Source organism: Triturus cristatus, chromosome 4_1 (genome assembly GCF_964204655.1).
Source record: "Triturus cristatus chromosome 4_1, aTriCri1.1, whole genome shotgun sequence".
Taxonomy (NCBI): domain Eukaryota; kingdom Metazoa; phylum Chordata; class Amphibia; order Caudata; family Salamandridae; genus Triturus; species Triturus cristatus.
This window is the reverse complement of record NC_140585.1, coordinates 257,369,924-257,514,102: the sequence shown is the minus strand read 5'-3', so window position 1 is coordinate 257,514,102 and position 144,179 is coordinate 257,369,924.

Sequence of the window (144,179 nt, the reverse complement as noted above, 5' to 3'; positions counted from 1 at the left end):
GGGTGGCTATTTTATTGAAACGTGGGGTAGACTCATGCCTAAGAACCAGCCAAGATACCGGGGGGAGATGGGCAATTGCGGAGCTCCTGATTAACGGCTCATCCCTGACGGTTTGCACGGTGTATAGTTCAAATCTGGATGACCCTGTACTCTTAGATTATTTAAACGTAGAATTGGCCTTATGGCCCCAGCCTATGTGTCTCTGTGGGGACTTTAATATTAATTTATCAGCCAATTTCAAGATAGTGGGAGGGCAGACTTACGTGGGCCAAAAGCCTAGAGTTTAAAGAGCTTTGCAAGCCCTCGTGCAAGAACATTTCATGATTGATTTATGGTTTCGTCATTGTAAGGATATAGATGGCTCTACATATTTCTCTGCTCCCCATAAGAAAATGGTCCGTTTGGATTATTTCTTTGTGTCAGATCAACTGGCAGATACTACATCAATTGCTATTTCTCCCAGAATTATTTCGGACCACAATCGTTTGATTATTAATTATACTGTAATGGGTGCTGTAAGAATCCCCAGACCTTGGACCTTTGAGAGAAAACTGTTACTTGAACCAACTTATTTAGACCATTTGAGACCTTGGGTAATTGAATTTCTGAACATTAATAGAGGCTCAGCCCCTAGTAATATAGTTTGGGACTCACTTAAGGCCGCAGTCCTCGGTGAGACCAAAAGTTTCTCATTCTTTCGTCAGAAGCAAATCCATGAACAAATTAAGGTTCGGATTGATGAATTACGTTGTGCAGAGGTCCAGCTTACAAGCACGATTAGGGATGGTGGTGATATACTTCCTATTCAGTTGCAGGTTGCACGAATCAAAGCCTCCCTGCTTCAGTTCTTTGGCCAGGATCTTGCGACTAAATACCTGCAGTACCGCTCGACGATGTTCGAATATGGTAAAAAATCCGGCCGGGTCCTTGCCAAGCGGCTTCAGCATGGATGTTTAGCTGACCGTATTACTAGGATTCAGGACCCTCTGGGGGTTATTCGTGATACCCCTGATGGGGTTTTGACAGTTTTCTCTGAATTTTATCGCTCTTTATATATTGAGGAAGTCACCGCTCACACTGTAGATTTTGAATTTAGTGCTTTTATTGATGATCTTAATACATTAAAAATTTCGGATCATCAAAATGCGGTTCTTGCCGCACCCATTGTGTGGGATGAAGTAGAATTAGCATTAAACTCATTGGCCAGCGGCAAGGCAGCAGATCCTGATTTTATCCCTTTGGAATTTTACAGCACATTCCGGTCGGAGATTCAGGAGGACCTTTTAATGACCCTCAGAGACGCCCAGCTTGGTAGGATTCCAGACTCCTGGCGTCTGACAACTATCATTTTGTTTAAAAAAAAAAAGGCAAACCTGAGCTGGATCCCGCCTCGTTTCGTCCGATCTCATTGATCAATACGGACAGCAAAATCTTTTCAAAAATCCTGACGGCTAGACTAGCATCGGTGATATCCCCATTAGTTTCCATCCGGCAACACGGATTCATCCCCAGAAGGGACACGGCGGACCATGTCCGCCGTGTTATAGCTCTTCTGGACTGGGCCCAAGCCACGCGATCTCCCCTTGGAGCAATCCTGTTGGACGCCGAAAAGGCGTTTGACAAGGTTGCCTGGGGTTTTTTGTGGAAGGTTCTCCATTGGAAGGGGTTTTGTCCAAATTTCATACATGCTTTACAATCACTTTATATCGCCCCTCAAACAACTTTGTCAATTTCAGGGTTGTTCTCAAGGCCGTTTGATATTAGCAGGGGCACTAGACAGGGCTGCCCCTGTTCGCCCCTGTTATTTGCTCTCTATATCGATCCTTTCATTAATAAAATAGAACTTTCTTGTAATATTTTGCCTGTTAAGATCAATGCGGTCGACTTTCAAGCTTTGGCATACGCCGATGATATTATTGTGTTAACCAGCAATGTGTCATCTTCATTTTTGGCTATCAAGAACCTGGCGGAACATTTTGGCCGACTTTCAGGGTACAAACTTAATGTTCAGAAAACCCAGGTTATCCAATCGTCCGCTATGGGTGTGTCGGAGGCACCAGTCGTGCAAAGTGCAATGTGTTTGGGGGTTAAAATCACGGCTGCAGTAGAGCAGCTACCTGAAATGAATATTTTACCTATTATAGATATTTGTAACAGTACTCTGCGTAGGCTGGATAATTTGCATCTTTCTTTATTTGGTAGGAGGAATGTATTAAAGATGTTGATTTTGCCAAATTTTTTGTACATTTTTAGGACTATCCCCCTGGAATTTGCTCAATCTAGTCTTATTAGTGCAGAAAGATGTTGTAATAGGTTTTTGTGGAATTATCGTCTTCCCCGTAGGGCTGCTAAATGGATGCATTTACCATTGGATAGGGGTGGGTGGTCAGTCACTAATCTGTTGCTGTATAATTGGGCCGCTTTACTGCAACATCTGGCTTTCCCACTTTTTGGCTTGCGAGCCTCACTTCCACCATCATGTAGTCCCTCTATCTTTGAGATCGGCTTAGGAGAAGAGGCTAAGGGGTCTCTCTTGTCGGTCTTAGAACCCAGTTACTATAAAAAAAACTAAGTTTAAGGTCATTTCAACCATGCATTCAGTCTGGAGGAAGGTGCGTCGGAAATGGTTAATCCCCAATGTTAACTTTTATACACCCTTGGCTGCCGCTAGGCTATTACCCTCCATTTTCCAAGACTCTGTTACAATTAGGTGGAGATCCCATGGTATTTTTACATTGGGGGACTTAGTTTATGAGGGCAATATGGCCTCTTTTGCATTTCTAAAAGATAAGTATGGATTGGATTCACATGAATTCTTCAAGTATTTGCAGATACGCAGCTATATAGACCATCTTCTCCATAATACCCCTACCGCGCTTACTAAAAATACACTCATGGATCTGATTTTAAGGAAGGCTCTAATAGGGGCCCTCTATCAAAATTTATTATCGGGTCTTCCCGGTGATGTCTCCTCTCAGAATGCGAAATTAGAAGTTAAGCTAGGTAAGGTTGGTATAGATATTATTCAGGCATTGGACCTTTCTAATGCTGTGTTAATCTCCGGGAGCTTACGTTCCCAAAGCTATATGGCTTTGTTCGATTTGTACTTTACTCCCGCTAAAATATCTAAATGGGGAGGCAGTGGTGTTCAGGGCTGTCCAAGATGTGGCCTGCCGGCAGCCAATGATGAGCACATGTTTTTTTCTTGTGTTAAATTACACGTATTTCTTCAAGATGTCCAATCTTTTATTAATAGCTCCCTTAACATTCAGGTGGTACTTTCTTCCAAGTTAGTAATAACGGGGTGTGAAACTGACTTATGCTTTGACAGAACATCTTACGAGTCTGCTTTTCTCTACATTGCAATGTCTCTAATTCGATTGTGTATAACTTCTGAATGGATTAACCCGGTACCGCCTACCTTTGTGAATTGGAGAGCAAGAATTCTTGCTCTCCGCAACTTGGAATCAGCTGTGTTCTTAAGAGGGGGTAAGAGGAGGCGTGAGAAGGGGTTGAAAATATGGGCGCCCTTTATGCATTGGTTGAATAATTAACTTTTATTTTGTATTCTCCCCTCTCATGGTATCTTCCGATATGTGTGATTTACCTGACCTTGTGTTCTTGCTTATTTCACTATGATTCTCATGTTAAACTACATAATGTATTTAGTTTCTGTATTGATAGCCATGATTAATTACTTGTCATTTTGTTTTCTATTATGTTATCAAGCTGACTAATAAAAAAAAACAAAGGAAGTTTAGAATATTTATTCAAACTATTGTGTCCTAAAATGCAGTATTCATACCACAATTAGAAAATAAATGCATACTAAAATTACTATTAGGGTGGTGAATTAAGCGTATATCATAAAAAGCTCTGCCATGTTCTAAGACAGAGTATCCTAAACCCAGGTATGGCTGGTACAGGTGAGATTGGGGCTGGGGCGGGGCATGATGGGGAGAAGTCGACATACAACGGGATGGGGAAAATAAAATAAGTAAGTAAATAACGCCTCATACCTTGTACTCGCCGTATGCTGACTTCCCCCCGCCCCACTGCTCTTACCTGTACCAGCTGTGCCAGCCTAAACCCCCGTCCATTCTACTGAAGCTGGATGATTTTATATCAAAGATCTCTGGGATTATTGTTGGACCCCGTACCTTAGTTTACACAGATTGACGTCCTACATCTCAGCTGACGTAGCAATCTTGTCTCAGAATCCTCGCTCTGTGTTTTCTTAAACTCTTGTGTTCAGTTATATGACAAGATGTGTGCTCACAAGCAGCAGCTGCATTCTCGTGTAGTGTCTAGGTGCTAGTGCCTGACCAGAGAGAATAACAAGGGGGATTGTTGCTTGACCTTGTCTGTGGAGTGCAGACTAAATTCCAGGAAAAGAACAGAACAAGAAAACATAATCAGGATCTGTGTGAAAGAATAAAGAGGCACAAAAGCAAGTGTGTTTATATAGTAACCTGTGCAAAAGAGAATGCAGCCTGCAACATGCACAATTAGGCTAACATAGGGAAAACTACAATGGGCCATGATGGAAACACATGACACTAACTTATTCTGCAATTAGTACTTTGTAAAAACAAAAATCTCGAAAGTTAGAAATCACAGCTGAGTGCACCATTTTATGTAGGGGTAATTACCAATTCCCTACCCTCAAATGTTCGCTCTTAACCAGTAGCTTAATGACCTTCAGAGAGTATTCAGCCATCACTTTTAAATTGTTTTTAAAAAGCTATTTATTTGGGCATAACTGAACAGACGTAGGGAGTAATCTTGACCGATATACGGACCTCCCTATGTCCATGTTTTCCACATTAGATTTGAGATAAAATCTCCGACCACAATGATGATAAAAATTCTTTATTGTATAGTTAGTTAAAACAATTACAATGTTCCAATGCATAAAATCAATTTCCTCCACATGTTAAAATAAAGTAAGGAAGAATAAGACAGTTAGTACCACATTTTAAATTTGATTCATTATTTCAATTTACAACTGTGTGACTCTTAAAATGACGGACAGGAGCAGCTGGATAATGTTTGTAGCCTGTATCATTGTTTCGTTAAATTCTCAAAATAGGTTAGACATTTTATCAGTTGACAAATTAATTGCGGGTCCTTTGAGTCCATACTATTTAGTATTGCAAATCTAGAGGTGCGGATACCTCTTTCGCTAAACTGCCACCTCAACAAAGGACGGCGGTAGTATCCTAACACCGGGCAGATGCATATTAGATGTATGAAGTCCTGTATTGGTGACCCACATAGGTTGCAAGCTTTTGAGCCATGGGACTTCCAATTAGGGTGATCAGCATTGGAAGGCAATTTCCCCATGCGCAGTTCCAAGAACTTGGGTTTTAGGTAAGGGGAGAAATCAAGGCCCAGGTATGTTGCTGGCTCAAGCTTCGTGTAGGATTGTAATACCATCCATGCCTGCGCACGTTGACTTAACGTTTCTTTGTCTTCCATTAGGGAATGCGTTTTGCCTCTTTTTTCACAATCAGAGCTGAAATGAGGTCAGAGGCAGTTTCTGATGACAGAGGTCTGCCATCCTGGTTATTTTCAAAGAGGCATTTAAGAACTTCTCGTAGTGTGATTTTGAATCGTTTTGCAAGGCTTCCCAGAGTGCTGAGTTGATTTCAAGGCCGCGAGTAAGCCATATTTTGTAGTAAATTTTAATTGTCTCGTACCTTTTATGTAGTGTTTGTTGCTGTAGTCCAAACTCTAGACGTACCTGAGCTGACCACAAGAAATCCTTTTGCATTCCAGCACTCAAAGATGTTATGTGGGATCACCAGCCCCAAATACATACACTCTTTCAAAAGGGTACATGGATAACATGTTGGAATACTATACTCCTTAAAAATCTGTTTGAGACAATCTGACATTTAATGGACAGTTTCATATCTTATCGTTTTGTGAAAGCTTTGCTGACTTTAATAAAGCCGGCAGTTCTATTCCTGATTCCTGCACTGGTATTCTAAAATAGCACGGATAAGATTATTTGAATATTTCAATGGTCTGAAAGGCAAAGGTTTAACAAAATGTTATGCTATTTGGGCAGCTTTCGATCAGTATGTTAGAAAGTGCTAGATGATGATAGAACGTGAATACATACTAGAATAGGGAAGTTGTAACTTTTGTCATGTTTTAATGCTTCAATGCACTTAATTCAGCACGTTACACTTTACTTCTGCTATATTTTGCACTGTCTAGTAATATTGTAACTCAGTAGGTTGCGCCAGTGACGTATGGGATGTTCATTTTTATTGGTTTTAATGCACGTTACTTTCACTTTGCACTTTTACAATCTACTACTCGATAGTACTCCAGCACTTCAGCAATTTCCCTGTTAGAGATTAAATGAGTGTAATCTCTGTTGTTCTGGATCTTGGATAATGAATTTGTTGGTTGTATCACACTATTCATCTGTCCATTACTCATTCTTCTTTGTGCCCATACCTTTATCTGTATCTGCATATCCATATCTTTGTTATGTTATGTTATGCAGATTTGTAGGGCGCACTATCACCTGGCAGAGTTTTAGCCTTCCCAACCAAGGGCCTACTGGGGCTATTTAAAAAGCCAGGTCTTCAGCTTCTTGTAGAATTCTAGAAGTCAGGTGGAGGCTCTTATGTGTAGCGGGTTCTCTTCCACACTTTAGGAGTGAGGCAGGAGAAGGTTTGACTGCTGAATCTGGTTTTTCGTATACTGAGGATGTGAGCAAGTAGGAGCCCGGATAAGCAGAGGTGTCTGGAAGGTTTGTGAAAGCAGATGCTATTGTTAAAGTATGCTGGGCCAGTGTTATGTAGTGCATTGAAAGTGTGGGTGAGGCATTTGAATTGGGCTTGTTTGAGCATGGAGAGCCAGTGGAGCTCTTTCAGGTGTGGTATGGTGTGATGTGACTGCGGTGTTGGAGTTTGAGAATGAATCTGGCTGCCGAGTTCTGAATGATCTACATCCTTCTGGTTAGTTTTTGTTGATGCTGGTATGGAGGGTGTTCCTTAGGTCAGCTTGCTTGTGACCAGGGAGTGCATGATGATTTTCCCGGTGCTGACTGGGAGCCATTTGAAATTCTTACTGAGCATTTTCAAGGTATGGAAGCATGAGGTGGTAATGGTGTTGAATTGGGGGGTTGTGTCAAGTTTGCTGTCAATGACGATCCTGAGGTTCTTGGCATGGGTGGTATGGGTGGTAGGTGTGGATGTCAGTTCTAGCTCTGCTGGCCACCAGATGCAGTCCTAGGGTGAAGTGCTCTTCCTGATGATCATGGTTGTGGGTGTCCGAGGTGTGTGGTTCAAGGCTGACTGACTGGGTCCTTCGAGTCAGGAAAAAGGAGATCCATCGGAATGTGTGTGCTTGGATTCCAATGCTCTGTAGGCTTTCAATGAGAATGGGGTGGGAGACTGTGTCAAATGCTGTGGAGCAGCCCTGGAGGGAGAGGGCTGTCTTGGCTCCTCTGTTGCGTGTTTCCAAACAAAGAAGTGGATGCATTGAGAATGAGTGTGAGCACTGCGCTGATGGGCTGCAGTCCTCTAGAGTAGGCTTGGTGAGGGCAAAGGTCCAGTGGGGCCCCTGAGTGGATGGACTTCAAGGTGGAGGCAGTTTCTTCTGCAGTAATGACTGGCCAAGTTGTTAGCACTGGCTCTTTGGATAGGATGTGGAGGTGTTTGGCGAGGTCTGTTGGGTCCAGTTGTGGGGTAAAGTTGCTATAAATAGCATTGATTTTGTTGCTGAAGGAATGAGAGATTTTTGCAGAAGTCCCGTGAGGGGGTGATCAAGTTGCAGGCAGCTTCTAGTGAGGTTAAATCCTTAACAATGGCAAAACATTTTTTGCTTCCATTGGTGCTGCATCGATGCGGTATGTTAAAGTGCCATGTTTGATGGTCTGGATCATTTGGTGGTACGTCTCAGGGCAAATTTGAACATGCTCCTGTCTCTATTGTCCTGGCTCATTCTCCATTTGTTCTCCAGTTGTTTGCAATAGCGTTTCATCAATCTGAGTTCCTCCATGTACCAACTGTGCTGGGGTCTAGATCTTGTTGTATTGCAGTGCTTGAGGGTGGCCAGGGAGTTGGTGCATTAAGTGATCCAGTTGTTAACATTTTTGATGGTTTTGAAGAGGCTGTTGCTGTGCTCGAGTCCGTGCGTGTTGAGATTGGTTTTTGAAGCCTTTGTCAGTGATGCTGTTCTAGTTTCTGCAGGCTGATCTGGTGGTGGTGCATATGCATTGGACTAGGAAGGCGATGCAGAACTTGATGAAGGCATGGTCTGTACAGTAGACTGGAGTGGGCTCTTCAACTCTGATGTTGTCAAAGATGGTGAAAATTGGGTTCAAGAGATGTCCAGCAACATAAATGTGTCCCTTTACTTGCTGGGTAACGCCCAGGCTTCCAAGGTCTTCGATGAATGCTTTTGAGTTGGGGTTAGCATAGTCTTTCCCATGAAAGTTCAGATCACCAAGTAAGAGTACTTGCTGGCGTCAAGGGCAAGTGGTGCTACAAAGTTGGTGATGTTAGTCACGCCCGCATATTCTATTCTTTTTGTGCTTTTTTAAATTGAATTTGTGCTATGTTTCAAAATAATTATGACTTTACTGTGCATTTTATTTAATATTTGCTCTGCTTTTAAAAATCAGAATTTTACCTCTGAGGGGCATTCTCTGTGTAATTTTAAATAGTAGTAGAATTCCTGCCTTAAGCCCACACTTGGTCCCTTTCAGCATACATTTTCTTACTCTATTTCCTCAATCCTCATTATTCAACCCCAATGCACCATTTTCTTGTGTTGGCACTCTAGTTGCTTAGTGGCCAGACTCTCTATTAAGCATGTGAAGCCATGGGCGCATGCAGTGGGTGCGACTAAGACAAGCCTGTCTGAACCCGCCCAGGTCGTGGGGCACAGCCGGCGCCAGCCATGGTCATGGTAGGTACCTGCTATAATGAACCATTCTGTATTTACACTAGAGCCTAATTATTAGCTTTAGATACTTCATCTTGTGGTCCTGCAGTTGAGCTCTCAGGTGGTAACCCATGAGTGGAATTTAATTATCCTGGGTGCGGATTCTCTCTCAAAGCCTCTAAAGTACCCAGCCCCATTAGTGATAAGGATCACAGACCTGGGCCTCACCGTGGGTCAGATGAGTCTACTTTACTCACAGTAGGAGCCTCCTTTCGAATGGGCCTTATAAACTGTCACCCTTTCCTAGATATGCTCTAGATATTTTCAAATTGCTAACTGAAAATTACTGGGATTTGTTGTTTCTGACCTAAACTTTGTGAAAAGACAGCTCAGCAGCAGATATTGCCTTGGTAATCCCCCCAGACTTCTCCATCAAGCACTTTGACAGAGAGGACAAAAATGGGGACGGGGGGCCATTATACACCATTCCTCTTATTCTTGCACAGTATCATAATGTATCAACATAAATAATATTGAAGGCTTGTTCTTCACCATTATTTTAGCCCCTACCTTCGCATTATCAGGCGCGCTTATCTATTGCCCCCCTGATGCCTCGGCTGCCTCCCTGCAGCTTCTGATTGACAGCTTAGTTCCACTATCCCCTCTTCATGCCAACTATTTGGGAGTAGGCGATGTTAAGCTCCATGTGGACGACCTCAACTACAAGCCTGCACAGAAGTTTCTGCGTTTCTTGGATGGTTTTAATCTAGAACAACTAATTAAGGTCCCCACTCACAAAGCAGGAAACACTCTGGATCTTATCCTGGATAATCCAGCAATAGTCAGGGTAAAGCCAGTCTTGAAACTTACATGGTCTGACCATATTTAGATGAATCCGCTTCCGCTTGACTTGAGAAGCAGTCTGCCTGAAGCTGTATTTGGAAAGAGCTTAAAAACCATACTTATTGACTCCTGCATAAATGCCAGTTACCATCATTGCTGTTAGGCTTCTTGTGGTTGGTCTTGCAACTAGCATCGGGACTCATCCTCAGAGGTAGCTGTGCGCTTTACACAAATGCATTGTATTGTATGGAGTCAGTGAAGTTGGTGCATGGTCACAGTGGTCAGTAGATGCTGCTTATGATAAAGGTGGCTGAGGCATGGAACTTGATAAGCAAGCATTCAATGATAGAAAATGATGTGTCCATGGAGGTGGTGCAGCTGATGTGCCAGTGGATGATGGTGATACCGCCTCCAGGCTTGTGAAATCCATCTTGCCTGGTGATCTTGCAGCCGGGGGATGTGGCTTTGGTGATGTCAGGTGCCGATGCAGGGTGCAGCCATGTTTCCGTGAGGAAGAGTAGGTCTGGGGAGCTATCATTCAGCAGGTTCCAGAGCTCTCTGGATGTTTGGTGAGTGAGCAGGTGTTGAGGAGCATGTATGCAAGTACAGAGTTTTGTCTGAGTGTTTGCAAGACTGTGTGAGTTTGAGAGAGTGGAATGTTTGGTGCTGTTGGTGCAGTGAGTGTTGGGTGTGGGTAAGTGTATGGAACCTTGCATGGAGCACAGGAGAATGCTCCCCCAGTGTTGTGATGTGCAGTGCGACATCAGCGTGAGGAGCGGTTTCTGGAGTTGAGGGCATGGATGGTCACAGCAGTAGGGGGGAGGACCGGGGTTCCTGACTCTGGGCTCGGTCCATGTGCAAGTGGGTACAGATATGTTTTCCTTTGGTGTGCCTTCAGTGTGCCAGAGGTGTGCCCGCTGTGCTTGTTCAGTGCGCGCACAGGCTGCCGCTGCATAAGGTAAATCCTGGCTGGAGGATGAGGTATGTCACTTACTGTGCAGATGGATATTTGGAAATCCAGTGATGGCACTTCCTCTGCTGATGTGTGATGGGAAATCCAATGATGTCACTTCCTGTGTAGATGGATGATTGCTTGGCTTTGTCTTTTAAAGACAGTTTGTGGTGGGGAACTTCTATATATATATATATATATATAGCTACTACCTTCATAGTAGTCTCTTTCGTAATGCTATGGTTAATGAAATATGTAATATTACTTATATTTGTGATTGCATCAGTTACATGAAGGATAACATATTAGTTTGTAACTTGCTTTTGTATAGCTGGATACTACAATCCTAATTTTAAGATCTGGAAACAAAATGTTACTATTACCAAATTTAATGGCATATCACCTACAGCCCTCAGAGGATGGGAGAGAAGTCTTTGTTTCTGACATTTGAACTCCTGATGTGCCGATCACCACTCCTCTCAGTTGACAGCATTAGTTAACAGAGCCATCCTGCCATCTTAAACACCACCAACACACTATAATTTAGTTATTGGACCTCTATCCTGCCAAGCATCAATCTGCATCAAATTGCTGCAATCCTGTTAGACCTGTCATCCTTAGGGTGGTCTTACCCCAACCTTTTTGCCTGCTTACCTACTCTTTGTGATGTATCTTTTTGTTGGACTGAAGACTCTAAGTGCTTTACCACTGCTGAGCAATGCTAAAGTGCATGTGCGTCTCCCCTAAACATGGTGACATTGATATATACTCATTTGACATATCTAGTTTACATGTAAGTGGCTTGTAAAGTAGTATACCGTATACCCAGGGCCTGAATTCCAAATACTACTAGTAGGCCGACTGCACTAGTTATGCCACCCACACAAGTATCCTTCAAAACCTCTCTCAGGCCTGCCATGGAAAGTCGTGTGTGCACGGTTTACTGCCACTTCTACTTTACATTTACAACCACTTGCCAAGGCTTAAACTCCCCTTTTATTACACATAAGTCACCCCTAAAGTAGGCCCTAGGTAGCCCTAGGGCAGGATGCTGTGTAATTAAGTGGTAGGACATGTACTTTTAGGTTTTACATGTCCTGGTAGTTACAAACAGCTAAATTTGTTTTTCACTACTGTGAGGCCTACTCCCTTCATAGGCTAGCATTGGCTTTAAAGCTGTAATTACTGATCAAAAATGAGTAGCTGCATTACGTTTTATACCTTTGGAAAGTTAATGATAAATCATCTTTAATGGTAAAGTTGGATTTAACATTAATTTTTTACAAATTCTACTTTTAGAAAGTATGCATTTCTCTTCTCTCACTGCTCTGTGTGCCTGGCAGCCTGTTTCCAATACATGTCTGGCATAGGTGACATCTACACTTTGTGCATTCCCCCTGGATGGCCACAAAGACAGGAAGGGTGGGTGTGACAGAGTACTCATCTGCTTTCCTCTGCATTTTGATAGCTCTTCCTGGACAGTAAGAGAGAGGGGGAGCTAACACTTACACCTAAATATGGGGTGTCCTGTTTCTCACACCAAGGGCTGATTACCCCCTCCTTATAGCCTGGTGCCAGGGCTGGTATGAAAGGTGGGACCTGTGCACTGCAAGGTCCTGCTTTGAAGTTACCGCCACTTCAAAGGCACATTTGGGTATAAGTAATAGGTCTCTGACCCGCCTAAAATCAGACACTTCTGGACCTACAACTGCACTTTGTGTCAGGAGGACTGCTGTGCTGCTGAAATGACTCATTGCTGGACTGCTGCCCTGGAAGGCCTGCTTTTTTCCTGTGTTGCCCTGCTTCCTGCTGCTCTCTGACTGCTGAAAGAGAGCCAGACTTTGCCTTCTTCTCTAAGTGTGCTCCAAGGGCTTGGTGGCTTGCCTTCTGTTGATTGAGACTCGGGGATATCAAAGTCTCTACCGCTGCCCCTTTGCCTGGTTGACTATTCTCCATTCCAGATACTTACAACACAGACATTGACGCATCTCCTGTCTGCGTGTAGCAGAACCAGCGCATCGACCCGATTGCGGGAGTAAAATTGGCGCTTCTCTCTTGGAACCAACGCCGCGAGAGCCTGGCCCATCGGAACCAAAAATCACAGCTGCAGCAGCTCGGAGAGATCGATGCATCCCTCGACTGCAAGGAGAACCCCAGAGCATCACTCTACTTAACTAACGAATCTTGGCCCGGTGTCTCTGACACTGATGACATACCTGCGTGGAGAAAAATCAACATATCCTTGACCTGCGGGGTCGACATCAACGCATCTCACAACATATCTTGCTGTTGCAACCAGGAAGGTATTTCTTTCACCAGGGCCTGCGTGGGTTCTGTAGCCGGCCTGCACTCCTTCGTGGTTGGCCCAAACTTTGACTTTGCCCTATTCCAGCGCAATTTCAAGTAACCTCTAAAGCGCTATTTTGCTTCTAAGTGTAATTTTTCACTTATTCTTCTAAAATTCATATTTCGACTTGTACTTATTGGAATTTCGTTGTTTTGGTCTTCTTTTGTTCTGAATATAATAATCTATTTTACTAAACCTGTGTAGAGTCTTTTTGCGGTGCTTTCATTGTGTTACTGTGTGAATGTGTTGCACAAATACTTTACACATTGCCTCTTTAAAATAGACTGACTGCTCTGTGCCAAGCTACCATAGGGTGAGCATAGGTAGTCTCCAAGTGTGTATCAGGCTTACCCTGACTAGGATTGTGGTTCCTGGTTGTACAGGGTGCATACTCTGACAACCAGAAACCCAATTTCTAACACATCCTTTTGCCAAAATGTCTTCCTTGCTTTGATCTCATCTTGCATTATTGATGATTCTTTAATTAGCATGCCCGTTTGCATGCCGTCAGCATTAACTTAAAATTGATGATTCATAATTTTCACAGATCCCTCTGGTGATTAAAAAGAAGAAATATGCTTGGCAGACTACTTATTCTGATGTTCCTGAGGCATTTTAGGCTTAAGCGAGTATTAATGCACTGTAGGTCCAAAGAGGAGCGAACGGTCCCTCCACATCAATATCTGAGCGGTCGTCTCCTTGGTAAATTTGCTTTAAACTTCTTCTTAAATGGGAATAATTATTTATGGTTCTCTACCTGGTCCTGTCACATGATCTTGTCATTGGTGAACTAGCAAAACAATTCCAGAATTGGGTGTGATCTATACTTGTGGCAGCCAGTGCTACCGCAAATTTATGTGTTCCCACCTAGGAATCATCTTGTAGTCGTAGGTGGTATCAAATCCTCTAATGAACATAGTCTAAGTTGTTGAAAGGAGAGCTACAATTTGGTCCATCTCAAGGTCCTGAGTGACTGCAAGAATGCATATTGTAAGCTTTAAGGCAAAAATAAAACATTTTATGAAAGCTGTGCTATACCTGCTCAGCTACTCATAACAAGGATTGCATGGCTGTTAGCTATGTGGTGTGTGTGATGGCTTTATGCACGTCTGCAGGCTATATTATACATGGTCTCTGTAAGAAAAGCCTGCAATTCTGTGTATGATGGCTTGGTCTGTAGAGAGACAGAGAGCGAGTGTCTGTGTGTTTAGGGGGGTATGTGCATAATGATTGAAATTCTTAATTGTATTCTTCATTACTTCAAAAACCCTTTTTATCGCACAAATAGTTACTCTGTAAGGTTTCTAACTTCTACCAAGGCACCATGTAACCTAGCTGGAGCCAATAAAATCAATGAAAACAGAGACACCTTTTGTTCCTTCTGAATACCCCTCCTACCGGTATTGCAATAAAGAGGGCCAGTGCTCATCACTCTACCTGTATATCCCCAAGCTACAAAGGAATCTAGGTTGTGACCTGGCACAGGGCGAGAGGGTCATAACTTATAAGTATTAGTATAAGAAAAAAGTTTTTCAGAGTAATGAAGATTACCACTATGTAACTGAATCATTACCTCCTCAACCCATTTTCTGGTGACATTATTTATTCTATGAGGTTATACCAAAGCTATCAAGCATAACCTGATTTCTTGAGACATAACAATAATCTCATTATTAAAAGCAAAACAAAACTTTAATGCAAATGTTAGGTGTTACAAATTCTCAAGCTGTAGCAGTCACTAATATTTTGGAACCAGACGTCAGAGACTAAGAATTTGCCACATCCAATCTATAATGTGGAACAAAGGTTGATAGTGTAACCCAAGTGGCTACTTTTCATATGACCAAGATAGAGTCTCCACAAGCTTCAGCCCCAGAATCAGTCATTCCATGGTCGAATCCGCTGTACAACAACAAGTAAGGTTATGTCCTGTGAAACGTACGCAATGACAATAACATGTTTTAATACATCTTCCCAAAGTAAAAGTCAGTCATGGATGCTGCAAAAATTTAGTGGTGGAGCGGCAGGAGCAGGTAGGGACTGATGGGAATTAATACGATTTTTTTTTTAAAAGACTTACCTTATGCTGCCAGCCGTCTCACACCTCAGTGCTCCTCTGGTCTCCTGCTTCTACCGGCAGTCCATGGGACAGACTCCCCATCCAATCCGGATACTGCTTCCATGCTATGAGAGCAGCACCAGGATTGGCCTGGGCGGGCTGGTTTGATGCTAGCTCAAGCACGTGGAGTCTGTGCTGATTTTCCACCTGACTATAAAGTACAGCTGGGTTGGAGAAACCTAAGTGCACATGTCTGTTTGGCCAGCCTAAGACGGCCGGCCAAACCGGCATGTGCACTTACTGTGCCCACCACTCCTTCTCCTTGCTACGGCCTGGCCCGGTCCCATCCCAACATACACATGGCTCAGCCAGTTGCAAAAAAAAAGGATAATAAAATTATTTTATTACCATTTTATTTTTTAACTGCTGGCTTTGAGCGGTGGGGCAATGCGCTTCCATTTTGAAGGAGCCGCCGTTGACAGGAGCAGAAAACACCAAGTTTGACGAATAAACTCTCACATTTGCTATATTCCTCTGATATTAACAAATACATTTTCACAGCCCTTAATACATCCAGTGTGTGAAGAGATGTTTCCTCAGGAGTAGTAGGTTCTAGTAAAAAAAGAAGGAAACATTATTTTCTCTTCTTGATGAAAGAAAAACGTTATTTTAGGACAAACATCTGGTCCTAATTTAAGAACCAGCTTGTCTGAAAATATTTGTAAATATGTGGGCCAAATAGGTAAGGAATCCAAATCACTGACGCTGCGGGCTGATGTTATTACCACAAAACAAAAACCTTAAAAGGTTCATGTTTCAAATCTCTATTCAGCAATTGTTCCAAAAAATGGGATTGTAAAGCCTTGAGAACCAGTGGAAGACCCTAAGAAGGAATTATTAGATTTGCATTTGGTTTAATGAAAGAAAAGCCCTTCAACAGTTTTATATTTAGTGACTCCACTTCAGGAATACCCAAACGAGCTCTTATTGCTGCCCACTGTACTTTTAAAGTAGTGATGGCCAAATCTTCATTGAGCCCATCTTGATTGAGGAAATTAAAAAATCCATTTAGAGTGACAATTAATTGGGTTTAAAGATCTCTCCATTTAGAAAAGGACGAATAATGACGATCTGTAGGTTCTCAAGTAGACAAACGTCTATTTTTTTTTAACCGAACAAGCTAAATGAGAGGACATTCCTTACATTCATAAATCCCTCCTTTCAACAGCCATACCATCAATCCCATTCTTTTGCATTTACTCAGGGGAAGAAGGGTGATCGAAGAGAACACTGATCAATTGGAAGCACCTACTCTGGAATGAATTTTCACCATATTTCTCCATAAAGGAAACCACCCCATCCTTGGCCAAGAGGGGGCTACCAGAATCCTGTCAACCTCCTCTTTTCTCATACATTCCAACAACTAGGGTATGAGAGGAAAAGTAGAGATTAAAAGCTGAAGACTGATAGATGCACTCAAGTTTATCACTCAAATATCACATGAATGTATACAAAATACAACATTCTGTCTTGGTGTGTTCACTGTCTAGGTCAGCACTGATTATACTATGACAATGCTGGTAGCAGGAATCTGCAGACCAGTCCCAAGACGCACTATCTCAAGTCAGCCCAAAGGCTAAATCCATTTGAACCGCATTAAACTCACTGATCACCAAATTCTGAACGTAAATTCTTTAATAGTTGATAGATTAATACACTTTGTACAATGAATTTGCTTCTGGATAAACATAAATAATTATGGAACATGTGTTTTTCGATACATCCATAACTGAAATGCATTCCATTGTTCAGAAATCCAAATCCCAATGCATTTATGGTAGGCATGGCCCTTCATCAGGGGTCCATGCCCACTCTAATTGTATTGGGATGCTGAATTGAGATTCAGTCAGTTGATTTACATCCTGTCTGCTAGCATGGTCATGCAGTTGGTGGTTAGCTCTTGTGATGGTTGTCTTGTCTGTCAGGGAGATGATGAGTTGAGTGTGTTTGGCACAGCAGATGATGGCGATGCCTTGGGATTGGATGATGTTGGTGAGTGGTGTCATGTAGATGATCAATAGTGTGGGGCTGGGGGATGATCTCTGTTGGACTCCACAGATCAGGGTCTTGGTCTCTGATTTGTAGGGTCGTAATCTGACCCTTGGGCAGTGGTGGCTCCTCGAGGGAGTGCTGCGGGGCGGTGGAGGGGCCGGGTATGGGTTAGTAAACTCCAGCATACGGCCTAACGGAATTAAGTAAATAAAAAAATAAATAAAACGAATTACATTGCGCGCGTTGCATCGCCCTAGGGGTGGGTAGGTAGAATGTTTTATTCCACCGGCGAAAATGGAGGAATTTATCAATTCCTGTTACTCTGGATTAACCAGCACTACAAAAGTTCAAACTGGCCGTCTCCAGACGATAGATGAAGGTTCAGGGGTCGCGGATACTGAAAATGGACTGCTCTGAGCAACATGTTCAGTGACATTAAAAAAAGACATCATGGGGTGAGGCAGTTGAGTCAGACAGGTCTGTGGAGGATTGGCTGTGCAGCAGAGATGGGCGGAACAGGATATGATATGAGTCCATCAGCGGCTGAGGTGAGACAGGTACATGCTCCTTGTCTAGTTAGAGATGATGTTGTACCCTCCTTTGCCTCCCTCTGCCGTGCCATGTGCCTTTCAGGACTGATGATGTGCCCGCAGTGATGGCACCAGGCGAGCGCTGCCCTCGCCATAGAAGAGGTTTTGCCCTCGGCAATGTTGGTAGTCGGTGTCCTGCTGGGTGCCCCTGCAGAAAGCAGAGCACAGGGTTTTCGGGTTAGAACATGAGCCTCGCAGGGCCGCCTTTTGGCATGTGCGTTCTTTGATGTACTACTTACTGTTTGACTTGGCATCCTTGGCATGGTTTCCCCTGACTTTTTGCCTCTACCTCCTGTATTTTTAATGCTGTGCTAGATTTTGTTTTTGCTGGCTTAGATGCTTTGGGCACTTTGCCACTTCTAATCAGTGTCAAAGTGCAAGTGCTCCCTGAATAAATTACTATTACTATTGTGATTGGTTATCCATGATTGGCATCTTTGATTTACTGGTAAGCCCCTAGTAAAATTCACCTAGGGTGCCAAGGCCTGTAACTCAAATGCTACTAGTGAGCCTGCAGCACTGATTGGTCCACCCACATGAGTAGCCCTGAAAAGGTATCTCAGGCCTGCCAGTGGAGTGTCATCTCATAGTTTTAAAGTACAATGTCAACCTGGCAAGTGCACCCACTTGCCAGGCCCTTTACTTTCCTTTTTTTCTTACATGTAAGACACCCATCAGGTAGGCCCAAGGTACCCTCATGGGCAGGGTGCAGTGTATGTGAAAAGTAGGACATGTACTGGTGTGTGGGACATGACCTGATAGTGAAATACTGTGTATCTTGTTTTTTACTATTGAAAGGATATCTGTCCTATAGGCTAACATGGGAGTTACTTTGTAACATCTTACAAGTATAACTTTCCATTGGGACAAAATAGAGAAGTGGAGTTTAGGATCTCTGAACGCAGAATTTATTAACACATCTTTTTAGGGAGATGGTTTTTAAAGTGTATGTTTGAAAATGTAACTTTTAGAAAGTAGGCATTTTCTTACTTAACCATTCTGTGTGCCTTTGCTTGTTTGCGTTTTGACTGGTTTTGGCGTGAGAGGGGCTGGAGATATGCATTCACTGTAGTCAGCCACAAGTGGGGTTGAGGTGCATCCTGCCTTTCCTGGGTGACTCAGAGCTGAGCTGAATAGACCTTGGCTGCATTTAGAGTGGTTGGAGGAGTTTCACTTACACCCGTCAGGTAGGCCTAAGGTACCCTCATGGGCAGGGTGCAGTGTATGTGAAAAGTAGGACATGCCCTGGTGTGTGGGACATGACCTGATAGTGAAATACTGTGTATCTTGTTTTTTACTATTGAAAGGATATCTGTCCTATAGGCTAAAATGGGAGTTACTTTGTAATATCTAACAAGTATATCTTTCCATTGGGACAAAATAGAGAAGTGGAGTTTAGGATCTCTGAACGCAGAATTTAATAACACATCTTTTTAGGGAGATGGTTTTTAAAGTGTGTGTTTGAAAATGTAACTTTTAGAAAGTAGGCATTTTCTTACTTAACCATTCTGTGTGCCTCTGCTGGTTTGTGTTTTGACTGGTTTTGGTGTGAGAGGGGCTGGAGATATGCATTCACTGTAGACAGCCACAAGTGGGGTTGAGGTGCGTTCTGCCTTTCCTGGGTGACTCAGAGCTGAGCTGAATAGACCTTGGCTGCATTTAGAGTGGTTGGAGGAGTTTCACTTACACCTGAATAGGCAGTATCTTCTCTGCACAATGCTGTCTCAATCTCCTGTAGTGATGCTGCACTAAAGAGGAGAGAACTTGTTTGGATTGGGCTCAGAGACCCTTGCCACACACATACAAAGACAACATGGGGTAAAAGTAGTGGACCTTAATCACCAGAGAACTATATCACTTCTGGACTCAAGAGGAACCTTTGCCAAGGACAAAAGCTGGAGAGCTATGAAGAGGAGTACTGCCCCTTTAATGTATGCTGTGTGGAGTTGGCCTGCAGTTGCTGCTCTGCCAAGGTAAGGACAAAGATTGGAACTTTGCTGAGAAACCTGCTTGAAAATGAATCTCCAAGGGCTTGTACGTGCTGGCCTCCTAGTCTGAAGTCTCAGGGACACAAAGACTTCACCCCCAGCTCCCCTGAACTCTGGTGCTGGGAGGTCTGACCATGTCAGTAGGTACCTATTCCAGTATTGGGCCTCTGGAGGTTGTTCCTGCTGTTGGGAGCTGGAAGAAACCTAAGAGAAGCTAGAGAAACAATCTCTGATGCTGTCAGTGAGGCCACCGTGATGCCGCGACCTGCACCGTGGCCGGGGGCACAGCTCATGAAGTGCATGACGCACCACCCCACCAGAACCACAGTTCAGCGCCCTTCGATGCCTGCAGTTATTGTCCTTCCAGCCAGCTCTCGTTCCAACGCCATCACTGCCAGCGCCTGCATCTCGTTATAGCGTAGCTGATAACCGCCGAGGGTGACTCCACGAGTCTCCGACTTCACCAGAACCACCAGAACCCCCCCTTACCGCCAATGCAACTGACTTCCCCTGTCCTGGACTCGACACGTCGCCTCCTCACGGACACATTGCCTTGCCTCCCACGTGACACCCAGGCTGGCCTCTGCCCCGACGCCTCATCTCCATGACGCAGTGTATCGTCCAAAGATTGCGTTCCAAGATACTGTTGTTTGGGGGTACAGTTGCTCAGTGTCCTACACCGCGCACCTCACGGTCGGCGCCTTACTTTGGATTATTGCCTGTCACAATGTTGTAATAGCCCCAGGTGGAGATATTTGTTTGCCACAATTTCTATTGTTGAAATAACTGTTCTTAAGCCATATTTTAATACCTGCATGTTGGATTTCTGTCATTTTGGTCTTGTTTGGTTTAGATAAAGATGCCTTATTTTTCTAAACTGGTGTTGTGTCCATTTGAAGTGTTTTCACTGTATTACTGTGTGTCTTGAGTACAAATACTTTACACTTTGCCTTTGGGATAAGCCTGTTTGCTTGTGCCAAGCTACCAAGGGGGTGAGCAGAGGTTATCCAAAGTGTGTATCCCTCTTACCCGGACTAGAAACAAGTGTCCCTACTTGGACAAAGGTACATATCTTTGCCAATTAGAGATTCCCATTTCTAACACTTACTATTTATTTTTGGAACATTTATAAGCGAGGGAGCAAACAATATAAAAGGCCAGCATCTTTGACATGGAACTGGGGATATATTGTGATTTTAGACCCCTACTGAGAGCATCTGAAGCACATGTAACATAATTTTTTGCTACTAGTGAAAAGAAACCATTGCAAAAATATTCACAAGCGACTGGGGTTGCTGCTTCAAAATGGCTCTGGAAGGCAAGGGCTGTAATTTAAGTTCTGTTCCAGCTAAGCATAAACTGACAGCTTGCTTCCATAAGCAAACATGAGGAAAGAAAACATATGTATTAATTATGGTGAGAGCACTCTGCTTCGGGCTGATGACACATTAGAATGCAATCTATATTCACAACAAACAAGAGCAACCCATATGTCCCTGTGAACTGGGTATTACTATGAAGTAAGAACAACGTCCACAAGGAACTTATTCACAAACAAATGTTCTAAATTTTGGAGCAAAAGTTAAACTCCTAACTGATTCAATCTATAAGCCAAACAAAAGTATCTTGTTACTTTGGAGTATCTATTTATTCAGACTAATAACAATTAATAGCATAATTCACAAAAATATGAAAAAATATATATATGTTTCAGTTTTTAGGCACAAAGAAATAGGTGAAGAAAGTGAAGCTAGAACCCAGTGTGAATAGAAGTAGCCTATAAAGTGAGATAGATATAAAAAGGTCTTTCTTTTAAAAACACAATGAGGAGCAAGTTAGCATGTAACGAGTCTTTTTTGCTCTCCCTTTGTTGAGGTCGACGACGTTTCAACCCTCTCGGGGTACGGGGTCTCATCAGGACATAATCTGGGGACTACAAATGAACAAGGTATAAGTGCCCAAAAGAACTTAGTTATTTTAAGTGTATTATAGGACTCCATGGAATCGTTGGCTTACCTAATTATTTCCAATTGTAAATTGAGGGATGATAGATAAATTTCTGATGAATCTAGAAGTGAAAAATAAAATAGTGTATAAGGAACTACGCCAGTAATTCCTTAAAAATATAAAATATAAATTTTTCAGAACCGGGAAGTGTGTCATTTAGACGGCACAAACTTAATCAGAACAACTTTCCCCATCGGACTGTCAACACTCAGAGTATTTGGTCATATTGGAGCGATCTGTTCACTATTTACACTCTGTATGTATAACACTTACTTGGAGTAATTAATATCTCCGCGTTCTCTTGTGTAACCAAGGCTTCCCAATTTATAAGCGCTGTGTGCCCAATCTGTTTAAAGACAAGTGTGGTGAAACCTGATCAATAATTAAGGATGCATAAACGGTTGTATTCTTATTATACAACGATTAATTAAATAATTACTCACAGGGCTGTTTAAAAATCCAGCGTGGCCTTGATCCGTACTTTACGTGCCAATAACACTTTCCTAAAGAGAAACCAGGCTAAGAGTTAAACCCAAGCCTTCACTTCGTCAGTTACTTAAAACGAAGAGATGCGTGTAAATAACTACTCACTGTTCCAAGTATAACGATAGGAAAATTCAGTAACCCGATGAATTAAGCATCCAAGTCTCCGCGCGAGGTCGGTGAACGCCGACTCTAGGGCGGAAGTATTTAAATACATTATGAAACCCACCTAGGTGCAGGGGTGGAGCTGAATCCTTTGTCAGCCATCTTGGAGTGGGATATAACTATGAGGGCACCGAGTGGCGGACATATTGGAGGCGAATTTAATATAACTCTCTCATATGTGCCAGATAATAAGAGCGCCGGTGCTTTAAGTGTCCAAATGCCAACGCAAATGGTATAAACGCTAATTTATACCACCTCTAGCCTACTCGTATCCGTCGATGGATCAGATTAAGTTGGCGGCCATCTTAAAGTGGTATCATATGTTTAAATCGAAGGGGCTTCCTATTTGCCCGGAACCGGAAGAGCTTGGTAGTGCAAGGGGGAGTATACAACGAGAATAGGGGCGGCCATCTTGGAGAGGGGCTGTCCGAAATATTCATTGTTTCAACAAACTTATGTATCAAACGGTGCACTCTGAGTCAATTAAATTAAATTAAAGGATCATACCTTTATCAAATTAATTTAGAATAATTAAGGAGCTGTGTATAAGAGAGCAAAATAGACTAGTTACGAGTTAGCAGTGACAATTCATTATACACATTCCATTCACATGAAGATCGAGTTTAAACTTCCTCGCTTGCCACTTTATTGATAAATTTATAACAGTGATTCGTTTTTATAAAAAACAACACATGTAACTCAAAAGGACGTCATTGAATCAAACCACTAGATTTAAGGTTCAAATGTAATTGAAGGTCAACGATTTTTGAAAGTTGATCATCCACTAGATGAAGATCTACTGTAGGTCTCACAGCTTTATACTTCTAAGAGATAAATCTAAAGACTGGGACCATAATGGCTACAACTGTAAAGTTCTAATAAGTCGCATAACCATTCATTCCCACTAGAAGTAACTGCAGACTAGATTCAATGTCATAGATAGAGCTCTTCATTTGTATATTAATGTAAACTGATGAATTTCCGCCATTCTTCTAGACTGTTGAGGCCCAGAGTTGTCGATTGGCACTTATCTATCCATTTACATTCCAGTGTCTGTAACAAAATTGACATATCACCTCCCCTAGGTGGCAGTTTCGCCTTTTCAATAACTTGCCACCTGATATCATCAGGTGAATGAGACTTCTCCTTATAATGCTCCACCAATGGGGCATTTTCAGTAGAACACCGTATTCTGCTTCGGTGTTGGCAGATGCGGTTCTTGACTGGTTGTGTAGTCTGTCCAATATAAATCAGCTCGCATGGACACCAAATGCAGTATATAACATTACAAGTTGCGCAATTTGAGAGTTCACGCAAGATGTAATTAATGTTGGAATGTGAAAAGAACTTGGTTTCTTTAGTAAATTTACAGGCGGTACAACTGCCGCATTTATGATGTCCGGTAATAGGTGGTAACGACCAAAATTCCATGAGACTATTTTTCGTTTCCTTAATGCTAGTGTCGGAATGGACCAAATGGTCTCGTATGTTTTTCCCTTTTCTAAAGGAAAACATAGGAAACTCAAGGCCAATGTTCAGAGTATTCAATGTTAGCCAGTGTTTCTTTATAGTCTTTTGAATCTGTGTGCTTAGGGGGCAGAAAGTAGTCACACATACTAATTTAGGTGATGATCTTTTTTCGGATTTTTCCAAAAGTATCTCGCGTGGACTGAACCAAGCGCGTTTCATTGAGGTTTTAATTAGTCTTTTTGGATACCCCCTCTCCTTAAGTCTGGTACTCAGAATGTCCTCGGGCAGCGATTGCTCCAAAAAAGAATTGCATATTGCTGTGCTGAGAGAATACCTACCCATGGTAGTTCACTTGAACATGGTTCCCCTGTTACAAATTATGGGGCCTGATTTATGAAAATGTCTACATAACGATATGATAACTGGGGCCCTGTTTTGCTTATCTGCCGCAATCATATTTCTGGCCGCCTTCCCCTGTCCATCTGCCTCGCTCTGGAGCCCCAACACAGCTGATTGTCACAGCGCCATTAATCCATGTATCACAAGCTTCCCCCTGTCTTGGGCTTTGGAGAAAGAGCTGAATTTTAACTTTTTATGTCGGAGCTCTCTGAATCTGGAGGGCTCACATAAATCCTCGTGATAGCAGGACACAGCGGGGTGAATTTTCAAGGTTTCTAGCCCCAGTGCAAAATAGATTTCTGTGAAGGTTAAAGGCTTCCTTATACAAATATCACAGTCACTAATGTACCTTCAGCCCCCTGGTGTGTTACATTCTCCTTGTATACATGAGACACTTGTGACATAGTGTGTGTCAATAAACCAGGGGTGGTCAGAACTCTGCGGAATGTCACAGAGTTCTTATGTAACTCCACAGAATTTTGCTGAGTAAATCTCTCGAGTACCGCCCACCCCTAATTTTTGCTGTTTCGAGAAATCCCAGAAGAAATATTACTTAGAGCTCTCTTTCTTTAACTGGGGATCACCGTTCTTAGAATGTTACAGTGCTTTTGTACCTTGGAAGGAAGTGCTATTTAAATTATTGTTATGAGACTTGCTTGACTTGAATATCTATTCACTCTAGAAAGGTGCACATTTCACGTAATTTGATTTTATGTGGTTTCCTGAAATTTGGGGAAAATTGTGTGAATTTGCACATAATTATGCTAAGTGCAAATCTGTCATTTAATGCAATATTTTAATGTCAATTGTGCCCGTTTGTCAGTTTTGGTCACAAGGAAACATTTTGTGCTAAAACAATAGCATGAAAAACACACTTTACTGCAAACAACAGTCACTCACTTTCTGGTTGGTCGCTTTGTGACCACGGTATAATTTTGCCATAAATGCTGGCATATGTACATGGCATAAAGATTTAACTTCAGGATTGTCTCGGAACTAGTGTACAGCAAAATTCCACAAAATGCACAAAATATCCCATCATAGTTTACATTTTGACCAATTTGTTATATGTAGTGTCTTGCAATGTTTTATGACTGAACCCTTTTGGCTCCTAACAGACTCCATAGAGCTGTGACGTAAGTGTCAGAGCGCAAGTCATGAAAGCTTGTTTTGGAATGTTGTGTTTGCAGTTACACACAGCAGAAAACACGAGTAATTCTAAGCTTGCTGTGCAGCGTGGTCATTGGCAAGTACCCACACTGGGAAGCCACTAGAAATAGCAACAAGATAGGGAATAAGTAACCCAAAGAATGACCGTGCTGTCCCAGAGAGTTTGCCGTGGTCCAAGCAAACTGCTCGTGGTAGGCCACGTGTGTCACTGTTGAAGACCGAAATTAAAGCTCAGCTCCAGCCACTGTGTAAAAGCAAGTGAAGTCAATGAAAGAGTTGCAAGAATTTACACGTTGATGTTCGAGAAACTGCTTGTCAAGCCATAAATATAGGTAACGCTCTGCCACACAAGATAAAATTATCCAATATACGGAGTGTTAATGTTGAAAGTGAATTTGCAAAATAACTCTGCAAGGTGGAGATCAACCAGGTGTTACAAAATGCAAATTGACATCTATACAAAAAGAAATAAATGACTGACTGAATTCCCTGAACAGAGTCCTCATATTACAGCACTCAGTGAAGTTGGCTCAAGGAGAAGTGGTTGGTGGTGTGCTTACAGAGCTGTCCATTTCTGAGGTGATTAATTCACAAAGTTTCCGAATGGGGCTCAGAAAAACTTCACCAGTTGTCAGAAAAAAAGGGAGTTGAGAACGACTCTCGGAATAGTGAAATTCTTCCGATGGCTGTGAAGAAACTCACATATCCAGCTCTCATTAAAGATGAATCAGAGGTCAGCACGTCACAAGGTCTAACAGACCAGATACAAACACCAAGTCACAAGGATTCACCCACGGTGTCATTAAGTTCCACAATGGTCTACATGCTGCTGCATTCCTGAAACCACTATCTCCTTTTCGATACTGCCAAAAAGATAAATATTGGCGATAGATGGTCTGCGTGGATAGACATTTTTGATGATTTTATTGATGCACTAGAAGAGACTGACAACAAAAACATTATCAAGTATCTTAACAATCTTGCTGGTGATGGTGTGAATGAAGTCATAAAGAAAGTGGTGTGAACTGACGAAGAAATTACATATGGCCAGGTTAAAAAAAACGCTGAATCTCAAGATCATTTTAGGACCAAACATTTTCAGTCAAGAACAGCAAAAAGTTGGTGAAACCATCGATGAATATGTGGAGAGACTTGATATACTCACAAAACACTGTAAGTTCAATGAATTTAATGATGAGGAAGCTATGCGACTTATAGTAATGGTGAAGGATGAGTTTAGGATTGAGCGGTTCCTCGATAATATTGAACCGGCAGCTGCACGAAAACTCTACCTCCAGTTTTGTTATGGTACCCTCCCCTTGCTCTCCTTCACTTCAGGTTTGGTTTGGCCACATGAGCAGGACAGGCGGGCATGTCCTTCCTTTGGTGAATCTGTCCTGCCTATGTGAAGGGAAGGAAAAAATGGATACTCCCAGTATGCCGGAATCGAGGGATTAGGAAACATGCAGAGGCTTTACGCATGTTGAGATGCGACACAAGACTAAGTATTGTCTTTGCTGTTTCCCACTACTTGCTAATGATGGAGAGGACCAGGTGTACGATGTGCTGGCTTAATGTAGGCCCTTACATAACAGAAACACGGTGTGTCCTCACTGATCCTAAACCCCTTAATGCACCAGCACTTTGGTAAAATTGCTGAGTAATATAGTTTAGGTCACCTTTTCTGACCTAACTTTATTGAGACTATGAAATGTTTTATATGTATTGATTTAATCTAAAGATTATATTATGGTGCTCCATTTTATAACCATTGTTAGAAAGGGGGGTCTCTAGTTGGCAGAGGTAGGTACCTTTGACCAAGTAGTCAGGGTAGGGGGCGACACTCCTAAAATAACCCCTGCTCACTCCCTTGGTAGCTTGGCACGAGCAGGCAGGCTTATCTCAGAGGCACTGTGTAATGCATTTGTGAACACATACAGTAATACAGTGAAAACACTACAAATGGACACCACACCAGTTTAGAAAAATAAGTAATCTTTATCTAGACTTAACACAAGACCAAAAGACAAAAATCCACAATACAATATCAATAATATGACTATTAAATGGTAGAAACAGCTTAGTTCAATGTAGATGGTAAATGCGATACTTTACTCTCAAGGTACCTTGGATGCGTTACGCAAACCAAACAAAAAGGGTCACAGGGAAGGTGATGCGCTGTTTCTTACACTCAGGGGAGTGGATGCGTCGGTTCGTTACTGCTGCACAGGAGAGTTGACGCGCCGCTTCCTTACTGCGTGGGGAGTTAATGCTCGGTTCCTTACTGTGTCCTAGTACGATGCGACAATATGGCGCCTCGATGCGATGCAGCAACTTGGATTCGGTGAGTGCACGCCCGACAGCCATGTGGAGAAATCAGTGGATTCTAGATCCGCGACAGGCCCGGCGACGTGCTTCTCCGGTGATGCGACGGCAACCTCTGCGGCGGAGACACTCATCTCCGGCAATGCGACACGCTTCTTCGGCGATGCGACGGCAAACAGCTGCGGTGGCGGCTCGCTTCTTCGGCGATACAATGGCGACAGATGCGGCAGCGACATGCTTCTTCCTTGTTGCGTTGCGCTTCCAGCTCCCAGAGACACGCACTCTTTAATGGTCCTAAAACAACAGCAGGCACCTCTCTGCAGGTAGAATTCCCGCAAATAAATTCAGGGGGAGATGGTGGTGAAGTCTTTGTATCCCTGAGACTTCAGAACAGGAGGCAAGCTCAGCTTCAAGCCCTTGGAGACCTTCTTCAAGATTATAAAGTACACACAAAGTTCCTTTTCTCTTTTCCTAGGCAATAAGTAACCACTGCAGGCCAACCGCAAACAGCAAACAGCACAGGGGCAGTCTCCTCCTTCAGCTTTCTTGGTTTCTCTCCTTGGCAAAGGTTTGTCTTGTTTCCCAGAAGTGATCTAAAGTTCTGGGGTCTTGGCCCCAATATTTATACCACAAAACCATTTGTTCTCTAAAGCCAGAGAGTGTCTGTACCTAGTCAAAACCAGTTCTGTACTCCCTGGTACAGCTTCCTGGCAGGAGGTGGAGGCAGCATTGTTGAAAGCAGCCCTGGCCCAGGTAGCTCTATTCAATGTAGGATCAGGCAAGTGAAAGGAAATCTCCTCCCCCTACTCTCTATTCAACCCATGTCCCATTCAGCCCAGCCCTGACTCATCAGACTGCCGGAGCCAAAGCCCTCTCCAGCCCCCTGTTACTCACAAACCAGACATGCAATACACAAACCTAGCAGAGGCATACTGGATTGTTAGGCAAGAAAATACCTACTTTCTAAAAGTGGTATTTTCAAACACAGAATGTAAAAATCACCCACACTAAAAGATGTATTTTAACATTCTGAGTTCAGGCATACTATACTCGTTTTTCCACCTGGTTCCCTGGGTCAGTTAGGATTATAGATGTTATAATCAAACTGCACATACTGGCCTATGGGAACAGGTAGCCTTGCAATTGTGAAAAACAAAATTAGCTGTAATTCACTATCAGGACATGCCACACACACCAGGGCATGTCATACCTTTCACAAACAATGCACCCTGCCCACGGGTGTACCTTGGGCATACCTTAGGGGTGACTAACATGTAGAAAAGGGAAGGTTTAGGGACTGGCAAGTGTGTGCACTTGCCAAGTCGACATGGCAGTCCCAGACTGCACACAGGCTCTGCAATGTGAGTCCTGAGCCACATTTTTCAAGCTGCTTCTGTGGGTGGCACAACCAGTGCTGCAAGCCCACAAGTAGAATTTGATTTTCAGTCCCTGGGCACAAATGGTGCACTGTACTAGGGTCTGACAAGTAAATCAAATAATCCAATCATGGAGTCACTAATCCATTACAACAATTTACAATAGGGAGCACTGGCACTTTGGCACTGAATAGCAGTTTGCAAAGTGCACAAAGCATCTAAATCAGGAAAAACATAGCAAAAACACAGGAGGCAACAGCAAAAAATGGAAGGGAGACCCACGCCAATGGTGCCAGGTCAAACGCGTGTCTCCTCCAGCTGAAATGTGGGGAGAACTACCCACCCTCTTTGGAGATCTCTTTACTAAGGCGGAAAAATCTGGACAGACCACCAACATTGGCGTGTTCTGTACCAGGGCGGTGTTCCACCGTGAAGTCCATCCTCTGTAGGGAGATGGACCACCTCAACAGCTTTGGATTTTCACCCCTCATCTGCATCACCCATCTGAGGGGCCTGTGGTCGGTCTGAACCAGGAAGTGAGTCCCAAACAAGTAGGGTCTCAACTTCTTCAGTGGCCAGACCACAGCAAATGCCTCACGCTCAATGGAACTCCACCTCTGTTCCTGTGGAAGTAACCTCCTACTAATGAAGGCTACAGGTTGGTCTAGGCCCTCCTCATTCATCTGTGAAAGTACAGCTCCCACACCATGCTCTGAAATGTCTGTCTGCACAATGAATTCCTTTGAGAAGTTGGGCGCCTGAAGCACATTCACATGGCAGTCTTCAGGGCATCAAAAGCTTTCTGACAGGTGTCAGTCCAGTTCACCTTCCTGGGCACCTTCCTGGAAGTCAGCTCTGTCAAGGGTGTACCAATGCTGCCATTCCCCTTGACAAACCTCCTGTAGTACCCTGTGAGTCCTAAAAAGGCTCTCACCTCTGTCTGGGTCTTGGGGGGTTCCCAAGCCAGGATGGTATCAATCTTGGGCTGTAGGGACACCACCTGGCCGCTCCAAACCTGGTGTCCCAAGTACACCACGAAACCCTGCACTTACCCACCTTAACCATGAGGCCTGCCCTCCGCAGCGCCATCAACATTTCCCAGAGGTGGCGCAGATGTTCTTCCCAACTGGCGATGAACACTGCGATGTCATCCAGGTAGGCAGCACTGAAATCTTCCAGTCCAGACAACACCTGGTTGACCAACCTCTGAAATGTGGCAGGGGCATTCTTCATCCCAAAGCTCATAACCCAGAATTGGTAGTGCCCATCTGGTGTGGAGAATGGGGACCTCTCTTTTGCCCCATCAGTTAAGGCGATTTGCCAGTACCCAGAGGTTAAGTCAAATGCACTGACATACCGGGCAGCCCCCAACCAATCAATGAGCTCATCAGCTTTGGGGATGGAGTGCGCGTCAATCCTGGTGACTGAATTGAGTCCTCGGTAGTCAACACAGAACTGGAGTTCGGGTGTGGCACCAGGCACAGCAGCCTTTGGGCCCAAGACCACTGGGCTGGCCCAAGGGCTGTTAGAGGACTCAATCATCCCTAACGCAAACATCCTGGAGACCTCTTCCTTGATGCAAGCTCTCACCCTGTCAGTCAATCGGTAAGTTTTGTGTTTTACCGGAGGACTGTCCCCAGTGTCCACCTCATGGACGCACCACTGAGTGACACCGGGAGTCAGGGAGAACAGGTCAGGAAACTGTCCCAACAATTGGCGACAGTCATCTTGATGCTCAGGGTCAGGGCAGAAGAGAGGTTCACACCGTCCACTGACCCGTCTTGATCTTTTTCAGACAGGAGGTCAGGAAGAGGCTCGGTGTCCACCTACATTCCATCTTCTGTCGCTAGGAGCATGCACACTTCGGACCTCTCCAAGTGGGGCTTCAGGTGGTTAATATGCAGGACCCGCAAAGGGTTCCTAGGAGACCGCAAGTCCACCAGGTAGGTGACATTACTCTTGCGTTCCACCACCCCAAATGGTATGGTCCACTTATCCTGGAGCGCACAAGGTTCCCTGGGGCCATGACCCATACTTTCTGTCCAGGCTGAAACTCGATCAGAGTGGCATTCTGATCATACCACCATTTCATCTCCTCGTGGCTGGCTTTCAGTTTCGCCTGAGCAAATTGTTTGAAACGCCTAGTTTGGTTTCTGAAGGACAGCATGTGGCTATATACATCCTGGGGAGGTTTACTGGGAGCTTTCTCCCAGCCTTCCTTTTCCAAACTCAGAGGGTGACTTTACAGCAGTTCACAGGGACGGACCCCCTGGGACTTCTGTGGCACCTCTCTGTATGCAAACAGAAGGCATGGCAAGAGGACGTCCTACTTATGCCTCATGGGTTCCTCAAGACCCATAATCATGCCCTTCAGGGTCCGATTGAATCTCTCAACCAGCTCACTACCTTGGGGGTGGGAAGGAGTGGCGAACTTATAGGTTACACCGCACTCCTGCCAGGGACTTCATATACTTGGATATGAAGTTGGTTCCACGGACATGGGAGAAAATCCCCATCAACACACGACTCACCACGGGGGCCGGAGAGTGATGGCTTCCAGGTGGCATAGTCCACCAAGACCAGGATGAACCTGTTGCCCAGAGGCCCCACAATGTCAATGCCCACCCTTTCAAATGGAGTGCTGACCACAGGGAAAGGCTGGAGAGGAACCTTGTGCTGCCTCCCACTCTTACCACTTGCCTGGTAAGTCTGACAGGTCCTGCAATAAGTATCTGAACTCTTGCGCATTTGGGGCCACTAAAAGTGGGTGACAAGCCTCTCAAAGGACTTGCCTTGCCCCAAATGTCCTGATAAAGGGACATCATGAGCCAGATCCAGTAGGAAGGCTCTGAAACACTGGGGTACCACCAGCACACAGGCTGACCCAGGCTCAGCAACCTTAGGCTCGCTATACAGGAGACAATTCTCCCAGTAGATCCAATGTGATCCAGACTGATCACCTGCTGCCTCGTTAGTGGCCTGTTGGAGCAAACCCACAAGAGAAGGGCACTTCTTCTGCTCCTCGCAGAACTCTTCCCTGGAGGGTCCTCCTTCCTGCTGCCAATGTGTCAGCTCAGTCAGGTGCCCCAGTTCAGCTACTTGTTCCTCTGTAGGTTCCAGGGCATCCCCTTCACGGTCTGCCTCCTCCTAGACCATGGGAACTTCGGGGGCTGGTTTCCCGTGCCCCCTGCCTCTTCTCTTTAAGGCAGGCACCTGGGCCACTATCTCAGGCTCCAGGTCCTCTTGAATTCACTTACTGGCTGCCATTTACCGAGTGGTCACACACGCCCACTCAGGCAGACCCAACATCTCCAAATGAGACCTTCTCTCTACCTCAGCCCTAGGGGAGCTCTCCAAACCATTGCCTAGCAGACAGTCAACAGGCATGGCTGGCCTCACAGCTACTTGAAAGGTACCTGAGAGCCCACCCCACTCAAAGGGAACCTGGGCCACCTTAGAGTGGCTCTCTGAGTTGTCAGCAGCAACTACAGGGTAAAATGCATTGGGGATCACCTGCTATTCAGACACCAGCCGATAACTGACAGCTGTCACACTGGCTCTGGTGTCTCTCAGAGCCTCCACCCTATGGCCATTGATGGTCACCTACTGCCTGTACTTCTTAGTGTTATCAGGCAGCTGGGCCCTAGGGACCATCTCACTGTCACCTAAAAAGACTAGGGACATCTCTGCGGGACCCCACCCACCTTGGGCACCCAACTCCTGCCCCAGGGCTACACTAGCCATCTGCCGGGGCGGTGCACCTGTGGGTGCTGCATTCTCTTTCATGGGACACTTAGGATCCCAGAAACAGTGGCCCACCTGACCACAATTATAACATTTCCTGGGCCCCTTTTGAACAGGCTTATCTGTCGGGGCCCCTGGCTTCTTCTCAGCGGGAGGCTGGGAACCCTTCCCTTGGTTCCCTTGGGGATTACTTTGGGGCCCTTTCTGGAACTCCCTCTGTTTACCCTTTCCCCCCCACTCTTCTGCTGGGTACCCTGCCTACCATTGGCGAAGTCTCCCATATGACCCTTGTGGATCCGGGTGCTGACCCAGCGGTCAGCCTCCTCAGCAAGCTTCCTAGGATAAGTCAGCTTACTATCAATCAGGTGCTGGCGTAGCTCTGGAAAACAATTCTGGACAAGTGCTCCCATGCAACCAAATCATAGAGCGCCTCAAAATCATTTACTTTGCTACCCTTCACCCAACCATCCAATGCTCTGCAAAAAAAAGACACACATTCCACCCAAGTACTTGACTCTAGCTTCTTACAATATCTAAACCTTTGTCTATAAAGCTCTGGGGTCAACCCATACCTGGTCATTAAGTCTTCCTTCATGGGGCATAAGAATGAATTCTGATCCTCAGAGGGCAAGTCTAAAAGGTGTCTCGCCCATCACTGAGAAAGCGCCCCCACAACCCTGCTCCCCAATCCTTCTCAGGGACCCGGTGTGATGACATGGCCACTTCATAGGCCTTAAACCATTGACCAATATCTTCATGCTTGTGGAACTCCTTAATTACATCTTTAGGGATATATACTCTTGTTTCTAGAGGCACTGATGGTGCGTTGCCACCAGAGGGATTAATCTCTAACTCTTTGCTTTCAGCTCCAACTCCCTCAACACTCTCTCGTGGCCTAAATGCATTCTCTTCTCTTCCAAGGCTAACTTCTTACTTTCAATTTCCAACTACCCTCCCATTTTGAGTTTGGCTAGCTCCATCTTATGCACTCTACTCCTCTCCCTGTCCTCCAGCTCTCCTGGGAACAGGCCCTTTGAAGATACACTGCCAAGCGGCGACATTCATTGAGGCAAATTGACACTGAATGAAGTCAATTGTCATCAAAATCATTATCAAACAGTTCGGTCACCTCAATAGCAAATGTAAGTGAGAAAGCCGGTTGCGCCATGTCAGCGTTTACTTAACAGAAACGTGCACATGTCGGACTGGCTGCATTTGAGGCAAAATGTCAGTCAAAGAAAAGTCGACATGTCCAAGCACCAAAGTCATACAAACATTGTCTGAAAATAACATTGAAAATAAATGATTGTTCAATATCTTTCCCCATCAACAGTGGTGCATCGATAAATGTAATGCATGAAGAGAAATACAATGAATTATCCATTGCTCAAACTTACGCCATTGAAAACCAAAGTGTACACATGGGTTGCATCAACACCCAAAAAACGTCATGGTTCATTTGTAGCCATACTAAAACGAAAGAAAATGAAGGTACAAGCACCCATCCATGTGCTTCAAGGTGCAGCGGCAAATGCCTGTTTGCTCAGTTTCAGTACCGCTGCTGATATGGGACTTATTTCTGTGAATTAAAACATGAAAGCTCATCACAAAATAGTAAGTCAATTTCCTTCATTGTTTCATGGTTTGAGACAGCTTGAGACTATGAAACTAAAGTTATATATTAATGAAGATGTCCGTCCTATTGCTCAGAGACATAGACAGATTGCTTTTCATTTACAAGACGTTGTTGAAAAAGAACTTGAATTGTTACTTAAGCATGACATTAGTGAGCATTCAACTGGCCCAACGCCATGGATTTCGCTCATAGTGGCAGTGCCCAAAAAGGGCAGTGAAGGAGCTGTACGCAAATACATTGATATGCGCCAAGCAAACAAAGCAATTGAGCGAGAATGACATCCAAGTCAGACACATTGCTGACATGAAAATGCAATTAAATGGTGAAATGCTTTTCTCTCACCCTGATTTAAATAGAGGTTATCATCAGCTAGAACTTGAAAAAGATTTCACATATATTTCAAACTTTTCCACAAATGTAGGTTTGTTTCAGTATAAAAGAATACGTTTTTCTGTGTCAATGGCTGCAGAACTTCTACAAAATGTCATTTGACGTGTCATACAACCGGTTGTGAATCCATCCAACTATTGCAATGACATATTGATTTTCGGAGCTACACAGGAGCATGATAAAGCTCTCACCCAAGTATGCCGCTTACTGACTGATGCAGGCTGAACTTTGAATGCAGACAAGTGTGAATTCCCCACAACAAAGTTAAAATTCTTTGGCCATATCTTTTGCTGATGGGGGTAGGACACCGAATCCTGCTTAATACACCATTGATAAGAAACCTACGTCCTGCTGCTTATCCCATGTGAAACCTGATACGATACTGACAGACCAACTGGGACTTCCACAACCTAGCTTGAAACATGAGAATACATTTATTAAGGGGCTAGGAACGCCCCCAAAAAACCCATGAAGCTACACCCCTGAAGGAAGTCAGCGGCTCTGTGGGTGTGGTGACCGCCATGGCACCACCAAATTCTAGAGCATGGAATACAGGAGTGGCAAAGAAGGGGCAGCGTCTTCCTGGCAGTGATGATCTGGACTAACGATATGGCAGCGTGCGTATTTGACTTTGCAATGAATTTAATGTAAGCTTCAGCTGGCTTGGATGGAGTACATTGGACTAGTATAGGCACCCTGGAAAAGGAGTTAGCAGTGTTTTGATCCTTCCCTAGACGATGTACAATGGTATAATCATACTCTTGTAATGGGAGTCCCTACCGTTCAATGCGAGGAGGCATGTTGGCTTTTGTATGTGTATGAGTGTGAGGGTTAGTAGTTGTGTTGATACTGTCATTGGCAGCGCTGGCAGGGTCAGCGGTGGTGCAAGCTGCAGTGATCACCAGACCCCCTCCCCCAAGCGCCTTGAGACCCTTCCGGGTGAGTAGCACGCGGTATAAATTCCATGATTAATTGATTGATTGATTGACCTGACGAGCGCCCTGGTACTTATTTGTCTACAAATTAAGCACTGGGCTTGCACCATCTGTCTTTAGTCGGGTATGAAGTTGTGTTTGTTGGTAAATCTCAGACTTGCACCTTATGAATCACTTTGAATTAAGCAATCCCCCTGACTTCCTGTTTCTGAAGCTTGTGCCCTGAATCCGGGCCCAGACTTCCTCCGTCCACGGTGCATAATCCGTTGTTGCCTCTGTCTGGTCCCGCATTACACGAGGTACCGGACTCATAAACGCACAAAGGTAAGGTTGGCTGGTTTTCCTCAGTAATTTCCCTTAATACAAATGGGCTTAACGCTTCCATTATACAATTGAGCTTATTGTAAGAAGGATTTTGTAATAGAATCACGTCCGTAATGGGAGCATTAAGCCCCTTTGCATTACGGAAAATGAGAGCAAAAGGCTGCCAGGCCCGCTTTCCTGCCGCGGCCGCCGCTGGAAGCTTCCAGGGGCCATCAAAGCGGATACTGAGGAATATTTTCTTTTTTGCTTAAATGGTCCAGAAATTACAGAATTTGTCTCGGGCGCGCGCCAATTTGAAACCATGACATCGGGCGTCCGTGAGCTCACGTTTCTCGCTTCTCTGTCACCGAGGAGTGAACGAAGGCACTCAGCAAAGGTAGACGCTTGGGAGGGAGCTGTTAATGGCCCGATGGGAACAGAAACGCTGCGATTACAGAGAGGTGAGTCAGAATGTACAATACAGCTGGAGCAGCACGCGCACTGCTGACCACTCCTGCAAGAGTGCGCGCTGCACACCTTCAGAGTTATTCCCCAAAACATTTGCTTAATAGAAAATGTGGATTTGAAAATGAGTAAATAATCTTAAACACCCTCACCCCCGAAATGTGTCTCCCCCTCCCCCCAGCCCACCACCTTAATGCATAATGCTGCTAGGGCCGAATCGCAAAAACATTTTACTGTGCTGTTCCATGTGGAAATTAAGGCAGTGCTTCTGGAGGTGGTAAAGTGTGACAAGATGGATGTACATATATGTTTTGTTGAAATTTTTTTATTGAATATTATCGTTTCAGAAAACACACAGGTTAGTGTGATATAGGTCATGTATATCGATTTACACACGCATTAATTTTACAGCTTACAATGTACCGCGACTCGGTATACACTATACAGCAATGTTTGTTACATGCATTGTACTGGTCCGATGTCCCATCTGTAGTGGCTCTCGTATTGGGGCATGACCTCGTTCCCTCATCAGCATCACTGTATTGTGACATGTAATATAAGGTGCTTGTGTTTCCGTGTGTTGGTATCGGTTCCTAAACTACCGATATACTTTTGGTGGTCCGAACGTGTGGGGGTAAACTGGGAAAGCGGGTGGGGAGCGGCTACGTTGGGCTCTGGCGTGTCCCGTAGCAAGCCAGCTATACTGTCTTTACACAATATGTTGATGTATACAGGTAGGTGAGGAGGGAATGGGAGTTTGTTCCTGGCACATTCCTTCGGTGTAGTTTGGTGTTCGGGGCAACCAGATAGTATCTTCCCGTGGTGTCAGCGGTATGTGCTTACGTTTGGTCCGGTGATTGGGCCATTTGATCCCAGGAGAGGTGAGCGTGGGGACTGTGTCTGGGAGGCCATAGGCGAATTCACCTGTGTTGTTTCATGTGTGTATTGGTGTAGCAGTTGTGCCCACTCCAATGAAATGGGATGTTTTTGTGGTCCTTTGACCTCCTCCTACCTCTTCTTCTGCTTTGCCCCATTTTTTTACTGCCCCTACCCAGGCTGCCTCGGGTGGCCCCGACGGGGCTCGCCAATACATTGCCAATCCCCTTTTTGTTAAAAGGAGGGCTAGTGATGCAGAACGGCACTGTACCTTCTCGGATTTCCGCCTGCGGAATATACAGAGGGTACACGCCTCCCAAGTGGAAATGCTCGTAAGATTTGTCGTTGCTTGAATTGCCCTGTAGATTGTATGCCAGTAGTGTTGTATCATGGGGCAGTCCCAAAACTTGTGCCTAAAATCTGCCTCTGGGGTTTGACAGCGGGGACATGCAAAGTGCGTGTCAAGATGAAAACGGTGGAGACATTGCGGTGTGAGGTATGCTCGATGGAGAACATTGAATTGGATGTTCTTGAATCGGGCGTTCCTGGACACCTTTTTTGTGTATTCAAGTGCCCTCTCCCATTCCTTGTTGTGAAATACCCGTCCCACGTCCTCTTCCCATGTTTGACGTAATGTGTGCAGCGGATGCAGAAGCAGTTTCCTGACGGCTTTGTAGAGCCAGGTAATTAAATGTCTACCCGCTCCCATGAGTAGAATTGCATGTAGTACTGAGTGCATCAGGGGTTCTCCTTCGTCTAGGGTCCAGTATTGGCGGCCACTATCCAACAGTTGTCTGTGTAGCAGGAACTGTCGCGGCGGGAGGTCATACTCATCCGCTAGTTGGTCATATATTCTAAGTTGGCCATCTATATATAGGGATTCCATCTCCGTAAGTGAGTGTTCCGCCCATACCTGTAGGGTGCGGGTAGTGAAATATTTTTCTTGTCTGGGCAATCCCACCAACAGTAGCAAGGGGGAGTACATGGGTGTACCTCTGGACATGCGATGGATTTTTTTGCATACACTGTCAGGCAATAGTTACCTGTAGCAGAGAGGTTCACACAGGCTTGGTACCTGGCATTAGTAATCGCCGAATAGCCGGGAGGGGTATTCGTCCGTCACAGGTTATTGTCTCCCCCACGTGACGCTCCGCTGTCCAGTGTGATAACCACTGGAGTTGGGCCGTTAGGAAATACGCTTCGAAAGCCGGGGCTCCCAATCCCCCTTGGTCTGTCGGTAAGTCCAGGGTGGTCAAGGCAACCCTATGTCTCCCTCCGCCCCATATCAGGAAGGTGAGGATTGTGTTCAGCTCTCGAAAGAAAGGGCGCGGTGCTATTACTGGGAGGTTGGCAAAGTGGTAGAGTAATCTGGGGACCATGATCATTTTTGCAAGTGCTACCCGGCCTATGGGGGCCAGGGGCAATGTCCTCCAGAAGCTCACCGCTGCTCTTATCCCCGCTAGTGTTGTGCGGTGGTTCCCTTCATATGTGTCCTCCGGGGAGTGATATAGTCTTATCCCCAGATATCTGGGTGCCGTAGTGCTCCAGGTGAGTTGCTGATCTCCAATGGAAATATCCCTGTGTATATCCTGCTCCGATGTCTGATATATGCGCGTGTAATGGTCATAGAAAATGTTCAGGATATCGATCTGTGCATGGCGGAGGGTCCTGGTTTTGTCCAGGAGTTCGGTGACTGACTTTACATCTGTTTCTTGCTTAGCTAACCACACCAGGAGCGTCTCGGCCCTGCTACCCTCTCTATGTACCTTGGCCGCATACTTCCTAAAGTTATACTTACGCAGATCCCTCAATATCTCTGCTAGGCTGTCCTGGCTTCCGCTACCTGGACTGGGGTAGCTTCGTCCGCGTCTGGTTTTTTTTCGTCAGTGTCGCTAATGTTGTCTTCACATGTTTTAGTGATTTGTCTAGTGTTTGACGCACCCCCCACTATTTGTTGTATGCAGTGCCCTCTGGCAGCTAGTTTTAATGCGTCCCATTCTACCAGCCTGGATGTCGCCGTGCCGGAATTTAGTGTGAAGTGCTCGCGGATATACGTCCCATGCTCGTGATGGAACACCTGGTCTGTGAGGCACTCACGTGGCAATTTCCAAGTAGGCACTGGGGAGTGGGGTGATTTCCACCGGAGAGTTATTATGTGTGCGTCGTGATCCGATAGGGTCCTACCCAGGTAGTCCGTGTGGGATGTACATATATGTTGTGTGGCATTTTGTTCTGGTGGTTATGTGTTCTGCTGTTCTTTGTGCTATTGTGCTGCTTTATTCTGATGTGGTGTTATTGTGTTGTATTTTGGTTGCTGTGTTCATGTTTTTCGACTGTTTTTGTGTTGTGACCTTTTAATGTATTAATTGTGTTGATCTTTTGCTTTGTGTGTGTTGTATTCTGTTTTTACTTTATATTTGTCAACAAATGCTGCTACATTTCTGACCAGAGGCTGAACTTATTGAAAGCATTCCTCCCATCACCTTTTGTGGCTCTGATGTACCACCCTAAGTGTCAAGGTGTTGGAAAATTGCCCTCTTCGAAGGGTCACCCCCAAACCTTTTGACTTCCTCATTTTTTTCTCACCTCATTTTGTTGGCTTTAGGACTCTGAGCAGTTTACCACTGCTGACCAGTGCTAAAGAGCGTGTGCTCTCTACTTTAAATATGAAATATGATTAAAATTGACTTATCTACAAGGGCAATATTTAATTTACTTATACTAAGTCTCTAGTAAAGTGCATTACATGTGCCCAGGGCCGGCAAGTTAAATGCTACTAGTGGACCTGCAGCACTGATTGTGCCACCTGCACAAGTAGCACTTTAAATATGTCTAAGACCTGCCACTGCCGAACCTGTGTGTGCAGGTTTACTGCCATGTCAACTTGGCATTTAAAATCTCTTGCCAAGCCTTAAACTCTCCTTTCATTACACATACGTCACCCCTAAGGTGGGCCCTAGGTAGCCCATAGGGTATGGTGCTGTGTAAGTAAAAGGTAGGATGTGTACTTTTCAGTTTTGCATGTCCTGGTAGTGTAAGAACACCTACATTCATTTTTCACTACTGTGAAGCCTACTCCTCTCATAGGTTAACATTAGGAATTCCTTATTACCCTTTTAAGCTGTTATGATTGAGAAGGATTAGCTCTGTCATGTTTCATATCATTGGAATGGGAATTATCTTTACTGGTATTTAGAAATGCTAATTTTAGAAAGTTGGCATTTCTCTGCTCTTAAGCTCTGTGTGCCTGCAGCCTGTCTCTAATATATGTCTGGGGTGGGGGACAGCTTGACTTGGTGCATTCCCTTGAGACAGCCACAAATAAAAGAAGATTACATGTGTCTGGGCGCCCATCTGCATCCTGATGGCTCATTGTGAGAAGGATGGGAGAGAGGTGCTGACACTTACACCTGAATGGGCAGTTTTCTCCCCCACACTAAGGGCTGATTGCCCCACTGTAATGAATCTGGAGCCAGAGCTAGGAAGAAAGGACCTCTGTGAACTCCAAAGACCCTTCTTTGAAGTCATCCCAACTTCAAAGGCACAACTGGGTATAAGTACTGGGTCTCTGACCCTCAGCAAATTAGGCACATCTGGACCTGAAAGGAACTCTGTGAGGAAGAAGGACTGCTTTGCCTCTACAAGGACCATAACTCTGGTGCTCTGGAAGAACAAATTTTCTGCTGTGCTGCCCTGCTGCTTTCTGACACTGCTGCGGGAGAGCTGGACTCTACATTGAACCTAGAGCGATCTCCAAAGGGTTGTTGGATTGCCTGTTGTTGCTTGAGACTAAGGGATATCAAAGACTCTACCCCAGCTCCTGTGCCTGGTTCACTGGAAGTGGCCTAAGATACTTGCACCTGAGAAATAGATGCATCTCCAGTCGGTGAGTAGCAGAATCAGTGCATCAACCCTGTTGCAGGAGTAGAATCGGTGCATCACTCTCGGACCAGCTGCCTCACATCCAGAGCCATCACATTAGGTACCAATGAACCGCCTCCTCTGCATGGAGAAGATAGATGCATTACCCCTCTAGTGTGGATTAACCCCGTGCATTGCATCCTAGGAACCGACGCACTCGGAACCAATGCTTCACTCTATAGACCCGAAGCATCGCCGCCACTGCGTGAAGAAAATTGATGCATTACCTCGACTGACTGCGGACTCAACATCGACGCATTGCTTGTCTGCACCCTGCTTCTTGCTGTTGCAAGTCTGCGACCAAAGGAGAAGTGCGCATGCACGAGCTCCCACGCATGCGCAGTTCCCAGAAGGATGGAAGCCCAGGGATGCTGCCGATAAGGTAAGGTTATTTCAAAATTGCTTTTTTAATGTATTTAATACTGCGGGCGGGAGGCGGGCGGGAGGTGGGGGGCCAACTTCCGTTATGCCCGAGTTTGTGGAGATTCGCCTTGTTTCTCCGCCTATTATCGCGGAAGGCGGACGGGCAAATTTCCGCACATTCCGTGGGCGGAACTGAGTTGTCCGCCCACCCTTATTTGTGATTCACCCTGACAGGAATTGTGGTTGGTGCTTGAGAAGGATTTAACCCTCCTCAAATAATACCCTGTTCTTTATAGCAAGCACTCCTCCCATCACCTTCTGTCAAAAGCAGCACATCCCTTTAAAGTTATTGTGTCAAGCAAAAATTTACCACTGTCTTAGGTGATAAAATAAAACTGATCCAGCTCTTCGGTCCACTGTATGAGTTATGAGGTGCAGACCCCTAAAAGGGTCTCCAGTGGACGTCTCACACTACACCACAAAGTAAAGTGTGTAATGCTCAGTATGAAGTGGCTGTGGGAGGAATGATCCAACACCACTCCATCTGGAGTAGCGGAATCAGCTCTTTTCCACTATCATGGCACATACTGTTTGCACCTCAGCGAAGCAAGAGAATGATATGAAATCAATAACCAGATGAAGTCTGTGGTCTTGGTGCAGCTGGAGCTCTACCAATTTATTCCAAAAGCCTTGGTTTACTGCATAGGTATTCCCAAAGCTGGTCCAGAGTTCTGTTTTTTGAACAAATTGTTTTTATTAGTTTTTGTTATTATCAAAACCAAACATATACAGGAATCATGGCTTCATAACGATGATGAAGGATAATTTGGCCGGTAGCTGAAGCTCTGCTGTTATCCTTCTTACTGTTTTGTAGAGGGTTTCACATGGTCTAATAGCATCAGTTTAGGGGTGCACTCTACCAGCATCTCGATTATCTTACTTATGGTCCTGGAGACATCATCCCAATAGGACTTGACAGACAGGCATTCCCACACTGAATGGAAGAAACCAGCAGGATCTGTAGAACATTGTGCACAGTGGGAAGGATGGCAAGGGTCTATCCAAAGCAACAACTTTGGGCGCAATATATTACATATGTAAATTTGAAATGCAGTAGCTTGTATCTGTAATTGGTTGAGATTCATTTGGTTTCTGTGCAGCTTTAGGCCCACTTACCATTTGTTAGGTCCTCACCTAGATCTGGTTCCCACCTACGTAGTGCATTATTATCCACACTTGTGGCGCTATTTGTGTATATTATACATATTCCAGATATCCATCGGCCAGCGTCTGGCAATTTGATAAGATGTATTAGGTGAGGAAACTCTAGTGGCTCATCAGGAAATTTGGGCCATAAGACCAAAGCCACACGTCTGACTCTATATGTCTAGGGCACTAATCTGTATGTCTTCTCTAAATTGCGCCAGAGCCAACATTTTACCATCTTTAATAAGTGTCTGGTTTGCTTTATTCCTGTCTCTAGTAAGCTTTTTAAGACACCTTTGTCAAGCCTAGGTAGGTGTTATGGGTTATTCATTATATATAACGCAGGGGAGTATGTACAATCTAGTCCAGCATTTCTGGCCATGTGCCATATTGATCAGTTTTTGCATGTTATCGTTTGTATCAATTGGCTGGGTTTGATTGGTTTTAATGCAATATAGTTTTCAATTCTCCTGACATAATGTAGTCACATTCAATATGGGGACCTATCGCGGTCTCAAACAGAGGCATGACAAGCATCGCCGACTGGATGAAGAACAACTTCCTGCAGTTGAACACAGACAAGACGGAAGTACTGATCTTCGGCAAAAGCAGCAACACATGGAATGACTCCTGGTGGCCATCAGACCTAGGACTTGCACCCACTACCTCCAACCACTCCAGAAACCTCTGAATCATCATTGACAACAAGCTGACCATTAAATTACAGATCAACTCGGTCTCCTCCGCCTGCTTCTTCACTCTGCACATGCTACATAAGATCTTCAAGTGGCTACCCCTACATACTGGACACACCGTGACATAGGCCCCCCTCACCAGCTGACTGAACTACGGCAATGCCCTCACTGCACACCTCGTACAGAGACTTCAGACCATACAGAACACAGCAGCCAGACTCATCCCCATCCTTCCCTGACAAAGCCACATCACACCTCACCTCAGGCTACTCCACTGCCTCCCCTCACAGAAGAGATGCTAATTCAAGCTGTTGACCTACACACCCAGGGCTCTACACAATCAAGGACCTGTTGACATTAACCGCTGCTTAAACTTCCACCAACCATTGAGAAGCATACACTTCACTTTCCTCTCACTTGCCCATACTCCCTGCATCTACCAAAGCAGAAGTGTAGGATGCTCCTTCTCCCACATGAAGGCAAAGACCTGGAACAGCCTCCCTAGGCAACTCTGGACCATCACCTCGCTTCTGGAATTCCGAATGGTCCTCAAGACCTGGCTTTTTGAATAAGCATCTGGGCCCTGCAAGCAGCTGGATAACCTATCGGGTGATTAGCAATGCTTTATAAATCCTGATTGATGGATTGAAACCAGTAAACTGCATAATAGGACTGCGCTGCATGATAATATTATTCGACGTCTGACACCGCAAATCCTTGCTCTTCTGTGGCAAAGTGAGAGTGTCCCATTTTAAGCTAGGGCTTTTACCACCTCATTCTAATCTAATCAGCTGTGTATGCAGAGTAGCAAACAACGTTTTGCTGGATGGAGTTGGCTTTGTCAAATAAGTAAAGGAATTTGGGAAGAACAATCACTTCTAGGTCTCAACTGTGACAATATTGTACACCACAAAAGGTTTTCATCCCGCCCATGCCTTACCATTTGTTGGTTTCATTGTCACTCTTATTTGCTGCCTTCTAATTCTCCAGCACATGCTGGCTTCAATTCCTCTTTTTTCGGATGCAGCATGGAAAATGTACTGATTGCTTCAGTTTTATTGGTGTCCTTCTGCTAATCACACTGTGATTGAGGTACTACTTTAATTTTTTCTTCTTCCCTGTCATTCTTGTTAAACCACTTGCCATTTGTAGCTATGCTTTTTGATGCCAACCACACATCAAAAAAGCCATTTTCTCCTTTGACATGGATGTTTGTGACAAAAACCCGCTCGGAGAACACAATCTAAACTATAGAACCTTGAACAAGTACAATCATCTACAAATCCCTATGACACTACAAGAAGCTTCAATAACCAAATTTCATCCAAGGTCTATGATTCTTAACTGCAGGTCAGCAATAAAACACACAGCGGACCTTTACCTTTTCACCTTAATGTAGACGTGGCTCAATGAAACCTCCTCACCCATTCTAGACATTTTAGTTCCACTCCAACTCTGACTGTATAGAACGAGAAGAGTTGGGGGCGGCTTAGCATGCGTTTGCCACTCCATGCTCACATTGAAACAGGCACAAACTGTTTGAGTGCCCTCTGGTAAATACCTAGGTATTGAGATATGGAGGAATCTCGACAGCACCACTAAAAGCCTGCCTCAATGCGGCCGCAAGACTCATTACAGGCTCCAGATAATATGACCACATTTCTCCACACCTGAAAGCATTAAACTGGCTCCCATACAAAGCTAGAATTCAACTTAAACTTGCATGTATTACCCACAAAGCGCTCCACTACAAAACACCAATGTACTTATCCCAGAAAATTTAGCTATCAGGGGGAAGCAGACCTTCCAGGAGTGCCGGAAACCTGTTGCTGAAAACGCCCATCTTTCAGAAGAAGAAAACGTACGACAGAGCATTCTCCAGAGCGGCCCCCAGAATCTAGAATTCACTCCCTCCAAACATTAGAAAAATTCCGAACACAGCAATGTTCAAGAGGGAAACAAAGATCTTCCTAGAGCAAGTTCCTTCCCTAGACAAGACGGATAAATCATCTGCATCGTGGTAAATAGACAGACGTATGACAGTCCTGTCATAGAGGGATGCATCCTGCACTTAAAGACCACAAAGGCCATCAGTACTAACCAAAGAAAAATGTAAAGATAAGCTCATCAGTTAGAGGCAAAGACTTCTTAGGCTGTACAATACTACAATCAATGAATCGTGATAGTAATGATGTTAAACATACAAAAGGACACATCAGAACCACTGCTGTACCTTAGGTAAATTAAGCTAATCCTAAACGTGTTATTGTTTAAAATGTTAAGAAAGTCATGTTCAGGAATCATATATATATTAATGCTGCTATACCTACTGTATTCTAAAATATTTACCTCATGTAACTGTTATTGTTTAAAATGTTAAGAAAGTCATGTACAGGAATCATATATATATTAATGCTGCTATACCTTCTGTATTCTAAAATATTTCCTCATGTAACTGAGAAGCGCTCTGATACCCTTGGGTCACGTTCGCGCTATATAAAACTCTATAAATAAATAAATAAATAAATAAAAATGACAAGCTTGTGTGAAAACTCCACACGATTTACCACCCATCAGGAACTAATCCACCTTTCATCGAACAAATAATGAAGACCATCTCCTCTAAGTCAGACCAACACTCCAATCAGCTGTCATGCTTGCCGTGAACGATCCTCCGCTGTAGACGGATCATCTGCAGCGTCTGGCTATCGCGCATGCGCGATGGCGGCAGGCCAGTAGAAAAGCCTGCCATCCGGAAGGCTCGGGGCTTCGCGTTCTAGTGTTTGCCCCAGGCTGTTCCGTGAACTTCCTGTTCCTGTTTCCGGGTTCTGTTTTGCTCCTGATGCGCGGGCGCTTCGGCGTCCGGTTGTGGAGCCTCGTCCTTCCTTGCTTCTCCGTCTTCCCTCCTGGAGATCGATAGGACGGTCCGTTATTCGGACGTAGCGCTGAGAGTTTTCCCTCGGCCAGCAGAGCTCTGTAATATATTTTTGCGGTACCGCAGTTCTCCTTCTTTTTGCCCTGTCCTTCCGGATTACCTGGTCTCATCTCTGCCTGTTTGGATCCGAGCTCACAGGGACCAGAGCGCTCCACCCACCTTGCCGGATTTTGTCCCGCGGGCCGGCCGGGTGTCTCTGCCCTGTCTCCCTCCAACCTCGAGGCCAGTTGTGGTCCTACCATTTATCCCTGAGGTAGGCTTTCCTCCAGCGATTGCCAGAATCTCCCCTCCTTCTTCACCTGCACCTCTCCTGCTGTCGTGTCTGGAATCTACCCGAAGAAGTCTCTCCAGGTGCCTTGTGAGACTCTTTCTACTGTGATGTCCTCCGGAATCTCCAAGTAAGACAAGTGGGAAGGGACTTTGGGATTCCTTAGACTTTCTGCTGGTGAACTACTATATGGATTTCCTTCTTATGTTGTAGGGCCGAACCGCATCCACTCAAGTAGCGAATTACGACTAGTCTTTGCCTTTGCCTGACCTCTTCTGTTCTCCTGTGCAACTCCATAGGTAGCGGAGGGCCTCTAGCCGTAAGGTATTCCGATAGGCAGAACTACACAAGGGGTGGGGGTCTTAGGGTCCTCATAGGTTGGTAGCGTCACTTATATTGTTCTCTTTTAACATTCACAGATCACTGTTTCTCGAACATAACCACAATTCCATAAAGACACAGCAGAAGGAGGAAGACCACAGCTCCTGTGTTTCCCCTTTATCCTTGTTTTGTTCCCCCTCTTTCCGCCGCCACCTCTGTGCTCTAGGGCTTGATAGAGGCAGAGAGGGAGGTGGAAGGATGGGACTTTCTCTACATTGGGACTTGGTGTTGCATGACGCCCCTGCGGAACTCTAACCGGGTAAGATTATTACATCAGCTCTTCCTTGTGGATTTCAACATTCACTAGAATGAATCAAACGACTTCATACCGAACACCTTCAAAGGCTTCCTTACATACCTCAATGATACCCAGTCATGTAATGGCCCAACATATAATAGAGGCTCCATCCTTGATCTAATTATTACTAAGGATAATGCCATACAACTTGAATCCATAACACCCTGTGACCGGTCATATCACTACCAAATCTACTTCTTTATCTTGAAAAAGGTGTTGACTAGAAAGGGCCTACGTCTAAAACATAGACAATGGTATAGGGACCTGAGAAATATTAATCTAACTGAGCTGCTTTACTTCTATTAGCAACAATGTCCTACCTCCTCCCACAGACATGGCAAATGCTACTGATCTTACTGAGCATTATATCCAATCAATGTCAGACATACTTGCTATGATAGCTCTGAAATAGTTAAAAAGAACACCCAGCAGACACTCCACAAACTGTTTCAGTGGCACCCTAATCGAAGGAAAAACACAATTTAAGACTTGCGCAGCTAGACAATACCAAAAACTATTCAAGATCATCAAACAATAAGCAATCTATCAATCTAACCACCATTTGGTAGATATGGGATCACTGCCAAGTGGTGAAGAGTTCTCCACCTGTTTCATTGATAAGACAAGGAGGATTCAATCAGAACTGCAACTCGCCTCTCAGCTTCTGCCAAATCAGGTCCAGTCCAGTCTACGCCCAGTGCAGCAACTGATTACATCCCTTCACTACCAAAAATAATTCCATTTGGAATACCTTTAAAATCCCGGATGAAACCGATATACTCTCAGTTATATAATCAATGAAATCTTCCAACCACTTCAATTATCCTCTGTCTGCCAAGCTCATCAAAGAGCTTAGATCTTCCATGCTCCCTCTACGGATTACGGTTGTCAATGCTTCTGCTCCCGGGGCATGTTCCTGGAATGCTTAAAGATAGGACAGATTACCCCAATTCTAAAAAAAGAAAGGCGAACCTGTCCAACCTCAACAACTTCTGTCCAATTACCAACATCCCAACACTAGCAAAGCTACCAGAGGAATGCATACAGCAGCAACTATGCAACCACATTGAGCAGTTTCAACTCCTAGACCACTGCCAAACTGGCTTCTGGATGGGAGATAGCACTATAATGGCTCTAGCACACATTGTTGATGATGACTTGAGGTACTAGATCAGAACGAACCCTGCCTGCTTACAGTTCTGGATTGCTCCTCTGCGTTTAATATGGTCAAACATAACAGCAAGATTGACCTGCTTGAGAAAAGGATGTGGCTATCCTATCCTGTTTTAAACTAGTTTGCATTGTTCCTTCATAATAGAACTCAAAGAATCAAAGTCAATCAGACGCCATCTGACATTACTCTGGTCACAATTGGAGTACCTCAAGGATCCTCTCTCTCAATCATTCATTACCACATGTACACTGATGATGCGCAACTGTATTAGAAAAATTCCTCTCCTGAATATCTCAACTGCACCTTACTAAAAAAAAAAAAAAGTGGTTGATCCCCAATCACCTCTTGCTTAACACACACAAAAGAGAATTCCTCTTGCTTGCCCCTCACAATCACACTGCCCCCATAGAAGAATGTCTCAAACAATTTACAGCTCTCAACTGCTCCCCCCCACGTTGTTGACTGTAATAGATCGTTAGATATAACGTTGGACAAATACCTGAACATGCAAGATGATATCACTGCAAACATCAGGGAACCAAATACCAAAGAAACACTAAGGAACTATAAGGTAAATCAAACCCTTGCTTCCCCCTTTTGACGTTCAGGCTGCAGTCCAATCCCTAGTAATCTCCATATTAGATTATGGGAGTGCTACACATGCAGGCTTACCCAAAGTAAGGTTGGCTCCGCTTAGGGCTAATTTGAACTCAGCATCTACCCTCATCATGAGATCTAGAAGATCTGACCACATTACACCCAATCTAAAACATCTTAAATGGTTCCTGTTCGAAGCAAGAGTACAGTTGAAGATAGCTTGCACAAGGCTATTCACCATAACACTCCTGTCTACGTGGCTAAAAAACTCAAACTATCTGGTAGTAGTCGTTCCTCAAGAAGCACTAATTCCCTACTGTTGAAACCACAGAAGTTCTGCAAAAAGAAAACTTACAATTGCTCTTTCTGTGGCCTAACCCCAAGAATATGGAATGCACTACCTCCTGAAACTAGGACAACTCCCTCAACTACCTCCTTCAAAAAGAAGTAAAAATGATTCTGTTGAATAGATTCCTTCACTAGTAGTCCCGAATTTCAACTCAGCTGGACTATTTTCCTGTGGAAACCTCCAGTTCTTGGATTTGTCAGGCGGATTAGTATATTGTATCTGTATATGCTGTATTTGGTTTGTTCCTTGCTTATTGCTTCTTGCCTTTATGTATGACTTGACTGCTATATGTACAGCGTGCGTATACCCTGACAGGCCATGTTCGTGCTATATAAAACTCCTCAAATAAATAAATTATTCTGCCTTTATTATGATAACAGATGGTACCTGCTTCAAAATGTACTTTCACGAAGACATGTACTTGGGCACAATTGCTTTCTTTATGTGATAAGAATATTGTACCCCTTGACCCCGAGCTTGTTCTTTTCTTCTACTTTATTTTATCAACTAGTTAATTATTTATCTACTTGTGTTCTTTATCCTTTTAATATGTTTGAAGAAGGATAGAGGATACCTACCAGGAATGTTAAATATTATGAATCAAAAGTTGGTTGCACTCTGCTTGTCACACCAGCAAGTTGCCCCAAGGAACTGTGGTCAATGTAGTGGTGACGGCGAGTACGCCTATGCCACGGTGCATGAGAGGTACTTGACCTGTTTTAATTACATTTTGGCAGTCCACACGGCACCCCTTTACACTGACCTGCTCCCTGCTGACGAGAGGCAACTACCTCGAAACACGTGTCCAGGGATGGCTAACGCAACACATACTGTTCTTTTTACACATCGTGGCATAGGCGTACCCGCCGTCGCCACTACATTTACCACAGTCCTTTGGGGCAACTTGCTGGTTTGACGAGCAGTGTGCGACCAACTTTTGCATAATTTATTACGGCTCCCTTGAGCCAACGGGCTGACGAGCCTTGGATCTGCACCTGCGCGCCATGAGAGGTACTTGACCTGTTTTAATTACATTTTGGCAGTCCACACGGCACCCCTTTACACTGACCTGCTCCCTGCTGACGAGAGGCAACTACCTCGAAACACGTGTCCAGGGATGGCTAACGCAACACATACTGTTCTTTTTACACATCGTGGCATAGGCGTACCCGCCGTCACCACTACATTTACCACAGTCCTTTGGGGCAACTTGCTGGTGTGACGAGCAGTGTGCGACCAACTTTTGCATAATTTATTACGGCTCCCTTGAGCCAACGGGCTGACGAGCCTTGCATCTGCACCTGCGCGCCATGAGAGGTACTTGACCTGTTTTAATTACATTTTGGCAGTCCACACGGCACCCCTTTACACTGACCTGCTCCCTGCTGACGAGAGGCAACTACCTCGAAACACGTGTCCAGGGATGGCTAACGCAACACATACTGTTCTTTTTACACATCGTGGCATAGGCGTACCCGCCGTCGCCACTACATTTACCACAGTCCTTTGGGGCAACTTGCTGGTGTGACGAGCAGTGTGCGACCAACTTTTGCATAATTTATTACGGCTCCCTTGAGCCAACGGGCTGACGAGCCTTGGATCTGCACCTGCGCGCCATGAGAGGTACTTGACCTGTTTTAATTACATTTTGGCAGTCCACACGGCACCCCTTTACACTGACCTGCTCCCTGCTGACGAGAGGCAACTACCTCGAAACACGTGTCCAGGGATGGCTAACGCAACACATACTGTTCTTTTTACACATCGTGGCATAGGCGTACCCGCCGTCGCCACTACATTTACCACAGTCCTTTGGGGCAACTTGCTGGTGTGACGAGCAGTGTGCGACCAACTTTTGCATAATTTATTACGGCTCCCTTGAGCCAACGGGCTGACGAGCCTTGGATCTGCACCTGCGCGCCATGAGAGGTACTTGACCTGTTTTAATTACATTTTGGCAGTCCACACGGCACCCCTTTACACTGACCTGCTCCCTGCTGACGAGAGGCAACTACCTCGAAACACGTGTCCAGGGATGGCTAACGCAACACATACTGTTCTTTTTACACATCGTGGCATAGGCGTACCCGCCGTCGCCACTACATTTACCACAGTCCTTTGGGGCAACTTGCTGGTGTGACGAGCAGTGTGCGACCAACTTTTGCATAATGTTAAATATTATGCCACATGCTCTCACCACGTGTACAACTGGTAAATTTTGTACATCGGTCTCCTCAGTCACTACTTAGGCCTTCCGAATGGGCATGATGTTGGGGTGGGAGGAATTTGTGTAGTCGCGTTACGCAAAGTTTTGCGAAACGGTAAAAAATCTCCGTGAGCTTCGCAGAATTCCGCAAGCACGCGGAATTGCTTGCTCCGCTTGTTCGCGGTGTGTTTTTCCTGTTCGGGGGACGCTGTTTGTGTGCATGCGGGGAATATCTCTCAAACTTGCCCATGCGGTTGCTAATGTTTTTCACTTGTCCCGCCCGTTCGCGATGTTTATTTCCTGTTCCGGGTCATGTATTGCGTGTTCTCGCTCGTTCGCGATGGGTATTTCTTGTTTGGGAACGGGCATTACGTATTCGCAACACTTTTTGCGTGCTCGGGGGAGAAACATCGTGCAAACTTGCCCATGCAGTCGCAATGGGCGCGACCATCTTGTTTTTTCTCTTTTTGGCTATGGTTCTGGGCCTGCTTTTCTATCCTTCCTCTATATTTTCAATCCTTTGTTTCCTGAAACTTTTTTTTTGATCTTTTTCATTTATTACCTATCTCTCTATTTTCCTGATTCTATATTTTGAGGTTTTTTGGTACTTTTTGTGTGTTTTTCACTACTTTTTCACTCCTTTTCTATTACTTGCTTTTTAAATTTCTTTTACTTACTTTTTAATTCCTACCTTTTCTTTTCCACCCCTCCCCCCCGAGTCCCAGGGCCATGGCAAGGGAAAGGGCAAGGCTCGTCGTAGTCGCAGCCAGAGCCGTGACCGCCTTCATTGCGGAAGGCGACGCTCAAGAGGGGTGCAGGAGTGGGCCTTATTTGGTGAGGTGGAGGTGGCTGCACTGTTTTTTTTGTGCAGTGCCACCTCCCCTTAACCCTGGCAGCAGGCGGCAAGCTTGGGTCCGGGTACAGGCTCCGGGAGCGTCACCAGCAGTGGGGAAGGGTGCGCCGGGCAGTGTTTCACAGCTCTGGGGTCCGGCGCACCCCTAACCAGCTGGTGGTCTGATATCTTGGACCGGGAGCAGGACCTGCTGTACCTGCTAGGAGTTGAGGTCCCCGGGCTTGGTGAGTAGCTATTTAATATCACTACTTTGTGTTCTTCTGCTCTGTGTTATATTTTGCGATTATAATTTTTTTCCGAATAGGAAGAATGCTACTGATTACATTGCAGGTAAATTACATTTAAAAATCTTCTGTGATTGTTATGCCACAGGTGCTCGGAGCTACTAATCTTACTTGTTTGCAACTTTGCGCTCGCTTGGGCTGATTATGTAAGAGTTTAGTTTAGAGAACTTAAGTTAGGTAACGCTAGACAGACTTTAGTCCTTCTTCCTTTGTCCTCCTGTCACTAAGAGATAGTGGCGGATTGATAGGTTTAGTTACCTATTAGTATGAGTTGGTAATTTTGTAGCGGTCTGCGTGACGCATCCTCTGTTATATCACGTGCTGCTTACTGAGTGCTGCTTGCTTACCCCAGTCCTTAGGAGAACCTTTTGTAGTTTGTTTAGTGAGTAGTAAATTGGTAATAGGCTTAGCACTAGTAGAACATCAGCAGCAACCAACCAACAATTTGGTGTATGCAAACATGTATGCCTGTGTCCTCCATCTATGCATTTTTGAGGATTACAATAAATGGAAATGCAGACTTAGTGAACAATTGGCCCATCTGGAATAGGTGGGCTAGGTTAGGTGGTACTTAGGCGTAGTTAGTATTCTGGAATTAGAATGGAACACTGTATTAGTGACAAGTGTTCATAAATAATAACTAGACGGTCCGGGAATCCCACGATACTACTAGTCGACCATATTAGATAGGTCAATTATATTGCAATTGTTGTTTTATCCATAAATGTTTTTTTGAACGTTTAAAAAAATATTTTATTTGTTTCACTCCAATCATCAATATTTGTCTCTTTCTTTCTTAAATCTTTCAAGATCAGCATCCAGGGGCAAGAAGACGGGGTTGGAGTCGGCGGGAGCAGCTGTAGTAGACTATGTACAGGACCAGGACTGCTCCTCTGCCAAGGGCTCTGCTGCTGGCCCCAGTAAGTCTTCCTGTTGTTAATATTATTAATTATATTTCCCTAATTTTTACTGCACCTTATTTTTTCCGAACTATTATTTCCGTTTCCTAATTCTATTTTTTACTAACTCTTCTTCAATCTAGACTATCTGTTTCTAAATTCTTGTTATCCCTGCCTTTAACTGCCTCTGCTATGACTCTCTGTATTACTAATATTAGTCTGTCTGTAGCTAAGCTTGCCCAGTTGGCCACTCTTTATTGAAAAGGTTTCATTAAAACTCAGATTCACCAATAGTTCTAGCCAAAGAGTCCAGTCCTTTGGGTTGGCCTCTTCTAGTCTTCTTAATCAAGAGAGGCTTTTCGACAATTCCAACCAACAAAATGCCCAACCAGATATTTTACTATTTTTGATAGGATAGGACATACTACTACTAGTAGTGTCTACTCGACTCTAGTACCCGATTTGTAGTGATGGATGTGGTATATGTATGTATTGTAATTTGTTTTTCAATCTTGCTAGTGAAAAATAGGGGGAGGTGTATGGCATCTAAAAAATGTGTAATGTTTTTCTTAGGCGTACCGAGTCCGACCACCAGTGCCGGGGCCAGCGGTGGGACAGGGGACGCCAGCCAGGAGGGCGTAGTGGATGCGGCAGCTGCCACAGGGGTGGGTGAGCCAGCAGCAGTGGCAGGCGGTGGTAAGTTATACTTATATTCCTTTCTTATTGAAAGTAGTTACACACTCGCTGCACGGGTGTTGTTGTGTAAGTTGAGAGAGACAATGTTGTGAACAACGGTTGAAGAAGACACCCTTTACTAAGCATTACAGCAAATAGCATTAGCGGCGGGAGTAGTTGAGTAACTAAATAATGGCCACTACTATCTGACTTCAACTCAGCCGTGAAAGTTTTATGGAGAAGACTAAGAGTCAGATCAGATGACCTTGGTTGGATGGGTTGAACAAAAAGGCAAAGAAGGGTGGAAGGAGGAAGGACAGGCAAGATGTAATAATTATGACTGGCAGAGAAGGATACGCGCGATGCATGCATAGGTGGCTGATAGGAATCAGATGCATGGGTAGACGGTGAAAGAAAAGATGCCTGCCTGGGTGGGTGAAACTGTATGGGTGGCTAGAAAGAATCCTCCGGGGTGTTCCATGGGTCAAACTCTAAACCAAGGCAAGGAAGGAAGGACGCATGGGTGGTGATAAAAAAAAGAATAAATGTTTGTTGTTGGTGAAACAAACTAAGGTTTGTTTAGAGATTAAGAAAACATGTTTACTTTGAATGGATGGATGCCTGGATGGTATTCATCATAGATATTATAGGTGGAGACTGTCACTGGATGAAGAGTCTTAGATTGAAGAGAATGTAATAGAAACCGCGCCAGAGTAGCAAAGCCAAGGAGAATAGAAGTTGTATTTTCAGAATACACCCTTGACTCACATTAGTTTGCAGGCACAGCATATATATTGTGTATGTATGTTGTTATCAAGCCTCTCCCTCTGACTCCGAGGCCCACTCCCTACCTATGTTAATTTATTTTTGACTGTGTCATCCTGCCATGGGTGGCCTACCGGCTGCATGTTTATTGTATACACAATCAATCAAAACAAATCAATCAAAACAAAGTACCTCATGTCGCCCCATTTATAAGCAATGATCATTTGGATCAGATATCATCTGCCTTTTTGTAGTCATCAGGGCAGGGTGAAAGTAAAATTGAGCAGTTGCCCTTGATGTTACAGAGTATGGCCAGTGCCACCCAAAATGGAAAATACGATGATTGTGTAGTCAGCTTCCCCACCTGCAGACAGTAGTAAATAAAACTAAGGTGAGTCTGCGTCACAACGAGTATGTTTGTCTTGGCCGCAAGCTGACTGAGCAGGCATGCCGGCTACAACAAGGTTACATCATTTCGCTAAACAAGAGAGAAGAAGAAGACCGGTGTATTGTGTACTCGATTCCATAGTGTTAGTATAATGCCTGAAACTCCCACAAATGTTAGAGGCCGAGGAAGTGGGAGGATAGATACATACCACAAATGTTATATACTGTGCTTGCTAGTGCTATTGTGCCACTATGTGTAGAATTAATTTGTCTAACTGTTTTGCTAAGTGTATATTGTTACAATAGTCTTTTTTCTTCTTGATATAGCTACTCCCTCCAAAGGGAAATCTAAACCAGACAGGAAGGAGTTGGCAGCCAGGGCCCGGTGCCGGAAGCTGGAGGCCATACAAACTGAATACCGGCGGCTGGTGGTTCTGGCGGAGGAGGTGGAGGAGGAGGCGGCAGCAGCTGCATCCTCCTTCAATGCCCCGGGCCCCAGCCAGGCCCTGGCCCCTCCAGTGTTATGGCATTGCCGTCTGGCAGCCGCCTGCCGCCGCACTTCATCCAGCACTGCTGCCCCCCCCTGTGGAGGCAGGTGTCGGGCATTGAAGCGCCGCATAGCCCGCCTAGAGGAGCATATAAATGTCCTGGAGAAGCGAGCCCGCCGATAAGAGTTGAGACCCTGTTGGATTGCCCCTTTTTTAATGCTTCTTTTGGTGGGTGGGAATTGTGCATTGGGGTTTATGGACATGGACAATTGGTTGGACTTTTTTGTTTTGGACATTGGTTGTGGTTAGGGAGAGGGATGGGTCAGGTGCTGTTGTGGGATTTTTTACATAGTTTATTTTTGTTAGGGGATTAAATTATATTTATACTTTACATACAATGTTGTTAATGTTTTATGGGGAGGGGGGTTACTGTTTTACGTCCCATTGTTTCCTTGCTGCTGCAGGGCCACAGCCAGAGCCAGTGTTTGATTTAAATAATTGGCTGCTTTTGTAAGACACAAACAGATAGATGCGGTACCCCTCACTGAGGAACTTGTCCTACTAGTACTGCCGGTCTCTTCTCCTAGTCTATTCTGCAACTGGACTCAAGGGGTGTGTGAATTAATTAATTTCCATTATTAATTAGGCCTCCGCTAAACTTCTTCTGTTACCTGTGCTTGATGTTTAACTTAGGCTAAACAACATGCCATGGTTGTGGTGGTAGTAGTTGACACTGGCAGTAGCATTTGCAAAAAAAGAAAATGAGACGGTCAGTCGCCTGAGAGAGACTGTGGGAGGAGTAGTAGAACGAAGTACAGTACAGTACACAAGAAGACTGCCAAACAATAATAATAATAATGCTGATTAGCAATGCTAAAGTAAGATAAAACATAATGGTGGCGGCGATAGCCTAGTACAACAAGTTACAAACTGTAGTTGTGTTGAGTCACTCGACTAGGTCTAGACTGACTTGACACAAGCGTATCCTTTAGTGCTGTAGGAGGATGACAAATCCAATTGATACTGGCAATTAATGATGATGGATTAGGTTCCTTTGGGAAAAAAAATTACCTTGCTTGATCATGGGTGGGCAAGCAGAAGAAGATCCTTGCCCTGCCTTGAAATTGAATTAGTGTTGCTTTCGCCACATCCACCCCAGCAAGCGTGTGATCAATTATTGGTGTACATTTAATTTAGTCACACCTCAATAAATCACAGAGCCCGGGGAAAGAGGGTTAGGGTTTGATGAATGGTTGGGAAGGGGGGTTTGGGGAAAGGTTCGACAAAGAAAAACACTACGTATGGACAAACAACAAAACACAATCTTGGCAGACGACCATCATATCCATAAATCTGTTAAGGGAGAAAAAGGAAATGCATGCATGAGGATGATGACTTGATGGTTAATGAGAAGTTGTACTTACTAACTAGACTAGTAGACAGTACAGGGCAGCAGAATATTAATAATTATTATGCAATTTGCCTTGCCTGTCTGCCCTCAGAGAGACCCAAATACATACATTTTTATCTTCTGTTGTACCGGGTTACTTTTTAAAGCTAACAAAGAAAATTAAAAAATAGTTGTAGGGATCAATTATAAGCGGAGAGCAAACAACAAGAACACACAGTATTAATGACTGAAGAAAAAAAATGAATCAAATTATTCAAAAGATGATGAATGTGGATACTAAAGTGTTACTGTATGTTATGCTGGTCAAATTGGAGAGTTGCAACTCGGCATTCCTCTTGGTCCTCCTGTCCACGCTGCGGCCGTCAATCTTGGGTGCTACTGTCTGCCTGGTGGATGTGGATTCATAGGTGAGTGTGAGTTGTTTTTCCCAGTATAGCACAGGATAAAGGCCGGCCTGTAAGTGTAGATGGAAAAACAAAAGGGATATTTAAAAATCAAGGAGAAAAAAAAGCATAAATTACGGAGGAGTGCAAACACTTTCAGAGCGGCGTGGCTAAATCATGTCTACTCTGTTGTCTGTTTCCAGCATTATCCTACAACAGCAACAGGACAGAACAGAATCAAAGCGCCCACCCAACCTCCACTTAGCTTAGATTTTGACTAAGCCAGACAGAGCACACATTTCACATATACAGCAACATTGTATTTTCCAAAGTAGGTAACTAAATCAATGGCATGCACAGCTGTCAGCCATACCACCACTACTACACTTGTGACTCAACTCCACCACTACACAGACATGGAGGTCTGCTGTGGTTGTTGTTGACTTGTTTACCTTTTATGCCACTCAAGAAACGCCCTGAATTATTCCAGCAATCATTTTGGATCCTACTGAGTGACTGCAAAGATATTATGTGACATGTCACTGTGGTCACCACCATGGTGTTGTCCAACTCAGTGTGCAGTGTACACAGTGAGTTCAGATGCCATATTCAACAAGCATTTGTAATGCAATCGGTCTCGCCTCGGGAACCATATATATATTTAGGTATGCAGCACTTAGCCTGGGTGCTGAAATATCTAATGTTCTTTAACATGGAGAGAAAGTAAGCACCAAACTGCGTGACACGCCAGGTATGGGAACACATAGACTGCATACAAATATGCTATATGACACATCATAAACCAAATTAGACTTTGATCTGTAACGAAACCCTCAAAACCAGGTTTGTAAAGAAGTAAACTGTGTTAGTGCTGTAAGGCCATACCAATGGCAGCACACATGGTATAATAATACAATCAACATAACAACTGTTATTACACTGGTAGTAAGTAGACAGGGTGCACACACAAATCACACCCAAAGAGAGTGTGTATTCTTCCTCACACAATGTCCAATTACACATACATGGATACATAATATATGCAGAGAGCCTCAGTATGCATGCACATTCTACCAAAGACATGGTGTAAGTATCAAGATTTGGGTGAAAAGAGTACTTAATGTCACCTGGACAACGTTTTTTCAGTACAGTGATTTAAACAGATTAGTGCATTGTGGCTAGAAGATGATTGGTTTGACTCCAATAAACCAAGGTAAAATACCTGAAAGAAATTACTGTCTAAAGGAAAATCCGTGACTGAAGAACTGGTGGCACACATAGCCGTTATAATGACACACGAAAGGCAATGTCAGTGTCACACACAAGGTGGTGACAGTGACACACGCATGTGGCACATTTACTGAGTGCACAGTGTTCACATCATATAAAAAGAGGATGAAAACGAACACACATATAAACGTAGTTAGAAAACTAATAAATTCAATTTAAGACAGTAACACCGAGGGTACATACACATGGGAGTCCAATACAAAGACATGCTAGTTGCACACACAGGTGACAGGGATACACAAAATGCACATTACAAACAAAACGGATGCACACACTGAAACATCAAAATCCACGCACTTAGTTGAAAGTGAAGACAGATTTATATGCATGTGGTGCAGTCAATCAAATACATGGGTGTTGACATAAACAGGGTGAAGAACGGTTAGCTACAGGACCCTAGATCTCAGTATCCAGTGGTTGCCCGTACTTGTGGCATCCCTTGCAACTCTGTTAGTGGCCGCTCCTGGCATACTTGCACTCACCTCTGCCGCCCTGGGAGAGCAGGAAGTCCGGGCTCGACGCACACCGAGTGCTCGTCGGTCTCTCCGCAGCACGGGTACTGTTTACCACCATCCATCCATGTGTACTCCTGCTTGTGGGACAGCGTCTCTTCAAACTCCAGTGCGTAGTTATTGGCGTTTGTCCTCACCTGCCCGAGCACCTTGTCAGCTTCCTCCTTGGCCTGGTGGCCCGGCGCCACCTTCACCGCCATGCCCCTCCAGCTGAACTCCATCCTCCGGCAGTGCGCGCCGTACGCAAGGGCATCGGTGCCCAGGAAGTGGTCAAAGCACTATGGCTTTAACGTAAGTGCAGACGTAAAAGAAGGCACAAACAAGAGGGGGTGAGAAGGTGTTTATGGTCGAAGAAGTCATGAAGTAAGGGAGGGAACGGGGAGAGGCAGGGGAGCAAAACTGTTTATGAAGTAAAGGGGCTGATAGCCTCGGAAGGGAAACAATTATGACATGCCTGTCAGGAGGCAGGATTACAAAGGTAAGCACCAATCACAATGCAGAAAATATGATGCAAGCGAATCAAACAGAAGGCTGGAAAGTGGGCAGAACTTCCCCCCGCTATACTGTATACAGCATCTCTCGAAGAGACAGCGCATGCGCTGCCTAGCCGAGCCCCAAAAATGCAATGGATCAGCCTGCAGTAAAAGCACAATTTTTTGTTATCCTACAACAAGAAGGGAAACATTGACTTGAGTTACTTTTTGTGTGCAGATTAAATAATAATAGTACACAATGAATTCACTTCATGCACAACAAACACCAATCACTCTCAGAGTCAGCGTCCAATGCATGCCATCATTCATTACCTGTTCCTTCTCATCTTAAGTTAAAGGGCAGCCTCTCTCGGCTCGGAAAGGAGGATAGCTATAGTAGTCATCATGTTCCACTTCTTTTGGAGGGACTCGAGGAGGCAACATTTTCTTGCTTGTACTATTATAATTCTACATTCAATAATCATCTGGATTGAGGGAAATGGATTTAGGAGTCAGGAGGATGGAGGATGGAAGAGCAGGACTCGGAGTCGTGGACTTCAGATAAATGCAGACAGCTGCACCTCCAGTATGGCAATAAAAAGACTAGAAGACGGTGGTGATGGATTTGTTGTGATTCGAAGTCTCGAACTAGAAAGACAGACACACACAAATAAAAGTAAATAAGGAAGGAAGAAAGTAAGAAGTTCAAGCCTAGTTGTCAGGGAAGTAGAACTCGTCCTCAAACTCTGGGGGTTCAACCAGAAGTAGGTAATCATCTATCACACTACTTCCGTCACCCAAGGCGCTGTCCTCATCTTCCTGCATTGATTCATGTATTGTGTAATTCGGTGGTATAAAGTGCTGATTCATTTTGATCATGGTTAACCTCTCCACATTTTTGGGCAAGAGACTGGTCCTTTTCACTGTTACAATGGCACCAGCAGCACTGAAAACACGTTCAGAAGAGACACTTGCGACAGGGCAAGCCAGATAATTTATCGCCAGCCTGCTGAGCACTGGCCATTGGCCCCTTATCCCATACCAATACCGTAATGGGTTTTGATCAATATAGACTTCTGTTGGGTCATCCAGATAGGCCTGGACCATCTGCTCAATGATCAGGGGTGCTACACTTTGCTTGGCCTCTTTTGTATTTGCATCAGCACTGGACCTAGCAAGCCCTTGCTGTAAATACCAACCCTGTGCCGATTTTACTGGGGCTGATGTTCTGGTTCTTGCTGTTGTCGATAATGTGGGTGAATGCTCTGAGCCAAATGCACTGCCCTCAGGCTCTGAAGTGGAACTTGACGCCGGATGCCTTGCTGCAGTACTTGTGGGTTTGAGTAGTAGGCCTTTAATTGCCAGCCGTTCATTTTCAAAGTCACTGGCTGCCTCAGCTATCCAAGTTTTGGACCGGCAACTCACAGTTCTGGAAAAGGAATTAATGTCTTACTGTTCAGTGCCGATTTGTACCGTGGATCCAGAATTGTGGCACAAATGTAATGCTTTTCTGAAACAATGCGAGTTTGTACCCTTGTATTTTGAACCAAGCAACGGGATAAGCTCTCCACCAACTCATATGCTTCATTGTTTTCCTCCACACCTATGTACACTTCAGACACCTCCTTCAACTGTTGCTCTAGCATGTGCAACAATGGAATAGCTTGGCCCATAGTACAGTCCTCCTTGCTGACTGCACGTGTGAAGACCTCGAAAGAAAGAAGCATCTCTCTCAGGCATTTAACTAGGCACCATTTGTCCATCTGAAGGGTCATATCTTTCACAGTAGCATCCCCTCTTTGCATGACATATTCATTGATTGGTCCGTACTGCTCAAACAGACGGTCAAGCATGTAATAAGTTGAGTTCCAGCATGTTGCCACCTTCTGGATGAGTGCTTTGACTGGCATTCTATACTCACTTTTTTTTAAAACTTTATTTTCAATTTTCAACACAGGAACATACAGCACCTCATATATAGTATACATTGGGTTCAATGCGCACTCAGGAGCGATACAGAGTAATTGGACCGTAAGAAAAGGCAGGTAACGGTGATACAGATCCCATCAAGTAAAGCAGCTCCGCACTGACACATCGCGACATTTTCAAGGCCATCCTCTCCCCACCGCCCCCCAACAGCCTCCCACACCATGTAATAACAGGGAGATACATAGTACCCTCTCACGGCATGTAGTATTCAAAGCGTCTCAGTGTGCGTGAGAGGCAGGGGGGGGGGGGAGCCACCCCCTCAGAGTCCTGCCATCATTGAACCGTACAGCAGGTAATTAGTCAGGCTACTCAGTCACATCAGCACTTCCCGCCCTCAATAAGTAACAGTGCAGCGGGGCCCATATATCAGCAGGTCTCGATGTAGGCGGTAGGAGTTCAGAGTATGTGGCAAGTTGTTCCTGACAGTAAGTGAGGTCCTGCAGCCATTCCTTGAACTTGGGGGCCCTTCCCCTGCCCCATCTACATGCAACTCTCCGCTTGGCAAGTAGGAAGGCGAGCGCCACAAATTTACGGTATGCAGCTTGTATTGGCATTACATATCCCAGGAGCGCGAGAACAGGCGAGGGTACAATCTCTGAATTAATCATTATGGAGAGAGCCTCAAAGACCTCCTTCCAGTATTGATTCACTGCATGACATTCCCACGCCAAATGAAGAAAATCCGCCATAGGGGCGCGACATCTATCGCATCTGTCATCTTCACGAAGGCGATATCTATAAAGCCGAGCCGGGGTATAGTACACTCTGTGGATATATTTATAATGAATTATTCTGAGGCGACTGCTCGCAGAGATGCGATCTGTCTGCTGCAGGCAGAACTCCCACTGCTTGTCTGTTAAGGGAGCCTGCAATTCCCGGTCCCACTTCTCCCGAACCTCTAGCTGCGGGGCAATGACCAGGGTATGTACCGAGTTATAGATCCTAGAGACCAACCTGGTGGGGGCCTCGTCAAAAAGGATGCGCTGTAGGGGAGCTACAGCGTGGGGCTCATTTGGGAAGTCAGACGTTAAGGCCTTAATCCCCTGCCGAAGTCTGATGTAGAAAAACACCTCTAGAGGAGAAGGGTGGGTGTCACCGCATAAATGCTCCAGCGTGCGGAAAGTACCATTATGATATAGGTCTCCCCATGTCCTAACATTGAGAGAGCCAGTCCACCTACGGAACCCTCCTTCCTGCAACAGGGGCATGCTAGGGTGATAAATAAGGGGCAAAAGCGGTGCATATAACATAGGGGCCTTCAGTTTAGCAGTGATTTTATTCCAGGCCAGCACAGTGCCCGCCACCGTCGCTGCCAGCGCTTCCTCCCCCCGCAGCGAGCTATATAACGCACCCTCTATGGGTATCGGGTGTGAAAGCCAATGCTCCGCAGCAAGTTGGGGCATATATCTCGGCTGATGGATCCAAAAGTAGGCGTAGTGGGCCTGCGCTGCCTGGAAATAGAGCTCGAAATCAGGTATCCCAAACCCGCCCTGAATATAGGGCCGAGTAAGGACCTCCCACTTGATTCTAGGCGACTTTCCTCCCCAAACCAGTCTGAGGAGCTCAGTACGAAGGCACCGAAAAAAATAACTGCCCGGATGAAAGGGTATATTTAGAAAGAGATAAAGCAGCTGTGGTAGTATCACCATTTTTATCAATGACGCTCGCCCCGCCATCGAGAGGGGGAGCGTTATCCATCTAGTAACGGAGTCAGAGATACGAGTCATCGTCGTCCCATAGTTGGCTCTCATCAACTCATCTTTGCCCTTCTCAATGTGAATACCCAGGTATTTAAAGTCTCCCTCACTCCAGGCGAGGGGGTAATCTAGCTCAAAACGCTCAGTAGCTGCAGTAAGAGGGAAGATCCGCGACTTGTTCCAATTAATAAGAATCCCTGATAACTTGCCAAATCGGATGAACTCCCTAAGAATCGGATTGAGATTAGTGCTGGGGTCTCGTATATACAGCGTAATATCATCCGCGTACATAGAAATCAGGATCTGTCTTTGAAAGCATCTCAAAGCCTTGTCTTTGTGGTGTTGCCTAAGTTTCGCTGCAAGGGGCTCCATAGCTATGGCAAATAGAAGGGGCGATAAGGGGCAACCCTGACGAGTTCCCCTTGAAATGGGGAATGCCGCAGAAAGAGTACCATTGATCAACACCGTGGCCTTGGGCGACGTATACAAGAGTCGTATCCACGAGATGAAGATGAGTGGGAACCCCATACGTTCCAGTATGCTAAAGACATAATCCCACTCAAGGGAGTCAAAAGCCTTTGAGGCATCCAAAAATACAGCTGCCATGGGGAGGTCCCCGTGTACGGAATTAAGGATCGAGAAAAAGGTGCGCAGGTTATGGGAAGTCGCCCTGCCGGGCACGAAACCTGCCTGGTCGGGCAGAACCAAGTTAGGAAGGAGCAGATTGATACGAGTAGCGATTAATTTTGCCAATATTTTCACGTCACAGTTAAGCAACGAGAGGGGTCTATAGGAGTCACAATCATTTGCGGGCTTCCCAGGTTTAAGCAAGGACGTAATGAGGGCCATGCGCATCGATGGGGGCAGGCGGCCCGTCTCCAGGGCGTCCTCGTATACCTCGCGCAAGACGGGAGCCATAAACTCTATGTAGGTCTTATAGAATTCTATTGGTATTCCGTCTAGACCAGTTGCCTTGCCCGACCGCATGCGCATGATGGCCTCACGCACCTCCTCCAACGTAAAGGGGGTGCTCAGGAACTCCCTCTGGGCATCACTAAGCCACCCCAGGGAGACGTCTTCTAGGTACTCCTGTAGCTGCAGCTCCCCCGTACACGTTGACTTGTAGAGCTGATGATAATGCCCCACAAACGCATTAAGTATATTCTTAGTGTCGTTATAGACTCTCCCCTCAGCCTCCCTGATTTCGAAAACGGTGGTGGGAGGCCGCATCAATCGGATCGTCGCCGCAAGAGCTTTCCCAGGCCGTTCGCCCTCTCCATAACGCCTGGCGACCCAATGCTTACCCCTAAACTTCAGTTCCCTATGGGCCTCAGTCGAGTAGTCTGTCAGTTTTTCGCGTAGGAGCGCCAGTGTAGAGTCATCTGGCATGTCGGCCAGCGATCTTTCCAATGTCTTAAGCTCCGTTTCCAGCGTATTCAAGCGTGATAGTATGCTTTTTAGTACACCAGAACCTTTTGCGATGCAGATACCCCTTAGGGTCACTTTAAACGCATCCCATATAGTTTCCACTGCCTGTACCGAGTCTTTATTACGTTTAAAAAAATCAAGACATTCTTCTCGCAGTTCTTCTTGAAACACCGCATCCAGCAGCATCCGTGGTTGCATACGCCAAGCTGTCACTGGGGGGGCTAGGTCAGCCGCTCTCAGTGTGACGCGGACTGGCGAATGATCCGACAAGGTTCTAGGGAGATGCTCCGCGTTAGTCAGAGCTGTGTAGAAGGGGGGCGAGATGAAAACATAGTCCAGTCTGGCCCAGGATCCGGCATGTGCCGTAAAATGTGTGCCCTCTCGAGCATCAGGATGAAGGCTTCTCCACGTGTCTATCAGTGCATGCTCAGCTAGTATGTCAGAGAACAGTGTGCGTGCTTTAGTGAAGTGGTGCGGGGCCGGATGCGACCTGTCCGTATTCGGATCCAGCGCGAGATTGCAGTCCCCTCCCCAGACAAGGCTCCTAGGGCCCAATCCCATAATGATCGCATTTAGGTCTACGAAGTACTGTGGATCATCCACATTGGGTCCATAACAGCAGATCAGGGCAACCGCCACCCCACCCAGCCTCCCCCACAATATGCAGTGTCTCCCATGATCATCGCTATACATGCCCTCCATAATCCAGGGCACCCCCCGTTTCACCAAGATTGCTGTACCCCTAGAGTAGGAGGAATAGGAGGAAAACAAAGTGCAAGCCGCCCAGCGACAAGCAAAGGTGTGTGAAGTCTGCGGTCGTGTATGCGTCTCTTGCAGGAAGGCTATGTGGACATTATGTCGATCTAGGTAGGATAATATCTGCCTCTTTTTTCTGGGGTCCCCCAAACCTCGCACATTCCAAGTTAATACGTTTAAGTCAGTGTCCGGTTTAACCATGCTTGTAGCAAAAGGAATCCCTGTCCACCATTATATCACCCCGCATGCAAGTAACATGCGTGCACATGCGAAAGCTCAATCCTGTCTGCCGCCCCCTGCGACGGCGCGCTTCATAATCTACGGCCTTGTCGGCGGTATCACCCAGTTGCTTGCGGGCGTGCGCCTGCATTTCAAGTATGAGGAGGAGCTCTCCTCGCATGACCTCAGTATGCAAACTTGTACGCTCCCAGTGCAAGAAGCTTGTAAAATACATGGTGCTAAACATAACAAGAACATTGCAAAACAGTACCCCCCCCATTCTCCAACCCCCGAGTCCTTCCCAGAACAACCCTCCACTGACAGCACATCCCACCCACCAGATCGGGAGGGCAACCCCCGTAGAGGAGGCATAGTACTAAGGGGGGTGCAGAACCGTCCTAAGACAATATCCCAACGCGACACAAGTCTCGCCAGTAACCAAATCTCAAGTGGACCCATTCCCCGCCCAGAGGACCTCACGGCTGGATCAGCAGACACTATCCGTAACATTGGTATATGCCCCTGTCCGGTCCTCAAGCAATATGAGGCTATCTCAGAGAAACCCCAGCGCTCGCAAGGGGCATAAAACCCCAGGAAGGCCTCGCCCCCTCCCCCCACCCACTGAAGCGTCCCCAACTTGCCAGCATCCCAGCCCCACCCCCCACCCAAAACTCCCCACAACACGCTCAACGTGAGCAATAGAGTCAATACAGTCATCGGGGTACTCCCTATGAGGTACAGCAAGAGGGCACCCGTATCCACTCCCCAAACCCCGTCCCGTCCCAACAGCAGGGGAGAGAAAACGGGGGGGGGGGAGAGGTGCCTGGAATACATTACCGCCACCATCCCAAAGCCGGCCATAGCAGTTCCTTGTATAGAGGCACTAGCTGGTGCCACGGTTCCATCAGATGCGCCGCGGTGCCGCCACCACCGCCTCCAGCTGCCGGCACGGCCAGGAATAACAAATGTCAGGGGCACCCACTAGGTGTCAGCCACAAAGTCCTCTGCATCCCGGTCAGGTTCCCCATTCCGCACATTCTTAAGAGTCTTCAAAAAATCGTCCACTTGTTGCGGGTTGGTGAAGAAATGCTGTTTGGCCTGGTGCGTGACTCTCAATTTTGCCGGGTACAAAAGTGCATAATCAATTTGCTGAGCTCGCAGCTTCCTTTTGACCTCGAGAAATTTACGCCTCTGCTCCTGCACGACAGGAGTAAAGTCCGGGTATATCGTGAAGCTGACCCCATCACATGACAGCGTTTTGTTCGTGCGCGCAACCCGCAAAGCTGCATCCCGGTCACGGTAATTCAACAGTCGGGCAATTATGGGCCGAGGCGGGGCGCCAGGCTTAGGCCGCGGTCCCAGGGAGCGATGTGCCCTCTCAACAATAAACTGCCGCGACAGCGTCTCACCTCCTACCGTGGCCAGGAGTATCTTTTCAATGTAGTCCTCCATGCGTCCGGTATTGGTGGACTCCGGCACACCAACCACTCGAATGTTGTTACGGCGACTACGAGCTTCCAACTCCTCGTTCTTTGCAGCTATGACCCTCAGTACGTTATCCATTCTCGTGAGCTGCGCAGCCTGGGATGCAGCAGAGTCCTCGCGGTCAGATATCCTCCGTTCTGCTTCAGCGATACGCTCCTCATGTGAGTCTAGTTTCTGCGCAAATGCGTCCACTCTCGATGACAGTCGATCCACCTTGTCCACGACAGTAGCAAAGCCCTGCCTCATTTCTTGCATCAGCTGTCGTAAATCCGCTGTCGGAGGGTCAGCGCTTGCCCCATCGGCGGGCGGGACGCCAGATCGTCCCGCATCCTGGGCACTACGAGCATCTTTCTTCGCTGCAGGGGCCTCGAACGACAGCTTGGACTGGCGGCTGTCGTGCTTACCCATCAGGAGCCGATATCGTGGGCCTCCGGCCGTGTGCAAAGGGGCGAGCCACAGGCGCCGTCCAAATCAGGGTCAAGGAAGCCAGTCGGCGCAAAGCACTCCCACAGTGTCCACAGTACAAAAATGCAAAGGGGGGAGGATAGACTGCCCCCACTGCAGGCCCCTCCAATGCCGCTCACGTGTTAATTGGGCCCCTCAGCAGCCATGAAGACTCACCATCTAATAGGTAGCGGGACCAGCAGTGAATGTACGGTAGGTCCCAGAGGGGGCGACGGTCCAGCATTCAGGGGCTCCAAAACCCTCAATCACCGCACGTCACAGTGGGGCCAGTACTATGCTGTTGCAAGGCGCAGAGATTTCACAAGTATGGCAGGCGCCACAGCGTCACCTCCGTATGTCGCCTCACCTCTTCACGAGCAGCGGCGCGCCATTCCTCCCCTGCTCCTCATAGTGCACCGTGGCGTCCTGGCCTCGTCTCTCCCGGCTCGCCGTTACCTCGGGTCAATCGCTTAAGCCTCCAAGGCCGATCGAGCCTCACGACAGATCTTCCCTGCACAGCCGTGCAACGCCGCTCTCAGAAGCCCCGCGCCGTATCACGACCCCGCCATGGGGGGGGGGGGGGGGAGGCCAACACGACCACCAAGAAACTGCCTCCGCGAGCACCGCCGCGGCCAGCAAGCCACCAGAGGCCCGCGTCTTCTCCTCCCGTCCCTCCGGTCACAGCAGCGCAGTGGGGGGGGAGGGGGGGGTCCCGTGCCGCCTCCCAATCCTCCGCCGTTAGAAGCAGCTCGAACTGCAGGGCGACTCGGGCCGTCAGTGAGGCCTACCAGCCTCGTGGGGCGCCCCGGGCTGGCGTGAACTGCACATCCGGGACCACGCTTCACCGCTGCACAGCTCCGCACCCGCTCCAACTCCGGCCGGCGATATCTCCTGTAACGCTTATGCCATAGGTTCCAAACTTTCACCAAGCAACCTCCACGGCAGCAGCAACGAACATCCGCGGTTTTCGCCGGGGAATCAGTGGATTTAGGAGGATAAATGAAGGATTATTCTTCCAGGCAGCAGGAGCCTCACAGCAGTGCGGCCATTCTGCTCGCGCGCCCTCTAGCGCCCCCCATTCTATACTCACTTTGAATGATCCTCAGCTGCTTCCGGACTTTAAAAGAATGGCTGAAATGTGTGCATATTCTTCTGCAGGTGGTCAGTAAGTTGCTGACTATGGCTTCTTTTTTCAGAAAGTCTTGAACAATAATGTTAATGCAGTGCGCCAAACATGGGACCCTGAAATAGGCACCATCCTCCATGGCCATAAGTACATTACTGCCATTATCCGTGGCAACAAAACCAATGTTAAGCCCTCTTGGGCGCAGCCATTCAAAGACCTTGCTGTTAAACTCTTCCAAAATATTTGCAGCAGTATGAGATTTCTCAATGGTGAACATGGCTACAATTGCATGTTTCCGAGTAGCATTAAAAATCTCAGCTTTGTCAACAACACCTGCTTCAGATATCTTTTCTCTAACCCCCACAAAAGTGAACCAGTGTGCAGTGATGCACAGGTAATCAGTGGCTTGGCAACTGGTCCACATGTCTGTTGTCAGGTGGATATTGTGAACAGCACTCTGCTGCAAAGCTTGTCCAAGCAATTCCAGCCCATCGAGATGTAGTGCTGGAATAGCAACTCTGGCAAAAAAGGACCAGCTGAGAACCTTCCATTTAGGGCAGATGGCTGCCACAAATTCAAGGAAACCCACCCCTTCCACAAAAGAAAACGGGAGAAGGTCTAGTGGTAACATTTTAGCCAGCTTCGCATTGTACAAACGTGCCGTTGTGTAGTTGCGTTTGTACTGCCCCTCTTACCTAAGCATGCTGTCAATGGTAGGCTGGATTATTTTCCTTTGTGGTGCAGCTGATGCAGGTGACTTCTTGAACCTAGTCAGGCTCAACGACGCACTTTTTTTCATTGCAGTACTCTGTTGCCTTGTTGTCTCAGTCTGACTCTGAATCTTCTTACTACGGTGCCACTGAAATGTTGCTGAGGATGTGGGCAGTACCACTACACTGCTGGGGACAGGGCTAGAAATGTCTCCCTCTTGCTCACCTTCCACTGCGATCATATCTTCATCTACTTCTTCATCCCCACCAACAGCAATGGTTGCAGTTTAACTTTTTTGTACACTAAGTAGGTGCACCTCCCACTGCATCATGTGGTGTTTTTTTAGATGACTTGTTTGGCCTCCGGCACCATAGTTTATACCATTGCCCCAACTAATAGCGTGTCAACAAATTGAGCATATAGCAAAGCTCTTCTTCTTACTGCTAACTGAAAAGAAGTCCCAAACTGGGAAGACTTTCTGGTGCTGCTCGAGGTGCCACTTTCAATGCCAGATGAACTGGAGGGTGGGCGTGGAATTTGACTCTGTGCACTTACAGTACCACTACCTCCTGAGGTGGTGGTTGAGCTGGATGTAGCTCCCTGCCTGGCCTTAGCACATGCAAATATAGAAGTTGGAGGTCGTGTTGGTGTTACCTGTGTTGGTGGTATCCTTGCCACATCCCTCACAACAATTTGTGATGGGGTAATAATAATGTTGGTCTCCATCTCCACTGGGGTGGGAGTGATGTTCATGAGGACTGGCTAGTCATCATCCTCCTCTTGTTCATATTCCTCCATAACTCCAAGGCTTTCCGGAACCTTCATTTTCCCTAGCCTTCTCGCATGGCGTGCCTCACTCTCAGACTGAGCTGATGGCTTCCAAGTGGTATCTAGATCATCAGATGGGGAGCTTGAAGAAGAAGTTGGACTAACCCTCCTATTCCTTGCTGAGGATCTGGAAGACAATGGATCTTCTTAAAGAGTGGCTTGCTCTCCTTCCTCTACAGGAATTCCGATTTCCTGAACTGCCCCTACTTCGGGAGGAACAACTACTATTGTGGGAGGTGGTTGCGGCTGTTGTTGCGGCTGTTGTTGCGGCTGTTGTTCTGGCTGTTGTTGCCCACTTGTCTGCTGAGTTGCCGCCTGCGTTGATTGGGTACTACTTTGCGATAATGAAATTTCAACATCACTGCTCGTTGGCGTTTGCGCAAGTAGACTGGCTACCTCTGCGACACTCATGGGCTTGGGCCTAGGTTGGTGAGGTGGGCCCGCTGCTCCCAGCTTGGTCCCCGGACACCGCTGATGCAGGCGTAATTTTTTGTTTCCCAAAAACATATTGTACAGTGCCACTTCCTTCTTCTGTTCCTTCTTCTAACTGGCAACTTTCTTGGTACTGTAGGACCTGCTACCTTTCTTTGGGACCATCTTCTTCCTTCCGATGTCAGCAGGACGCAGGTGCACAAGTTGCAGAGATGTCTGTGGTCACACGTGGACGTGATGCGGTGCGCAGCAGGACTTCTGTCTGGCAGTACAACGGGTGATGACGACACCTCATACTCTGTCTTTTTGTGCACCTAAAAGCAAAGATGCCAGGAGAAGAACATCAGTGAAATGTTGCATTTGTTGTTGTGGTTCAATTACTACTAGTACAAACAAACAAATATAATTTATAACTTAGTGTGTGGTGATCACACTTGTTAGTGTTATATTATTACATTTTATTAACTCAGTTTAAGTAATAAAAAATTAATAACAGTGTAGCCATTTGTGAGACTTTGACAACAAGGGCTTTCATGGTATACTGTGTACAATCAGGAAGGATAAGAAAGAAAAAGAACAAAAGCAAAAATACAAATGTAATTGAAGTGGAACCTGTTTGGCATTAATTTGCTCATCACGTCATGCAGGGAGCTGCAGCTGGCAAAGTGGATGGAAGCAGTAAGCCAAGTGGAACATAGCAAAGACATGCAGGCATATATGGCAAAAGCAAAACACTACTAAATGGCCACCAGCCACATGGTCATTCACAGTCACAACAAGCAGGAGGCCTGGAAAACAATGAACTCAAACAGGCCTATATGGCCAAACAAAGTAGGCATGCTAAACAACACACCTTTAATGCAAAACTGCAAAAACGAAAATCCACAGGGCTAAAAAAGGTTGGAAAGTTACGCAACAACCCCACCACACACACACACACATCCAACAAAGGCATTTATTTAACACACACCAAAAAAGTGAAATACCCCCCAAAAACACATTTTGCAATTCAATCCAATGCCATCCATGCCTTAAATGATGTTTAAATTCAACAGACACCACAGAGACAGTTGTTTCATGCACCCATGAGTAGCTCTGGGCCTACTGGATGAGAGGCCTATTGGCAGACTAGGCCACAAGCTCGCAGGCCTATGGTAAAAGCAATCTGGTTGGCTCCACAAAATGGCTAACAGCCACATGGCCAGGCTACCCACAAGAAAGGGAAGACAGACAATGCAGGCCTATGGCAAAAGCACACTGCCCGACTTCAAAATGGTTGCCAGCCACATGGCCAGGCCCACAACAAGAAGCCTAGGCCAAGAGGAACAAAGGAAAGACATGCAGTCTTATATGGCAAAAACAGCACACTTCTACACTACCACTACAAAATGGCCACGATCCCCATGGTCACTCACAGTCACAACAAGCAGGAGGCCTGGAAAACAATGAACTCAAGCAGGCCTATATGGCCAAACATGAGAGGCATGCTAAACAATACAGCTTTAATGCAAAAACTAAAATCCACATGGCTAAACAAGGTTTGCAAGTTGCACAACAACCACACCACACATCCAACAAAGGCATTTATTTAACACACACCCAAAAAAGTGAAATACCCCAAAAAATACACATTATGCAAATCAATCCAATGCCATCCATGCCCTAAATTATGTTTAAATTCATCTGACAACACAGAAACAGTTGTTTCATTGCATGCACCCATGAGTAGCTCTGGGCCTACTGGATGAAAGGCCTATTGGCAGACTAGGCCACAAGCTTGCAGGCCTATGGAAAAAGCACACTGGCTGGCTCAACAAAATGGCTGCTAGCCACATGGCCAGGCCACCCACAGCAACAACAAAGGGATGACAGACAATGCAGGCCTATGACAAAAGCACACTGCCTGGCTTCAAAATGGCCGTCAGCCACATGGAAAGGCCTACAACCACAAGAAGCCTAGGCCAAAAAGGAACTAAGGAAACACATGCAAGCCTATATGGTAAAACAGCACACTTATAACTACCACCAGAATCGCCACCAGCCACATGGACACTCACAGTCACAAGCAACAAGCAGGAGGCCTGGAAAACAATGAACTGAAACAGGCCTATAATAGCCAGGCAAAGGAGGCATGCTAAATAACACAGCTTTAATGCAATAAAATGCAAAAATAAAAATCCACAGGGCTAAACAAGGTGTGCAAGTTACACAACAAACACACCACACACACACACAACAAAGGCATTTATTTAACACACACCCAAAAACTGAAATACCCCAAAAATACAAATTTTACAATTCAATCCAATGCCATCCATACCCTAAATGATGTTTAAAATAAATTCAACACACACCAAAGGAACAGTTGTTTCATCATGCACGCATGACTAGCTCTGGGCCTACTGGCTGCCCACAATATTATTTTTTTTAAATAATGAAAAGTACAAAAATTGTAGTTGCAGCAACTGCAATGCCCCAAACAAACAAACAAACAACACCAACTTACTTGTAAAATCTCAAATCCAAAAGTCCTCAAATCCAAAAGAAGTCCTCATAATCCAATGCTATATGATGCAGCAGACACAAAGAGTGATCCTTCCAGCTCCAAATCCAAATGAAAAGTGAACAGCACATGGACAAAGCACTGGGAGGAGCCTGCTGGACAGGAACAGGAAGCTGGAGACTCTGGGGCACTTTCTTCCTCTCCAAAAAAAAGTTTTAAATAAAATGACTCCTTGCAGAAAAAAGTACAGCCAAATGTCAATCTGAGTAGTTTTTTCATCCAAATCGTCATTTTCGAGAAGGTTTTATGCTGCTCGGGATATTATTCTTCTACAGATCACCAAACTTCTGCTGGATGTCCGATGGCACGTCCGAATGACGTGTGCTCAATCGCACACTCTCGCGGGATCGTTCGGCCGGCTACCAAAATCTCGTGGCGTACGAGAACGGATAGGAAAACTCGTTGGCGAACGCATGGATCCCGGTAAGTCGGTACCGAGCGCGCGAAAAGGCATTTGTAAAGCGCGAACAAGGAAAAAATTTCGCTACGCCGTGGACTGCAGAATTTTTGGTAATTCAAAGTTCTCGGCGGAATTGCCTAAAATTCGCAAATTCCGCCAGCGGAGCGGATTTTATCGCCCAGGCCTAGCATGATGGACACTGGACTGCAACAGAAATGCCAACATAAGTACACTTATCTACTTTGGTAAGCTATCACTATCTTCTCTACTGCACTATTTGTACCCTGACTACAACAGACAGCTAAACTTATGTACTCTTATCTGTTTGGTTTGTTATTTCTGTCAGCGCTACTGTACCATTTGTGGAAACTAGTGCCCAATGGCACTATCAGATATACTTCCTCCATCCACTTTGACCTTTGATGTGCTTCTGCAGTTTTGTTCCCCTTGTCTTGCTTCTTTATTTGTATTGTTTTTGTAAAACCAATAAAAGTTATTGAAATCATAAAAGAGATGGGACTTCTGGTTGGCTAAATTATACACCTAAGCCAGACTGAACCTACCACTCTAGTCAGGGAAAGTAAGTTACACTTCAAAGATAACCTGTTCTCACCCCCTTGGCAGCAAGACACAGAGCAGTCAGGCTTATCCCCAGAGGCACTGTGTGAAGCATTTGCACAACACACTCACACCAGTAACACAATAAATACATCACAAAAGAGACTCCTCACAGATTTATACAAATATATACCCTATATTGTACATAAACAGACCAAAACAACATGAATCATACGAACTGTGCATATTATGCAAAACCTGAAATAGTACTTGTTATTGACAGTGCAAGGCTAAATGACATACCTTAGGAAACATCACAGCATGAAATGCAGCCAAGTTGGAAAAGGTATATAAATCACCATAAATGTTTAGGGCACAGCGCTCCTGTGCATCTACTACATATCATATGGTAATTGGCACCAACTGTAGGTTACAGGCATGCCTGCACACCTACTGTATGAATTATGGTAATTCCAGGGAATTTTTTATGCCGAGAAGCGGGGGCCTCGAATTGAGATTTCAACCCTTTGACGATAATCAATAACGTCTCCTTAAGCGTAGGCACATAGAAACCTGTGTGCCTCTTTTATGAAATATGGTAATCTCGGGCCACAAACATAGGGCATAGCTGCATCTGCTCTTTATCTCCAGGAGATACAGTAATGCTTAGAGTCCACAAGAACCTACACACAGATTGTTCCAGCTACTGAACCACAGCAATGTCTTTCGTTGGGACTCAGAGGTCCGTATGGGGGCTGGAAATACTGCCTTAAATGCCAAGTCAATGTGACAGTAAGCTGTGCCTGCAGACCCTGCAGTGGCAGGCCTGAGACAGGTTTGAAAGGCTACCTAAACTAGTCGGCTGCAGGCCCACTAGTTTAATTTAATTTACAGGCTCATGTATATAGGATACCACTGTACAAGGAACTCACAGGTAAAATAAATAAGCCAAACAGGTGTACCATGTATAAACAAGAGAGCACATGAACTTTAGCAATGATTAGCAGTGGTAAAGTGCCCAGAGTCCTAAACTCAACAAAAAGAGGATCATAGGAGGAAGAAGGCAAAACATTTGGGGATGACCGTGCAAAAAGTGCCAGGTCCAACAATTGGCAAAGCCAATACATCTCGCTTTTGAGACTAATGGTTCTGCTATTGCCTTTTTTTCATGTGTTCAGCATGGGTATTGCCGACTTTGGCATTGATATTTAGCCATGCTGTATAGCAGGGTGACTGCTGTGCAGCATGGATAAATGGATAATAATAAAAGAGGACTCTGATGCATTCAGTGCTAATGCACACAAAAAGAGCACGTTAGCCCTTGCTGCATCATAGCAATTTTTGAAATTAGTTTTAGCCACACTTTAAAGCATCAACACTGCTGTGACCATGGCTACATAACACTGCCAAAGCTAACAGTTCTCAGAGACGAGACTTTTTTGGCTTGCCAATGCTTTTCATGAAGGCCATTTTCCCACTATCAAAGGAAGCAGTGTAATTCGTTTGTCAACCTACTCTATGAGGTTAAGTTTTGCAGACCATAGTTAATCTGAAACAGAGCCTGCTTGTCTCCAGACACATGCACCCCCAAATATCTGACCAAACCTTTGCACAGTCGAAGTGGAATTTCTGTCCACGATTTCGTAGCAATGGCTGAGTGGCAGCATTTCAGACTTCCCCTTGTTGATACATTCCGTGACAAACCACCACACTGTATAATTTCCTTGATTAGAGTTGTGAGGTTATCTTCCAGGTCCTTAATGAAAAGCATAATGTTGTCTGCATACATTGACATGTCTATGCAGGAGGACAGTGCCTCTGTGAGCATGGATTTTGTACAGCCAGATTGCACGGGGATCAATTGATAAGGCAAAGAGGAGAGGGGACATTCCTGCCTGGTGCCTCTCTGGATAGGAAAGGGTTCAGAGGAATGGCAGTTTAGGCAGCCACATGCAGTGGGTTCTGTATACAGCAGTTTAATGAGCTTTACAATGTTAAGCCTGCGCACTACCGCAAAAAGAAAGGGCCACTCTAGCGGGTCAATTGCACGGATTTCCGCCTAGGAACACCGATATAGCATTTATCTTAGTTCATATTTGATGAATCAGGGCAAAGAAAGTTCTTTAGGTTATTAGAAGTCAACCTTGCTGGTATAAAAGCTAAATTGATTAAGAAGTACTATTTTGTTCATAAGGGGCTTTAATCTATTAGCCATAACTCTTGCCAAAATATTATTATCTATATTTATGAGGGATAATGGTCAGTAGGATTTACAGTTCTATTCGCATTTCCCAAGTTTTAAGATGCAATAATTACTACCTCTCTATATCTTGGAGGGAAAGTTCTCACCTTAATTGCTTCCTAGCATAGGTCTGCTAATCTCGGGGTTAAAATCATTTTATACTCTTTATAGAACTCTGAGGTGAGACCATCAGAGCCAGGAGCCATCCCGCCAGGAAGTCCATCAATCACAGACACAATCTTTTGCACACTAATAGACTGCTGTAGGTAGGTGTGCAAGCCCCGTCAATCCAGGCCATCAATATGCCATCAAAGTAACGTTCAATGTCAACCAGGCCTTTATCAGCCTTACAGGAATATAAGTCTGCATAGTATAATTTAAATTCTTGAAGGTTGTTAATTTTCTCGCCAATGGTCTCACCAGATTCAGTTCTCAAAGTATGAACTACTGTGTGATTGCTGTCATGTTTTAGCAGCCATGAAAGCATCCCACTGGGGCACTCACCGCCTGCTTTTTTCAGGTGGTTATTTCCTGTCCGTAAAATTTACACTCTTTTTCTGCTAGTTCCCTGTAGGAGACAAGTGTCTCATTCAATGGTTCTGGAGCTTTGAGGTCATGAGTCTTAGCAAATCCTTTCTCCAGGTCTGAAAGCGCATTTTCTAACTTACGAAGACGTCTTCTCAGAGTGCTTTCCAATCGTTTACCACCTTATATATATGTCTACCAAACCATAGTCTGACGGAGGAACTGAGACCATATTTAAATTAAAGAACTGCACAATAGTGTCCATTAACTGTGAACGAAATATTGTATCTCTGAAGGCACCTGATGAGTTGCCCAAAAATTAGCATGTCACTGAGGGTCTGGAACTTCTAGCACGAGCAAGACAGGGCCATGAACTCACTGGGGGTCTGGAACTTCTAGCGTGAGCAAGACAGGGCCATGAACAGGCAACATACATGGTAAATATATGTTGTCCATAATCCATGGGAGGATTCACATTGGTGTCAAGCAGAACTTGATCCATGAGTGCATGTTATGGACTGGAGAGTAATAGAAGTATGCTTTCTCAGGTCCCTTTTTGTCCCACCAGGTGTCCTGCAGTCCATTCACTGCCAACATAATATACAAAAGTCTGGCAGATCATGGGTGGTCTGTTCTATTTGGGTTATCATTGTCCATTTCTGGGCATTGTGTAAGGTTGAAGTTGCCACCCCACAGGCTGTTTTGTCTATTCCATTGTCTATACTGTGTAGCCCACCTCTTAAAACAAGCAGAGGTAAAGCCAATCAATCTCAGAAATGCGAGAGCTATTGGCTTTGTCAATGTTAATGTCTTTTAGCCATGTTATGTAGCAGCCTGGAATATAGAGTGACGTTTTTCCAATACAGTACTTCCCCCACTCTGGCAACCCCAAACCTCAAGAGTTTGGATTTACCAATTAATAATTTTCCAAGGAGCTCCACCACATATCTGATAAAAGAGCTGTGAAGAATGGGTTAACAGGTCTGCTGTAGCCAAATACGCTAAATTTTCAGCAACTCGCTAATGCCTGCTTAAAAACAGAAATATACACAGAAAGAAAATTTCGACTTTAGACAATTATATTTAATTGTACACTCAAGTAAAAAAAAAAAATTGATTGGTAAGGAAAAAAACATTGACTTAATGTAAAATGACAGTGGTTCATAGTGCAGCATGTTCCATTGCATCAAGTAACCAGGAGAAGGCTGCAGAGCTCTTGCTGGGATCAGAAGATCTCGGGTGAGCAATGCCACTGTATCGGCATATGTTTATTCATCCCTATGTCAAAGTCACATCCTGTTATTATGAAACTGAAAAAAGCAGCATTTCCCATGCAGGTCAAGTGATCCTGGAATGTTTTTAGCCAAATCAATACAGACAGAAAAATACGAGGGGCAGACACAATGAGGAGAGTGGCAAAGAGATGATATCTAAAGAACATGGAGGGAGCAAGCAGAGATGAGGGAAGTGGCAGGGGGACGGGTCAAGAAGGTAAACGGGAGGGGGTTGAGGGACGACAAATGTAAAATGACAATCATTCATAATGCAGCATGTTCCATTAGAACATCCCTACCTCTACTGCACACATGAGAAATTATGCACGAGGGCAATTTTGACCAAGTTGCGCACTTGTACCACCAGAAGCACTGCTTTCACTGAGAACTTTTTCACTGCACTCAAAAGACATGGACAAAAACAAAATACAAAGAGAAACAATGGAATTTCCACATTCCAAGATGGCCGGCGATCATGTGCAGGAAATGAAATCCTTCTGTAAAATAAGCATCCATATATATATTCCCTAGAGACACACCCAGAAAGCACAGCGATTATTTCGTAACCGCTATCGCAATAGTGACGGCAGAGCAAGTGAACCTGGTGGCAAGCAACAAGATGGTACTCACTGGTGTGCATCTAAGAGAACTCAAGTAAAAATGGCAAATGTTTTATCAGGGTCAACGAAGAACTACATTTGTGTGCGACTGTGGAGTGGGCGGGAACAAGTGGGAGGGTGTGGGGGGATGGAACAGGTGCCCCCGGAGCATAGTAATTGTAATGTGATATAGCAAGATTTATAAGACGTACCCACAGCCATCAAGAGCAACTTCCACAATGGGATGAATGCAGTCACCACCTTCATAAGGACATCAGCTTCAAGCTTAACTCAGACAAGACCAAAGTCCTCATCCTGGACTTCTCCCCCTTTACCTGGGATGACTCTTGGTGGCCGCAGTGCTCGGAATCTCCCCACACCCACGGACCACGCACAAAACCTCTGTATCATCCTGGACTCCTCTCTCTCAATGAACCACCAAATCAACACCATCTGGTACTCCTGCATCAACACGCTGCCCCTCCTTCGTAAGATCTTCAAGTGGATCTCCACCAAGTCCAGGAAAACTGTCACCCACGCACTCATCAGCAGCTGACTCGACTACGGCAATACACTATACTCTGGCATCACCCAGAAACTCTCCAAAAAACTGCAGATTGTCCAGAACGCCTCTGCCTGACTCATCCTGAGAGACCTTTACTGGCTACCTATCAACAATAGATTCACCTTCAAGTTTCTCACGCATGCCTACAGAGCCCTCCACAGCTACAGACCTGTATACCTCAACCACAGCCTCTCATTCTGCACTCCCACCAGACATCGCTGCTCTGCCCAACTGGCCCTGACCACCGTCCCACCGATCCACAAGACCACGGCTGGAGGAAGATCCTGCTCCTACCTCACTGCGAAGACCTAGAACTCCCTGCCTCTGCACATCAGGCAATCACAATTGCTGCCACAATTCAGACAGGACCTCAAGATCTGGCTCTTTGACTGAACCGCAGAACCAGACCCCCCCACCCAGAGCCTTGAAACCCTCACAAGTGAGTAGTAGTGCTTTATAAGATCTTGATTGATTGTTTACAGAAACGGCACTGGGAGCGTTTGCTCGTATGAAGTGCTCAAAATTAATTTAAAAAGTAGTTCCAAAACCAGTTGCTTTACTAAGAGCTGTGGATGGAGAGTAGTCTCTGCTCTCAGGGAGGGCTAAACGCAGGAAGAGGTATTACGCATGAAAGCAGTGGATGAATGGGAGAAAGAATAGGAGAGCAACGATGGAGCCGCAAATCGGAAGTTTATGGGCGTGCTGAAGCCCACAAAGTATATACAACATGTCTCTTTGAGACTGCACATGCGCTGTCTAGAGCCATGACCTAAAAACTGAGTCTGTGTTAGGTGCATATGTATTAAGCAATGTGATGGGTGTATCTCACAACAATCCCTCTATTATCAAAGTACTGCCCAGCGTGTTCACCTGAAGGCATAAGAATTTGAAGTCCACAGATTTCTTGATCAGTATGGCTACTCGGCAGGAATATGAACTATAGGAGGTAAAGTATTGACTTGCTCCCCAAAAGGTGGCAAAGATGTTCTCTGATCTGGTACTTAGATTTGTCTCCTGTAACATAGCTTTTTCCTCCCCGTAGGAGCTTTCTCACTTTCCATACATCTCACATTCCAGCTGATAATCTTGAAGTCATGCATAATGAAGCATAGATGTTGACAAAAGTGAGCAAGTAGTAAACACAATCAACACTTGAAGAACAGTGAGCAGTTTTAGAATGTGCATATCCTATGTAAACCAGACTCTTCCTAAACCCCCCCACTTCATTTTCCAACTTTCAATGTAACTTTCCCATACAGTAAAAACACCCACAAAGAGGCATAATATTACAAACATACAGAGGAATCAAGCCTTACTGACTAACCCCCATACTCCAAATGGCAGATCAATTAACAAATCGTCTACGTCCACATACAGTATTGAAAATATATTTGAACCATTAAGCAAAAAAGACTGAAAATGAAATGTTTATAGACCCGTATTTGGAGGCTCAGATTTGGTAGAAGCACAATCAAGATAATATGTAGTGTCTCATGTTAGGTGGTGGGCAAACGCAATATTCTAAGAGAAACCCCAGATGTTGTCCAAATCAGGTATCTTAGCTAGTACGTGCAACCCAGGGCAATGGTTGCTGCAAATCTATTGTGTTAATCAATTTCTCTCCAAACCAGAGCTCAATCTCACATAGCATGATGTGTCTTTTTCTTAGTTCTTTTTCTGAACAATGTCCTTTATGGCTTCCTTTGGTGTAGCACAGATGGCTTGATCATTAAATTGAATTCTCAGGTACACCAGTTATCATATTGCATATCTGTTTTTTTACTTCTACATAAGCTTTCCTGCGCTGCTGATGTAGAGCCAGTGAACACCGATATAGGAGAGCCTTAAATCTGTATTAGGCCTTTCTCTATGACCAGTCATAGAGCTGTGTCTCTGTCACAATAGTTTAAAAGCCAGGCAGTTGTAGATCTTGAGGGGAGAGGCCTGATGATGATCCTATGACCATAGATCCCTGCGATCTCTCTCCATGACTAGCAGGTCAAATACGTTTTCCATGCCAAATAAATCTGCCATGAGAGTATCGACTATGTATTCTGGATTTCCATGTTCAATATTTCAAACAGGCCCATAATGCGCATGTTATTCCTTTATGAGCACACCTTGAGGTCTTTATTCTTAGCGCTGGTCTTGGCAAGCTCTGCTTCTAGTTTCTGGACAGCCTTTTTAAGCACTGGAGTGTCATCTTCTAAGACAGAGAGTATACTTTCTGTCTCAGTAATACAGTTTCTGTGCTTATCGAGGAGGTCCTTCATTAGATCCATTCAAGAGGTCAAATGGTCGATTTTGGAGTCTATGATAGAAAGGCTGAACTTCCTTTCGACAAGAATATATTTGATGTCTATGATTGTCATGCCATCTGTGCCTTTTGGCTTTCGATCGCGCACGGAGCTGAGGGTCTCAATCTGGAGCTTGCTTTTTCCCCCACGCCTCCACTCTGATAGAATTGAAAACTTCCCTTATTAGGGTCGGAATTACCCATTGTGTCAGAAGTGTTTTCAGAAATATTCCAGCTGTTTTTACTGACATTGAGCAGTGCCACAGGCTGAAGTTGTGCTACTCCGACAATTTTAGTGGCCAGTGCCGATGTTCATTATTATCAGGCCACATGAGGCACATGCTATGTCCACAAATCACCGGAGCCTCTTACAATGAGACATTAAGTGTTTACCATGCGCATCAAGTCTCCTTAGCCACTCATAAGCAAAGCAGAGCACTCACCTGTGGTCGGGCCCACATTATGCCTCTCATCCATTATGGAGGTGCAGACCTCCTCTATCCAAGTATACAGCATATGGTCATCTTCGCATTCCTTCACGGTTTTCCAGGGGAGCAACTCTCCCATCGGAGCCAGTCACAGGAGGAGGCCACCTGTATATTGTATTTTAGGGCACTCTGGGCAGTCCTGGCCCCATTTGATGCCACCAGCAGCATATCGCGGCATGGCAGGCCTCAGCATGCCTTCCAGAAAGTCTACATTCCTCTTAATTATCCCAAAGCTGCCACCCATCATGCTTCATGGGGGTTTCAAAGTATGGAATTTGTTAAATTACATTTCCCCTCTGACACCATCAAATATATTTGCTCATTGAAGGCTCATGGGTGTCTATTTGATCGACGCATACTTCACTAATTCTTTTTGTCCACACAACAGAGAAGCCCTTGCTGGGGGGGACTACGTCCCCCAGAATTCCTCCTGAACTAGGGAGGTGCCTCCATTTGAACACTTTGTAGATGCCATAAAAGTGCTGCTGGTACACCACAGCACGGGATGCATACTTCAGCGGTTCTTTTAGACGCACAAGGGAGAAGCCCTTGCTTGGATGTGATGACTCCTGGGAGAGCAGACCGTATAACAAGGTACAATAATTACAGAGCTCTACATTATCAATTGGGGTCAGGTAATTGCTTAGGACAAACTATCAACTCCAGTGGAAATGCAAGAAACACCTTGGGGCGCTCACAGGGATATACGAATCTCATAGTACTAGAATTTCCCCCTCAAGGTACCCCTCTCGTAATGGTTCTGACAGGTGTCCCCCCCTTTAATAAAAGACTCGAAAGAAGATCATAGACAACTCTGGAATAAAGTAGTGCACTGGGTAAGTCAAGTCCTTAGGCTGCCCAAGGCTCCTACATGAACATGTAAACCACGTCAAAAGAGTTGCCTGTGTGAGCATCATCCAAAAAAAGGACAAAAATGAAGTCGTCAACTTCAGACACAAGATGGTGACAAAACACACCCAAAAAGGGCTTAACCAACCTGGCTGCCCACAAAGGGCCCTACCTTTTTGTTACTTCTACAGGTCCCCTGGAAGTCTTCCACCAACTTTCTAACTCCCTCTTCTTGCTTCTTATACTGTGCCCCTGGCAAACCGAATTGATCCGATCTCTCAATTGGATCAAATGGATTGACTCTCCGCTGAAGCATTATCTCCCACACATCCCCTCTCTTCTCATGTAGAACATAAGGAAGAAGGGACTAGTGCTTCTCCAATTAAAGTTGGTTGGAACATTATCTCTTGGAACACTGCGGGGATACGTCCAAAGCCTAATAACCCAGATTGGATTGACTTTGTAAATCTTGCAGATATTGTATGCTTCCAGGGAACTTGGATGATGGAGGACTTCGACCTAAATGGATATCACACCTTTTTGGAGCCTGCCCGTGCCCCGCAGGAAGGGCCAAGGGTGGCTTGGTGACTTTTATAATTGTTCTAATCCCCTCAACTAAGGTGTCTAAGATTTGGTCCCCTCCTTTCTTCCTGGTTGTTCTTTTAACCATTGTGAAGGAAAATGGCATTATGTTGGTTAACTTTTATTATAACAATTTTAAGCAGTTGTCATCAGAGGTCATTGACCCTTTTGATGATTTTGTGGTCTCCTTCCTCTTGAAAGTCAAACATAAGAGCGTGTTACTTTGGGCAGGTAATCTTAACATTCCACTTTGTGGGTATAGTGTGAAATGGGGGGGGGGTGATTTATGAACTCAAACAAAGAAAACCTTGCTCACTTTATACACTCATCATATGAGGAAGCTCTGAATAGCCTAATTTAATAACAGTATTAATCTTAGCTAAAGATATGGTGGACAAGGAGAAAAGTAAACTCCCAACTTTTACTGGCAGAATTAGGGGGATTTCAATAGATTTTTTCCTTATGACCACTGAGACTGCACTCTCTATTCTTGGTTTTAAGGTTGTTGCTAAATGTATGAGTGACCATGACCCCCTCTTTTTAACTCTGAACCAGCAGCTAATGAAACCTAAAACAGATAAGCACAGTAAATGTGTATGCCCCAAAAAATGGCCCAAAATTAAATGGAAAAAGGTAAACCCTAGACATTCCATCACAAAGATTGTCTCCCATCCGTCAGCCTTAGAAACTACTTGCCTATCAGACAATGCACAGGGTCAGTGCATTCTAGAAGAATTTGATAGTCTATGTATAGCACTTCTCCGATAATTTTACTTTAAATATATCGGCGCAAAAAGCACCTCCCTATATGGTTTCATTCTAAATGCTCCCTAGCTCACAGAAACTTACAGGCAATCTTAAAAAGACATCCTCGCCTTATAGCAGAGGTTAAAAAAGCAAGAAATCGATATAAAAGCATAATAGCAGAGCTGCAAACAGAGATACAGAGCCAGATGTACGACGTGCAAAATAGCGCCTCGCAAATTGCGACTCGCAACTTGTGAGGCGCTATTTGGCGTGTACAACAGTGTGTTCTACACTGTTTGCGATTTCCAATGGGGTCGCAAATTGCGAGGCTCATGAATAATAATGAGCCCATTGGGAATGACAGGCCCTCCCAGGGGTGGTGGTCTGCTAGGCTCAGCAGACCACCATTTCTAGGACTGCTTTTAAATAAAACTGTTTATTCTTTTTTTATATGCAGCCCGTTTTCCTTAAAGGAAAACGGGCTGCATTTAAAAAATAAAATAAAAAATAAAATAAAGTAAAAAATTAAACGTTTTTGTTTCTTTTTTTAAGGGCAGGTAGTGGCCCCTTCCAAATCGCGACTGCATTACCACCCTCTTGAAGAGGGTGGTAATTTGCGAGTGTTTTGCGACCGCAATTGCAGTTGCAAAACATTCATACATGGGGTTGCGGTCGCTATTAGGAAAGGAACGCCCCTACGTAATAGCGCCTTGAAATTCCTAAATAGCGAGTCGTAAATAAATTTCGACTCGCTATTTAGGAACTGTACATAGCCCTTTCACATTTGCATGCACAAACGGGTCGCAAACCCGTTTGCACATGCATAACAAGATCTAACATGAGAAGATCTCCACAAGCTGCCACATTAAGAGATAATAAGCTCTTCTGGGATATAATTAATCACCCGCTTTTTTCAGAGAATGACGTGACAAAATTAGAATTTATGATTCCCTAGACCTAAATCTGTCTGATACAAGTATGCAGGACTTACCATTAAATATAGAAGTAGGCGAAGTTGTAAATGCAATCATAAGGTGTGCTCTAGGGAGAGCACCAGGCCCTGATGGCATACCAGCAGACATTTTTAAATCTAATCCAGATTTATGGTCTTTATATATTCAGGAGCGTAGTAAAGGGACAAATTGCTGCTTCCTGGAAGGCTGCTCTAATTATTCCGGCATTTAAAAAGAGGGATCGGCAATAACCATCCTGCTGTAGACCCACTATCATTGAGTGATTCCAGAATGAAAATTCTTGGAAGGGTGCTTTAGGTGCGCTTGGAATCTTGGGTCACTGAACATAAAATCCTGTCTAATGTCCAATTTGGTTTTAGACCCAGGGTGGACTCAAAAGACCAGTGCCTACATTTTTAAATAATATCAGTGAAGTATGTAGGGACAAATAAGAAGTCTCTTCACTTAGGGGCATATGTATCAAACGATTTTTTAATCGCAAACGCTGCGATTCGCAAAATAACAGCGTTTGCGATTAATCGGGATGTATGAGCCAAATCCCATCGCAAAATTAAGGAATTGCTAATTTAGCGATTTCTTAATTTTGCGTAAGCATTTAAGAAATCGCAAATTGCAATTTCTTAAATGATATGTAAAAAGCACCCAAGTTGTGCGAATTATCCTTAAGAAATCGCAAATTACCACCAACTTCCAGTTGGTGGTAATTTGCGATTTCCTTTCAAAATGCACTTTTTTAAATTTTACAAAGTGCCACGTGGCGCTCATACATGCCCTTATGTGCGCCATATGCACACACATGCTCATTTCAGGGGTGCATCAGGGTGTCATCATGACACCCTTGCACCTTTGAAATTATTCTCAAATTGCGATTGGCAAATTGCGATTCGCTATTTGAGAATTACTTCCCATTCATTCCTATGGGTCTCCTGACCCATAGAAATGAATGGGCAGGTATTCCTTAATTGCGATTTCGCAATTTGCTAATCGCAATTAAGGAATTTTAAGAAATCGCAAAAAGTTTGCAATTTTTTAATTACATCCCGTTTTGCAATTCTCAAATAGCGATTCTTTAAAAATCGCTATTTGAGAATCGCAAATGGTGATGTTGATACATTTGCCCCTTAGCGTTTATAGACCTATTGAGTGCCTTCGATCTAGTAAATTGTGCAAAACTCTGGACAACGATGGAATCCATCGGGGTAGAACTTGAGCTCCTACTGCTGATTAAATGTCTACATCATGATCTGATGGTGAAGTTTCAGTATGGTCTGCAGGGTGAAATTAGCCCCCAAATAAAATCTAAATGGGGGTGAGACAGAGTTGCATCCTCGCCCCCTTCCTATTCCTGCTATACATCAATGGAATTTCTAAAAACCTGGCTGAGGTATTCCTGGTATGGTTGGTCAATCAATCCCCATATTACTGCATGTGGATGACGCTGTGTTAATCATCCGTACGGCAAATGGGCTGCAAATCCTCCTGTATGAATTCTCCTCTTACATGAGAAATATAGATCTTAGAATCAATCACACTAAATCCTTCATTATGACAAGTGGGCCTCGCAGGACCAAATCAAAAACCTTCGTTATGGGGAACTCAGTCTTGGAGAAAGTAAGGGGCATATTATCATGAAATGGCTTTAAAATTATCGCCGCTTTGGCGGCAGAAAACTGCTGTTAAAGCGGCGATAATGGGATTGATAATATGCCCTTGAGAATTCCAATAGAAGTCCATGTTCTGTTGTGAACATGGGCTTCTATTGGAATTCTACAGGGCATATTATCAAGCCTGTTATCGCTGCTTTAGCGGCAGTTTTCTGCCGCTAAAGCGGTGATAATTTTAACGCCGTGCTTGATAATATGCCCCTAAATGATTTTAACGAATTAGGGATTTTTTTTTTAGATCTTCTTTTAACTGGAAGTCACTTTTAACTGCTAGAGCACATTATTTTAAAAGATACATTGAGGCAATCTTCAGATTCTCTCACAGGTTAGGCAAGAAGCCCATCAAAGAAATTACCCACCAATATAAAAACAAATGCATTACTGTTGGATCATATAGAGCGGGTTTATGGGGGTATGCACATGCAGAAATCCTCCAGCAGGTCGAAAATTGCTTTTTAGGGAGATTACTAATGGTTCCCCCAGCAACAGCTACTTTGATTTGCCACAAAGAACTAGGCCTTACCTATTTGGAAGACAACTTGGGTCTTTCATCCCTATTATTGTGGATCAAGTGCTGGACAAGCATAGAGGCAGCTGTGGCTTGTTCCTGTATGCCTGATTGCCTTGCCTTGAATGGGATAGCACGAATCCCTTGGGTTACCTATTTGAAAGGGACTTTTGAATTAATAAGCATAAAAGAGTTGTTTGACAATCCAGCTCTGATTACCCAAGAGAGGAAAGAGGAAGTAAAACTGTTTGCTTCATTTGTGATCGAATTTAAGGCTACAGAAAGTACAGTCCATGGTAGCAACACACAAGATATGTCATGATTCCATGATAGCATACCTTCTCTGGTTTACAAATCCTATTTTTCGCTGCTATCTCTACCTTTTTAGATTTTTCATGATAGATTTTAAGGTAGCCTTTCCCGTTCAATATGTTTGGTCACACAATTTACCTCCCTGCCAGTGTGACCAAACCACCAAACAAAGTACTAGCCACTTTATTATGTTTTGTTCTCTATATGCTGATCCCAGACGTGACTTCTTACGTCGGTTCCTTGCAGAATCCGGGTTCTTCTTTTCTTCCCAAAGCGCAGATCCATGGGAGATGTTCTAGAGTGATTCATGGGTTGTGCCTCCATAATCCCTCAGGGCTTGACACAAAACCTGGGAAATTGTCTTCATTGTTAGTTTGTCAGTTTGCATAGTTTTCATCACCAGGACCACAAAATCCTCCATGATGCACTCTGCCTGAAGCCAGAGAGGTCTTTGGGTCTTTTAACTCCATTCCTTTGATTGGTGGACCATTATCAGATTTCACAATCTCCAGGATATAATATTTAGAGCGCATCTTCTTGAAGGAAGAGCCCGCATCATCTGTTGATGCGCTGGGAACTACCATTACAGCTACTACATCTTGAATGGGCCAATGGCATCAATAGCCACATTTAACCGGGTACTCTGTAGAAGCAGATACGTCAGCAGGGGTTCAGGTGTGGCCTGCCTGGCATACATGTCAGGAACGAAGCATATTCCTCCAACACTTCAACTAGAAGAGAGAGTCATGGCTTGACACAAAGCTCATGTAGCCCCCATGTGCCAGATACACAAACTCTTTTCTTAGTGATTTTGAGATGACCAGGAGGGTTCCTATCCATAGTGTCACTTTTCTTTAATATGTCACCTTGCTTTGTACTTGCCTGAACACTTGCAGCTCCTTGAAGTATTCCCTGAATCAGAGGGTCAAGACTCTGCAGAAGGCAAAGAAACCATTAATTAAAATAATTTGGGGCATTGTCATTTTTTTGAAGCTTGTGCAGTATGTGGATGTGATAGTCCTAGCCCCAGGTCCCAGAGTTGAGGGCCTCACGGTCAGTGCTAGGCCGCCACTCATCCTCTGATCAGTGCATATGCACATATCGGCTTGCTGTGAGATTCTGCCCAACCACATGCCCAAGCAGGCCATCAGAATGCCAGTTCATGAGGCTCTCAAAAGCAGGCACCTGAAGTACGACACATGGACAATGCGCGTATGGTGAATGATGACTCTACGCTGCTGGGCTTCTGTCTACGAGGGAATGCTGCATAAGAGCGTCCACATGCATACACACATGTTCTCCTCTTTAAAGGTTCTGATGGAATTATTGTGTTATGCTGTTTTAAAAGCTGCTGCTACTTCTAGGCACGGTTCAGAATGACCTGACCTGGCAGTTCCGGCTGGACTGTTCCCACTGGAGCAGGGTCAAGACTGATCTGCATATGACTGGGTCCAAACTGAGGTGGCATGCTGGGTGAAAAAAAACACGCTGGAATGTGGCCCAAGCGATTGCCACTGACTGAGATTAAACCAAGCATTCCATCTATCACTTTGCTTTGATGCGCTACTTCTAGTGAGGGATCACAGTGACCAGGTAGCCAGAGCATCTTCATCAACTGACCTTGACAGTATTTCTGCCATGGCTGTCCCTCAGCTTCAGCCGGATTCAAAACGTGACCTGAGATCACCAAGGAGATCACTTTTAGCAATGAATGTTTCCTGTTGTGTTTCCTAAGGCTTTTGCTAGAAATGGTAATCCCCTAACAGAGCAGAATTTATTAAACTTGCCAGAGATGAACGAATCAGAAAATGGTAGTAAAGAACTAGATGAAGACTAATACCTGGTACAAGAGAAGCAGGAAAATCGTCTTACAAATGAGTAGTTTTGCGAAGTTCTCAATGTTGGCCTTTTGTGAAAGTTCATTGTTCAAACAATAGCTCCTGTGAGTAACCCTCATTAATTATTCACTATGTGCACACATCTTCAAAAATACCAATAGGAAGGAAGAAAAAAAGACATATGAAGGGGGGAGGAAGGACGTGCTAGGCAGAGTGACATTAAAAAGTGAAAAAATACAATCAATAGTACAGAAAGAGACAGGGGTGTCACAGGCCTTTGTTTTGCCAGGGGCAAAGAATTTCCTCGGTGTGACTGTGAGAGCCACTTTGATACTTGCCATCCTGGGGACACTTAGCTTCCCTACCTATTGCTTACCATTGGCTTTGTAGTTTCTAACTCACATTTTCTGACATCTATTTACTGGCTTTATTTGTTTTAGGCTGTCCAGTGTGAGTTTGTCCCTCCAAAGAAACAAAGACTTTTCATATCAACTCCCCTTGTATTCTTCCACAGTGCTGTATATTGCTGTTCAAATAATCGACAATGTTTAGGCCAGGGCATTAGGCTAGCAGTCATGACTCAGTTGTGAGCCCCAATTCCAATAATGAATAGGGGGAGGGGTAAGTGGGGACCCCTGTTTCCAGTAATTATTAATTGGGGTGGTCCCAAAAGTCAAAAGTTTATAAAACCATTGGTGCTATTGTGTACGTCTTACCCAATATCTCTTTTCTCACTGCAAGTATGAGGTTTTGCCTTTCTGAATGCTTTGTTGTTGGTGTTTTGAATGTAAAATGTCACTTTCGAGGGCATGTGAATACAATGCTGCTTTTATAAAGAGGATTGTTTAAAAAGTCAAAAGTTGACTAAAGGACACGCTAAGAAAAATACTGGAGTTGCCAGGTATTGAACCCGGGGGCCTCATACATGCAAAGCATGCGCTCTACCACAGAGCTACATCCCCACTGGAAGCAATGGTGTCTGTGCTATCCCCTTACATTAGGACTCAAGCTTGTATCCATGCTATCCCATCACATTAGGAATGAGTGCGTGGAAGTGGTAAGCACAACAAGGAGAAAGATTTTACATGCGGCTTTGGGAGGACATGGAGTGAAAAGACAGGACTCAATCGCTCCCATCAAGTCTGCACAGCGAGGGCTTCACCGCCTCTCCAGTGAAAACAAATAACCACTGTGAAAACTCAGGCTGGCGGCTGATTTAACCCCCTGCAGCCTTGTAAAGGGGAGTCTGGTTGAACCCACCTCCCTCCCTTGGGTGCTACATTGTATAAGAGGGAGCAGAGAGCGAGTCCCGTGCATCGCATGAAACTGAATTTAACAACTTTCTCACATCGATCCGGGTAGTTTAGGCCTTTTTACTAAGTTACGTGTGTCTATATATGGCAGGTGCATTCACGTCTTCATGTGCCAGTCCACCTGCCGCTGCATGTGCTTGTTTAAGCATGGCTACATGCATGCATTTTTTAGCAATATTTAACTATTTCAACGTAACGATGTGTAACATTTTTGAAAGGCTAAAATATTGCAAAAAATATATTGAAAGTTGGGTTTAGACAGATTTTAAGAGCTCTCAGAGCCTCCAGTCACGTACACGGTGTTTGGTGATATGTGACCAGACAACATTTACCTGTACGTCTGCTTTATATACCGCGAGAGAAAAGCATATTCCCGAATCATTAGTAAACAGCCCATGTAATATGATGCTGGCCTATCGTGGAACCGCCAGATAATCCCTGCCTTAGCCTACGAAGCCCCAGCATTTTGAATATTAGGGACACGCCGAATCTTCACGCAGCGCACCAGTGAGATCAGGATATTTGTGCAACACACCTGGAAGACAGAGCACCCTCAACGCACACCAGTGAGATCAGGGCATTTGTGCAACACACCAGGAACACACCGAGCCCTCTCGCAGCACACCACGGAGCTCCTAGCATCTGTGCAATACACCAGGGAGCATAGAACCTCTTGGTAGGGCACTGCCGTGGGGATCGGGGCATTTGTGTAACAAGCACAGGGGAGTAAAATCTCTACATATACCTGCCGCGCTCAGTTTTAAAGTAAATAAATAAATAAACAAACAGAGCGCGGTGTCCCTGAAGCGGGCACCGCGCTCAGTATGAAAGTTTAAAAAAGAAAACGAGTTTGAGGGCGAAGTGCAGGGGCTGCAGATGTTTTCACCCCACAAAGGTGGATCCGTCCTCTTTCTTCTTAACAGTGTCCAAATACATAGGTGCATTCCCTACCGCCATGGCCTCCTGGTAAAACAAACAGATCAACGAGAACAGCCCTAAATAAATCCCAAGGACAGCCACAATGCATCTCCTGAACGCCTCAACACCAGCTTCAGCCCCACGCAGCGCTGTGCATGGGCACAGGAGCTGGGCGAGAGAGCCAAACTCCGAAGCAAAAGTTAAAGCAGCAACTCCCCGAGGAGCCCTGCCCAGGAAGGAGGAGCTGTCGCCGCCTAAGCTGCGGGGTGAGGGTAGTGTATAGTAAACACCCCACGTTTTTTCTCTGAACTGTGTGTTGTACTCCCTCCTTCCTTCCTGCCACATTACCCACGAATATTTACAAAGACCTACATAATGAAGCGAGTGGCAACTTCTCTCAAACCTAAGAAAAACCAGCGGTGGCGAGGTTGGAAAGGCGCCATCGTCCCGCTGCCTTGAAAGTTGGCGTGGCTGCTGAATGAAGCACATCGTCCTGCTTGAGTTCGGAGAAACTCAATAAAGAAAATAGAACAGGTCCGGTGCAACAACCTAGTAAAGGGGCCAATAGCCATAGGAGGAATGAAATAACGACATGGACTTACTAAGGAGGGGCTAATAAGCCTCATAATGAATCAAAAGCAAGCATTTACACACAAGCGAATGAAAAAGATGGGCAGGGTAGTGGGCAGAGCTTCCTCCGCTATACTGTATATAGCATCTCTCGAAGAGACAGCGCATGCGCTGCCTAGGCGAGACCTAAAAACCACACATCTGTGCTGTCTGGTAGGCTTCAACCTAAAAAGCACATTATGCACACCTATCGCAGCACACCTTGAACAGCAAAGAGTGAACCAGAATCACACTGTCACCCCCTGGAAAGCAACTGTAACACAAAGACCACCTTCCACTTCTACTAATCGGTGAAGAGTGAAGCAGGAAGAAGGCACACAGACAGGTAATTCAAGCAACCGATACCCCCTCATAGCCACATTAACATGGAATATATACATAGGAACTGCATAACAGAAGACCTTTTCAACAAAACATCACAAATGTACAACACATCAAACATGCACAAAAGCAGATTTAGATGCCAAAAGTGGGCCTCTGAGGCCATAGCTCCTCAGACAAAGTAATTAAGTGTACTTGGGAGGATTGAAACATCTCCCCCCACAGAGAGTCCCCGGAGACTCAATTTTCATTATACATCTATAAAGCATTTATTTATTGAGTGTTTTATACAATGTGGCCTCGACTACAAGGGGTGTTACAGCAGTTTACATGGTAAAGAGTATGCAGAACAAAACAGGTTTGACCCTTAGAAACATGATATAGAAGAACTATATACAATATACATTTGCCTGTTCTATTGTGTGAATTACACCAGGTAACAGTACAGAATATCCAGAACGAGCAACAAGAGAAAGAGGAAATCTATATAGTATAGAACAGGAAAAAAGATGGGTGGTGTATACTTATATAAACAGTACATAACAATGGTTCCTTTTGTGGTACACACAGGGCCAATATGGAATCGTGAAGTTGGCAGGTCGTAGTCAATAAGAAAACATGCACTTTATATAGTGCCCATAGTTTGTTGCATATGACAACGTGATGTCACAGACACACTGGACCCCCACTTTCACGCTATATCACTCTTCTATGCACTCTATAGGCAATAAGACAAGTCAAGAAAGACTTCTTTGACATCAGTCAATTTCCCCTCACTATAGGTGCCACTGACTGCACATTAAGAAGACTGTGACCTACAGCCTATTACAACCAACATGACTCAATAAATAGCTGGAATTTGATGCCTAAATATGGTACGTTGGCTAGTAGAAAGGAGGGGTCTGCGAAGTTGTGAAGCTGATTGGTACATTTTGTCAGCTTCGTGATCAGTGATAGCCGGCAGATTCTTTTAAAAAATGGAGCAACAAAACAGTATAAGTATAAGGAGATGGATGAAACATTCCAGCCCAGCAACTGCTACCATCTACAGAAGACATACATCTGATGTGCGCTTGCCCTTATCCTATGGCAGGACATCTGGCCACGGGGAATGAGAAAATGCGCTACCAAGTGGCGGCTACTGTGTTTCCACACTAAGCATCACGAACAAGCTTATGTGACAATGGCCAAATGAAATCCCTGCATTTTGAGGGCATCTTGGACTATGTTCCTCAATTTTTCTCAACTAAACAGAACCCACCACTTCTCTTTGCTTTCCTGGCACCTCGCCCAACCCAGCCTGCTCTCAGTGGTCAATTGTGTCTGTATATGTGCCATGTTTCCGCACCAGTCTCTGCTTTTCTAGAAGTCATAGCAAAAGACACACAATTGATGGACGGAATGCAGAACAAATCAAAACATTCTCCCCCAGTCAAAAGATCTGGGTTAAATCCATAATTCGTTTGCTCACCTTGCCACTCCAGTTTAGACATGGCCATATGCAAATCAGTCTTGACCCTGTGCCTCATGGGAACAGTCCAGCCCGAACTGCCAAGCCAGGTCCTCCCTGGACCGGAAACAAGCATCCTAGGACCGGTTTCGGGGTTTCACCCCTCTGCAGCCAGGATAGCTTGAATCCAGTGGCAAAGTGAGCCTGGGACCTACGTCTAGGCATACCCGGCGCACTTAGGGCGAGAAAGCAAAAGACACACAATTGATGGGCGGAATGCAGAACAAATCAAAACATTCTCCCCCAGTCAAGAGATCTGGGTTAAATCCATAATTCTTTTGCTCACCTTGTCACTCCAGTTTAGACATGGCCATATGCAAATCAGTCTTGACCCTGTGCCTCATGGGAACAGTCCAGCCCGAACTGCCAAGCCAGGTCCTCCCTGGACCAGAAACAAGCATCCTAGGACCGGTTTCGGGGTTTCACCCCTCTTCAGCCAGGATAGCTTGAATCCAGTGGCACAGTGAGCCCGGGACCTACGTCTAGGCATACCCGGCGCACTTCGGGCGAGAAAGCAAAAGACACACAATTAATGGACGGAATGCAGAACAAATCGAAACATTCACCCCAGTCACAGATCTGGGTTTAATCCATCGTTATTTTGTTCACCACGCCATCCCAGTTCAGACATTGCCATATGCAAATCAGTCTTGACCCTGTGCCTCATGGGAACAGTCCAGCCCGAACTCCGTGCTCACTACGCCACTGGAGTCAAGCTATCCTGGCTGAAGAGGGGTGAAACCCCGAAACCTGTCCTAGGATGCTTGATTCCGGTCCAGGGAAGCCATGGCTTGGCAGTTCGGGCTGGACTGTTCCCATGAGGCACAGGGACAAGACTGATTTGCATATGGCAATGTCTGAACTGGGATGGCGTGGTGAGCAAAATAACGATGGATTAAACCCAGATCTGTGACTGGGGGTGAATGTTTTGCCAATGTGCAACATTCCGTCCATCATCTTGTGTGTTTTGACTTTCTATAAGTCATAAGTCCATCTTGGATCTTGAGTTCCCAACATACATGGTGTCCCTGTGTACTTACTCTCCAAACGATGGTGGAATCAATTGACATAAAACCTATTTATCTTAGACCAGTAAAGCAATCGTTTAACTTCCCTGAATCCTTGATTCCTCCATCTTGTTTCTTTGGTTACCCTTTCATGGTATTTGTGGAATGTTTGTTGGTGTCTTTGGTGCTGTTATCATTAGGAATATTTATGCTATAGCTGGATATTGTAGAAGAGATTAATATTATCATTATTAATATCTGTCTTGAGTGCACTTTGGTTTCTTCGGCGCTGCAAATAGTATGAGATCATGGCAGAGAAATGCATAGTCAGCAGAATAAAAAAGAGGCTTTGGCGCCTTCTTTAATGGCCAAATTGTTATTGGGTTTCCTTATCCCCAGAAGAAGGTTGTTGTAAAGTTTGGGAACCAGATGACAAAATGAGCCCGAGGACTTGGAGAAAGGGGATATAATGACATCTTTGGCTACATTCTTTGACAATGTTCTGCAGTGTTAATTTCACCCTCCGGTGGTATTTCGGAGAGCTCAGAGACTACAGCCCCTTGGCCTGAGGAACCAGAACGTGCCTGACCCGTTAGTGCCTGTTTTGTCTGCCACCAATAGGCCCAACAGGTGATTGGTCTGGCCAGACAGCAAAGTGGCTCATGCCAACTTCAGGGGCAGAACGTTTTCATTGGTATCGATTTTTCTCTGAAGACATCTGCAGGGAATTCCTCGCCTTGTGCCGAGACATTGTAAACAAGCATTTTCAATGCAATAGGTCTCACATTTACGCGAGTTTAAGGTATTGGCATAATGGCATTGTAAATGACAATGCCTTTTATTTATGTTTTGGTTTTTGAAATATAAATAAAACACATTGTCATTTACAATGCCAATACCTTAAACTCGCGTAAATGCGAGACCTATTGCATTGCAAGTGCTTGCTTTTCATTGGATTGAGCAAGGAGCTGTTTGTTTTGACACACCACGTTAAATGATTTGTGATGTTTAAACAGAGGTCGAAGTGCAGTAAAAACAAGAAGGGCTGGGCGAGAAGGGAGGGGGGAATGCGAGGAGCCTGAATACAAGTGACGAAAAAAGAGGAGGAGAAGGGAGGAGGGAGATGCGAGCAGAGCATCAAAGGGCTGGGTGAGAAGGGAGGGGGGAATGCAAGGAGCAGAGGAGCAGCTGTGCACGTGCACGCCATCGTGCACGCAAGCTCTAGGCCAGCAAAACCATGTGGGTAGCCCTTTTGAAAACCCACTTACAAAATGTCTCAAAGAGACAGCTTGCGCTGTCTCAGCGAGACCTAAAAAGAACACGCGATATGTACCTCCTACCATACTGATTATATACATACATTCAAAGAGAAGAATAAAGACTATGTGGTGCAGGGATTCCTAGAGAAACTCAAATGGCCATCACATGGATACAACTCTGGATAGTTCTGTACCTGGGAATGGAAAGATCCAGAGACAAGAGGGAGATACATGTCTATCTGGGACTGACATTTCTCGATCAGGCATTGATAGACTGGCAGCTGTGATGAGAAGGTGGTCATAGAAGAACTGCTTCGGTGACCACCGAAGGGACAGACACAACTCAAGATCACCTCTGGAAGCCTGATTCTCAGCCAGTCTACCCTAAATTCTATAGACTGCAGTTTATCATGCTCTCCGCTACCACCACCAGGGAATCTATACCTTCTTTAAAAGTCAGTGGCTCCATGCACTATACTAAAAGGAAAAAGAAATTGGTGTACCTGGCCAATAGGCAGCCTGCTATTCTCACTTATCCACACTTACAATATTGAATTCAGTCATGACTGTGAGGGAGAAAGAGCTTCTTTAGTGAACAGGAGATTGCCATACTTTTTCATAAATCCCTACTGTACTGAATTCTGAAACTCTGGCAGACTTTGTTGTTGTGTCAGGGGTTAGCATGTGTGGTAGTCGACCTACTATGTTTTTTTTTAGCAGTTACTTACACTTGTAACTTAGAGTTGACCCCCTTTTTCTGACGGGCGGAGATGTGTATGCCTACACTTTTAAGTGACTCACACTCAGATTTCGAATAGCCAACATTATCAGTTACTCAAAAGTGTAAGAGTAAACTTCCATGTGCAAATTACTTACAAGTGTTGCTTGCCTTTATGAACAGCCCCGCATGTGTCTTTCAACATCAGAAATCCAGAACACCTCCAGGTACGGATCAGTGGCGCAGGGAATTGGTAGTATGAAGGGACTTGAAAGACTAATATACAAACTTTAGGGTCAAATGTCTCTGTTTGAAAAAACATGAGGACATTTTTACCTGATAGGCTGTTATTAGTCTAATCTTTGAGTTGTACTGGGGACATGGACGGTCGTGTGGGTATACAAGCACTGCATGCTATGCTTGTTTCTTGGTTTTGAGCATCACTATAGTGATTGGTGTACAGTCCCTGTAGATTAGTCATCCATATTGCCTGGCTTTGCCGTTTTGGTGCTACTGTAGTATTATCGTTGGGGGGGGGGGGGGGTTCTCTCTTGAGTGTGTTGGAATGATCAGTTGGGCACCGTGGCGATGACATGGAGTGGGTGTGTACCTTTTTTATTTTAGTTCCATCAGCTGAAGTGGATCATATTTTAGCGCAGGAGCGTTACAGAGTGTGATCTCCTACTAACGTGCTCCCTGATATGATATGTGTCCGTGGGTTATGGAACTGTTGTATGCAGTGCTGAATTGCTTAATTTGAGCGGGTGCTTGACGGTGGGGGCCACTGGCACTCATTTTTGCGCACCGGCACTTATTCTTTCTCATTATCCATTCAGGGAGAGCAAGAGAGGGAAAGGCTAACAAAGCGGAAAGACGAGGCAGATAAAGACGGAAACAGCGTCATAAAGGGAGAAAGTAGGACCCTGCAAGGTGGGACAAAGGGGCAGAGAGTGTCTGTCAGTGTGTTAAAGAGGCTTGAGGTGGATGTAAGGCTACTTAACCTTGGTGTTCTGCACCCCAACATTTAGCGCCAGCCGCGGGCTTCTCAGCAGATGTTGGGGCACTCATGTTTTACAAATTAGCCACTGGTTTTATAGTATATTTTGATGCTAAGTACCTGCATTTACAATGTAACTTTTGATAAAAAAAGAAAGAAAGATTTCATTAAAAAGAAAGGGTGTTTTCAGTTGAATTGAATTTGCTGCACTGTTTCCCAGGGCATGACCACTTCTGGTCTCCAAAGAGGAAGTTGTTAGTTATTGCTATGACTAAGTTTGATGATTGTGCTACATGAGGTCTGTAGCTTAATGCGGCATTAGGATGTATATTAGGATGTACAGCCATGGTATGAATTGCTCCTAAGGTGCCCAGTGTATAGTGCTGCCTGTGTGCCGTCGTTGTTTATTGAACCACTGTGTGCTGTGCAGTTGTGGTTGGAGCAGTCAGTAGGATGGCTGACTGGCACTTTCCCAGGGCTCAACATCTGGATCTACCTCATGTCTGTTATAGAAGCATCATGTCGTGGCCTCTTCTGCACACCCAAACCTTCTGCTATTTTGTAACGGTTTATTATTCACCATAGATGTGACGTCCCCTTTGATTGGAGTTGTGCATGGTGTCTTTGTTGTCATTGGTGACTTCATTGCAGCACTTTGTGTCAGAATGATCCCACCTATTTCGGTAGCTAAGAGCAACATTTTTGTCCTGTGTGTTCACACCCATGGCGTGTTTGTCCTTGTTTTGTGGGCTTTCTGTGAGGCTGTACTGCACCGTATGTACCCCTTTTTCAGTATATTTGTGACAGGGCAGTGTTTATTCTGTACGCAAGCGCATAATGCTTTGGTTAAAAATAACATGCTTTTTGTAGTTCTGTTTTTCACTGATTGGTCATCTATGGGCAATGTTGTCAATAACATGTGGAGATGAGACTAGGGGCGTGTCTAGTTTTGATGTATAAATAGAGCTGCATGTGGGTGTGAGCATCAATTCCTTACTTGCTTATAATTTGCAGTTTTGGTTTTGCCTTCGCCTGTATTTTGTGTGGGCTTTCTTCTAGTTGGTTTCTTGATACCCATACACACATTTTTATTTTTTCAACGTTTAACTCATGTTTATTTTTGTGGTTACATATTTGCATCTGAAAATCATTTCTTAATTCAGGTCTCCAAGTTTGACTTCATTTAGCACCTTCACCTATTACAGAATATGTCATCTGTTAGGAATTAGTTATTTGAACTTTTTTCTACCATTTCATGGAAGCAATACTTCATAAATCTGATACTTCCTGTTATCTTACTTTTCTTAGCTTTCCTCGAACTAAATATTAAAGCTTGATTTGAACCGCATTCCCCCTCCTTGCTTGTTTTCATTTGACTATTTTTCCACTGACTGCTTATGTTTAGAGGTATTAAGATTTTGAATTTCCCCTGGCACCTGCCAAGCATTAGAGTGAGACACAAAATCGTGTATGCTATTTTCCATTTGTACGGCAACACATCTTCCTCTTCTGTGTCTCATGCTCCTTTCAAAGGCTGGGGTTTTCTGGTTGAATACATGCACCATTCAACTCCATTTTTAATATATTAAATCCATGTATTTTAATAAATTCCACTCACATGGCACTGTTTTACTAGGAATGGCTGTTGATAAAATTTGATACAAAGGCTTCATGACAGTTTATGCTTCTGGATTATAACTCAACTCAATAACTCATCTCCCCTGCTTGGCTGCTCCAGTAGTCCTGGTAGGATATACAAATCTCATTTCATTATCGACGTAGGCTAAGCCCAAAGAGAGTGGTTTCAAACAAATATACATCTAAGCCACATCACAGACATTCATAAATGTTAATCTTCTCTGGATGGAACCGTAAACACTTTATCCTGAGCATATGTTCAGATTATAAATGTCCACAAACATGTTTTAGTAGATACATATTGGAAATGAGGACCTGTTTGCAGTGTTCCCCCCACTTTTTGACCCATTTGAGACCCCTCAATGCTGGTTTTCTAACTCTCACAGTGCCCTGGGCTCTGCTCCAGGCAGGCCCAGGCCCAGTGCTATGTTAAACACACCCAGTGAAAACACACACTTGCATTAGAGCACACTATGTGTTAGGGTACAGCTATGATTGGAATGACCTACCCTATAAGTCCCCAGTACATAATAGGGCAGGGGGTTTTAAACTACCTTCAAGTCACTAGTACATAATAGGGCATTGCAGTTTAGGGGCAGGCAGCCTTTGTTGCTCTTGCATGTGTGCACTGCTGAGAGCCTAGGGTCATTTTAAAAGCAGCTCTGTGTTGTAGATCTGCTTTTAAATGTAATTGTGCCCAACTTTATAAAAGATGTTTTATAGGCCCTGGTGTTGGAGAAAGTGCACATTTCGTTTTCCCCATTGTAGATACCCAGCTGTAGGAAAGTGGGTTTCTGTTGCAGTAACCCCCACACGTTTTGCCAGATTTCTGATGCACTTTGACTTTGCCAATCAGGTTCCCAGGGCCTGTGTTCTTTCCCAAAACTGTACCTTTGAATCTACAATTGGCACATCTCTGGCCACAGATAAGCCCCTTGTAAAAGGTACTGTGGGTACCATGGGCACTGTGACCAGGGAATGCCTCTAAGGGCAGCAGCACCTATTGTGCCACCCTTAAATACCCTGCACCTTAACACCCACACACTGCCTTTGCAGGCTGCGTGTTTTGGTGCAGAAAAAAGTGATGAGTCGACATGGCACACATCCTTGTGTGCCATGCTGCAACCCACTGCCTGCGGCCTAGGTAAGTCATCCCTCTTGCAGGGTTCACTAGACCTCAGGTGAGGGTACTGTTGCTTGAGCACTGTACCCCTACAGTGTCTGAGTTTATTCTTAGACATTTTGAGTGCAGCAAAGCCATAAAGAGTATATGGTCTGAGAGCTGGTCATTACAAATTCTACAGCTCCATAATGACTTTCCTGAAACCTTGGAAGTTTGGTAGAAAACTTCTCAGCACATTAAACCCACACTGATGCTAGTGTGGTATTTATTGCAAAATGCACTCGGAGGGCATCTTGGAGATGCCCCCTGAAAAACAGCCAGCCCTGGTGTGATTTCTGAATGGCTACCTGCCATTTGCTGCCACCAGACAGGTTTCTGGACCCCTGGGAAGAGGGCCTGCACTCTCTGTGTCCAGAAACAAAGCCCATCCTGGGCAGATGTGTCATGCTTCCTCCCCCAGGATGGGCTGGGCCCATGAAGAGGATGCTACAAAGGCCTACTGCCATTGTTAGCTGACCTTGCCTTTTTCTGCCCCCAGCAACTGGCTCCCACTGGTTCTGACCCCCCCCCCCTTTGGGTGGGAGAATCAAAGGGAGAACCAAATGAGGAAGAGAGGTGTGCCCACCTCTGCCAACCCCACCCCTCAGGTGGGAAAGGCAAGGTGAAGCACACATCTCAGTCACCTCCATCTTGAAGATAAGGGGACTCAGCCCATCAGAGAGAGGCTCATGCCCCCTCCCACTGGAGGGCTGGCATAATAGGGGGTGTACTCACCCCAAGGAGGGGACCTTTTGGTCCCAACCTGTACACATCTTTTACACCCCTAAATTTACTAATTAGGGGCAACCTTGGACCTTGTATCCTCAGATTCCTGCAATCTACGGAGAAGAAGGATGGAAGAAGTTGCACAGCAGAGGAGACTGTAGAGAAGAACTGACTTGGCCCCAACCCTACCGGACCGGCTGCAGTTTTCAGAGCTCCTGCACCAAAGTTTTACTTGTCCTGCAGCCAGCGACCTCCACAACCCCAGGGAGGACTGACTGCCTTCAAGAAAGACCGGATTTCCTGTGAACAGCAGTTCTGTTAAAAAGAAACTCCAAAGAAAGACTCTGAGTATGCAGAGGACGAAGAAACTTGAAGCCTCAAACCACCACTGAATAAGTCCAAGTGGCCCACCAGTCCGAGCGAGGTCCCCCAGCACTCCAGAGTCTGAGTCCACCGGGGGTTGACCCTCCCAGGACTCCCCGGGATCCTCTGCAGCCTCTGCACAGAGACCCTTCCAACCGCAAATGGCCCAGTAGGGTGAAATCTTACCTCAAAAGGAACCGCTGCATCGGCCACCCATTATAGTTTCTTCCTAGTCAGAGTTGAAGTATTGTTTCAGTGGCCCACTTTTAGGACAGAAGTCCCCTGTTTGCAATCATGTTCCAAACTAGCTAAAATGCAGCTATAGGGCACTTTCAAGTTTACTGGTCACCTGAGGCAAGTCCCAACCAATGTCCCACAGTAGAAACAGTAGAAACAGTCCGACACAGCATGCAAACCTAACAAAATGCAGGCCAAGACAATCAGGGGGCTTAAAAAAAAAACACTGCTTACTGCAAGTATCACAAACATTTTCAATTATCTTTAAAATTCTAACTTTGGGCTGGTGAGGATGGACTGAAGTAAGAAACCCACATGGAACAATGAAAGAGATTCAGTAATAGTTACAGATGCGAGAAACAATTCCTCGTAGTTCACAAACTAGGCACAGTCTATGTGCTTTTTAATTTGAAGTGAAGAGAAGAAGGGTTAAAAGCTATAGTAGGAAGAAGGCCTCAGGCAAAGGAAATCTTGAAGTCATTAGAACAACACATACAAAGTGGTAAGTGGAGTCAGGTAGGGGATAGGACTGTTCAAAGGTTTAACTTTCCTTCGTGAAGTTTGCTAATCTTGCAGCTGAAGTATTTTGCACAGATTTGCACACTTCTTTCCAGTGGGACATTGGCTTCTTGCTGGAGACATTCTCTCCTTGAAACGGTCCACTTGCTTCTATCTCACATTAATTTTAAACGTGGGAAACTATTTTGGATTAATTTCACATAAGTGTGCAAAACAAATTTCACAATTTACTACAGACTTAATCTGAAACAGAACATGGAGAAAAACAACAAAACATTAAGGGCCTGATTCATAGGATAGCAAATGGGCTACTCTGTGACAATGTGACTGAGTGTGTGTCTTATTGCAAGTGCATTATATCCTACAGCACTTGAAATGAAGTTGACGAGAGATCCATCATGTTTGTAACAGAGTTCCAGTCCACCAAACTCTAAGTCAGACTCTAAATCAATAAATAGAAGATAAGCTAAAAGCAGGGAAGAATAAAGAGAAATAGGAGTGTCATGAATCAAGAAAAGCATTCCTATTGGGCCAAAAATTGTCAGCGTCTGCCTTTTATTGCACCTAACCTGACTCTGCCCCTTTATCATCATCAGCACACCCCTAGCTTGCTGGATCATGTATTTCTTTGGGAAGCAGATATTTTTCTTTGCACCTATGAAAAGGTATCTATAGCAAATTCACCTTTTTGAGCCTGGTCGACTCATATGTTTTGCCTTTTTTTGGACCTTATTTTGCTGGTATTAATATTAGGACTCTGTGCCATGTGACAATGCTCATCAGTACCACAGTGTGTGTTCTCCGAATCTAAAAAGAAATTGGTAAAACTGGTTTCACCCAATTGGTGTATTTTACTGTCCTGAAAATCCATTGTAGAAGGTGCAGAATATGCACCTATGGCCGTCCTGTCACCAAACCCTGCTCCAGTCACATCCTGGTGGTCTTACTCTATTCACCCTCTTAATTCCTGGGTCCCACTGCCTTTCTGAACTGTTTATTTCTGAATTATGGTCCTTTCTCTTTCTGGACTCAGTTCCATACACTGTTCCTTCCCTTCCTGTGTCCTGTCTCATGTCTGCTGGTTTGCCTGATCTTCAGCTTTCTAAGTACCAGTTCTGCCTTGCCTTCAATGGTGGTTCCCTGATTCATTGCACCTAGATGATTCCTTGTGCCTAGCTCTCTCCCTGCACCTGTGATCCTCCCCGGAGGCTAACACTATTTCAACCTCGTGAGCACAGAGTGCAGTGGCTCACAAGTGGCCTTGCTGGTGAGTCTCCTTTTGCTATGGTTGATCCTGCTACTATATTCAAGGCTTGCCTTTTGATTTCTGTTTACATAGTTGATTGATACCATGTTCTTGTTATGATTTGTTAGTTGTGTCTGTTGCCTATCTCATGTTTATACTGTCCCTTGGTTGATTGTTTGCCTTGTTCCCGAGCAAACACAAGGAGATGATGGATGGAGTGCTAAAACTTTTCAGACACTCACCCCCAGTCACAGATCTTGGTTGAATCCATCATCGTTCTTTAGCTCACTTCGCCACCCCAGTTCAGACCCAGCCTTATACAAATCAGTCTTGACCCTGTGCCTCATGGGAACAGTCCAGCCAAACTGGTAAGCCAGGTCTTCCCTGGACTCGAAACAAGCATCCTGGGACCGGTTTCAGGGTAACACCCCTCATCAGCTAGGCTAGCTTGAATCCAGTGGCAAAGTGAGAAAGGGACCCACACCTAGCCTGGCAGTTCGGTCTGGACTGTTTTGATGGGGAACAGGGTCAAGACTGATTTGCAAATATAAGATACTACACAGAGTTTATTATGATAGAGCCCAGCTTCATCGTATGGGCCGCGCCAGTTACCCGAATTGTTTGAGATGTGCCCAGGGCCTGTGAATCAAATTCTGCTATTGGGCTTCAGCACTTATTCCGCCACCCACATAAGCAGCCTGTAAATGTGACTCAGATCTGCCACACCAGTACCCACATAGAGCAGTCTAGTACTGCCATGTCGACTTGGCAAGTGCACCCACTTGCCAGGCCCTACCCTTTCCTTTTCTTACATGTTAGTCACCCCTAAGGTAGGCCTAAGTTACCACTGTGGGCAGGGTGCAATGTATGTAAAAGATAGGACATGCCTTGATGTGTGTAACATGTCCTGACAGTGAATTACTACCAATTTAGTTTTTCACTGTTGCAAGGTCAACTGCTCCCTTAGGATAGAATTGGGAGTTTGCTTATAACATCTTATAAACATAACTGCCCCTGGGAACAAGGTGGGAAAATAAAGTTTAGTATGCCTGAACTCAGAATGTTAAAATGCATCTTTCGGTGAGGGTAATTTTTACATTCTGTGTTTGAAAATACCCCTTTTAGAAAGTAGGTAATTTCTTGCTTAGCAATCCAGTGTGCCTCTGCTAGAATGTGGATTGACTGTCAGGGGTTGGAGTGTCAGGGGCTGGGGAGGTACAGTGGCTCCAGAGAGACTGAGGAGTCAGGGCTGGGCTGAATAGACCTGGGCTGCATTTGGAGAAGTGGAGGAGATTTCCTTTCACCTGAATGGGCCTGGTCTGACTTCCACAATGCTGTCTCCACCTCCTGCCAGGAAGCTGCACCAGAGAGGACAGAACTGGTTTTGACTGAGCAGAGGGCTTTTCTGCAACCATAGAGCAAAGGATTTTGTGGAATAAATATTGGGGCCCTGACCCCAGACTTGTAGATCACTTCTGGGAAATCAAGTGGAACCTTTGCCAAGGAGAAGAGCAGAAGCTGAGGAGGAATACTGCCCCTGTGCTGTTTGCTGTCTGGGTTTGGCCTGCAGTGGCTGCTTGCTGCCAAGGAAAGGAGAAAGGACTTTGCTGTTTGCTGTGTCCCCTGCTTGAGGAAGATCTCCAAAGGCTTGAAACTGAGCTTGCCTCCTGTTTTGAAGCCTCAGGGACACAAAGACTTCACCACCAGCTCCCCTGAACTTCCTTGCTAGGCATTCTGACCTGCAAAGAGGTACCTGCTGTTGTTTAAGACCTCTAGAGACTGATATCTGTTGGAAGCTAGAAAATCAACGCACGACTGAGTAGCGTGACGCATCCGTACCTGTTTCCGACGCATCTCTGAAGAAACCGTCGCAACGCCTGCCACAGCTCGAGAAATCGCTGCATGCCGCATTGAGTGCATCATTCTCCGAAGTCCGAGATCACCGCCCCGATTTCGACGCAAGGCCGTCTGTGCGGCTGCAAGAATCCACGCATCATACCGGATCGTCTCATCGCATCGAGGCGTTAAGTCTGTCGCATCGTTGGGGGACGCAGTAAGAAATTGACACATCACCTCACCACACAGTAAGAAACCGACACATCACCTCCTCTCTGGTAAGGAACCGACGCATCACCTCCCCTGCGCATCAGTAAGGGACCAATGCATCACCTCCCCCGGAGCATGGAACCAACGCATCACCTTCCCTGAGTTTAGGGAACCGACTCATCACCTTCCCTACGAGCCTTTTTGCTTTGTGCATGACTCATCCAAGGTACTTTGCGTGGAAAGTGTAGAATCTGCAATTTGATTTGTACTGAACTATTTCTACCATTTGAAAGTCATATCTTTTTACTGTATTGTGGATTTCTGTTGTTTTGGGTCTTGTTTGGTTCAGATAAAGTTTACTTATTTTTCGAAACTGGTGTCGTGCCCATTTGTAGTATTTTCACTGTATTACTGTATGTGTTCACAAATGCTTTACACACTGCCTCTGAGATAACTAAGCCTGTCTGCTCATGCCAAGCTACCAAGGGGGTGAGCAGGGGTTATTTTAGAAGTGTATACACCTTACCCTGAGTAGAAGGAAGGATGCCTATTTGGTCAAAGGTACCTACCTCTGCCAACTAGAGGACCCCATTTCTAACAACATCGTGACAAAGGCTCCGTGCCGAAACGCGTAGACGCTTTTTACTGATTTATTTTCTTGATGGAACAATAAACTACATCTTGAACATTGCAAGCCCTGTTGAGTGCCGTTTGTACCCGGTGGATTCTTTTGGGTGAGAAGTGTCCTGAGATATACATATATATTCAAAACTATCTACATTTGTGTTTCCCATAGAAAACCCAAACTAATAAAGAAAATTCAAACTAAACCAAAAAATTAAATACAACTATAAGCAACTTTAACCAATAAAATCAAACAAAATCAAATCTGCAATAATTTAGGTAACTAAATAGTTTAAAAGTGACAAACACTGGAAGACGAGGAAACTCTGCCGGGTTCTCTCACCAGACCATCAAAGAAGAAATATATACATCCCAACAACTACCTAAACAAGTAAGTAAAACTTATATTTAAACTAAAATGCAATTGGCATTAAACTTAAAAATGTAAAATAGCAAGTAATTATTAAAACACTCTCCAAATTCTATCTCTTTACATATACTTCCTAAAAGAAAAAAACTATGAGCCTCATTGCGATGTTAATGGGACTGATACAGACGGCACGTCGGTGTTGGTCCCAACGACATCTGAGGCCACAGTCAGACCGATGCAATACGATTCGGTCAGTCACGCCGCATACGCGCAGGGACTGACCGACGGATCAAGTGGCCCGTTGGATGGGCATTCTGATCTCATTCCCCACAATGTAGACAGTGTATTTTCAGGCACCGCTGTGGGGATTACGATCCACCTTTCTGCCAGCCTTTTCATGTTGGTTCTTCCGACCTGAAAACGCTGACAGAAAGAGTCTTTAAGGGCCCCTAGCAGAGCTCCTGTCCCTCGTGGCCCTCTGCTAAGGGCCCTGAAGGACACCTCTGATGCCCCCTCAACATCCATGCATCATGTGGCAAGTACTGCATGGATTTTTCCTAAATATATCTTTTTCTATTGTGGCTTGTGCTGTGGCCCACAGGACAAGCCGCAATGGAAAAGATACACATTCCGACTGCCATGAAGACGGTCGCATCCTTAAAATGAAAGCAGAACCGCCGACTTCTTGTCGGGAGGTCCCACTTCTGCTATGGTGCCAGTCAGACGCTCGTCTGACCAGCATCGTAATAGGGCCCAATGACTTGAAAAAAGAAATAAACTGCTCAAAATTAACACATATCACAAACCAGCAAACAAATCTAAGAAAGTAAGTATACAAAAAAAAATTCAAAACTATAACCTCACCTAAATAGCGAGCAAAAATAAACCTAATGACCTTAACCTCTACAAACTACCAACAAATTAACATTTAAAATGAAAATTACATTTTTTTTCATCCAACAGATAAGAAAGCACCTGATCCACATTAGAGCACCTGCAACGGAAAAGCTCCAAAACCGTATGAAACATCTAAACATAACATACATGTTAGTATGCAAAATAGAAGGAGTAGCATATTTTTACATGTAAATAACTAATGTACAAACTTCAAAATATTATATATATTTAAACTATTACATTACTTTTAGATACAATGGCAGAGGCTTTAAAGTGTATCACTCCACAGAAAGGAAAGCAGTTATTACATCACACCTACAGCCATAAAAGAACACCAACAAAATATATAAACTGGAAATGTATTAAATATTATTCTAATGTGTGCTATGGGAGGGCAGCTACAAAAGATGATGTTGTAATTCATGTAAGAGAACACAACAACCCTCCAGATGTGACAGAAATAGAAGGGAGATATTGGAGTATATAAGAGAAGCAAGCACTAGCTCCCAGGAATCCACAACCAAAATCCTTGAAGATTTACTACCTAAAGTCCCCAAACACATAGGAAGTCATCTATACCTACTTAAAAATATTTAATTGCATGAACTAAAAATGCCACAAGTGACACCCACTAGTGTCTAGAAGATACCAAGGACATGCACATAACTGCATTTTTAACAATCAAACATATTGGGGAACCTTTCCTTCTACACGACAACCTAAATAATGAAAAACAAATACTAATATTCTCTATAGAGGATAACGTACTCCAACTTACCCAGTGTTAAATGTGGCTGATGGATGTATCCCAAACCATTCACTCATATACACACCCAACATGGTGAATATCGAAATACAAATATCCCTTGTATATAATGCCCGACTACCAAAGAAACAAAACAGAACTTACCACAATCTCTTAAACCATATTAAACATAAAACAAAGAACTACTAACCCCCAAAAGTAATCATAGACTTTGAGCAAGCTATTATGCAATCTATTCGAAAACTTTACTCTCACACAGCCATACAAGGCTGTTACTATCATTTCAATCAAAGTATATGGAGACACCTCCAAAAATCTGCACTAAATGTAGGATATTTTACAAACAGACAACTTGCCTTTGAAAACTAAAATATTTAAGTACTAACCTATGTCTCTGTCACGGAGGTAGTCAACCACTGCAGTTTACTAAAAGAAAAGCCCTTTTTTACTAACAAAATGACGACAAACTTAGCCCGCTAATGAACTATTTCGAAGACACTTGGGTTGGCAGACTGAATTGTTCTGGACACATAGGCCAACCCTAATGCCATATACCATGATGGAATGTCTATGACTGCACCTTGGCACAGGCAGCCAAAACAAAGAACACAGTGAAAGGATCCAGTCCACACTAGGCAGAACCTAACCTACACTCTATAAATTTATAGAAGCTTTACAAAAAGAGCAAACCTACCAATCAGCCGAGGCACAATGTTTTTGTATCACAATATTTTTGCTCTCATATTCTATCCGAAAACCGGAGGATTTTGTTTTTTAAAAAGGTGACTAAGGGCCTGATTACAAGTTTGGCGGTGTGGAAGCGGGCCACCATGCCAGCACCCCAATCCCACATCATCAAATTCGACTGCTAGCTAGCTGCCAGATTTGGAGTTTTCTCCTCATCTGACTGGCGGTCCTTTGTCGGCCTATTAGAAAGGCACCACAATTGAAGCTCCAAAGCCCATTCCTGCACAGCATGGACTATGAAGTCCATGTCTTGTAGGAACAGGGTGTGCATGCATGCAGTGTGCCCCACTGCATGCATGCCCTGGCCTTGAAGCAACAGGAGGCCCTGCAGGTCCCCATTGTTTCATCCCCACCACCCATTTCATGGTAGGTTCACCGTCATAAAAAGGGTCGATGTGAGGAAACTCGTAATCTGTTAGATGGTGCTGCATCCGAACCAGCCAGCATATTGCAGCCTCACACCGCTGCACCATCATCAAGGGATCTTGGAACCCCAGCGGTTGCAGAGGTCCTTTGGCGGTCAGACCGCCAAACTCCAAATAGGGCAGTCGGATTTCCGTTGTGTTGGTGCCTGCACCGCCACTGTGGCTATGCCGGTCCATCAGTCTGCCGTAGTCATAATCAAGCCTTAAGTCTGAAGGTAACGCCTTGGGACAGTGCAAGCTGATTCATCTCTCTGACCTGCAAAGCGATTTTGGCAGATTCAAAATCCAGGTTTGTTCCACAGTGAACTTTTTGTGCCAAAACCAACAGTTTCAGCTGGAGCTCAAAGACAACATACCGAACTTTGAGGGACCCTTGCTGGCCATAGTCTTCAACTCTGTCCACTGAAGATGTTGACTTTCAATTCAGAGACTAACAGACTGATTATGAGTTTAGTGGTCTTATCACGATACTGCCACGGCGGCGGTCTCCTGCCCGCCATATTACGATGACACTGCTGGGCCAGCAGCGGTGTTTCTCACAGCGTGGAATATTTTTTATATGTGTCCATGCAGGTGTGTATATTTTTACTGCACAAGTGTTAAATGTTTACATATGTATGACACATGTGAAAAAATACCTACTATCAGTACTTTCCCATTACTGGAGTCCAGACCATATGTGCCTAGTCCAGTCAATGGGTAAATACTGCAAAACTGACTTACCTGGATTTTGGCGCAACAGGGTTGTTTTCTTCGGGGTCAAGATTCTGCAGTGAAGAGGGTCCCTGAGGAAGGGATCCACGTGGGAGACTGAAGGGAAGAAAAGGAAATGGGTGAGTATGCATCCCATTCCTTCAATGCCGCCAAATCACAGTAGGTGGTCTTTCCACCACAGTCGGTTCGGCAGAATGCCAACTCGTAATTCTGTCAGCGGTGAACTTGTCTGTAACGGCCTCTGATAGCTGCTTTCCCCATGTTGCTGCCAAGGAGGTTGGCAAATGGCTGGTGGTGGCAGTGCTCCAGCGGTCTTTCATTTTGCAAAGAGCAATTGTAAATGGTGGAAGGACTGTTAACTAGGTGGCGGGGTTTCCGATGCCGTTTCAACAGCGGGTCTGTTATTTAAGTTGCTTGGCTGTTCTCCAGACAATAAAAGTGTGTTCTCAAATTGCATCCAGTGCATTTGTTCACAAGAGGTTCCCTTCATGCCTAACTCAAAATCAGGCCCTTAGTCTGAAGGTAAAACTTTTGTCCAGGACGACTCGCTTAGTGTATCCGACCGAGGCCCTATTGCCGTTGGCCCAAAATGTTTTTCTCAATTTTTCTAAATTCTTTTGAGAATTTTATAGTGTTGTATCCTTTACTTTATATTTGGTGATACAGCTTGAACTCAACACCCATTATTCTGGGGATTGCCTGCTGCACGTGCCATTGCTACCAAAGCTTGAGCAGAGAGACTCTCAGAACTGCCTTTTGAATTAACCAGAGTGTATTTATTGAGCTGGTTGGAGTACCCATCTCCCAAATGAGTAACCCCATTCCTGAAAGTGTCTGACTGTGGAGGGGGTCTTATGGATTTGGCAGATGCTCCTGAGATCTATTTCTGCCCACCAGCTGACCCTTGGTCAGAGAAGCAGAGAACTGAAAGTACTACAGTCGGCCTATAAAGTAACAGGCCACCTGTACGTTCAATTGGTGGTAAGTAGGCAGCAAATGTGTGCCTGACAGGAACCTGGGAAACCTTCTCTGCTCTGTCATCTGCTTATACTTGGCAGGGCTTTAATGGAAAAAGGAAATAAACTGCATTAGAGATACAAAAGAAACTGCTGCATTTAAAGCGTTTTTTAAATACTTAACATTTGTAAAAATTGGTATTTGACAGACAGTTTTCTTAAACTTAAAGCCACGTTACAGAGGTTTTGAAGTCAGACTTTGAGCCGGGGATTGGGCAAAATCCTATGTGGTTTTAATCCAGTCTTTAGTCAGTACATAGCCATGGTTGTAGCTTTTTCTTTAAGAAAAAAGAAAAAATATTTGAAGGCTTTAAAACCATCAGCTTTTTTACCTGGTTGGCTGCTTTCCATAAAACAGAGAAGGCTAACTTGACCATAGCTTGTGTAATGATGAGCAACAGTGCCAGAGAACTGACCAAGACTCTACGATGGCTCTATTTCTTTGAGGCCAAGATGGCTTTTATTTAAACCAGCAGTGTATAGGTGGAGTCGATAGGCACATGCACAGCAGTCGTGAGACAATTTTGCCTTTCTTGATGTTAAGTCCAAGGTATACGTTTGTGTTGTTGCCTCGATCATCTCCCCATACCCTTATTCTCTGTCGCAGCCAATGCAAGTAAGAGAGGTGGTGTGGAGGGGAAGTCGACAGGCGACGATGATAGAAACTTATATCTAAAAGAAAATCAATTACGCTGCGCTAACTGCACCGCCAATGGCGATGTGGTGAGCGCAAGGAAAATGTTTTCTTTTTTTTAAAATTAATTTTCCCTCGTTGTCGTCTGTCTACAGCCCCCCACTCTGCCCCACCGCTCTCACTTGCATGGGCTGAGCCTGCTTATTCTTAAGTTAGTGCCAAAAAGGGTTTCCTCAGAAGCTTATACTGCTGCACCACAGTAGAGGAATGTTCCCACCTCGGTTGGGGGGAACGCCTTGTGCTTGAAAGCATCCCAATTGTGCTTGTCTGTGGTTGCCAAATTTTGAAATAATGAAATTGGACAACATTGGAAAACTTTGACCAGGTTCGACGTGGAAAAATTTCCAAACTTACTTGACTTCGCAGTTGTCAGTTTAATTTTTACTGCCACAGGTAGCATCATGATGGAGCATGTTAACATATCAAGGAATACACTGCTTGTACCCATTCCTAGAGACATGCAGTGCTGTTTGATGCAAAGCCAGATCTTTTGTCACTGTTTCTTTTTGAGCTTCATCTTTTAACATAGTAAATCCACCAGGCAGGCAGAGGAGCAGGTGAAGGATATTTTGGAGCAGCATTAGTTGTTCTTTGCAAACTGCTTACTGCACACTGCAGGCATTTGTAATTTTGTAACTTATTGTGAGTGAACATCATAACATTTGAACCCTGAAAATTTGGCTGCACTGCATGTTTTGTAAGTTTAAGTATTTCGATAATTAAAGTTTAAGAAGCAAATGGCTTCAGTGTCAGAAGAAAGAAATCTAGCAGTATGAATCAGAATCCTCCAGCTTTGCGGTTTTGCATTTGGAGCCTTAACTACAGGACAATGTACTATATATGTTTGTGGCCGCAGACACTCTGAATCGGAGTATGCGGCCGCAAAAAAGGATTTTACAATGTACTAAGTAGAATGTACACATTTTACTAAGTGGCAAAATGGAATTGGGAATGGATACAGATTAAGTATTTGGAAGGCTCATGTTGTAGGCATCCCTTCCAAATAGTAAATCAATAATAATAATAATTTTTCATTTGTAGAGCGCCTGGCTACCCCCGAAGGTGTGTCCCCGCGCTAGAAGCACATCAGCAGGAGTGGGAAAAAAGATACCGGACTAGAGTTGGTATAGCCATGTTTTCAGGCCTCTAAGAAAGCTGTGTTCAGATTTCTCTGCACGTAGCAAAAGTGGGAGTGTGTTCCATATTTGGCCGCTAGATAGCCAAATGGGCGATCTCCCATCCTTGTCTTTCTTATCCTAGGAATCTTAAGTAAATGCGCTCCTGTCGATCTCAGCTGTCGACTAGGATTGTGCGGGTGAGGAAGTCGTGCAGGTAGCTGGGGCCTTTCCCCTGTATGCTCCGATGACAGAAGCACATGGCTTTGAAAATAATTCCCTTCCCAATTGGCAACCAGTGAAGGGAATCAAGAGCTTTCGTCACTGAAGCATGTCTAGGTAGATTGAGGACAAGGCGTGCCACTGCATTTTGAATTCATTGGAGGCGTTTTCAGGCAGTCTTTGGGCGCACCCAGATATAGGACAATCCTGTAGTCAAGTTGCGAGGTCACCAAAGTGTGAACTATGGTTTTCCTTGCTGATTCGGGAAGCATGTCTAAGGTTTTTTTTTAGCATATCATTTTGCGATATCACAGTATTTTGCAACCTAAATCTGTTTGCAAAACATTGACAAATTACAGACTTTTGAGTTGAGGTGGTAAGCCATTTTCGTAAAATGGAAGTGGTCCTTTTGAAACCCCTTCCTTCTCTTTATGAATAAAAAAAAATGATAGTTGGAGAAAGTAAACTTTCCTTTTAAACCACAACCTTGCTTCCCTTGAAGAAGATTTGCATTTAAAGAGAGTTTTTTTAAAGGTAATCCCAGACAGTGATCTGCAGGCCTCAGATGCCACCAGCCCTGTGATTGCTGACACTCACAGTGAGTTCAATTTGCGACCTACCTCACTAATAATGTCTTTTGCTTTTTGTGACTATCAAAATGAGCTTCACTAGGGCACTGCCCAGGGCCATCAGACCGTTGAATCCACCTGCCATTTCCTCGACAAACTTCAGCTATATTAAGCCGGTTTTAAAAGACCAGGGCCGCCTATGGTGTCTTTGTTACTTTCCCCAGCTACCCCAGGTTAACTGCAGCAGGAATGGGGCAGGTTCAAGAGAGAGAGACAGAGAGGGTAGGAGGGTGGGAGGGGGAAGGCAGTGAGAAAACAACCAGAGAGAGGAGAGAAGGCAAGACATAGAAAGAATGAGTGGTTGGAAAGAGAGAGATGTCACAAGGAAACAAAGGGAGCGGTTTCAGCATTTTTGTCAGGACTGCTTTTGGTTCACAAGTCTGACCCTTGCACTGCCTACCTATGCCACATAACCCTCGTCATGCAAAGCAAGAAAAGGACAGATATGCCATTTAGGGGGATATTTCCAAGCCCCTATCGCCACAGCAACGTCACTTTTAGAGACATTGTGATGGCGATAGGAGCTTTGCCTTATTTACAAGGCAGCATTAAGCCACTTAACGTGGCTAAACGCTGCCTTGTAAATAAGGCACGGTACACTTAGCACAATAGGGGAGGGCAAAGGGCGTTGTGGTGGGCGTTCCACCGCAACACCCATTGATTTTGATGCTGCCCCCTATTTACAAGAGCAGCGTAAATAGGAGGCAGCGCCTCAATTAAGACCAGGGAAAACCTGGTCTGAAACAGCTGAAACAAGGAGAAATGCTTTTTCTCCTCGTTTTTGCTGTTTCCATGTGTACTGCGTTATGCAGCGTACATAGAAACAGCAAAATGCCAACGATTGTTTATGTGCAGGAAGGTCCCCCTTCCTGCACATTAACAATCATTTTAAAACATGTTGTTTTAGTTAAAAAACAGCATTTAAAGATTGTTTATGTGCAGGAAGGAGGACCTTCCTGCACATAAACAATCTTCCCCTCAACACAGACACCCTTGCACTACGGAGCGAGAACACTAAAAGATATCTGGAATCTACCTGAATCCAGGCACCAGGAGAGTATCCGTTGAAATAATTTCACGTTGACAAATAGAATAAGGAAAGGAGAGAGATAAAATGAAGCATTTTTCCGTTAAGGTCCAGCTGTCGTAAATTAGTTTTGCAGATTTGATCGTCTACGATACCTAGTGGTTCCTCTGTTCCCGTGGATTTCCATCTAGAAAATATTTGCGTTGAACAGTTCCTTCTTATCAACGCAGGTCCCGTCTTTTTGGTACTCTTTGTTATGCCCTGAAGAAGGAGGTACTCCCTATTAGGAGTTGTCTCACCGAAAAGTGCGTCGGCGCTGTTGAACAGGGCCCCTCTTCTCCCTTGATTGGATTTGTGTATTTCAAAAAATATCCATACACTTGCCTTGACCAACTATTAGAATCTTTCTGGATTCTTTATTCCATGTTTTTGGGTGGGGCCTATGAGTGCTTTAGGTTTGTTCTTGAATGAAGTATGTGTTTATGTGAGGTTGTATGAATGAAAGTTTTTCTTGGGTTTGAATGAATGTATGTCTGATCAAAATTTTCCATCTCTGACTGGGAACCTGTTTTTCTTTCTGTACAATTATTTGTAATTGGTTGATGTATGAACTTTTTGATATATATTGATATATATTGATATATACATTGTGATCACTTTGGAAAATAATTTAACAACTTTTTATATAAAAAAAAGTACCAATAATAAAATAAAAAAAGAGAAAAATTCCGTAATACCAGTTCTTTTTGTCTTTCTATAAATTTTTGGGTGTCTATATGTATGCATATGTCATATGACCTTGATTTAGCTAGAGTGTCATTTTGTTTGCATTTAAATTTATGATACATTGTACATTCTTTAATAACAAGGGTAGAGTATATCTTTTTGTGTTCTCGCTTGGTTTTCTTCCCCTGTGTCTCTACCCGTATCATTTCTCTAGGGGTCCCTCTTTGTTCTTTGGCTACCCTTGCACTACGGTGCAAGGGGGCCTGCGTGGGCGCTGTGCAGCTTAATTTAGCACCGGTGCAGGGGGAAATGAAGGGCCGCACCACATACTAGCAAATATGGTGCAGCCCTGCGTTTCGAAAGTGACGATGCGTGCCGTTAGCCTTCTTGGCTTAATGACACGCTTTGCCACTTTCTTGTAAATATGTCCCTTAGTTGGGTTGATATTATTACTAGTCCCTCGCACCAGCACACCACATCAACCTGTTACAACACAAGTTAAGCAATCCACCACCTCAATATAGGAATATCAGAGTTTACCAGCAGCATCTCCTGCCTCCAGTGAAGGCACTGTTATATGTACTGAAGTGCTGGGCAATATAGGAGCCACACAACCAAAAACGCATGCAAGAACCGTGGCAGGACCCCTGAAGAGACCCAGCAAAGTACCGAACAATCGAATTATCAATATTAAAACTGTTCGATTATAAATCGTAACAGGAGTACAAGTACATTGAGAATGCTTTTTACAACTCGAGGAGAAAATGTCTGTCGGGAACCCGTGAACCAGGATGTGTCCCGCATTCTTCGAGCAAAGTCCACCGTCTGACTGGGAAAGAAACTGGGGAAATACATTGACAGGGTATCTCAGGCGACATTTGTTTGCGTGAATGTATACCACGAAGAAGGCCAGCAAGCTTAATTTGAAAAATGTTTGTAAATACTATCGTGTATTATATGTGAAAAGAAATTATACGATTTACCAAATATAATAAAAGCGATATCATGTATTTTTTTTATTTATTATAAGAATGTAAACTGCAAGCGAAAGAAGCAGGGACTTGGTGGAAGGAAGATCCGCCCTCCATCTCCACTCCCCGAGCCATCACCAGTTGCTGAAGGTGGTGCATCCCATTCAAACAGCTGTGCTCCCACCAGCTGCAGCTGTGAAGGATCAGGTCTCCCTGCCAAAGACTTTTCTTATTAGCTCTCCACATTTTCATTTTGTTTCTTGATTAGATTTGTTTTTATGGATTTTTTTTTACTGATCAAGCCCTCAGTTTTCCATTATGCAAATTATGAGCTCCGAGCAATCATAGACCACCACTCCACCTCTTCCAGGGAGATTCCTGGGAGCACACTTCCAGTGAACCGCATCTGCCGCCTTCAGTGTGTAAACATCTATACTCTTTCCGAACTTTTTTTGTATTATGTTTTTTAGGGAGTTTTATAGTGACTTACTAGGCATTGCAGGGCTGACAACTCATTGCCCTGAAGAAAAAGGTGGACATTTTGTTTTTTCTTAAAGAATCTTGCAAACGTGGTACGCACATACCTCAATGGCCCCAGGGTGCACTTCAGTCTACAGCTTGTTAGACCGGGCAGCCTTAGGGTGATATTCCACCAAATGTTTTGCTTTACTCTCCATTTTTTTACTGATATTGTTTTTTGTTAGACTTAGTGCTCTGTGCGCTTTACAACTGCTGATCAGTGCTAAAGTGCTGGTTCTCTCTCCCCTAAACGTGGTAACATTGGCTACACCCAATTAGCATATTTATATTTCCCTAGTAAAGTGGTACTACATGTACACAGGGCATGTAAATGAAATGCTACTAGTGGGCATGCAGCACTCCTGCCACCCAGTTAGGTAGCTATTTAAATATGTCAGAGGCCTGCCATTGTAGTCTGTGTGTGAAGTTTTAAACCGGCATTTTGACCTGGTAAGGTATGCCTCTTGACAGGCCCAAACCATCTTTTTTAATGCATGCAAGTTATCCCTAGGGCATGCCTTAAGCAGCCCAGAGGGCAGGGTGCAAGGCATTTAAAAAGTTGGACTTCTTCTTTTAGCTTTTACATGTCTTGATAGTGAAAAACTCCTACATTCGTTTTTTACTACAGTAACGTCTACCTTTTACATTGGATAACATTGGGTTAACTTTAACATTTAAATAAAGGAAATCTTTCTATGAGGAGCGGGTAGGAATATTAAGTTTTCTGGTAATTTAAAACCCTTGTTAATAGTAAAGTCGGATATTAAGCTACAATTGTGAAAATGTCATTTATGGAAGGCATAATATCAATGATAGAGATCGTGTTAGGGAGGCAGGGGAGGGATCCGTAAACAGTCAATATACAAAAGAGTATGTGAAGATCTTTTTTAGGGCTTAGGAACTTTTTATGGTGGACACTACACATAAAAGAAAAGAACAAGAAAAGGAGCAGAATAGTAACACAGCCTTAGCAACTATAATTATTCCATGGGCTAGGGTGTTCAGTCTTTTGCATATTGACTTATAGAAAGTAGTCATTATCTTGTCCTAATCATTTGGTGCCTGCAGCATGCATTATGGGTCACATGACTAGGTGTAGCGGGCAGTTGGTCTTTGTGTATTGCTCCTAGACAGTGAGACAAAGGACAATAGGTATTAGCAGGATGGGCCATTTCTGACTTGATGAGGGGGAGGAGCTGTCACTTATCACATTTGCACATCACAAAGGTTTTGTCTGAGCACACTCACATGGGGTTTGGCACTAGTCAGGGCAGGGAGGCAGGGCATTCCACACACACCTGGGGGTGGAAACCTCCAGAACCTTCTCCTACTTCAAAGTGGTCACCAGGTATGAATATTGGACCCTCAGAGTTCTTCAGTATATATGGCAGATATAGGAGGCACAGTTCATTGAGGCATACACACCTCATCCCCCACCTTTTACTAATACCAGCTCAAAGGTATATTAAAATTTTTAGACCATCGAGCCAGGTATTTTTTAACTCACTCTCCTATTCACCCCTGACCCTCCCTCTCACACCCCTACACAACACATAGTTGTCTCACAACAACAGTGCTCCCACGCAAACGTAGGTCGCAGCATGCCCCGTCCCGTAGAGGGGCGGGAAGACCCCTATGATGAAGCATGACACCAAGGGCCCTTTTGGTGTGTGAAAGGTATTTAAACAACTAGTGTGCACTTTCCACCACTGTGGGGATACATACCTATATTGGGAGGACCTGACATACATACATACCTGTGGGTGGATCACTATGTTTATAAGCTTAACCTTGGGAGGATGTATCCACCTCCACTACTCATGTTGAGTGGTACCTCTCTACTCCCCATTTTGTTCCTTTTTTGAAGTAAAGCTCCATGCAACAGGGACCAACACTTTTTTTTCCACATCAGGTATTTACTGAGCACTAGTGAGGAAATGACACACAGATCAAAAAGACAGAGCAAGAGACAGAAGCCAAACAGTCACAAAGGGAGAAAGGAGGAACCTGCAAGAGTGAGATAAAGGAGCAGTGGGTGTTTTGTAGTGGACTGAAGACTACCAGCCTTGGTATATGGTGCACCAACATGTAATTGCACCACCCACTGGCTTCTGAGCAGAGCTTTGGGCAACAGCACTCATTATTTTACCAATCTATCACTGCTTACAAACATAATTCAATGTCATGGGACACCTCTCTTTGTAGAGCTGATGGTTGTAGGGAGGCAGCAAAAACCAGTAGGATGCCTCAATGGATTTCCTGCGGTCTTCACACCTAGACATGGTAGGGATATATTGCTCTGTTGAAGAACAGAGGCAGAGATGAAGACTCAATCTTTTTTAATCTGAGTCAGCAAAGGCCAGAATAAATCACCTCAACTCATCTCTCAGAGGTCTCACCTTTATACTCATGGTGATCAAAGCAAAGGCCAGAATAAATCACCTCAACTCATCTCTCAGAGTTCTCACCTTTATACTCATGGTGATCCTATTATGAGTTTCGCAAGAGAGGTGAGCAAAAACTCTCATAATGGACATTCAACATCAACAGTCAATTTAAGGCTCTCACTGCGGGACACAAAATCATAAATACTTTTGGTGCCACCATTTTGTTCGGTCTAATGCAGCCCTATTTCCCTAAGAGAGCAATGCATCTGGCACAGCTCAATCTGGTGATAACTCTACAGTTCCAGAGGAAAAATGCTGGCAGCCGCTCTTTTTGAGTATTAGCCCCTGTCCTCTGGAACAATATGCCCATTGAGCTCAGGATTATTCTGAGCCATTTGGAGTTTTGAAAAAGATAAAAACCTGGCTCTTTACCTATTAGAGATCTGTTTGTTTCTACTCTCCCCTAGGTTTGGTTTATTGGGTTAGGAGAGAAGCGCTGGGAAGCCCCTTTGCTTTTTAAATCCTATTAACTTTAACATCAATATTAATATTGAGAAATCGCCTTGTAGGGTTCTGGGGTGTTGGTGGAAGCACTGAGGGCATGGGAGATCAAGATATAGAGCATGAGTGAAACAGAGGGTGATTAAAAGGTAGTTTATGAAAGAGTGGTACATGAAAATATAGCTTTAGTCTACAAGACGGAGTCTCTTGAGAACAAGACTGGATGTAGCAAAGCCTGTGCTATATGTCAGACAAGATGATCCCTACAACAAGGTCACAAACTAATTAGCAGATTCTGTATGCCTGATCACTAAGGAGGAAAATATTTGTTGTAGTAAAACTTAGACAATGATTTACTATTGGAGAGCAGGGGGCTGGTGATGGGCCTACACTCATAGTGAGTTTCATTAACGGGCAGGGAAAGAATCATAGGAGGGGCGAGAAAAAATAAAGAGGTGCTCGGCTGTGGATGAAGGATCCTGCTGTTTCCTGCTCTAGTGGGTCCTGGTGCTATACAAAGGTACAGAAGGATTAACAACACAAAAACAGGACCCTGGTCTGAGGGATATAAGTTACCAGTGAGGAATGGTAGAAAGAAACCTGCTCAGAGATCCATTGGAGAACCATCCCAGAAGTGCAAGATGAGGAAGGGAGGATGGAGGAGAAGCCAACTTGATGAGACTACCTGAGAGTAGACACAGCATACAAATTATAAACAGTAACAGAGTCCAATACCAGCAGATTGCTCCAAGCTGCCATTCTACAGGAACAAACACAGGATGTTTTAACAGTGATACATCTGAAAATACATAAGAAGCCTCTGCAACATCTGGGTTGGAAATTAGGTTACTAATTGAGGAGAGTGAAACCCTAGTCAAGCAGCAAACCCCATTTGAACTCATGCTTAACCCTCTGGTATCTTGGCATAAAAACAGCTAAGATTATCTTAGAGGCAATGTGTAAAGTATTTATGCAGCACTCAAACACTAATAAAGTGAAAACACAATGCAAGAAAAATCACACACCAATTTTGAAAAATAGACTAAAGATGAATAAATTATTTGAGATGATAATGACAAAAATCCAATATTTAATTACAAACATTTAAGTGAAAATAGCACTTAGAGCACAAAGCACCAACTGTGGGTATCTGGTCGCACCTGAGCGGGAGAAAGTCACAATAACTAGTCAACTGTGTCGTACTTTGAAATTTGGGACCGCGTAGGAGGCAGGGCCCTACCCCTGTCTATCTCGGTATTAGCGAACCGCGAATGGTCAATGCGGAATGTACAAGTGCTTTGTATAACGTTCTAGCTATGAAAGCACTGTGTATACGATATTATACATCACTACGTGGGTTCCATCTTAGAGCGGTGGCCATCTTATGGTTGCCCTCACATAGGCTACATATCACGAGCAAATATACGGGCCTTTAGAGCACATGTGCCTTCCTTTGACTTCTCTGTGACCTGGGCAGCTTGGCTCCTCTGCCCCAGGTCAGTCCGGTCTCACGAGCTCCCCGTCCTATGGCCACCTGTGATTAGCATCAGGGCTTGACACACCATAAAGCCTTTTTCATCCCACACGAGCCTCCAGCTAATCTCTTTCACACCTGACCGTTCCTGCTTTATGGCTTGTTTTCCAAACAGGAGATGCCCGTGTTTATTGGGGCCTGTTGATATCTGATGTGGGATCTGAGCCTCGCTGGGTAAATAATTGTGAGCTGGCCTAACTGGAATGTGGGATGGTCATCATGACTCTGCCTCTTCGTTTGTAATGTATACCTGTAAATGACCATACCGTAAAACAAGGAATGTGTGCCTGAAGCATGATATTTTGTATTTAAGGAGAAGCTCGTTTCTGTAATTTTTAGCAGTCTCCTGAGAACATACACGCTGTTGTACTTCTAGGATACCTGTAATTGGTCTGCAGCCAATAAACTGATCTTTGACTTCACCCAGAAGACTCTGTGTTTCTGTAGGTATGAAACAGGAAGAACCCGAAGTCATAGGGTGTGTTCCCCTGCACCGCTGGGCTTAAAATTCCCAGTACTTCAGTTGGCGCCCAACTCGGGACGATTTCAGCGGTACCGGTCCAAGCCAGAGGTTCGTGAGGAGCTTCGTGTGGAAATTCTGGAGGAAGGCCGCCACTTCATCGACCCCTGCATGTCGACGTGGTCTGAAAGTCTTTTCTGCGAGGTTCTCCGCGTCCCGACGGCTACGAAGGACTGCTGCCCTGATTAATCGCCCTGTTTTGGACCCTTGACGATTTTGGTAGAGCGAAACAATCGAGAGAGTCTTCTGGTGACGCAATTGATCATCGATATTCAGTTAAGTATAAGTGGAGCGTCTCCCAGTTTGTTTGGTATCCTTTGGGATTTTTGGTATCCTTCGGGATCATTTTGATTTGGAGTTTGCAAACGCCAAAGCCAGAGGACTCGTGTATTCACAAGACTATCGTAATCAATAATCCTTTGAAGTTTGGAACTAGACTAGTGAGCGAAGATGCCTGGTGCTAGTGTATTTGGAAGATTGTTTTGTTTGGGTTGTGGAAGGGATTTCCAGTTGGAGGATTCATGTCCGGTTCCTCCAATTGGAACTCCAACTTATGAGCTTTATGTAAAACATGGCGTGGGCCCCATTGCATATAATGAAGTATGGATCCGATACACCAGAAAGGACGGTGTTTTAAAATGGCCCCAAAATGGTAGTTTCGATACAGATATCTTAGATAATTTGGAAGTGAAATTGTTTAAAAAGAAAGCCCGGCCAGCGATGTTTGATTCTTTCCGCCTATGGCGCAAGGAAGCCAAACAGAAGGAAATTAAGCTAGCGAAAAGGAATAAGAGAGAAAGAGGTATGTCAGTGATGCAAGCAGCTGTGCAATTTAAAGATAATGAGGAGGAACAAATGAATGAACAGTTGCACAGACAGTGCAAACTAGGGATCGATAAATGTTACCCTGTTTTGTCACCCCTTGTGCAACCTGAAGCAAAAGAGAAAGAAAAAGATTCCCTAATGTCCCATTTGCTAAGTTCGCCACCCCCGTATGCGCAAAATGCCACAGCGCCTCCACAGCTTGTAAATGTGCAGCCCCCAGTAAATATGCCGCAAGCCTTCCCACAGCCGCCAGCTCCTCCTCAGCTGGCTCCTATCCCTGCAGTGCAGCCCTCTCAAGGGCCGCCAGTTTTGCTACCTGTTGCCCCTGCGCTTCCTGCGACTTTGCCTAGCACATCAGCTGCCTCCCCTAACACTCCTTCTTACACTACCCAGGTACCTGTATCTGAATCCGCTTTTCTCCCCTCTGTCTATCCCCCTGTTTTCGCCTCAACTTCTCCTTCAGCACGACAACGACTAGCTAATGTAGTTACTAGTTTAATGTCGCCTCTCTTTGGGTCATCTAGTGCGACTCCTGGCTTACAGCGTAAACAATTGCGCAGTCAGTTGCCTGGTCCCGACGAGAAAGAGGTGTTAGATCATCTGGCGCGTAGGTGGATTGGTTTCCCTTCACTCTATGATGTGGAATCAGTTGTTAACGTTTTTCACCAATGGGATGCCCCAACACAGAGGTATGTCTTGGACAAAATGTGTGAATTCCTCTGTGAGGAATTGGAAGATAATGGTTCAAACCCAAACCCCCAGGAATTGTGTCGAGTGCGATTTGATTTTGAAAAAGGTACAATTGTGGGTCCCAATGTAGATAAAGCAGTTGCGACTGTACTGTCCTTCAGAAATGGCGATTGTCAGCAATCATTGTTCGAACAGGAACTCCCTGTGGGGAAAAAGATAAAAGCGCGCCAATATCCGATGCGTGAAGTTCCTCCAGTGTGGAGACCTGCTGATCCAAATGCTAATCCAGCTGTCCCAGCTCATTTTCAGCGTGTTTGGGTGCATGTCCCTTGGAAACGATCTGAGGTGTTAGCGCTTAAGCAGACATTGCCTGACCCCCGTAAAAACCCTACAGGATATTATAAGGAGTTATCACAAACTGCAGAATCATGTGTAATGAATCTGGCTGACATAGATATGCTGTTTGGGAATGTGGTTCCACAGCCTTTATGGGGATCCATTCGTAATGTAGATCACGCTGCAGAATTGGGTAACACATGGGCTAATATCATTGCTGCAGATGCTGGCTAAGTTGGTGGTGCGAAACCTGACCCTTTAGTAGCAGAACTCCCTGGTAGAATTATTACATACATGAAGACTATAATGCCCGCGATGCGCGTAAATTGGGATAAACTGTCCGCATGCAAGCAGAAGAAAGATGAGACAGTGTCCGATTTCTTTACCAGGTTTGAAGAAACGTTTATCGACCACAGTGGTCAAGACATGAGCACTGAAGGTGGCCAACGGTTATTTGTGGATAAATTTGTACAGAATCTACTTCCCGAGTTGTGTAAGAAATTAAAGGATTCAGAAAGTTCTTGGGCTGTTTCCTCTTCAGCGCAAATACTGGCTACTGCACAGTATTATGAAAATAGAGACAAAGATGAGAAGGATAGAACAGATAAGAAAACGAAAGAACTGAAAACAAAGGTCCTCTTACAGCAGGCTTATCCGCCACGTGGAGGACAGAATAATTATAGGCAAACCCAAGGTATCTATCAGCAGCCCCAACAGTTTCAGAATAATCAGCAAATGAATGAGTATTATCAACCACGCATCCCTGTAGGTCCCAACCAATGTTCATATTGCAAAGAGGAAGGTCATTTTAAATATAGTTGCCCTAAATTAATGCAGCGTAACAGTAATGCGTATGGCGCAAGAGGTAGAGGTGGTCAGCAAGCTCCTAGAGGCAGAGGGCGTGGAAATGTTCCCCAGAACGCGCGTCCTCTTCCGCCTCAAAATACCATAAATAGCTTTGATCAGCAAGCCAACGCGACTGGTAATACAGCTCAGTACTACAATAATGATTATTATGCAGAAGACGACAATGTAGAAGATAATGATTACTAGGAAAGCCGTAGACAGAGAGAGGGAGTTGTTTCAGTGCCAGTGGATCAGAGCGGACCTTATGTTAAAGTAACTACAGCAAATGTAACGGAGCCCTTTCTGCTGGATACTGGTGCTGCAAAGAGTTCAATCATGCATTCAAAACTCCCTGGCGCGGCTTTGTCTGGCGAAATGAATGTTTCAGTAGGTTTTTCTGGCGCCCCAGTTAGGGACCCGATTTCTAGTCCTATGTCACTTTCTGTTGGACCTTGTGAGCTAAAAGCACCCCTCATCCTAACGACAGGTTGTGGTGAAAATTTGCTAAGATTAGATTTGCTAAAAAGATTGCATGCAACACTATATTGTTCTCCCTCAGGAGTACAACTTACATAAGGTAAGAAAGTGATTTCCCCAATGTATTTGTCTAAAAATGCAATGCCACCTGAATTGTCATCCCTTCCGGATGGCCTTTGGGCTACTGGTCCCAATGATGTGGGTCTTCTGGAAATACCGCCATATGTTGTAACTTTAAAAGCCAATGTCAGATTGCTACGCATTCCCCAGTACAAGATCTCCAATGAGGGTCAGAAAGCGTTGTTAGCAATTGTCAGCGATTTGATTAAAAAGGGTGTCATTGAAGAGACAAGAGGCAACGTTTGCAATAGTCCTGTTTTACCTGTCTTAAAACGAACGGACCCTTCACAGCCACCTGTTTACAGATTTGTGATTGATCTTAGAGAGGTTAATAAGATTGTTGTGCCACAGTTTCCAGTTGTCCCTGATATAACTGCCTTGTTAACCATGATTCCAGCCTCCGCTGCATGGTTCTCAGTGATCGATTTAAAGAATGCTTTCTTTAGCATCCCAATTGCAGAGGAGAGTAGAGACATTTTTGGCTTCAGTTTAGGAGGTCGCAGCTTCCGCTTTAAACGCGCTCCCCAGGGCTACTGTGAAAGTCCATCAATATACAGTCAGGCTTTAAAAACGCAGCTTGATGCACTTGTTTTACCTAGTGGCGCTATCCTTATTCAGTATGTTGACGATTTACTAATCGCCGCGGATACTGAGGAGATTTGCAAGAAAGCTACACTGTCTTTGTTGCGTCATTTGTCTGCCTTTCATCACAAAGTATCCCTCTCAAAGATGCAATATTGTCGACAAGAAGTGACCTACTTAGGTCATCTCTTATCGAAGGAGGGAAGGAAACTGACCCCAGAGAGAATTCAAGCCATTGCACAATTAAGTATGCCAAGAACACAGAGAGAAGTGCGGGCTTTTTTGGGCATTACTTCATACTGTCGGCATTGGATTCCAAATTTTTCCTTGCTGGCAAAACCTTTGTTAGCATTAACATGTAAAGACACACCGAATCCTATCCCATGGTCTGAAGAGTGTCAGAAAAGTTTTGTGGAATTGCGCAATGCATTATGTTCAGCTCCTGTGTTGGGTACCCCTGACTACAGCAAGCCTTTTACATTGTATGTTCACGAAAAGAACGGGTGCGCATTATCAGTGTTAACACAGCCTTTTGGCGACAGACCGCGTCCATGTGCATATTTTTCGTCAACCTTGGACCCGGTAGCGAGGGCATTGCCAAGTTGTCTGAGAGCTACAGCCGCCGCAGCTATGTCTATACGACAGTCTGCTGGACTAGTAATGGATAATACATTGATTGTTATGGTTCCACATGCTGTGGACACATTGTTAAACAGGACCAAGACATAGCACTTAACTAGTGCGCGATTATCCGGATATGAGTTGACACTGTTAGCAAATCATATACACATAAAGAGATGCAACACGTTGAATCCAGCTACATTATTACCAATCCCAGCAGACCTAGATGAGATTGAGCAACATGATTGTCTGTTCAGAACAGAAGAAGAGACGAAAGGGAGAGTAGATCTTAAAGATACTCCCCTGACTGAGTGTGATGGTACCTTATGGGTGGATGGTTCGTGTTTCAAGCTTCCGAATGGTGATACGACTGCTGCAAATGCTATCACTACTTTGCACACGATTGTTGAAACTGCACGTGTGCCACAAAATTCGGCTCAAGCAGCAGAATTGATTGCCCTTACAAGAGCATGCGTGTTGTCTGAAGGAATGAAAGTGAACATATATACTGATAGCCAGTACGCCTTTGGCGTGGCTCATAGTTTTGGGCGATTGTGGAAAGAACGTGGGTTCCTGACTTCGCATGGAGCTAAGATTCAGAATGGCAAGTTGGTGAATGATCTCCTTGAGTCACTGACCCTACCGTTACAAGTTGCGATCATGAAATGCAGTGCGCACAAGAAAATCACTGATGATGTTGGTCGTGGTAATGCGTTTGCTGATGAAATCGCGAAAGAAACAGCAAAAGATGTGAAGACTCGAATGTATGTTGCAGGCCCTGCAAGATGGGTTGGTGATGTTGGAATGTGTGAAAACACGATAGAGAGTGTGAAGTCCCTTCAAGCTGAAGCCACAGAGAAAGAGTTGAGCAAGTGGAGAGAAAGTACGGGTACATTGGATGAGAATGGTTGTTGGATTGATCTGTCAGAACATAGGCGATGGTTGTTACCTGATGCATATGTGCTTCCAGTGGTTACTATGGCACATGGAATGGCACATATCAGTATGAAAGGAATCTGTAAGTTGTTGGCTCCAGTATGGCAGAATGCTGGAATTCCCAAGTGTGCAGAGAATGTGGTCAAGAATTGTATGGTATGCTTGAAATACAACCCTGGTAGGGGAACCCCAACTCCAGCTGGTCATTTTGCGCCTCCATCATATCCATTCGAAGTTTTGCAGCTAGATTTTATCCACATGGAAAGGTGCAACAACCTGAAATATGTATTGGTTGTTGTTTGCGCTTTTTCAAAATGGATAGAAGCGTATCCCCTAAAAGACAACACTGCTCTATCCACAGCCAAAGCCCTTGTGAAGGAATTTTTCCCTAGGTTTGGAATGCCAAGAATGGTGTGGAGTGATAATGGGAGTGAATTTGTGGGTCAAGTGATGAAGAATGTGTGTGAGGGATTAGGGATCAAGCAGAAGTTCCACGCTGCAAATCACCCCAATCAGCTGGATTAGTAGAGCGCTACAATGGCGCTCTAAAACTCAAGCTGGCCAAAATCCAGGCGAGCTCCGGTCTTAAATGGCCTGACGCTCTGCCTCTAGCACTCCTGTCCACCAGAATGACCGTACACTCACGAGTGGGACTTAGCCCATACGAGGTGGTTTTTGGCCGCCCGGCCAATGTATGGGGTGTGCCAAGACCGACGAAATTCAGCGAAATCGAACATCCAGTACTACTTGATTATTTATATGAATTGACGGCTAAATTGCGTGTTTTACACCAACAGGTGCACGATACTCTCCCCCAGGCCTCTGAGGCTCCAGGACACCCTATCGACCCTGGCACATGGGTGCTCATTAAGAATTTCCAGCGAAAAAGCAACGATGAGCCCCGTTGGATTGGCCCTCACCTCGTACTTCTGTCTACAAGATCAGCTGTTCGAGTAAAGGGGAAAAAGAATTGGATCCACGGCGCCCACATCAAGAGGATACCTTTGCCTCTACCGTATGACCAGTGGGTCCAGGAGGGTATCGCTGACTCTGAAACAGACACTGTACCTCGTTTTGTGCCGTTCAGTGATGCACGCGTAAGAGGCACAACTTCAGCACAACAGAGTGACGATATTTTGCAAGAAGCTGTGCCACCGTCAATTCGATTGGACACCACAGAGCCTGAACTCTTGTTTCAAGATCAGACAGTACCTGGCCGTTTTCACTATAACTTAAGACCAAGGCCTATGGACAAATAAATATTCTTTTCCTTACCTTTCTGTTTTTGATACCATAGCTCTCCCATCTGAAGGACTTTCTTGATTTTTGTTTTTTGAACCACCATCCGGGTTCAGCCGCAGGGTCGCGGTGCCAAGACTTTGGGGTACAGGCCGAAGACGTTAGGTCAACGGTTCTGGTTGGTCTAGGGCGTTCCCTGGACCGACAGGCGTACTCCTTAGCAGAAGATACTCACCCGCCGCGAGCGGCACGATTAGAGGATGGAGTTTTTCAAGATGGAGAGACTCGCTGAGGAAATGAACTTGAAAACGAGAATGTGTAAAATAATGAAGAGCAAACGTTTTGTATTATTATGTCTGTTTATATTATGTAGTATGATAGTGTTTACTGTAGGATTTGTATTCCTCTCCTCTCAAGAGCCCATTGCACCCACTGTACAGCCTATACCTCCTCCTACTGTCTCCTCACACTCTTTTCACCCTCTGCCTGAACACGAACAAGCTAGACGATCAGAGTTTGTAAACAACTCGTTTATTCAACTCCTACAAAAGCACCAACTAGTTATGAATACAACCAATTGCTGGGTGTGTGGTTTAATGCCACATACCATTAATAAGGGTATTCCGGATCTAGTGCTGCCGTTTAGTTACAATGGATCATCATGGGCATTCCAGACCATGTTTCTCTTTGCACTAGATGCCTACTCCCCGCGACAACCGCGTTCCATCAGTCCTAGCACAAATAATAAGGCCTTAATGAAAGGAGTTGCCGATATGAGCAGAGATATCGATGCATACTCATCTATTCCCAAAGAAGAATTGAGAGCATATGTAGGGTGGAACGCGACGGGGTATAGTATTAGTCTGGGTGAAAGGCAGCGGAAAATCTCATCCCCAATTTGGGTCATACCCCACATAGGTCGGTTCTGTCTACAAGCTAATGGTCAGAATCCAAGAGCTCAACTGGGGAAAAGTGACTGTACTGAAACGTACACTTTTCCATCACAGTTTTCCCCTGCGTTTTTGGCTGCCAAGGGTACATATTTTGTCTGCAATGACCGAGCATATACATGGTTGCCCCCTGATTTCTCGGGCACATGTTATATTGCAAATCTGCTACCGCCAACATTTACTGCTGCCTCCGACTATCACAAGACCAGAGTTGTGAAAGGCGTGATTAGTAAGGAGGATACTGCAGGTCAGGAAGCGGGAGACTTCTTTTTGGGTTTCTTGCCGTTTTGGGGGCCGATGGTCAATAGTAGGAACCTGAGACAACTGACTCGTGTGGTTGAATCCACTGTTAATGTTACGGCTGGTGCCCTTGGTAATTTGACAGCTGAGCTCCAAGCGGATCGCCTCATGACTTTGCAGAACCGCATGGTTCTAGACGTTATACTTGCAGACCGCGGTGGGGTATGTAAGGTTATCCAATCTAGTTGTTGCATTTTCATACCAGATAACGCTCCAACAGTCTATCAAGCCATCTCCAAACTGCATAGAATATCTGAATCCATACACGTGGATAAAGGAGATTGGTCACTGGTGGGGTGGTTCTGGGAACTGATATCTGCCTGGGGTTGGAAGATTCTGATGGTCATTGGAATAATCTTAGCCATCCTTTTCCTGTTCTGTCTGTGCATCCAGTGTGCCCCTGCGATATGTGGCCTCTGTGCTACATTATGTGTAAGGAAACCTGTATAGAGGGACGAGCTAAGTAATAGGATGATGCTACAGCAACATCTCCATGACTTCATGAATATTGACCTAGACTCGGATTGATGTGAGTATAGTTATTGCCTATGTAAGGGCAAAAGGAGGGTCTGTCGTACTTTGAAATTTAGGACCGCGTAGGAGGCAGGGCCCTACCCCTGTCTTTCCCGGTATTAGCGAACTGCGAATGGTCAATGCGGAATGTACAAGTGCTTTGTATAACGTTCTAGCTATGAAAGCACTGTGTATACGATATTATACATCACTACGTGGGTTCCATCTTAGAGCGGTGGCCATCTTATGGTTGCCCTCACATAGGCTACATATCACGAGCAAATACGGGCCTTTAGAGCACATGTGCCTTCCTTTGACTTCTCTGTGACCTGGACAGCTTGGCTCCGCTGCCCCAGGTCAGTCCGGTCTCACGAGCTCCCCGTCCTATGGCCACCTGTGATTAGCATCAGGGCTTGACACACCATAAAGCCTTTTTCATCCCACACGAGCCTCCAGCTAATCTCTTTCACACCTGACCGTTCCTGCTTTATGGCTTGTTTTCCAAACAGGAGATGCCCGTGTTTATTGGGGCCTGTTGATATCTGATGTGGGATATGAGCCTCGCTGGGTAAATAATTGTGGGCTGGCCTAACTGGAATGTGGGATGGTCATCATGACTCTGCCTCTTCATTTGTAATGTATACCTGTAAATGACCATACCGTAAAACAAGGAATGTGTGCCTGAAGCATGATATTTTGTATTTAAGGAGAAGCTCGTTTCTGTAATTTTTAGCAGTCTCCTGAGAACATACACGCTGTTGTACTTCTAGGATACCTGTAATTGGTCTGCAGCCAATAAACTGATCTTTGACTTCACCCAGAAGACTCTGTGTTTCTGTAGGTCTGAAACAGGAAGAACCCGAAGTCATAGGGTGTGTTCCCCTGCACCGCTGGGCTTAAAATTCCCGGTACTTCAACTGCAATGAAGAATGGGCTGGATACTGGGACCTATTTTGGCCCACTGAAAAGAATACCTTGAATCCTGGTTTTCAGAAAGTTGTGAGATCCTGCGTTGAGGATGCATCACACAGCGGCAGCTCGGAGGAGCTGCGAGGCTACGATTCGAAATACAGCATTGGGATGTGTTGTTCCGTGGCAGTTCTGAAGCAGAGCTGCGAAAAGCTGCATCGCTCTGCATTGGTTGTGCTCACAGAACCACAGCTGGGCTGGCAGAGCACTTCCAGGTTCACTTCCAAGGGTCTATGACTGGGATGGTACCACTTAGAGGGCAAGACTCACACCAAGTAGAGTCCAGGTGCTGGGTTCAAGATGGTTAGAGCCTTTTCTGTCCCAGAGGCTCTGATCAGGAGGCCAGCCAATTAGCCCTTGGAGTCACTCTGGTAGTCCTGGGTTCAAGATGCAGGTCCAGTCCTTTCACACCCCTACACAACACATAGTTGTCTCACAACAACAGTGCTCCCACGCAAACGTAGGTCGCAGCACGCCCCGTCCCGTAGAGGGGCGGGAAGACCCCTATGATGAAGCATGAAACCAAGGGCCCTTTTGGTGTGTGAGGGGTATTTAAACAACTAGTGTGTACTTTCCACCACTGTGGGGATACATACCTATTTTGGGAGGACCTGACATACATACATACCTGTGGGTGGATCACTATGTTTATAAGCACTGAGCTCTACCCCTCCAGTGTGCCCAGATTTTTGGCTTTTCTGATTACATGTTTTTTCAACTTTTTACTGTGGATGAGTATCACTACAGGTGTGACACCAACATTAATGCACAAGGGAGACTACTGTTGTGCACAATCTGGTAATAGCGCACAAGTAGCCTGGCACAAAGGGGACTCTGCAGGATTAGGTATTCATCTGGAAAAGGCCTCTTCTGGGTAGTGTACACTTTTAGGGAAGTCAGTGTGCTTAGGGAACTCAGGGTGCTTTACTGTTTTAACTATAGTGACACTCCTTTATACACATAGAGAGGGAGCTGCCTTAGAATGTAGTCTAACTTCCCCTTGGCCTACAGAGACCATTGACATCTTGAATTGGAGTGTAACCTGTGTGGGAAAACCACATGTGTAGCTTCCAAAATGATAACTGTACAACTTTTGAGTTATTCAGAGTTTCCATATTTTCCTGGCTAAGCTCAGGCTCAGAGCCCAGGCCTTGTGTCACCCTGCTGTCCCCAGTAATGACATTTTCTCCAGCAGCAGGAACAACGGCTGCCCTCGCACAAAAGTAGCAATTCACAGTACTTCTCCCAGTCGCTGAGGAGTAAAAGAGTGGGGCAGAATGATCACTATCAATAACCCAGATGCAACACGCAGCCTGTCCAAGCCCACTGAACAAAGGAGAGTGCCCAGACAACTGTAGACAACCCACCATAGGGCTCCCTTTGAAATTTCTAGTCTGCAAGTTCCTGGCAGTGATGGCAGCGAGGGGTGGAGCTGAGACTCTAGGACCTGATGTGACAAGTGGCTCCTGGATGATGCCATTTTAGATTTTTCCAATATGCTGTGCAGGATGGTTGGGACACGAGTGGGGAGGTGATGTGGCACCCCAGAATTGGCTAGAGATGCCTGTCTTCTGGAACCTGCCTCTCCTTTTTATAAACTCTTGCACAAGGGGAAGGCACTCTAATTCCTGTAGATATTCTACCTACTTCACTGCTGGATACTGAGACTGCCATGGAGAATTGAAAGGAGGAACCCCTGACCTTCACTCAAGACCCAGGAGTCTGTCCAGTTGGTACCATAACCAGTTGGTCTTCCCAAAGGCCAGTGAGGCTGGACTCATTACTCCTGTTCAGGACCAGTTGTGAAAGCCTTACACTTTTCTGAGCCCACCAACAAAGCCACAAAGCCCCAAAGGAGAACTGGTGCAGGAAGCCAGGAGGACCAGCTTTTGGAGGACTGCACTGCTTTGAAGGTGAGGAGGGTGGTTCTAACTGCCCTGATGGATAGAGCTCACCACCAGGAGTAAATAGAGCACAGGGTCATCCAGATTTGGCCCAATTACCTAAATGTTCTCCCTCGGAGTGTGTGGGACTCCGTGTTTGATCGATGTTCCCCGTGGTGGACCAGGACCCCGGTGACGGTGCAAGAAAGTAGTATCTGCAATGTGGGGGGAGAGGGAGTGCATAGGGCTCCAACCCATGTTCTTTTCTCACCTAGGGATACCATCCCCTGGGCAGATTTATGTTGCAGGGGTCACAACCCCATCCTTGACCCTGGTGTACTGCAAGCTGCAGGGAAGCGCCGCCTCACTTCTCTGGGATTGCAATGATGGGGGAGCGCTGTGAAGCTCCCATCGCAGGAGGTTGAAGGAGCGTAGAACCCCATCTCTGGGCCCCCTAGTATCCCTGAGCCCCAGGAGGCAGTCCCAACAACACCCACTCTGGCAGCTGCTGTCAAGGGGAGCCAGCGAGGGTAGCTGGGGTGGGATCCCCATGCTGCCCTCCAACAAAAGCAATCTCTGGGGTGCCTGGGTGGGCTCCGCCACCCACACCAATGGAAAGTAGGAAACGTGCAAGGCCGCATTCTAATCAAAGCCAAACAACAACAAAAACTATGACTCTCCCTTGCACAGAGGGAGAGCCACTGTTTTCTTGTTTGTTTTTGTTTTGTTTTTTAGAGTTTTATATAGCGTGAACTAGACCCGAGACTTCGGGTATCAGAGCGCTTTACATAGCACCAGATTCGTTACAGAAGGACACATTCATTTTTGTTAGGCACGGGGAGATTAAGTAATTTGCCCAGAATCACTGTTATAAAATTCACTGCTCATGAAACCATCCAATTGATCAGTTTGATGTCCTCTTCCTACTCAGACCATCTTCTGTGTCATCACACTAAGTTGGGGGGGACCCTAAAATCATCACCTTTCCCATTGTTCAAGGCATTTTCAAGCTGTTCCATGGATGGAGCTTCGGTTCTACAGCTAGGAGCCTTGTATTTGGTAACATTTTAGAGATCCAGGATGGCCTAAAAATGTGTATTGCACTGTTCATGTGGTTATGCGCTCTAGAGGCGCATTTTTTGGTTACACTACAATGCTTTTTCATCATGCTGCTTTACTGTGATACTCTTTAGGGGTTGTTTCTATTGTTACAGTTTGATGCCTAATATATGAGATACATTCATAAACACTAGGCATATTTCTTATAAATGTTTTATTAGGTTATCATCAATCAATCAGTATTCTTATGAAAAGCAACTACTCACCTGTGAGGGTCTCAAGGCACTGGGGGGGGCGCTGGGGTTGTGGGTCAGTCGAAGAGTCATGTCTAAAGGTCCTACCTGCATTGTGGCAGTGATGGTGATTGCCTGAGGTGCAGAGGCAGGGAGTTACAGGTCTTCGCAGTGAGGTAGGAGAAGGATCTTCCTCCAGCCGTGGTCTTGCAGATCCATGGCATTGTGGCTTGGTCCTGTTGGAGTAGCGGTCATGTCTGGTGGGAGTGTAGAAGGAGAGGCAGTGTTTGAGGTTTGTAGGTCTGGTGTTGTTGAGGGCTTTGTAGGTGTGTGTGAGAAGTTTGAAGGAGATTCTCTTGTTGACAGGTAGCCAGTGAAGGTCTCTCTGGTGGCCGGTGATGTGGCAGAGGCGTTCTGGATGGTCTGTAGTTTTTTCTGGAGTCTCTGGGTTGCGCCGGTGTAGAGTACATTGCTGTAGTCGAGTCTGCTGCTGACTAGCACCTGGGTGAATATTTTCTTGGACTCAGTGGGAGGTTGAGTGTGTGGAAGAAGGAGGACAAAACAACATTGATTTGGCAGTTGATTGAGAGTGAGGATTCCGCAGAGGTTTAGTGCATGGTCTGTGGTTGTGGAGGAGTTCTGAGCGCTGATGGCCACCAAGAGTCATCCCTGGTGGAGGGGGAGGAGCACAGGACAAGGACTTTGGTCTGTCTGAGTTAAACTTGAGGCACCTGTCCTTCATCCAGGTGGCAGAAGCCTTCATCCATCATGGAAGCTGCTCTTGGTGGCTGTCGGCTTGTCTGAGAGGGAGAGAATCAGCTGGGTGTCATTAGCATAGGAGACGATGTTGAGTCTGTGGCTTCTGATGAAGGCTGCAAGTGGGGCCATATAGATGGTAAAGAGGGTGGGGCTCAGGGAGGATACCTGAGGGACTCTGCTACTGATCTCTGTGGGTTCTGAGTTGAACGGTGAAGTCTTACTCTCTGTGTTCAGCCGGTAGGGAAGGAGTGGATCAATTCTAGGGCTTTGTCATGGATGCCGGTGTTGTGGAGTCTTGCACAGAGGGTGTAGTTGGAGATGGCGTTGAAGGCAGCTGAGATGTCCTGGAGGATGAGGGCTGCATTTTTGCATCGGTCCAAGAGGGTGGGGCTCAGGGTTGGCCCGTTATGCAAGTCCCTACCTAATGATTGCATTGTCATAAACTGCAGATTCCCAAATATTGCTAGTCAGCTGCTGGGCTGGGGGACTTACCCAATAAACCAGAGGCTGGGCAAAGTGATCACCATCTTACCACTTGGGTTCTTCTACAAGCATTTTGAAACACTCAAGCCACCAACCTGGCTAGTACAACGCCCCCTACACATCTGGAGGCCCCCTCTCTGGAATTGAGAAATATGTATCTTCCCCTGAGCGGACTAGATTCCCAGGAAGAGTATCCTTATTATTATTAGCATCCCCTGAAGACATATCTGTTATGCAGCCCAATGCTACACCCAAGCCATACACTAGCAGTGATCCTGTTTTAAGTGATCCAGCAATCAATAGTATGCTTGTTCTTTCCCAACATGAATCCAAGGGAGACACTAACACCATAGGACATTCTCAGAAATCCCCACGTAATCTCCAGGACTTGAAAATTCTATCCTGGAATATAGGTGGTATAAAGCCTAAGATAATTGACCCCAACTGGTGTAAACTAGTGGACGCTTTCCACTTTTGCCTACTGCAGGAAACCTGGGCAGTAGGGCGTGTGCACAGGGTAGGTTACACTACTTATAGTATTGAAGCCAAACAGTCACCAGTTGGCCGCCCAGCGGTTGGCCTCTTAATCTGGGTGAAAAATTCACTAGCTTGCAAAATCAAGGTTTTACACCTCGAGGAAATACGTGGGCTGGAACTATCTTTTGGCAAGGGGAATGCGCAAGTTAGGCTATTTAATATCTGTAATCGGTTTAATAGCCCCCACAGACTCTCAGGGACAATAACAACGTTGACTAATTACCTTGATTCAGCTATGGGGAATCACCGATTGATAATTGCTGGAGATTTTAATACAACCTTTGAACCTGTTGACTTTATACAGGATCTTATCTTAAATGGGGATAAAGCTAGGGGGATTCCAAAACTTCAGATACCACCCATCAAGAAATGCACCAGGGTGGGGCAACAGGTCTTATCATTCACTATTGCATTTGGGGTCAGAGCCTGCAATGGCCGAACAGAATCTGATAAAGGAGCATGTCACACATTTAAGAGGGGGGCATCTAAGACCCGGATCGACTACATTCTTGTCGATCTTGATCTTTGGCCCAGTGTCAAGGATATGGCTATAATAACCCGGGAAGATAGTGATCATAACGCTCTGGCACTCACGCTGGCCAGTTTAGCTTCACTGAATTGGCACTCCAGATATGAGACTACCCCGGTCAATACTAATAATAACAATAGAAGAGTCAAATGGCCCCTGATCTTAGCCGATCCAACTGCACTCCCAAAGATATATTCTGAGGTGGCGCAGACTCTCATAGATCTGAGTATTTCTACCACTGGGACAGAGGATGTTATGACCATATTTTTGAATTTGACCACAAACATAAGACCTCTCTTTTCTAAACAATGCAATCGACCGAAGAGGAAAACAGCCCTCTGGTTCACTGATGCCTGTAAAAAATCCAGGAATTACCTAATTGATGCGGTGAAACTGAAATCGCCCATTGACGTAAAAAACTGCAGGAAGTTATATAAACTGGTACAAAATAAGGCAAAAAGGGACTGGGAGTCTGAAAACTGGAGTATGCTTTTAGAAGCCGCGAAACAAAAGAATAGCCAACTTTTTTGCATCTTTTGTCAAAGGGGTCACCTAATCTGGAAATGAAAAATATTTGCAGGCCAGGGTCTCCCATCTGATTCCGAAACATTGATGAATTTTCTTGATCTAGTAACATCTGATGAAGATAACATCACACTAGAAAAAACTATTTTGGCCATAAATCCGTTGCAGAGGGGGAAAGCACCGGGCCTCGACAAGCTCCCGGGAGACTTGTTCAAAGCCGAACCCATCATATGGGGTCCTTTGCTCCAAAAAGTTCATAACACCATCTTGTCGGGGGGGGGCAATCCCGGAAACTTGGCGGGGCGCTGAAATTATTCCCATACACAAAAAGGGTGATAAAGGGTTGCCTGGTAACTATAGGCCAATTAGCCTAATAGATGTCTCCCAAAAAATCTTTTGTAAAATCATTTTGACAAGAATCCAAAATTAGATAGAGGAAAATATTGTCTTGTCCAACTTACACGCAGGATTCAGGACCTCCACAAGTACTACTGACCAAGTTTTTAGATTCCTCTTGTTAATATGGAAATAAGTTACCATCAGAGGAGGACATTTGTATGTAGTATTTGTGGACTTAAAGACGGCCTTTGACTCTATTGATCGGTCACAACTTTGGCTAGCACTGAGTGAATTAGGAATACCACCTTATTTAGTTAGAATCCTGATTCGGTTACATCATGACACCTATGCCAAGGCCAGGTAAAATACTGATGGCAGTCTGACCAACGACATAGCAGTCCAGAAAGGCGGTCACCAAGGTTGCGTCCTTGCCCATACATTATTTACCCTCTACATTAATGGTCTACTAGGAGAACTCTATAATTGTGATGGTGATCCTCCTAAACTGTCCGGCAGTGTAGTGCCTTGTCTGCTTTCTGCAGAAGACACACTGCTTATTGCCAGAACACCTTGAGGAATACAAAATCTCTTGAAGAAATTTGCTAAAGTCTGCAAAGAAAAGGGTTTAGAAATAAACTGCTCCAAAAGTAAATACATGATTTTTAATCCCTACAAATCTAACACGGGCAAACTCGTGCTGGGAATGCAAATTTTGGAGCAGGTTAAGTCCTTTGATTATTTGGGCGTCTGCATCAACGATAGGCTGGCATGGTCTCTGCAGCTAGAAAAGAGTACATTGACCCTTCAGCATGTTGATTGTGCCGTAGTATGCAGGGTTAGAGCGTCCCCCTACCGGCCAATTTCCCCTATTTTAGATCTACATGGGGCAAAAGGTCTATGAGCGGCCCTATATGGGGCTGAGTTATGAGAGCTGGAAAATCTAATGGACCTAACCCTTGCGGAAAACAAATTCATCAGAGCCATTATGAACCTGCCAGTGAATACACCCCTCCTGCCGTTAAGACTTGAACTTGGTTTAAAACCTATAGACCACTTTGCTATTCTCAGGACACTTTTGTTCTGGATAAGGGTATGGCCAAGCAACACACAGGTCCCCTTCAAAGGAGGCGATGGGCAAGCTGATCACCCTGCACAAGCTAATAGGCCGCATTAAGTAGTTTAACAAGATCAAGGCCTGGTTTTTAAAAATTGGATTGGGGCAGCTCTGGGAGGTACCTGGGTCCATCACAAAATCCATGGTCCCTCTTGTTAAAAAAAGGTTTGGGGAACTAATGGATTCGGAAAGCGTAGAATGTACTGCACATGACACTTTAACTGCAAGGTTTTACAATTTTAAAGTAGGTTTTGGCTTTGAAATGTTTCTGGATGATATCGAACCACCCCGGGCGCGAGCTCCGTCCATTCAATTTAGATACGGAGCTCTTCCTCTAAATGCAAGAAGAAGTATCTGGGGAAATGTGTACTTTAATCCATTATGCCCCTCATGCCATACTTTTCCTGAGACCCCTGAGCACTTTCTCTTTTTTTGCCCCGTCTATGCTGACCTCAGGAAAACCTGGATAGCTACTGTTTGTTGCATTTTATCTTTTAATCGTCCCTCGGAAGCCACACGTATTTTCTGATCAGATAACACAAGTTGGCTAGTGTTTGCTATCTCAAGATTTTTATTGTTTGCCTGGTGGAAGAAGTCAAAAATTGGTAAACTTGTATCCGAACCCTAGACTTGTTAATTTAATCCATCTTGGCCCTATGGTATGATCTTGAGTATTGTGCTTTTATATTGGATGAGTCTGTTTTATCTTACAGAACTTTTTTTTTAATGTAATTTTAATTGTTTGTATAATGTATTGTATTTAAGATGTGAATGTTCATAGTTTTTATCGACTAAAGTATATATATATATATAATAATACTATAATATATACTATTTGGCTAATCTTTCTCCTTCTTGTTCCTTTCAGCCTCTATTCTTGTGTTACATGCTTCATATGCTTACTGTGCTTAGCTTGTTTATTTTTCTTCTTTTCCCACCTTTCTTGATAGCCACTGTCCTTTCCTATCTTGTTGTCTCCAAAGCCATTTCAAGGTATTTTGAGCCTTTATATGAGCTACTCTGTTTAGTCCTCCCCTTTTGTTTGCAAACACAAATTATGCTCTGCTCCCGCTGCCTAATTTACACTCCATGGGTCTTATTAATGAATGCCCTGTGTCACTTTTGCACCACATACTGTGGTGCATGTGTGATGCATGGCTCTCATAAAGATGTATGAAGCCACAAAAAGCCACTTACATACATTATACCTGATGCAGGCATAATGTAGCACAGGGCTTTACAAGGTGACCCAACAGCAGTGCAAAAGTGTCGCAAGGCCTTCATAAATAAGGCCCACTGTATTTACAGGGACACGCAGATTTCCCCAAAGATCTGGAAGAGGTGATACCGGTCACATCTGATAAAGTCCAAACATCTTGCTGTCAGATTTAATTGGATGCAATAATTATCCCATGTGGCACAGACCACTTGTAATTAGGCACATAATCTTATTAGATAAAGCATCTTTAAGCACTTGTGATGCCAAATGTTTTGCTATGATGGTTTCATAAAGTTCCACTCAATACCACTTCTAATAGGTTCTGTATTGTGTGTCTTTTAGACTTTCTATTTTGTGATGCTAAACTTGCATTGTTTATTTTGTTATCTAGATTCTGGCAAATCTCACCAACCTATTATCCCAGTGGACACTTCATGCATTAGATAAGGAATACACCATTTGTTGATTTGCAGTTTTGTGCTCCTTAAATATTTATCTTTCAATTATATGTGTTTCTTATGATTGATTCTTTGCAAATATGTTAACAGGTTTGGTATTTTCTAGCATTTTAAGGATATACTATATTTATTTGTTCTTGTTTCGATGGAAATGTGCGCCTGGGTGCCAGTCTATTTCAGATTTTTCAGTTGTTGTACGTTATTAATGTGGAATTATTCAAGGAAAATGTATCTAATTTTCTGATCCCTGCTAAACATTGGCTGTAAGCCCATAATGATCCTGTCCTGTTGAGCTGGTGCTTGAAAAAATGTAATTATGGAAAGAATACATCCTCTAGTGCTCCTTTCTCTGAATCAAGAATGTCAGAAACTGCACAAAAATAAATAAACATAGGATTAGCACCACTTCAAACAACATAGAAATTCCACTGTGTTACCATTTCACTAATGAGGAAAAAAGATACAGAACCTATGAGGTTTAGTATTGAAGGGATGGACTCCTTTTGTGGACTGACCACATCTGTGAGGTACTGTAAGAAAACGCATCTTTTTACATGAGAACCCCTAATTGTTTTGACGCAATGCTGTTGGTTTTTTGACTCTCTACACTGTACACTGCTACATAGGCCCCAGTGCATGTGATCTGCCACCTATCACTTGTAAAATTGGTTAGAAATCCTAATTGACACATTGAACTTACCTATAAGTCCGTTGTATATGGTACCCATTGTATCCAGGCCCGGAAGTTAAATGTCACTGGTGAAATGCAGCACCTATGGTGTCACCAAGCAAGTGAGAATACAAAGCAAACGAACTGAAAATTTCACAGGGCAAAATAATCAATTTGGCAGACTTAAACCTTCCTTTATAATACTCATAGGTAACCATTGAGGAAGGCACGAAATGCCCAAGTGCAGGGTATTTAAAAAGTTGGAAATGAGTTCTTACGTTTTACATATCCTGGCAGTGAAAAATCTCCAATGTAATTTTTCACTGTGGCAAGGCTGGTTCTTCCATAGAAAAGCACTGGATTATATTATAACACCTTATAATGCGTAACTTCAGTTTGGGAATAGCCAGAACAATAATTAAAGGACTCAAATGAATAGTAATTTAAAATCCAATCTAATGATCAAGTTCGATTTTAAATTACTATTTTGAAAATGTCATATTTAGAAAAATTGCATCACCTCCCTAAAGCCTCTAGTAGCCTTTTCAGAGTAAATCCACAACTGTCACCTGCGTCCTGCAGGAAGGTGTGAGTGGCTCCAGCAAAATGGAACAAAAGTGCCTTGGCTGGGACGAGATGTGACCTCCTTCTGACAGGATGGCATTAGGGAGGTGCCCATCAAATGCATGAGCTTCAAAAGGGAATACCCTGTCTCAAGCAGATATCACTCACACCTCAAACTGCCCCTGCCATTGTACAAGTAGCCAGAGTGACACTAATTTGAGGTGAGGAGAAAACATCAGGACACACCTCTGGGGGGTGACCAGAGCTCTGTACAATCAAGAAAAGTTCTGCCATGTTGTTCTTTAGGTAGAGAGGGGCACTGTGGGATAATTTACAGTAAAATACACGAGGACAGGAAGTGCTGCAAACATAGGTTGGGCACTCCTGGAAACTTTTTCCCCATTGTTTAGGGAGTGACCAGGAGTTATCCCCCTAACAGGTTGGTACTAGACATAAGAGCAGCACCCTCAGTACCCTCTTCTGAACACCTCTGAACCTGTGAGAGAAAGAAGGACTGCACCTGGTATTGAACCTACCTGCAGGGGGGAAAGTCTAAGGGCTGGACCTCTTCCCCACTTGTACCCAGGATAGAAGAGTGGACTCCAAGGGCTGGTCTCCTTTTCAGCTCCAGGAACACAAAAGCTGTAAAAAACCCAAATCTTTGCTGAGCTCAGCTGGCTAGTTCCAACTGGATTTGCCTTTGGTCCTGCTGGTGACTTCTGGGAGATTCAGTCCTGAACCCCAAGTGGTGCCACAAATGTCCTAGAGTTGTCTGGTATTAGAGTTCTCCTTTAAAAGCTGCCAGACTGGACACATAGTAATTTTAGTAAGTAGCAGACATTTGTTAAAGTGCAGACGTTCACCTGACAGGTATCTTGGCGCCATCAACCCTTGCCGGTTCCAACAGTGCAACTGCCTTTCTTCTGCATCAATATACTCAAGATGAACTGATTATGGCTCTATCGACTATTTTGGAAAGAGACAAGTTT